This window comes from Neovison vison, chromosome 1 (genome assembly GCF_020171115.1).
Source record: "Neovison vison isolate M4711 chromosome 1, ASM_NN_V1, whole genome shotgun sequence".
In the NCBI taxonomy this organism is placed as follows: Eukaryota; Metazoa; Chordata; class Mammalia; order Carnivora; family Mustelidae; genus Neogale; species Neogale vison.
The window spans coordinates 37,562,402-37,706,580 of NC_058091.1; the positions used below are offsets into that span (position 1 = coordinate 37,562,402).

The window sequence follows — 144,179 nt, forward strand, 5'->3', positions numbered from 1 at the left end:
TGTCAATTTAGTGAAAATGCCAGTCAAATTTGATGTTTGCTCAAATTATCTAGCATATTAAATAAAAACATAACCAAATCGAATTCAGTTACATATTGATGACATGCAGATCAAAACTCTCACAAATTAATAGAAATATATAAATTGGCTGCTATAATGAAAATAAGAAAGGCCCTAGAAATTTATATTTAGAATCTAGTCCTTGAAGAAAGAGGTTATCAAACCTGTCTCCACCCTGGCTGGGTCAGCTCTGCTCAGGAATAGCTGCGTCATGTACCCATTTCTTAAGGGTCTGAGGAAGTTATAGAGAACCACACAAGAATTTTTAAGCACCAGAAGTCACATAGATATTATATTAGTTACAAAGTAGAAGAAAGACTTACACAAAAGTCAGAATTTTGTTTGGTGGGAAATTTCATTGAATGACTCGAAGATGCTGGTCCTTATTCGTTAGTAACAAGAAAGAACCATTTTCAACTGAATTTCATTCTGCAATACATTTTACAGAAGGAAAAAAAAAAACCATAATAAGCTATCTTCGATCTAGGATCCTATTACCAAATAACAGAATAGGTCAAAAAGTAAAAATTCTGAGAGAAATGTGATTTAAATGAAGTCCTATCAGATTTCTTAAAATTAGCTAGGATTCTAATATGGAGTACCCCTCATAGAGATAATGTGGCCTGAAAATCACTTACCTAGAGCTTTTTAATACTTAATTCATTGACTAAAAATCATTTTCAGTTTCTGTCTTTGAGCATCCCAAATCCCCTGCACTACAAAAATAAAACTTAGTTGACAGGTTGTGGGGAGGAGTACCCTCACATTCAGGAGGCCCTTCTAATCCTTTAATTAGAAGGTACACATTGCTGGGAGCTGAACTCTCCTGTGATCCCATATCTGCCTGGATATTGCGACTTCCTTCCTCTGGCTGCTCATACTGAATACAGTTAAAGCTCTACTCTGTAAGAAGTCCTACTCTAGCCCCTCTAGGAACACAAGTTTACCTCCAATTCTTCCAAGAAAATTAAAGATAAGTGATGTTAATTAAATCAACTTTCTTACTTGCATAGCTATCACAAGTTTACCTCCAATTCTTCCAAGAAAATTAAAGATAAGTGATGTTAATTAAATCAACTTTCTTACTTTCATAGCTATCAATTCTTAAAATCTATTTTGTTCTCTCTTCTCTTCCAGTTTCAGATGAAGAAATTTTTAACTTCTCCTTAAAAGCTTATACCTCTACCTGCATTTTGACTCAGTCTCCCAACAGTTTTCTCCATTCCATAAATTATGCCCTAGTTTTCCAGTTTTTGACATTTCATCCTGTATTTGCTACTTGCCCTAACGCTATAAATAATCTGTTTTGTTTCTTTTACCTCGAATGACAGCATTAAGCAAAGCAAGAACCATCACCACAAAAAAAACAATGACACCAAAATTCTGATACTCAAATTCTGAAAGGTATTTTGGGAATTAAATGACATAATAAAACTAAAGCCTATAGATCTGTGCTTAGCATAAAGGCAGTACTATATAAGAATTGTTACATTGGGACTATTGGGTGGCTCAGCAGGTTAATCATCTCCTTGGGCTCAGGTCATGATCTCAGGGTCCTTGGAAGGAACACGGCCTTGGGCTTTGGGTTCAGATGGGAGTCTGCTTCTTCCTCTCCCTCTGCCCCAACCCTTGCTCATGCTCTCTCTCTCTCTTTATCTCTCTGTCTCTAATAAATAAATAAATCTTTAAAAAAAGAATTGAATTATCTATATTGTTATAAGAATATGGCCCTTAACATTTTCTTTTTTTATTTAATTACTCAAGCAAATTTTTTTCATTACTAGTCTGCAGTGATGTAACCTAATACAGAATAAATTAGTTTGATGAGTGAATCTGAAGCATTCTAAAAATATAAATAATATTGATTAGAAATAATTTTCATTCTAACTTTATGCGTTTTCTTTCTTTCTTCTTTTAATTATTAAAACAACGAAATAGAGTTGAGCTAACAGGGGAAAAGTTAACCAGAGAAATGGAGAAAAGCAGAATCTTGCTGACACAAAGAGAAAACTACTTCTTTCATGATCATTTGAGGTGGTCAGGGAGCTTAGTCAGAGTCAAAGCACAGGACAAGTCTTTTAGGGAAGCTTTGAAGATCAAATTAGTTTCAAGGAAGAGCCAAATTGCTCAGCAAAGTAACAGACATAAGGTCCTATATGAATAAAGTTAAAAATTATAAGGCGTCAGCAACGGATTGTGCAGACATGGCCAACATGAAGGCTTGAGACCTTGCGGCAAGGGGTGGGGGAGCTGCTTTACCAGCTGGAAGAGCTGAGGGGGGCTGTGCCGGTGGCATGTCCCCGAAGGGACAGGTGGCAAGGCTTCCGAGCTCTCCAAGATTGATTTGTTGGCAAATCTGCCTCCCATGTCTCCGCCCCCCCCCACGCCCCCAACCAGAAGTAGAAAGAGAACCTCAGGAAATTCTATCAAAGTAAGAAGTACAAGCCCCTGGAAGACACATGCCGTGCGCCACAGGCAGAACACACGCCAGGAGGAGCCGAAAGCCAAGAAACAGCCGCAGAAGGAGCGGTTGTACCCGCTCCGGAAGGACGCGGTCAAAGCCTAAGCACAAACAAACTGGGGGTCAGGGGTGGGGAGCAGAGTACAGAGAAGCTATATATAGAAGCTATATATATATATGTATATATATATATATATATACATGTATATATGTATATGTATATATATATAGCTTCTTTATATATAGAAGCTTTATATATAGAAGGTATATATATAGCTTCTATATATAAATATATCTATATATATATAGATCTATATATACACATGCATTTCAACATATATATATACGGTATTTAAATTTCAACATATATATATAGCTTCTCTCTATATATAGATATATTTATATATATTATATATTATTATATTAATATATATATTATATATTATATATATAGAATATTATATATATAGAAGCTATATATATGTTGAAATGCATGTGTATATAAAGATCTCTCTCTATATATAGATATATTTATATATAGAAGCTATATATATATGTTGAAATGCATGTGTATATATAGATTACATAATCTAATTAAGCTCTTCAGACTTGTTTTGGTGTTTTCCTCCTAAGTAACAATTTTTAGACACTGGTAAACATTACACTATACAATGTTTGCATAATGGGAGTCGGTACCCAGCTAAAGTATCTAAAATACTTCCCATTGATTAGTCTATACAGCTATGTAAATGGATCTTCAAGGTTATAAATGAATATACTGCAAATGGTGAAAGGTGTCATACATATCCACCAACTAATATAAATTGTGAACTCTTGTTTCTGTCCTGTTTACATTTGTCTTTGCGAAAAAGAATTGGGGAAGCTTATACAGGCCTCGGGCAGGTGAACTATGACCTTGCACTTAAGTGTGTGATGGAAATAAGCCCAGTAACTATGTTCTTTCTTCTAGCTGAAACAGTTACCTGCTTTTTCTTGTTTCTACCCATAGATATGTTCTTAGGAGGAAAACTCACAGGTCCTTCATAGTCGGAGATAGCATGACCTCAAAATTATTTTTTATGTTATTAAATACCATAAGTTCCTAATTGCTGAAATAGATAACACCCACACCCTGGATGGTATACTGCTGGGAAATGTTCAATAGAGAAAAATCCTACTAAGTTCAGCAAAGAATTTATTAGTTTAGTTCTTGGTATGCACCAAGTTGATAGAATGTAAAGGAACGACAGAACACAGATCAAGACTTACTTGAATGCCTACTGAAAATTTAGCCATCAGATGAAATGTAGCTGGGATATACAACAGTCTTCTTAATCTATAGGTAGCATTTTGAGATTGAAAATGACATATAAAATTAACTCTTCATGAAGTATCTTTTAAATATCATTGCTGATTACAAGTATAAGGCTTGGGAAAACTGTCAGCTGAAATCTAATCTGATTATTCTTTTGAAGTGTTTTGGTACATTAATTAACTAATCATCAGGAAATGAGATTTAATAAAGTTTGCTCAGGCATAGAATGTGTTGGATGGAAGTTCTAGGGTATTCACTACTATATTCCTTTGATAATGACCGAGGAGGACAAGGAGGGAAGCATATTTGGGAGCAGAGCTCTCAGTGATAGATTTGGAAGCTCAGGGAGGATCTCATTCCAGGATTTCCACACCAAGGTGCCTAGGACTGCAGAGCTCAACACAAATACGGCTTTTGTGCCTATGCGTAGGAGGCATGAACTTATTGAGAAAGCAGTATTTTGTCTATGCCCTGTTTCTCACTGGACTTAGTAGGAATATGAGACCCAAGGATTTCCCTATAGAATTCATTTCAGTACAACAAGTTTGTTTTATCAATTACTATGTATAAGGCAAGTGATGTAATAAACAACCAGTTCTCCAGCCATCAAGGCATTTAACTCTTTTATTATTTCTGTTCATACCAAAGAAAAGAAAGGAATAAGGCATATTTGGGGGACGCATCCTCTATATTAAAAGACATTTTGCAGACTGGAAGAAGAAAAAAAAAATGAATACCAAAAAACCTTGCCTAGTAAATATTCATGGTTCAGCAGTTAGTCCTGGCAATCTAAACAGCTATAAACAGAAAAGTAAGAAGTCAGAGAGTAGAAGCAACACTGGGATATATGTAAACAAGTGGGACATCATTTGAAGATTAGTTTGTTTTGTGAAAAGAGTAGAACTGAAGAGAAAGCCTTTGCTCCTGGTTCAGTACTTCTGAGTACATCAATACTTCTTGAGCACAGCAAATATAGACCACAATAAACATACCTTCTGGTATTTATACCTTTTTATTGTCTCTACCCCTTGAACCTCCGGTAGGCCTGTGACTAGCTTTAACTAGTAGAATAAGGAGGAAGTAACACCATTTCAGTTCTGGGCCATGCCCTAATAAAGCCTGACAGCTTTTACTTTTGCACTTTTGGGAGTCCTAAGCCATTATGTAAGGAGTCTGGCTATTTTGATTAAGAGACTGTGAAAAGACCACATGGAGAGAGTCCTTGAGACTACGTTGAGATGGAGAGAGGCCCAGCCATTTAGCATCCCAGGCAAATGTCCAGATGACTTCATCCTCAGTTGACATCTGAATGCCACACCATTATTCCAAGTAGAACAGCAGAAAACTGCCAAGGTGAACTCAGACAATTCAGAGAACAATAGGAGTTAACAGTGTTGCTATTTTAAAATACTGAGTTTTAGAGTTGTATCTTTTTCAGCAATCTGTAACTAAAACTATAGCATTCAGTTATAAGGAATATAGTCAGAACAGTGACATGCTAATTAGATACAACTTTTATCCATATATCCTATTTCTACTGAACTACTTTCAAGTGGGATTAGAGTTGGTTTACTAAGAAAATATATATAAACATAGAGCAGTGCATCCTTAGAAGGGCCAAAAATAAAAGACATATTCATTTAGAGGTATATATATTTTTTCTTTTTCTCTTTTTATTTATACTTTTTAGGCTTTGAACCATATTTTCTTATGATCATTTATACCAAATGCAAAAGAAAGGCACATGAAAAGTTGACTTGCTTTGATGAAATGGTAGTGTAGCCTGCCCACATGTCCACTCTTCCCTCTCCACAGAACCACTAAGACTCTATAGAACACAAATTAAAACCACAGATTTGGAGGGTAGAAGTAAATATTTACACTGGGAACTTGGGGTTAACTCATCTAGACCTAAATTAGACAACAAATACTGGTTACCAGAATCTCCCTCCCCTCTGAAAGAAAGCACAATATGTTCCAAATCATTGACTGATGAAAAGAAGATTCTAAATTTGTCTTGAAGAACAAGTTTGAGCTGGATTGAATTATTTAACTATGGGAGGATTTAGTAACAAACATCCTTTTGTAAGGATTTTATGTGAGTCATGTCTAACCTGACAATGAAAAGTGATTTTTGTTGCAAGTTGGTAAGTTATGTTATTAGTCAAAACCCAAATCTCTTAAAAATAAATGATAAAGAAGAACAAATAAAATCCCAGAAATGCCTTCAGCATCATCAGAAGGAATAAAACAAAAGACTTCAAATTATTTAAGTGAAAAAAAAATTTTTTCCAGCAGAGCTAATTTTTTAGCTCCTGTTGCCCAACCTTTCTGGATTGTTAAGGTGGTATGGGAAAGCTGTGTGGGAGAGAGAAGACCACATTGAGTAAAATCCCCTCTAGAGGAAAGGAAACCCAAAGTGTGAAAATACTAAAAAGCCAGAGGTCTGACCATATGGAAGGGACTTAAATCTTCTTTGTGATTCAGTAAATTAATCTTGATAAGATAGCTTTTCTGATGAAGAAGATAAAATGAAAGGAACAGGGAAAATTTGCAGATCACTTAATGAGAAAAAAACCAGTATGCTCCTAAAAGATACAAAATTAACTTGAAAGCTAGCCCTTCTTTCAAACAAAATGAGTCAACAACAGCATAAAGATGTCACATCACCCTAAGTTAATTTATGAATTTAAGACATTCCTAATTTAAAACAAAACAAAACGAAATCAAACAACTAGCTTCTTAGGTAGCTAGTTGCCATTTTAAAATAGCCATCCGTTGAGACTGCAGTTCATATGCAAAATAAACATTCAAGGATAGCTGAGGAAAGAGTGAAAAGAAAAGCTGTGAGGACACATAGCTTCCAGAAGATGTTAAAACATAGTCTGAAGATTCTACAATCGAAAAAGTGTTGTGATGATACAAGTGGAGACCCAGTTTAGTGGGTCTATCAGAAATAGATCCAAGTACACAGAGACATTTTGAGGTGATTGAAATATTGCCATGATTCAAGCGACATCTAAAATCACTGAGGGAGGGTGCCTGGGTGGCTCAGTCAGTTAAGTTAAGCATCCATCTCTTGGTCTCAGCTCAGGTGTTGATTTCAGGGTCATGAGTTCAAGCACCACATTGGGCTCTGCACAGGGCATGGAGCCTACTTAAAAAAAAAAAAAAAAAAAAAGAAAGAAAGAAAGATCACTGAGGGAAAAGATGACCTGTTTATTAAATGGTACCGGGACAGCTGAGTGGCTTTCAGAAAAAATACTAAATTAGACCCAAATCACATAATATGCCCAAAACTAAACTGCAAATAATTTGGGTATTTGCTTCCCCCTCCCTCTCTGTCTGCCACTCTGCCTACTTGTGATCTCTTTCTCTCTCTGTCAAATCAATCAATCAATAAATAAAATAGGCAAAAAATACAAACACATTATAAAAAATCTAAGATTATTCTTTAAGTTTATGAAAATACAACTATCCTGTGATATAATTTCTCCCCTACCACACTGGTAAACATGTTAAGAATTTGACAACCCAGTCTGTTGGCTGAGCTATGGGGAAATAGACATGCTCACTGCTGGTGGGAAGAAAATCGGTATAAGCTTTATGGAGAAGAATCTGTCAATAAGTAACACATGGAATATACATTTTCCTTCTTAATTCAGCAAGTCAGCTTTAAAGAATTTGTCTTGATGTTCCACATTCAACAATTCAAAACTCTATGCAGGCAGTTGTTTGTGGTAGCTGTATTTAGAATTGAAAAGTTGGGGGAACAACCTAAATACTGATATACAGAAGAGTAATGGAATAAGTTATAATAAAGAAGAATGCTATGTAACCATTAAACAAAATAAGGGGAATATGTAGGAACATATATGGCATAGTTCTCAGGATATAGTAAACACAAAAGAACAAGGTGGGAAAAAAGTACCCATATTAACAAATTTTGTGTAAGAATGGAAGGAACATATAAAATTCTATCTGTGGCTTGAAACGTGGTAAGCAATGGGGAGTGAAAGCTGAGTAGAAGGGAATTGAGAATAAGAATGGGGGGACGTGAGGGGTGGAGGAAACTTTCCTGAGCACACCTTACAGTTAAGTGTCATGGCTTTGGGGCCCATTTTAATGTTTTACATACTAATTACTACCACGGCCAACAAGCATATATCAACCAAGGTGGGAAAAATTCTAATATTAAATACTAACAGGAAGGAGAAAATCTAACTCAGTTTGACATGAAAATATAACCACAATGAAGAGGTAAAGAAAGAACCAAAATAAGCCAAGTAATATTGAAAAAACCATTTTGATTTACATCCTCAGGCTAAAGACAGAAAGAATTACAAGCAAATATTGAACTTCAGTCAGTAGGTTTGATTTTGCAATGAGCAAGGTTGGCAGTTTTGACACTACTTTCAGTGTATTCTAGAACTGAGCAAACAAGTAAATATATTGAGGATAATGGGAGCCAGATGTCACTGTCAAGAGATGAGGAGAAATGAATGTGGGAAGAGGGGAGGCTAGAATAAACCCTGATGTTGGGTTGAAATTGGAGGTATCAGCATTCACTCAAGGCATAGATAGACACAAAGATGAGGTAGAAATAATAGATATATACTTGTGTTGGAAAGAGAGAGAGAGAGAGAGAGAGAAGCATAGACTATTAGCTCTCTGTTGAAAAAACCTGTAGTTAATGTCTCTCCAGTAACATCAGGCATACCTACCACTCACATGGTGGTTTCTCTTCTTTTATTTTATTATTTTTTTTCAGTGTTCCAAAATTCATTGTTTATGCATCATACCCAGTGTTCTATGCAATACGTATCCTCCTTAATACCAACTACCAGGCTTACCCAACGCCCCTCTTTCCCTCCCTTCCAAAACCTTCAGTTTGTTTCTCAGAGTCCACAGTCTCTCATGGTTCTGAACCGTTCTCCCCAAAAGAAACCAAGACTACTTGCAGAAATGGCTGATTCCAGGCTGGCACAGGTCAAGAACAAGATGGGGCTGGAATATCCTGGAATAGGAAGATCTGCTCAAAAAATGATGAGAGCATATCAAAAGGCCCAAGGGACTGCTTGAAAGGAATTCTGCTGGCCAAAGCTGGCACCATCCTAATGGTTGGTTGATATGATAATAAAAAATAATAAAATAAATAGCAAATAATAAAAATAGTTATTATTTGCAAAGGAAAGAATACTAACTTTATAGTGGAGATATGGAGCAGGTACCACCTTAGCAAGTAATCAAAATTAATATCTTTCTCTTTGGTACCAGGCCAAATCTGTATGAGCGCTTTTTTTCCCCAGGTGCACAAAGAAAGACACATCACTTCTATATTATTACTGTCCAAATAAGCATAGATCTATCTAAGTATGAGGACAATCATACTTGCTCAAACTGAGGAATATTTATAAAATAATTGCTCTGTATCATTCACATTTGTCCAGGTTATGGCAGTCAAAGAAAATCTGTGAGCTGCTCTGTTCTAAAGGAGCCTAAAGATTGAACAATCAAATCTAATGTATGATATTGGACTTCATGCTGGATCAGAATTGTTTTTCTTCCATAAAAAAAAATTAACAAAACCAAACAAACATTATTGGGGCACCTAGGTGGCTCAGTCAGTTAAGCATCTGCCTTCCGCTCAGGTCATGATCCCAGGGTCCTGGGATTGAGTCCTAAATCTGGCTCAGTGGGGAGCCTGCTTCTCCCTCTCCCTCTACTTCTCCCCCAACTCATTAGCTCAAGCACACACACTTTCTCTCTCTCTCTCAAATAAATAAATGTAAAAAATAAAAATAAAAACACATTATTGTGACAACTGGAAAAATTCGAATAAATTCTCAAGTTAGATAGTAGTATGGCACTAATACTAACTTTCTGATTTTGAAAGTTTAACTTTGTGCAGTTTTGTAGTTAAGAGAATAACCTTGTCTTTATGAAATATACATGGAAGCATTTAGAGTTCAAGGGGCAATGTGTAACCTTTCAACCATTAAAGAGTGTGGAGAATAGTAATGTCACTAACCCTACCTCAAAAGAATAAGATGCTAAAAATTGGGATGCTATTAAACATTTAAATCAGAATAATTTCTTCATATAAATCAAAGAAAAGAAGCCAGCAGAAGATACTTTCTAAGAAGCTGAGCAAAATATTGGTGTCCTTTCTTTAGAATATCCCTAAATTGAATAGCAAATAACTTATGAAAAATATATACATTTTAAAACATTATACCAACGTTCAATTCTGGAAAGTATGAGATTAATACAGGTGATACATCCACCTTACTTCACTAGGGCCAAAACCAGCTATTTTGACACCTATGTTAATAGCTTTCCTCTGCTTCCTCATGCAGTGCTTTCCTGTTATGTTAACTGAGATTTTCTTGTTAAGATTTAATTTAAACTTCAGAAAGCTATGCTCACAGAGTAAAATCTTAGAACATAAGGAGTATTTTGCTGGTAGATGGCAAAGGGAATATTGGATGATGCCTGTCATCTCCTGTCGTGGTGGAAAACTCCTACTACTTTTTCCTAATCACTTAGCAAAACTTTATCCTTTAAAGGTAACCATGTAAACCTATTCACTTATTCATTCATGCATTCAACAATTATTATTGATCCATTGTAAACTGAAGCAAGTAATCAAGCTAAGGAGAAGCCCAATCGACAATAAGGCTCAGGATTCTTCTGAAAAAGGAGCTCTTACCAGGTGAAATCCACAAAACTACTTCCTATAAAAGGCCACTAAAAGACCAGAATACTAAACCCAATGCATCTAACACAATCTGCTCTATGGATGGGTGATATAAACAGTTACTATGACAACCACAATATTTTTAAAAACATTTTTGGCATTTGTATGAAAACAAAATCAAAACCTCTTAAGCAGGGAAGGTTTAGTGTCTTTATCCTGATCTTTTAAGTACAGAAAAATACGCTGCCCATGAGATTTCAATTAATTTAGCATATCATTGAAATAAGAAACAAGTAATAAAAAAAGAACTTAAAAGTAGAAGAAATCAAGAATTGCCTTTGATTTCAGTTAGGAAAGGCTGCAACCCAGAGTAGGTGACTGGAGCTTGTGTGATGAGAACAGTTATCTTGGGCCCAGAACCTAAGCCAGAAGTGTTAGCGAACACAGAAAACAAAAAGCCATCTATTTATATTACTAATATTAAGATGATGGATTCTGATCAAGTGTATCAGATAGTTTAAAGGCTAAACTACTTTAACAAAGAGATTTTTTTAAAAAATCCAGTGTCCTAAATATGGTTAAAGTTACTTCTTTCTTACATAAATCTGAAGATGATCGGTCCGGCTCAGTAGGGTACCATGCTTCCTCTGACTATTGAAGAACGCAGATTTCTTCTGTATTGCGGATCCAACTTTTACTAAGGTGTTTCTTCCTTTTGCAAGACGAAAATAAGATAGCAGCATATAAGACCAGGAAACAAACAAACAAACAAACAAAAACAGGTCCAGATATTTCATTGTATCCCTCACTTCCCCCAACATCCCCTTGTTCCGAACTTAGTCACATGGTCACATCTCATTGCAAAGGAGACTGAGAAAAGGACTTTTAATCCTCACAGATGTGTGTCCAGGAGATCCTATTGCTAAAGGGAGAGGGGAAAGAAGAAAGGGAAAATCAGTACTGGGGACCATTTGTAATGTCAGCCTCACATATTATTCCACGAGATAGAATCTTGATTAGAAATGTTAGTTCAAAAAACTCAAAGTGGGAGAGAAAGTAAATCCCACAATTTACTTCCAGGCTTCAAAAGGAACTTAAATCCTGGAATCAGACAGAGGGGAAAAAAGAATAAAGATACGAAACAAACATTAGAGAGCTTGAAAATTCCTTTAGCACATAATTATTTGGTAGAATGACTTACTGAAATTTAGGTATCTTAAGATCACTCCTTCAAAGACTTTTTTTTTCTTGTTTCACTTTAATTAAGCTTCTCACTAGCTCCTAAATTCCAAAATGTTTTTAAAAATTTTGCAAGGGGAAAAAAAAAAAAAAACAAGCATTCCCACCTGGTGAATCAGCTCCATAAAACTCATAACCCTTGCTATCATTCAGATTGAATTCACATTAACATGTATTTTTATATGTATCATGCTGATCATGTAAATGTAGATAGCATTCTGGGAAAAAAAGAAACAAGAAACCACACAAATTGTAACTGATTAGATGCTATTGCAATCATACAGAACTAGTCTTTTTTGGGGGGGAAGGGAGGATTGCATATCACTTCTATATGAATATAAATAAACTTCACTTTAATCTGAGATTATTTTGTCCTTATGAAGGAGAACGATTGAAAATATAGAGGAGAGGTTTGTATTTTGTACTGTGAGTCTTCCGTTTGAATAGGAATGGAAATGCTGCAAGGCATCTGTCTCGTCCCGAGTACATTCTGTTCAATTCAATAAATATTTATTTAACTCCTCTTATGGACATGCCATCTAAAAATGAGAAACTCAGATTTCCACTTGTGCAGGGAAAACCTCACTTCTTCCCAACTGTGTGTTTCTTCTATGTGAGTCACCTTTACTGCTCACATAAAACAGTTTCTGGCACTTCTGGTCACCAAATGTGTAAAGATTCCCACCCCCCAGTGCCGCACCCCCCCCCACCCCGACACACACACCAAGTAATTTTATGTGACACCGGCTTGTGACACCAGCTGGATGTCCTACAATTCCAGGCAACTTTGACACTATCTAGGGTTTCAGGAGCTCTCTGCCAGGAACAGAGGTTAAAGGCTAATATTAGAATAAGAGATGCTCCAAGAGTTCTTATCACTTAGGAAATGACAAAGTCTTAGGAGCTCCATGCCAGAAATGGGGGGAAGAGACCAATAGATATTTCCTCTTCTCCAACAGCCTACCTCCAGTCTCTGGCCATGGACTCTTCAGAGCAAAATAATATATCATTTAAAAGATATTGCACATTATTAGAATCCTGTGTAGACATCAATAATCATTCTAATCCATCATCATGTCATATGAAAAATGTCTCCCTACAAACCCTTCAGGGTTGTAGACTTCCATTCCATCCTGTCAGATTCTGTGAGCAGGAATTATCTAGGCAAACATGTGGACATGTGGCTCTATCCTTTCAGCCATCAGATATAATTGAGCTAAGAGACAGGATCATCTCCTATTCAAAGCCTCTTCTGAGGTGTTAATGTGCTATTGGATTCCCTTTATTATAGAGCTTATTTATTCATGTATTACTTTACCCTTGGCTGATTTTCCTCCTCTCCATTTATAGCCAAAGTCTTCTACCTGCAGAGAGGTCTTCAGGTTTGACCACCGCGCTGATCTAGATTTCTGGCACCAATACTAGTAGGGCAAGTGCTTCCCCCTCAGTCCACTCCTGTTCACATAAAACGAAGTTACCCAGGTGCAGAACTAGTGAACTGTCTTTACCACCAGGCAATATGGCTGCTTTCACTGTTAGCCCCAGTCTTGCCAGATGTGGTGAAGGCATATCCTGCCCCATCAGGCCCTTGGGCATTCTGACAAAAGGTTTAAAGTTCAGCTGCAATTTCTTGTTTTGGAATCATCCCTGTTCCAGCTCTTGTAGTTGCAGCCCTGGTCATAGGACCACTGCAACAAGTAGGGGGAAAAACTTAAAGTGATATGGTGAAGAAAGTATACCAGCATCTTTCCGGCCATCTTTTCCCCAGACCCACTAGAAAAATAGGAATCTACCCAGGCGGAACATATTTTAAGTCATGTTCATGCTGAGTGTTAGCACATGCTCATAAAGGTGTTTAAGCCAGCCCTTCGTGCTTTATCTCCTCTTTTTTACACACCAATGTTTCCGATGGCTATTGCAATTCTGTATAAAACTAGACCTCTGAGGAGGATAGCTCTCTGACCTTTGTTGGATACAATAAACTGTAAAATGTATTCTTTGGGCTAAAGAAATGATGGTCAGCCATCCAAACTGATGGAATATCTTCTGGTCAGTTTCTTTTATAGGATTCTGAGCATTAACACCTACTGCGAGATAAGCAAAACCCAGCCTAGAGTCAGTGTCTATTCCCATCTGGACCCATTTGTAGCCCCCAGGTCCACCAGCATCATTCTCACTTGCCAGCTATGGTCAATCCCTCCCTGACAGAGAATCTGTCACATAGCCATCTGCAGTGACAGACCCTTTTGCTGGGGGGCAGCAAAAGGTACCTCGTACCTCAGAGTGTGCAAAAGGATGTCACACTGTTGCTGTATTCATTCATACATCTATTCCTTTCGTGGACCTCACTGGCCACCTTAGGTGAGCACATGGGGATATCTGATTATTGATTTCAATCATCTTCTAAACCTAGAAAGGGAACCTTCTGATGGGCATTGTCATGTCTGACTCTAATGTGCCCCTCAAATTCCCATAGTGGCGGGGCCTCATATCAATATCCCTTTAACTGGCGAGGTTTCCATTGCCTTCCTGCCAGAGCATAGGGCCAGCCCATTGACTACTGCTCAATCATCAAAAGCCCGAACATAGTTGCTTTTTTCACTGCATTCTTCCATCACTACTAGAACAACAGCATATGATTCAGACCACTGAGCTGATTTGTTTCTGCCTTCTTCATTCAGAGTGGTGTGGCCTTGCAAACAGGATGTTATTCATTTTCAGTGGAACTACCATCCACAAACCAAGCAGCTCTGTGTCGGTCAGTTGAGAGCTGTTTGCAGGGCACTGTCTAAGTGACAGTGGAATCCAGCGGTTCCTCACATAGTTCCAGAGTCAGTCCTGGGGGAAAAGAGATTCCCTGCTCATGAGTATCTCCTCCTTTCATTTCCCAGACAGCACGATAATGTACAAACAATTTCCATTAATGGAAGTTTCCTGAGTATGGCCATCCCCTCTGATGTCATTCTTAAAATGTGGCTATTTTAGGCTCTAAGATAATTTCATACCCTTCATCTATCAGGGTAGCTTCAATTAATGTCTGATAATAGGATAGTAAATATGCTTCCAATGGAAATTCTCCAGTCAAAGTTCCATTAGTCACTGCTGGGAGTTGACCACAGGCTTTGCCATAAGCCCAGTATAGGTTGTAAAGAGGGCTGTCGCTCAGAGAATTTGTCCCTACCAGAACTCCAGCTCCTGTTCCACACTCTGTGGGCTCAGGCAATATTACTGGTTTACATTTAGCATGATTAGTATTGCTTGAAGAGTGAATTTACATGCCTTCTGTTTTATAATAATAGGTATGGGAAACGTTCTGCAAGCAGACACACTGTCTATCCCCCAAATACAATCAGGAAATGAAGCCTTTTCAAACGTATCAATTCTTCCACAAACTTTCACTGTAACTCCATCAACAATTAGCTCCTAACTGTAGCCTCTATTAGGATCTTCTCAACAGGTTTTGTTTTCACCATGCTAGGTAGGGAAAGTGTTTCCCAGCCAGACATGGTATCTGTTCTCATAAAACATTCAGGTAAAAAAGACACAACCACTTTACATAAAGCCTGTTTGTATATTCCAACTTTCATTGTCTTACTGGAATTCACATTTTTATGTTCTCTCACTCTAACTGTAGCCCATGTCAGGGTTTCACCAATGGAGTATGGTACCACAGTGTATGGGCTGCTGTATCAAGGAGTGCTGGAAATGTCTCTTTTGTACCCCTGACCATTTTATTCACTCTGTGAAAAAAAGACTTTGCATCTCCAGCGAGGGGTCAAGGCAATGTACTCTGGCCTTTTTTCAGTCTTGAACTTGAGTAATCTGTTCACCAACTACAAGCAATTGTTGGTCAGGTTTCCATAACTTTTCTTCTCTTCCTCAGGCTTTTAAAATTTTTCTGAACTGTGAGAAATAGACTGGGCTTGTCTGGGGCAGTTTAATATTAGGTTGTCAACAGAGGGTCCCTTTGTCCACCCACCCTTTGGTAGCGTACTAAAAGCTTTGTTCTAACACCTTCAATGTCCATTTTACTCATCCCATTTCTTTTTTTTTAATTTGATTTTATTTATTTGTTTGAAAGAGAGAGGACATGAGCAGGGGAGGGGCAGAAGGAGAAGCAGATCCCCTCTTGATCAGGGAAACTGACCTGTGGCTCCATCCCAGGACCCTGGGATCACGATCTGAGCTGAAGGGAGTTGCTTAACTCACTGAACTACCCAGGTGCCCCTTGTTCATCCCATTTCTTAATAACTATCTAAAAATTTTCCTCTACTGGAGAGAATCTGATGATTCTCCTCTCCCGCTACCCTTGTTTTCTTTATTCACCTTATTCTTTAATAACTGTTTGAAAATTCCCAGTCTGCTAAGACCATTGTCTTAATCCTTTCCTCTGTCTTTCCCCATTTTCCTGCTCATTAACTTAAAATTTCATTAGCATCTCTAAGACCCATGAGGGGATGCTGAAATAGCAAACTCTATAAGGTTTTGCCAACTGTCCTTTGGTTTTGCAACAGTGAGGTTATATGGGGTGTCCACTTGCATGGAAACTCCTTAACTATAGTATTTGCCATGAGATGAATAATGGACATATTCAGCAGCAGAATATTCCACTCATCATAAAACCTGTCCCACATGGTTTATATACAAAGTATATCAGCTGCTTCCTCTTGGTTATTCTACTTGGCATTCATAGGTAGAAATGGACAGTCCTATTACAGTGGCTTTTAACCAGCCCCCCAATCTGGTTGTTCCTTCAGGAATAACCTCGTGTGTGTCTGGGTCTCATATAGCCATCTGTGATTATTGAGTAGTGAGTAGCGGGTCTTCAATCAAACCAAACATGCTCTTCTACCCTGCGGCATTCAAAACTAAACACACAGTCTCCAAATTTGTCACTCTCACAAGCCACTTAGTGAAAGTTGTTCAGGAAGCTGATGATACTGATTCATAGAATGAAATAACTCCTTCATATCATACTCTGGTTTTAATACTTTTTTGATTTGTCCTCCTCTCCCAATCTTGACCACCACCTTGGTGACCAGAGGTCTCAGAAGTACTTTCTATGGTCCCTGCACAAGCTTTACCTATAGTGAATGATTTTGAGTCTAGTGACTAAAGCTCAGACTCATTGAAATCTGAGTTTGGTTTCGCATCAAGATCCAATTCAGCATGTTCTTTCACTTTGGGCTATTACAGATAACAGTAACTAAAGGAGAGAATATTGTGTCTTTTCTTTAGTTTGTATTTCCTTATGCATCAAGTGAACGAACTTCCCAGGTGTTATCTATCTCTAAATTCCATTTGATAAATTTTACCTTTAGTAACTGATTGCAGCACAGCTGCTCCTCCATATCACGGGTGACTGAGAGAAAAACTCAGGTTTTTTTTTTTTTTTTCCTTTCCTATATAAGACAAAACCCAGTTTTTACCTTTTATGGATCTTTATCTTTGGAGTCTCCTTTACTACTCATATAGAACCCTTCACTTTTGACACTCTGGTCCAAATAATTGGTAATTTTTCCTCACCCTAAGCAATTTCTGTGATACTAGTTGGGTGTCCTACAATTCAACTGAATCCTGACACATCTACCCGGAGATAGTGTCAGATCCCATAGGTTAAGTGTTCAGTCCCACTAGACTAACCTCGCCTCACTTTGGATGGCAATCATAAGCCCAGCGTGTTACCTGTGCTTCTGACCTATCAGCTATAATTCAGAATTCCCATGTCCCTCTCCTCGGGTTTACTTAATGTACTGGAGTGGCTCACAGAACACAGCAAAACACTTACATTGACCAGTTAATTATTAAGGGATATGGTAAAGGATATAGATGAACATCCATATGGAAGAGATGTGTACAGCAAGGTATGTGGAAAGAAGTACAGGACTTTCGTGTCCTGTCCAGACATGGCACTCTCCCCTCGCCTCCCACTGTTCACCAACATGGAAGCTCTTCAAACTTCCTATTTTGGGGACTTTATGGAGGCTTCATCATATAGGAATGATCAATCATCTTTAGCCCTTCACCCTTCTGAAGAGAATGTGAGGCAAGCTGGAAATTCCCAGCTCCTGATGAGCGTTTGGTCTTTCCCATGATTATCCCTCATCCAGGAGCCACCCAGGAACCCAGCCAGAATTACCTCATTAGCACAAAAGACATTCTTATAACCTGCAAAACTACAAGGTTTCAAGAATTCTGTGTCAGAAACAAAGGTCAAAGACAGTATTAGAACAAGAAATGCTCCTAATATTCTTATCACTTAAAATTATAAAGGTCTGAACGACTCTGCCAGGAACTGGGGGTAGAGACCAATACGTATTTTCTATTATCTCACAGTGTCATTGATGAGCCTTGGTTTTTGACTCAATAAAAAAAAAAATGATGTGAACACCTTTTAGTCTCAAGAGAAACTAATTTTTCAGATTCAGACATAGAACTAAATAGCTTCTTTCTCTTTAGATGAAGCAACTTTTCACATAGTGTCACAGACTTAGTATATGAATTAAAACAAAGTTAACATTCATGTCACCTTCTGTTTCTCCCAAGAGCAGTAGACATGAGAAAGGGGAACTCCTGGCCAAAGAGAGGTTTTGGAAGTTAGGCATCTACCTCATTCCTGGGAGATTAATGTTCACACAGACAGCTAGGAATGGCTGGTGTGCTACCCTCAGGAAGTAGAATCCTTGTTTACCAAAGGAAAGAAAGAAATCCCATCAATGGTTTCTAATATGAGTGGAAGTTGCAGAGTGAGTATTCATCCTGTTGTGCGTCCTAATCCAGAAAGAATCCACCAAGATGCCCTGCCTCTCTTGACCCAGTTCCCTTACAGGGTCTGTCAGGTTTGGTAGGACTCTTTGATTTTTTTTTTTTTTTTAATTTATTTGACAGAGAGAGAGAGAGAATGAGATCACAAGTAGGCAGAGAGAGAGGGGGGAACAGGCTCCCTGCTGAGTGAAGAGCCTGACACGGGGCTCGATCCCAGGACCCTGGGACCATGACCTGAGCTAAAGGCAGAGGCCTTAACCCATTGAGCCATCCAGGTGCCCCGGTAGGACTCTTAATGAGAAAGCCCATATTAGGAATTGGCTGGACTGCTGATGACCAAGGTACAAAGTGTTCAGGCGGCAATTACCTTACATTATTATTGCAAATACATGTGTATTTAAATATAATAGTAATATAAGAAGTCTGCATTCATTGACTTTATATCTGATGTTTACAGGCTTTGTACTAGGAGAGATCTGGGAATCAGATACAAAAAGTCTCATTACACAATGGCGTTTACCTGGAAGTTCCTGAACTCCCAGACCCCTCCCAGGCAGCACAGAGAATTATATTGAACCTCAAGTATACTGAGACTAGCCTTCACTCTGTCCTACATCTGGAAGAAACATCATTTGCCCTTGTTCTTTGGTCTTGGATTTTGCATTTCAGGAAAGAAAAAAAGGTAACAGAGATACAAAATTTGAGGAAAATAGCACCAACACCCTAGTACCCATAGTGTAGGCAGAGGACAAGTAGAAACTGGGACTATGAATGAGCCCTTCTTTTGAGCAGAAAGAAAAGAAGTCTCTGGAGAACTACAAGAACATAGGTTAAGTGGTCTGAAACAGCATTAAACAGAGAGGAAAGCAAGGTATAAGCAAGTGAGAGAAAGCTGAGAATACCAGAGACAGCTGCTTTGGTGAAAGAGATTAGGCACCATCATGAGGAAACCTAGGAGGGATAACGTACATTGATGAAGGAGGTGGCAGTCAGGAAACGAGAAGACAGAATAATCTTTCCTAGGAGTCAGAGACCATTTGTAAACTGATCATTAAAATAGTCTGAAATACTGAAACACTTCTACTTAGAGCAGTGTGTGTGTATGTGTGTGTGTGTGTGTGTGTGTGTAGGCAGGGAGTACGAGATGGAAGGTGATTTCCTGTGGCCTCCATTGTGCAGTAAGACATCAGTGCCTGTGCTGATGGGGCACCTGGTTAACTCAGTCAGCTGAGTATCTGACTCTTGATTTTGGTTCAGGTCATGATCTCAGGGTCCTGGGATAGAGCCCCACAACAGGCTCTGTGCTCAGAAGGAGGTCTGTGTGACATTCATTCTCTCCCTCTGCCCCCCTGCCACTTTGCTCCTGCATGCACGCTTGTGCTCTCTCTCTCTCTCTCTAAAATAGATAAATATATATATATATAAAATCAGTATCCTGCACTGAAAGCAGGCCTAGCAATAGAATTCATCATTTTGGGTGAGATATTTGTTAAAACATTTTAGATCTTCTGTTCTAAGGAATAACAAGCCAAAAAAATATTTTGAGTATAACAGTTAGTATATGTGGATGTAAATGAATTCCAATCTTCTAATGAAAATCATGCTGTACAATGACGATCTCTACTAACTTACACAGTGAAAATGATTATCTATGTGACTTGAAATGGACAAGCACAGTTGGATTCATCTACCCTGAATGATATCAGTATTTAGGAGGAAAAAACACTTACTGAAATTATCTGAAAGCCCTGAGTCATTTAATGAAGTAACTGAAGTAAATTAGCACCAAGTAATGTGACTTCTTCAAAAGACTGCACAGATTAGAGTTTTGGGGGGCGCTTGCTTCAAGTTCAATGAAAAGCTGCTATTAAGAAAGGAAAAGAGAGAAAAACCAAGGCAGGCCAAATTAACAAGTAAATATAATTGACTGAGGCTTATGTGCTTTTGGAAAAGTGTTTCATACCAAGAATGAAACAGTTAGGTATCTCTACTAAAAATAGCAATTAAGCACAATCTAACCCATGGATGGTTTACCATACTAATGAAGTCAGTCTATTTTCCTGTTATTTATCAGCTCCTTCTAGAGAATAGGTGTCAACTAATTTGCTCCAGGCTTAAGGTTTTTAAGGTATAAAAAGTGTTTGCTTCCATAAAATAAAATATTGCAAGGGCCAAAATTTCACCATCAAATATATGCCTCGGAATGAACTAATGAAGCTTAGTAAAAATACACCAATTTGGGAAACCCATCCTCTCTGACTTCCATGTGGAATGTGACTCCAGAGATAGGAGATAATGCCCAAGATTCTGTATTTTTATATGCCACACAGGTAATTTTGATGGGAACATCCAAAAGATTATGTCCACGGTATTTGCAAAAGGGTCATTCATAAAAAAAAAAAGGGTCATTCATAAAAATGTAGCTGATAGAGGGCAAGTTCATGCATACTCACACAATTCCCCCACTTTTGTTTTCCTTGTTTAAAAAAGCTGAAGTGTTTCACAATCATTTTATACTTACTAAATTGTTATTTTAGGAGTCTGAACTCAGCTGAACCTTGCTAATGTATTCCGGGGCAAATGTCATAAAGGTGAACATGTATTGTAAACTGCAAAGTGATGTATAAGCACTGTGATTGTTACTGCATTACACACAACTGTGATGCGCAATCTGAGAAAGCAGGGGTAGTATCTGGAAATGTTGGGGTTTAGACACCCTGCACTCAGCTCATCTGGAATTATGGTGTTATCTGGAATATGATATAGGGGAACACTTAGATTTCATAATTGTTTCACATTTTGCTTAACATCAAAGATGCATTTTTAAGTATTGCCTATAGAAAATATTAAAAAAGACAGAGAGCTTGGAAAAAATTGTGACCTGTGTCCTAAGAGCAGGGATGTCACCTTCAAGTGATAGATGCTAGATGTTCAGGATGTGGAGTAAGTCCTCACCGAAGTCCCTGGCATGAAGTTGTAGAAGATGAAGAATAACTCCATGTATATTATTTGTACAAATAATTTTGAAAGAATAATTGAGCAATGCATCAATGAGATTGATACAGCTCAGTCTTGGAGGGGTGACATAACAGTCAGGGGACACAGCCTTGGTAATTAGGAAGATCTTGCAGATCTGGAGAGATCCATTTGGAAGAAGATTATTTCAGTTTATGTTTCACTAATTCTGAAAAATTTAGCCACATTGCTTTGTTGGGAGCAATGTAGCTGAAGAGCATTTACTACCTTTTCTTAAAAAAGAAAAAAGGCAAATGACACAAAGTCTAGCTACTACAATTGACTTAATGAAATGTTTTTGGTTACTGCTGGATTTCCCATTTAGTTCCATGTCTCCTACTGTTTTAATTTGCATCTACAACTTTCTCTCTGGTGTGTACTGATAACTGATCATCGTGACCTGGTGTTCACTTAAAAATACTAAGTTATGGTTGATACTCTAAAGCGCTTAACTAAGACAATTCTTTTTAAAAAATATTTTATTTATTTATTTGGGAGTGAGAGAAAGAGCAAGAGCACAAGCAGGGGGAATGGGTACAGGGAGAAGGAGAAGCAGACTTCCCCCTGAGCAGGGAGCCCAGTGCAGGACTCAATCCCAGGATCTTAGGATCATGACCTGAGCTGAAGGCAGGTGCTTAACTGACTGAGCCACTCAGGTTCCCTTAACTAAGACAGTTCTGTGTCCTGGTCCTTGTCAATATTTTTATTTAATTATTACTTCTAGGTATTTTCCCACAATTTTAGTTTTGTCAATATACAACAGCAATTTTATTAAAATCTTTTTTATTGCTTCTAATGGCTTTGATGTAAAAGGCTGATACCAAGTCTAATAATGATCACATATGCTTTTCAAATCATCTGGGTTAAGGTTATTTATACGGCCAAAACAAAAGACTAGAAAATAAAAGTAGCGATTTCACTTTTTGAATGGCTCTAAGGTGAATGCTGCTGGAGTTGTTAACAGGGTCTTAATTAAGCATGGGCATAAATTTGGCCTTAATTTATTAATATATGAATTCCATAAATATTTATTAAGCCCTTATTATATGCATAGCATTAAACTATTTTTTGACTCTTAATATTATAGTCAAGGTACTGACCCAACAGTGTCAGCTCTTTATTACTAGTCTCTGAATTCCTATGCTCTTCACTGGTCCCACTCCTTGCTTGTGCATTTAGTAGATGTTAACAACCATTATTTCTACTCATCTCATCAATAAATCTTTAAGTGTTTTTTCTTTTTTTCCTTTTTTTTTTTAAGATTTTATGTATTTATTTGACAGAGAGAAATCACAAGTAGATGGAGAGGCAGGCAGAGAGAGGGAAGCAGGCTCCCTGCTGAGCAGAGAGCCCGATGTGGGACTCGATCCCAGGACCCCGAGATCATGACCTGAGCTGAAGGCAGCGGCTTAACCCACTGAGCCACCCAGGTGCCCCAAATCATTAAGTGTTTTGATAGAAATTTGAGCTAGGTGGAAGGGAATGAATCGGGTGTTCTGATTTCAAGATGTCATTAATCTTGAAGAGAGAAGGAATAAAAAAAGATGGCATAAAATTAAATTTAAATTCTATAGGTGACTAAAGTTTAGAAATAGGATTGAACAGTGTACCTTGAAAATATCAGTGAAGACTTCAGAGCATCAGTGATATTTGAACAAGAATTTAAAGAATGGGTAGTATTTGGACATGAAGAGAAAGATTGAGAGCACACTTCAGATGGAGCAACCAACACATGCAATTAAGAAGAATAGAACAAAAGAGTTACAGTAGTACAGAATGCTAAGAAAATAACTTGCATGGAGGAGCAATTTCTCTTAAGGCCATAGTGACTTTTCTAATTTATTCATCAACAGAGAAATTTATCTTGAGCAACTATTGTGAACAAGGTGGTATACAAGGATCTTAAGATAAAGTGATATTCTAGCAAAGGAAAAAACACTTAAAGAATTACTGAAAATTAAGTAGGTTTTGTGGGAAAAGATTTACCTAAATATATAGGATAAGGACAGATTATAAAACCGTTAGTCCCAAATAATCTTGAATACTACTCCCTTATTGTAATTATATAAGATATAATAATTTTTGAATACAGATTTAAGTCTTTGACCATTTTTAAGTTCTTTTTAATTTTTCTTTCCATATCCCCCCCCAAAAAAGAGAAATTGCCTAAAAGAGCAGTCATAAAATCACTCGATGTCTCCAACAGTTCAGTGTATTGATAAATTTGGAGTTCAAGTTTCTATTCATCCAGAATTCCTTTAGATAGATGATACATTGCTGTTTTTTTTTTTTTAAGATTTTATTTTTTTATTTGAGAGAGAAAAAACAGGAGCAGGGAGTAGGGAGGAAGGGCCAGAGGGAGAGGGAAAGGAAGACTCCCTACTGAGCAGGGGCCCTGAAACTCAGCTCAATTCCAGGATCCCGAGATCATGACCTGAGCCAAAGGCAGATGCTTAACCTACTGAGCCACCCGGGTGACCCAAAGGGACATTGTTTTTGAGAGTTTCCTCCTTTCACTCAGAACTAGCTGCCAGAGGCCTCTGGTGGAGAAGGTGAAGCACTCTGGACTTGAATTAGGTCCCTGACTGTATTTCTGCAACTTAGGGCCCACCTACCTTGTCACTCAGTATTTCCATATGTGAACCACAATGTCTACATTTGTTAAAAATAAGTAACAACTAGATGAATAAATAAATAAAATATGAATGAGATAACCTTTGAGATAATATGTTTTAATCTCTAAAGGGTTATGTAAATGTAGCTGTAGGAGCTGTCAGTTCTATCCAAGATACCCTCTGTTTTGAATTCTTTTCTACTTATGCTCATATGATTAAGACTACTCTGCTGCCTCCTTTCTCTGTGACTTTTCTTCACCTATTACTGAGCTCTGGTCAAATGTAGGAGTTAAAGGACCAAGGAACACATTGGTAAGATGGAAGAAATCCATCCACTGCTCACTCCAGGCAGGATCCTGAGATCATGACATAGCATGTGATCTGTGCATGGCATAAACCTAAGAGAGGTAGGGGTTGGGAGGAGGGGTGGGGGAGAGGGGTGGAGCAGAGCTCAGGTCTGGCCTCCATTTGTTGAAAAATTTAGATTGAGTTAGGTGCAGACTATTAGCCAAAATCAAACATTCTTGAGAGAATTATGAAATAAATCTGATTTTATTAGGTGCAAGGTAATATTAATTAACTAGATTATAGAGATAGATAATTTTTCTATTTTGATATTGTTACTGGCTGAAAATTATTCTTTAGTGAATAAGGATAATACGTGAAATTAAAGGCAATTAAACCATAGCTCTGAACTTTTATAGCTCCTATCACTGCAAAATAAAATAGATGTTTGAGATGAAAAAATAGGGCTTGCCCTGTTTATTACTTTTTTTAAAAGATTTTATTTATTTATTCAACAGAGAGAGAGAGAGAGAGATCACAAGTAGGCAGAGAAGCAGCAGAGAGAGAGAGGAGGAAGCAGGCTCCCAGTTGTGCAGAGCTCTATGCAGGGCTTAATCCCAGGACCCTGAGATCATGACCTGAGCTGAAGGCAGAGGCTTAACCCACTGAGCCACCCAGTTTATTGCCCAGTTTATTCTTATTGACAAAAGCTAGAATTTTTTTTCCTGGAGAATACTCAAAGTAACATTCATTACTTCAAAGAATTTTCAGTAGTCCACATTAGGGTTGCCATCTTTAGCTATAAACAAACAAATTAATAAACAAGGTTAAATTTAAAAAGATGATTTGATTCGATTTGATATAAACAACACACACACATATTCGATATGCATGAGACATAGTTATACTCAATATACATATACATTATGTATTTTATATATATACATAAATGTATTATAAATATATATAATATATAAGTATATATGTTTAGTATTAATATACTCCATGCAATGTTTACATATATGTATGTGTATATATCTATATCTATATATTATTTGGTGAATGTATAATATGCATGTAATATTATACATATGTATTTATATGTACATGTATATTTAGTATAAATACGTCCTATCCAATATTTGGGACATACTTAAATTTTATTCTTTGTTTATGTGAAATACAAATATATCTGTGTATCCTGCATTTTATCTAACAACCCTAGTTCAGGCTTTTGTCCTCAGTTCTCTAGACTAACAATCACAATATCGTTGGTACATTGAAAGCAGATCAGGTCCTTTGGGGTGATGCTTCACATAAAGGAGCCCCCAATATTGATGCATTCAGGTACAGTGCAGATTTATGCTTCTGAGACAAATAACAGTAACAAGAATCTTGATATTTTTGTTAGCTTTTCCTCTGTAATCTAGCAATACCTCCACAGTTACCATACTGGTTCAAGCCACCATAATTTCTCACCTAGACTATTGAAAGAGTCTCCTGCTCTCCATTTATTTATATATTTAGTCAATAACTATTTATTAATTGCCTACTAAATGCTGGGTGCTATCAGATGCTGTGAAGATATGATAACAAATGAAAGGAAAGTCCTTTTTATTGATGGAAACTATTTTTATTTTTTAATTTTTAAATTTTCTTTAAAGATTTTATTTACTTATTTATTTGGGAGAGAGGCAGAAAGACAGCAGGAAGGAGAGACAGAGAGAGAGGATCTTGAGCAGACTCCAGGACTGATCGTGAAGACTGACTGACTCGGGGCTCAATCCCAGGAAACTGAGATCATGACCTGAGCTGAAATCAAGAGTCAGATGCTTAACAGACCAAGTCATCCAGGCACCCCTCATGGAATCGATTTTTAAGTGAAGAGAAACAGGTAAGAGGATTTATGTAGTATGGTAGATGCTGACAAATAAAGTCGAAAATGGGAAGAATTGTCAGAGGAATGAGGAGCATGCATTTCAGATGGCGATCAGTGAAGGCTTTCCTGGGAAGGTGGTATTTGAACAGAGCTTTAAAGGATGAAAAGGAATGAGTCATGTGGCAATCTGCGAGAAGACTATTCCAGGCTGGGGAAAAAATAAAGCTAAAACTCTTCACTAAGGCAGTTTTAGGAACATTGTGGAGTCTAGCAAGACGGAGGATAAGTAAGAGAAAGTGGAAGATGTTTTTTTAAGCCATGGTAAGGAATTCAGACTTTGACTAAAAAGGGGAGATACTCTAGGTTGTGAATAGAGGTGTCATATTATCTTACTTATGTAAATTATTTAATACAGATCAATTCTACTACAGTGTTAGAGGACTATTGCAATAATCCAGGTGGGGCACATCAATGTTACTTGGACCAGATACTAATTGTAGTAGTGATGAGAAGTGGTATGTTTCTGAATACAACTTTTTTATTTTATTTTATTTTATTTTATTTTATTTTATTTTATTTTAGAAAGGAAGAGAAAGAGAGAGACAGAGAGAGAAGGGGGGAGGAGCAGAAGAAGAGGGAGAGAGAATCTCAAGCTGACTCTCCATTGAGCATGAAGCCCAAGGTGGCGCCTGACCTAACAACCCTGAGATCATGACCTGACCCAAAAGCAAGAGTCAGACACTTCACCAACGGAGTCAGCCACATGCCCCAATTTCTGAATACTGAAATTTGAAGATAGAACCAAAGTTTGAAGATAGAACCAAAGGATATGTTGACAGATTTGGACTCTGTGAGTGAGAGAAATGAAGATGACTTCAACAGTTTTGGCTGTACCACCACAAGGATAGTTATCATTTACTGAAATAATGAAGAATATGAGGGGAGGAAGAGTTTTTTGGGGGGTGGGTATTAGGAGTTTGGCTTCAGATCCCTTAATTTTGAATTATGTGCTTTTCTTTCAACTGAAGTGGTTAAGCCCGGAAATCAAAAAGGGACTGGGCTGGAGGTGTGAGTTTGAGAGTCATCAATGGATATGTGGTATTTACAGCCTGTGGACAGACAGACGAACAAGGAAGTGAGTCTAGACAAAAATGATTAGCAGATCAGGGAATTAAAACTAGTGTGTTCTAATGTAGGAGTTGAAGATCTGAGAAATGTCTTCAGGTAGGATGGAAAGCAGGAAAATATGGTGTCCTGGATATCAAGTGAGGGAAACTGGACTAAATGCTGAGGCTAGACTGAAAGAGTGGGAAGTGACATAAGATTGATCAGTCTGGACCTCATGAGTGGCCTTGACAAAGCAGTTATAGGAAGACACGGGGGTAATAGGATGACTAAAGTGTATCTAACATAAAAGGAGATGCATGGAATTCAAGAAAGCCATTACTGGAAAACTCTAGGGAGAAGTTTGACTAAAATGGGGAGCAAAGAGTTGATGCAGTAACTGAGGGAAAAGTAGGTCAAGAGATTTTTAGTAAGTCAAGAGATGATTACTCACCAAAAGATGAGAATGCTAGCACATTTTTGTTTCCTTTATTTGCAAATTTGTGAAGCTGTCTTACTGAAGCAAGCAACTGTTAACACACAATGTTCATATGATAGTGATATAAGAGACAGGACAGATTACCAGCTGCACAGATTACCAGTTCAGCTAATAGCCGCGGACTTCTTACATAATTAATGAGTTTATGTTTGAGCATTTTAAATATTTTATTATTTTTTTAAAGAATAAATATCTTTTTAAATTCAAAATGATTGGGGTGCCTGGATGGCTCAGTGAGATGAGCAGAGACTCTTGATTTCAGCTCTGGTTCTGATCTCCGTGTCATGGGATTGAACCCCAGGTAGGGCTTCATGCTCAGTGCAGAGTCTGCTCGTCCCTCTCCCTTCTTTTCTGTCCCTCCCCTCATGTGCTCTCTCTCTAAAAAGGAATAAATAAAATCTAAAAAAAAAAAAAAGATCTTAGTTGGTTAATAATACCCATTTAAGGCTGTAGTCTTGATCTTGTTTAAAATACATGAGCTCAATCCTATTTATATTATGTTCTCATGATGGGATTTTGATAAGATAGAGATGTGCCTTTGCTATCAGTCACCAGTACAACACCCCAGTTCTATTCTGGCCCTACTCCTAAAGATCCTTGGTGCTAGCCACTTTGGAACAAAGTGCGGGAGCTAAATTTAGACCTGTCTCAGTAAAAGGGGAATTTAAGCCAGGCCTGGCAGCACTGGGATCATGACTAAGAGTGGTCACTCACCTCTGCCAAGCCTTCAATTTCCCAAGAATAATAATAGCCGGACCAAGGGCCCAACAAATGGAAAGCGGCTGGTAAAGAGGATAAGAGAGAAAGACATGGAGGGAGACGGTTGGAAGGGTCCAAAAGATAAATGTTACCTTGTCCTTATAGCTTTAAAGCTCTAATTATATATTCTATCAAATTTAGATAGAACTTTGCAAGTTTTCCCCATAACTAAAGCTTGATCAGTTTTCTTTCTAAGCCTGGGAAGAAGACCCTGGTTATCATAATCTTAGAGCAATTCTTCCCAAGCAGAATCAATTCTACTGTTTAGCAGGAATCCTGCTGATAAATGAACACATCAAGTGGGTCTGGCTGTATTTGTGAGCCCCGGGACAGAATTGTACCACAGTCATAGCATTGGAATACTAACATATCTTGGGTGCATTTTATCAAGTGTATGCTTTAAAAGTTAATAAAAAAAATACAGCAATTTGCCAAATACTGATATGTGGCTTAGGCAGTTTTTTTTTTTTGGTTTTGGTTTTGGTTTTGAATAAAACAAAGAGAAATTTGCTTATTTGTGTAATGTGAGAAAGGATCCCTGAAAACATAAGAAGCAAGTATAGGCTTAGCCTCACAACTGGACACAACAGAAGGACGACACAACTGAAATAATTGGCAATAGGATAACGAGTAGGGGAATTTTCTTATCTGCACATGGTGCAGCAATTTGAAATGCTACTCTAGGAAGGAAAAGGCAATATATGAAATAACATATTAAGGGAAAATGATCCAGTATAACATTTCACATTGCTATATCTTTAAATAATGTACAAGCCGTTGTATGAAAAGACTCTAAAATGATCTATTAGTTATGTGGAAAATTAAGATGAAGTATTTTCTTTTCTTTACTGTTCAAATAACTGTAATACAAAAGTACATGCTATAACATAATCTTTTTTAAAATTGGAAATGTGTCCAGGAAATAGACTGAGTGGGTTACCCAAACTTTCTTCTTAAGAACTGACTTTATCACTAAAATTCTCCTTCTTATCTAACTTTGAGTAACATCTAACTTACAGTCAACCAATACTTAATGCTCCTCAGCTCCAAACAAACAAAAATGACCCATGCTGTGTGCAGGTTTTATGGAGCTGAGCAGATGTCTGAAGCAGCTGACAAGACAGAAAGTGCCTTCTAGCCGATAACAATACCAGAGCACACTGTTTAGAAATGTCTTGTCTCACTTTGCTCGGCCAGCAAGTTCAGGGAGTTAACAATCAAAACTGCCTCATGTATTTAAACTTTGTGCAGTGGGTCATATAAACATTCTTTGAGTTAAATGGTGTAATAGATCTAAAAATCTCATACCCGCTTTCTCTCCTCTCGGAGATTTATCACGCTGTGATATAAATACCCACAGTATTTTACAAGACAATGAACTTGGCTTTTTCTAAGGCCAGTAATTTTTGCTGAGTAGTGGAAATCTAGAGAGCTGTGAAATGGCTGTCTGACACAATTTGGGGGCTTTGAGAAGTGCATCTTTAGAATACATTTGAAATGACATAATGATCATATTTCTAAAACTAAAAATATCTGGACATACACAAATGGTCATCTAAAGGACAAAGCCGGCCAAAATCTTACATCTAAGAAAACTGCCAAATCCTCACGGGTAGCCAACCCAGAAAACTTTAATAGTTAATTGTCTACATTTCTCGATTTCCCATTTTGCGGCCTTCTGGGGGATGGGCTAATTGGATGGAAGTTGGAGATGATGGCTTGCCTTCCATTCTTGCCTAATGTCACATGTCACGTACCTGTCTGCTGCACTTTTGGCCTTCTGGGGAATTTCATGGATTCTGGGACTTTTTTCCTCTTCTTCTCCTTGCACTGGTTTTCATTACAGAATGTGTGACATCATCACAGCTCTCTTAACTCTACCAGGACAAGAAAAGCACATTATCATAATAGAAGTGCTCCAGCACTCATTATCAGGAAAGTGACTCGGTTTAGGAGCTGCCTTTTCTCTACGTAGACTTCTCTTCCACTGTTTGCCAGGTCTCTCTCAGAGGAGTCTTGGAAAATGAAGACATCAAACACTGTTGGGATCCAATGGCATTCCTCTCTTCAGTCCTCACAGAGTGGGCCTGAAAAGCAAGTCTCCACTTATTTGGATCCTAACAAAGACTGAACAATGGGTGGCTGTGTGCAAAGCCTTTTCTCCTATCCAATCTGTAGGCATTATCCAAGGGATCTCCATTCACATGAAGATAATGCACAGGGCCTCTCTTCTTGTTTAAACTACAGCTCACTCTATGTTAGGCCTCCTCTCATTTTCTTTTTGGTATTTTAATCCTTAGACTTACAGAGTTACTCAAGAATTAAACAAAATTAGAAGAAAATGTTGATGTCTCCAAGTCGTAGAATCTTAAGATAAAGCTACCTTTGTTTCTTCTCCTCCAGACACTAAATGTATTTGTGTTAAGCGTCTTCAATAGGGACACTGAGAATGATCTTCATTCTGAATCTTGGGAGCAAAGCTGGGAAGTAATCACCCTCCTTTAGAGTCATACTTGATTTGTTGGATATTCTCTAAAGTATTTTATTTTTAATTTACCCTTATCTGGCAACAGTCCCCTTGGGGACAAAACAAAATTTACTTTTAGAACAAAAAAGTACAGTTTTGCTCTAGCAAAACGTGAGATGACATTATTAAATTTTATTTTATTTTATATTTTCAGTATTCCAAGATTCTTTGTTTATGCACCACCTCTTCTTATATATTTGATTTTTAAAAATTTGTTTAATGGACACTGAATTTACTCAGAGAAGTAAATGTATGCAATTAGGTGGTTTGTGAAGAACATGAAACAAAAATTGCAGCTTCTTAGTCCAATCTCCAAGCCATTGTTACATTTATAAAATAACTCATATGTAAAAAGAATTTCAAGTATGTGCTGAATAGTTGAACTGAGAAGCTATGCACCAGATGATACAATAAATAATAATTAATCATAAACTGCAGTAAACTGAAGATTGAAAATAATAATAGGCATCCAAAGTTTGGCTAAAATATCTACTACTGATTTAATTTTAACTCAGTTTCTTTTAAAATGTTTTCTGGACTCTTGATTGTCAATATGTTAAATTCTTAATCATTCCAGACAAATTATAGAATCTATGGACTCAATGAACTCTAGGTATGTCTTTTTTCTGTGGTCATACCAAGGTTTGGTCTTTCAGCAAAGAGAGAATGACTCTATAAGTTTGGTAAATTATAAATATATAACTTACACATGAGGTAGGCAGGATAAAGTCCATCACTTAGATATATATTTAACATCTAAACTGTGGAATTTCTATAAAAATATTTAGGATAGAGAATGAAAGTAGCTGATTTGAATGTAGATTAGGAATTTTCTGGTGGATATAAATTATATTTTAATGATTTTGTCTTCTACTTACATGGATGATTGAAAGTTAGCTCTGAGAAGAATCAGAATAAACATTAATAAATTTTGATTTCTAAAATAATGCCTCTTTTTAAAAAAGATTTTATTTATTTATTTGATAGAGAGAGACACAGCAAGAGAGGGAGCACAAGCAGGGAGAGTGGGAGAAGGAGAAGCGGGCTTCTCACAGAGCTGGGAGCCAGACATAGGGCTCAACCCCAGGACCCTGGGATCATGACCTGAGCCAAAGGCAAATGCTTAACTACTGAGCCACCCGGATGCCCCAGTAGGTGCCTATTTTTGTAATGTAAAATCATAGTTTTTGTTTCTCAAAGAAGTTGGGGAGGGGGAGGCAAAAGAAATGCGATTAGTTTAGCATGCCTCAATTTTTACATGTAGAAATGAATAAATCTCTAAAAGACTCATTTTTTTTGTTCTTGAAATAATTCTATTTGTATTGGTTGCATATGAGAGAAGCTCAATCCAAAGTCTTTAATCAAAAAAGAAAAAGGAGGAGGAAAGGAAGAGGAAGAGGAGGAAGGGGAGAGGTGGAGAAAGTCAGGGGAGAAGAAACAGAATTCATCAACTCAAGTAACTGTGAAGTTCTAGCGTGAACTTTGTTTTAGTAAAGGCTGGTACAGGACCTCAACGCCTGCCTTCCACCTTTCAGCAGTCCTTCTGCTGTGTATTGTCTTCATGGTCTCCTATTATAATGTTATTTGCAATCAGGGGAGATGGAGATTGGCAGCTGCAGGTTTATGAAACCCAGAATTGGTAACTGGAGATGAAGAGAATTGATTCCTCTTGACTCAAAGTATCAAAATATCAGTAGCAGAAAGACATTCGATTGGGCCACATCACATGATCTATTACTAAGGTTCTACTACTAAATAAGGTTGGACCATGTAGACCTCTCCTCTGGTGTAGAAAGATAGTTTTAACACAGTGAGAAGATGGGGAAAACAGTATTCTGGGCAGCCATATCCAAGAGAGTGTCTTCTAATACTGACATTATGAATCTAAATAATTGATTGTGGAAAATTACAAAGAGTATTTACTTTTAAATTACCTCCCTGTCTGAATTATTTGCCTTAGGACATGCAGAATAAAATATGTATTTAGCATCCCAAATCTAACATGTCCCAAACTGGGGTCTCCCAAATCTGCCCCTCCTGCAATCTCCATTTTAGCAGATGCCTACTGCATTTTCCTAAGCTATTTAGACCAAAAACCTTATGGCCATCCTTAACTCCTTTTTTATTTTTTCCTTAATTTTTTTTCCCTCATAGCCAATACATCAGCAAAATCTATTAGTTCTATGGGTGAAATATATCCAGAATCCAATGATCTCTCACCATCTGTACTAGTACTACTCTAAACCAAGGTGTCATTAGTTCATGTCTGGATCATTGTAATAACCTGTTAACTAGCCCCTTGCTCCTTTGCATGGCCCCCTTCAATCTGTGTCCTCCACACAGTAGCCAGAATGAACCTTTAAAATCCAACTTCAGTCATGTAACTCCTCTCTACAAGGCATACAGTGGCACACCATCTCATTCAGAATAAAAGCCAAAGCTCTTCAACCACCTCGCAAGGCCTTTTAGGAACTTGCTTTCAGGTACCTTTCTGATTGCCTCTTCTGTTATGTTCCCTAAGCTGCCTCTCCTCCAGTCCAGGGGTCTCCTTGTTCTTGAATAATACCAGTTCTGCACCTGCCCCCTGGCCTTTGCATTTACTGGAGTCTCTGATTTCTTGCCCCCAATTTCTCCACTCCTTCAGTCCTGATGAGTCTTTACTTTCTTACTCATATTTAATTTGGCTACCCTATCTAAAATTGCATCTCGTCAGTTTCTGACCTCTTCTTTACCAAATTTTTCTTCACTGCATTCACTGACATCTAAAGTACCATGTCTTTTCCTTAAGTGATCTTTTTTTTTCTATATAGGTTCTGTGTCTACTAGCTCCTCCCATACAGGGGTGCTCAATAAATATTTGCAGAATAAGTGGGTGAGAAAATGAACAAACAGCCAAGGGAGAGGTTTGAAGACTATTAAAATCAGAAGAGGTCAGGTCACTAAAACAGTGGATTCCCTTCACAATGGACCACAAAGTTCAGGAATCACAGCTCATTGCACGGTGATGGAATGGATATACTTACAGTGGACGATGATAGGCATACATGGTTATGACCATATGAATCCTGCCTTTTCTCTGTCTTCACCTATTATTTGTATTTCTCAGTGGTATTTGATGAAGAAAACTGTCTGCTCAGATCTGGTTTTGTTCATGTTTATTTACTACAGCAAATAGGCACTCATATCATTTACTGTTGGAGGAGGTTATAAACAAATATGAATGGATTAAGTAAATTTGGTAAAACCTTTTGCCGTTTGTAGAGGATTTAGGTTATGATGTTGTTTGTAAGGCCAGTCTAACTGGTCTACCACCCTTATTTAAACAGGAAGTAGAGTTATATCATCACAATAGCTGTTCCACATCCACACCTCGCAAAGGAATTTTCCAAGACTCACTGGTAACATATGCCTAAAATTAGGACAATTTTAAAAACTAATGAAATGTTTTTAAAATGGATCATCTTTCTTAATTTTCATTCATCATTGCTCTTTCCTTCTGGTAGATATTGTCCCCACAGTTAACAGAGAACTGAGAATCTTGTGCACCCATGTAATTACTATAATTTGTTACAGCTAACTGACCATTTCCCCGTGTGGATTGGTTTGAGAGTTGCATGTGGCAGATGTTAATCTGCAGCAGCCTTTCCAAGTATGTTGAATTATGAGCTTTACAGAACTCTTTTGATGCCTAATTTCATCCAGCCTCACAATTTGCCAAGTTATATTCTTTTCTTCTTGAAGCAAGTGAATAGTCTACTAGCTCTTGCCCCTCAGCCCTGAACCCCCATGCTTTTAAGATTATCCCTTGGTCTTTGTTTTTCCAAAGTTTGACTGTGATGTACCTAATGTGATTTTCCTTATATTTATCCTAGTCTGGTTGGTAGGCTTCTTGCCTTTGAGGTCTGATATCTTTTGACAGTTTTGGAAAATTCTCTGCCAGTGACTGTTCAAATATGATTACTGCCTGTTGTCTTTCTCCTCCTCTTCCAGGACTCCTCTGGTACTTCTTATTGGAACATTTTATCGAGACCCATATGTCTCTTACCTTCTTTTGTATATTTCTCCATTATTTTTGCTCTCTCAGTAAGCCTGATATTTTCCATTGACCTATTTTAGAGCTCACAAAGCCTATTTCCTGTTATTGAGTTTTTTAATTTCTATAATTGCATTTTTAGTTCTAGATTTTCCATTTGATTCTTAATTGTTGTATCTGTCATCTATTTTCTTAAGCCTTTTAATTAGAGACCATATCTATTAACTTTACTAATTGGGTTGTCTCAGTCCATTTGGGTTGCTAGAAGAAAATACCACTGACTGGGTAGTTTGTAAATAGCAAGAAATTATTTCTCACAGTTCTGGAGGCTCAAAAAAACCAGATAAGGATACCATCAGGTGTTTGTTGAGGGCCTACTTCCTAAAGGGCACCTTCTCACTGTGTCCTCACATGGCAGAAGAGACAAGGGAACTCTCTTGAGGTTTTTTTGTTTGTTTGTTTGTTTGTTTGTTTTTTATGATAGATAGATAGATAGATAGATAGAAGCACTAATCCCATTCCTGAGGGTTCTGCCCTCATGACCCAATCATCTTCAAAAACCCCACCTTCTAAAGTCATTACTTAGGGGTTAGATTTCAACATATAAATTTTGGGGTAACACATGCTGACCATAGCATGGGTCATCTGTAGGTCTGTTGATTATCTATTTTTCCCCACTTTGAGTTCTGTTTCTTCAAGTGTTAAGTAGTTTTGAATCAAATAGCTAACTTTGTGTATGAAAAAATAGAATGATTCTAGGTGATACTATCTCCAGAAAGTTCAGATTTATCTGGCAGATTTATAGAATGGGGCCTCTACCTACGAAGACTGGGCTAAGTTTTCATAAGACTCTATCACCCTCTGGTTCTCCTCAATAGGGTTTCGTCCTCTAAGGGTCTCAACTGGGAGTTTGGAGTCCTTATTATGGAACTTCCTCCTTAACATTTCCTGAGAGCTCAATCTTTAATTCCTTGAAATCGCAAAAGAGCCAACAACTTTATTCTCCTTTTTAGACACTGTTTGCTTAACTTCTTAGTCTTTAGCCTGGAACAGTTTAAAAATTTGGCAAATATCTGAAGTGGAAATTCACTAGTTATGGGTTCACTTCTTTGTTGTTTCTTCCTCTCCAAAATCTTTGACCTCAAATCCTAGCTACTTCAAAGTCCTAAACCTCAATTTTTGTCTTTCAACCCCCTGAAGGTTGTCAGAAACTTTGTTGGTTTCCCTGTCCCCAAAGAGAGGTCAGCGGATTATCTAACTTTTAATTCAGCTCATGTGTCTGCAATGGCCTTCCTCCTAGGAGCCTGCATTCAGGTATGGATTGCCTCAGTAGTTTTCTGATGTGTTCAAACAATTTTGAGAGTGGGATCAAGTAATAAAAATGGTTTCCATAGTTGTTCTTAACAAGAGAAATACTCCATGACATATAGAAATGGAATTTTGGAATTAAATTTTTCTTCTAAAATTTTATTTTAAAATTCTAGTTAATGTGTTTTTTTTAATACCTTCTTTATTTCTCTTTTATCAGTTTGGAGTAGCACTATTCAATAGAAATAAATGATGGTTAAACCACAGTTGCAAGACACATATGTACTTTTCAGTTTTCTTGTAGTCATATTTTTTTAAAAAAAAGAAAAACAGGTGAAATTAGTTTTATGATATATTTTATTTAACCCAAACAAAACATTATCAACATAGCAATTTAAAAACTACTAACATATATATTTTGCATTCTTTTTTTCAAACTAAGCCTATGAAATACAATGCATATTTAACTTTTGGATCTTAATTTGTACTAGCCATATTTCAAGCTCTTGTAGCCACATATGGTTAAGTGGGAGCTGCATATGACCACGCAGATCTAGACACGCAAGAATGAATAGATTTAATCAACAACGGGGAATTAAAAAGTAGGTTAATTGTATTTTGAAAGGAAGTTGTCACTGGGTGATATTTCAGTGAACTAACTTTTTGGTTTTTATTTTCTCTATATCTCTTAGCTAGAGAAAAGGGGAGGTAGAATTTAACTGAAAACCTCTCTATAGAGTAAAATTAGATGTGAAAAAGTTAAATAAAGGAGCACAAATTTAAAATCCTCTATTGTCAAACATTGAATTAAAAAAAAATAGCAGTCCTCATTTTTAATGCTTTGATGTCTACTTTACATTTCTGGGAGTGTTTAGACTGGGCAGGCTGTCTGTGTAGGTGTAATTAGTAAAGTAGGGGTATCTTCTCAGTGATATGAAATCACACCTTTGGGCCTGAAATACCTTTCCAAGTCATTCAGAGCTGCTGCCATATCTGTGACAGATGGCAAATGTTTAATTGCCCAATTAGAGGGGAAAAAACCCTCAAGAGTTAAATAGCATTAAGAAGGTAATATACCAACTGAAATTTTAAGAGAAGAATAAGGTCTCTCTTGACCTTTCTTCTTTACAAGTGCTGGTGGTGATACAGGATAACCAAGTATTTAAGTAATGGAGAATGGAAGATAAGATGGAGACAGCCTGGTAAAGGTAAATTGTCCAGCAATATTTACTAGTATTTATTTGGCACTTATGCCTCAAATTTTGTTTTAAGATTTGACAGTGACTAAGGCTTATCACTTCATAACAATCTCTAATGCAGGTGTTATAATTATTCTCAACCATTCTGCAGATAAGGAGATCAGGGCACAGAAAGGTTACATGTTTAAAGTTCCACAGACAGTTAAGGATGAAAGTGGAATTTTAACTGACATTGACTCATGCTCAAGTCTGATATCTGAATTACTACCCTCTACTGTTTTCTACATATACCATACAGTTTTACCTTGACCTGGATCTCCCATTAAAAACTGGATTTTAATATTCTATGTAATACATTGCATAGAAATGTCAGAATACATTTAGATCACCTATTAGATTTATACAAATAATTGTGTTTTATCTTTGTAATTTTAAGGAGTACTTCAATTTCACCAGTCTTAAAGCAAAAACAAAAACAAAAAAAAACAGAGACAAAGGGCATCAATTTCCTTAGTTTTGATTAGATAACCACAAAGTTTCTCATAATTTAGGGCTCTCTGACAGCTAAGTCAATATTAAAAATATTAGGGTTAATATTCCTTTGTCTATTATGCTCAACAGGGGGCATTATGTAGTAAATGATTCTGCTTTCTTACTTCAAGATAGTCTGTTATCAGGTAAGTTCAATTTTAGCCATCATTTCATTAAGATGTATCAACTTTAAAGATAATCACACATGGGACTGCATGGTGTGAGGAGTGAAGTGCGTATTCTGTTTTTATCGTTAAGTTTGTTCATGTGCTGGGTTGTATATTTCGTTTTAAAGTATCATAAGTCACTCCAGTATTAGGAATGAGCCCTCTCAACAGCCATGTCACTTCAATTTTCCACACTGTGCTGCATCCTGTATCTTTAGAAGTCACATCTCTCCAGATTACTGCTACACACAATCGCTTTCTAATGAAGATCCTTCTCAATCTCTGATTTTTGTGTGGATTTCGTGCTTGTGAAAGGTGCCAGACTGACAGATGACACTGATCTCTTTGTCGCAAGAGTGGATAGAAGAGGCAGAACCCCTCTAGATGGTAGCCTGCCAACATGGCTGCTTCTGGCCAGAAAGGAGAGATGTTCTGTTGTAGCCTCTTTGCCAACCGTATCGTGGCAAATGCCAACAGTAATTATGTGTCTGCTAGTCTTAAGCTCCAGGACTGATACAGAAGGAATAAACTAATAAACAAAAGGTTTCCCTGGACTCCCATCAAACCATCTTTATGTCGTCCTGTTTTACCAAGGCAACCTTTTTCAGAAACATTGCCAATTCCAGCTGGTCTGGCTGCTGTTTCACACGTCTCTTCAGAAGAATAGATACCCTCTAAGAGTATAGTGCTGGTTCTGAGTGCTGACTTTTAAGCTGAAGAGATGAAAAAATACACCACACTACTTATCACCAGTGAATACTTTTTTAAATTTTGTCTCTTTGTAAACTGGAAGAAGTGATTAAACTTCAAGAGATTTGAGGTCAGCTTGTTTTTGAATGAAATAACAATTAAGAACTTGAACTATGAGTTGTGGGCTCACTATAGCAAAGTAGTGGTTGCCAAATAATTTAGTACTGAGATATGTTACATGATGCAGTCCTACAATGGGAGAACTTGAAATACAGGGTTATAAACTCAGATTCTCTTCATATCTCTTATTTAACTCTGCAAGTGAATAAGTAAAATCAAATTCAATAGAGCAATCTCAGGAAGATAGCAGTCCCTTTGGTAAGTAGTCTCAGAACATATACTCTATGGTCAATTAAACCTAACTAAGTACACTAGAATATATTTTATTCTATTCCCTATAAGAGGAAAATGTTTGGGATTGAAAAAAAAAGTATATATATATATATATATATATATATATATATATTCCAAAAAATGGAATTTTTTTTTAAGATTTTATTTATTTATTTGACAACGAGAGATCACAAGTAGGCAGAGAGGCAGTCAGAGAGAGAGGGGGAAGCAGGCTTCCTGCTGAGCAGAGAGCCCAACATGGGGCTTGATCCCAGGACCCTGGGACCATGACCTGAGCTGAAGGCAGAGGCTTTAACCCACTGAGCCACAAGGCATCCAAAAAGTGGAAATTTTTATTTAAAAATGAGGGGGAAAACATCTCATACCTTTTACACAGTAATCCCACCTTCAGGAAACTATCTTCAAATATATATGACACATAAGGATATGGAAACCAAGATACTCACTTTAGTGGAATTTTAAGTAGGGGGAAAAGGGAACATTCTCAGTATTCTTCAATAGGAAAATTGATGAACAAATTATTGTATATCCAGTATAGAATATATTGCAGTATAGATACTGCATATATAGGACTTGTAGTAGGTACAAGTTGTTAATTTAGAAAAGGCCATTCTAAGCAATAGAATATATGATCCCATTTTTATAAATAAAATGATTTTAAAAAAAACAACCTAACACCCATAATCTTTTTCTATGTGCAAATAATCTCCTTGTATGAACATGGAGAAAGACATGAAAGGATACAATCCAGAGTGTAGAAAAAGGCAATGCAAAAAAGGAAATGAAGAAAACTCAGGTGAAATTATTAAAAATTAAAAAAAAAAAAAGAAACTTTGGTTCAACTCCATCAGTTGGCCATTTGCATGCTGGTATTATAGAATCACTTCAATACCTCATCCACTGTTTGTCATAGTTTCTTAATTTTCTACAATAAGAACAATCTGGTGATTCTATGAATCTATACATGCACATCTGTGAATAAAGTCATTAAGTGCAATCTATCTTTATCACAGCAATTTGTCATGTGAGGTAAGTGAGACTGAGAGAATCTTCAACATGAGGTGTTCCTGGGAGGTCAGTCCTAGACGCACAGATAGTTGAAGCAGATTCAGGCATCTCCAATTCACAAGTGGACTTCCAAATAGGATAAATATTCAGTTGGCATACCCTTTTAGAAGAAAAATTTTCCCATCACATTCTCCTAACATCTTAGTGGTCTGGTTTGTATCCTATACCCAGTACTAAAGTGGAGTGGAACTTTCCTAATTGGCTTAGGTTGGTTAACATCCTCCACCTCGAGTTGGGAAGGGGCTCATGAAAAAGATAACTACACAGTATCTGAACAAAATTAGAGTCCTTTAAAAGAAACAAGGTAATAAAAGTCTGGAGTGTTTTCCAATACCACCATGCAATTCTCCAATTCTCAGTGAACACCAACTGGGCCTCTTACGAATTTAACTGAATTGTGACACTGATTACCTGGAGATGGCAGCAGATTTGACAGATTAAGGTCTCAGCCCCGCAAGACTGTCCCCACTTCCAAAACTAATTACCAAATCTAGGTTGCCCCTCGTACTTCTGATCTACCAGTGATAAGATGGGTTCCCATGACTCTCTTCTCCAATTTGATAATTTGCTAGAAAACCTCACAAAAGTCAGGAAAATGTTTACTTATGTTTACCAGTTTATTATAAAGATATTATAAGGGATACAAATAAATAGCCAGATGAAGAAGTAAATAAGGAAAAGTCTCAAAGGGTCGGTGAGTACAGGAGTTTCTGTCCCTATGAAACTGGATGTATCCTTTTACCATCCTGTAGATGTGTTCACTAGCCCAGAAGCTCATCAAATCTCATTGTTCCAGAGTTTTTATAGAGCTTAATCTCCAGTTTTATTTCCCTGTAGCTGAAGTTAGTGGGTGGAGCTGAAAGTTTCAACCTACTAACTTGGACTTTCTGGAGACCAGCCCCATCCTAAGGGCCCAACCTTAAATTACCTCATTAGAATAAACTTCAGTGTACTCCAATGGGCCTCTTATGAATAAAAAAAGCCATTCCCATCACTTAGGAAATTTAAGGGTTTAAAGATATCTGTACCAGAAACTGGGGACAAAGATCAAATATAACCCAAATATATTTCTTATTATACCATAGTAAGACACAACACCCAGAGAATAGGCTTATCAACATTGTCTGCCAGAGTTTTAGTTTATATATTTCACTGAGGCTGGTTTATTTGAATGACTGTCTTCCTACTAAACTGAAAACCCCTGGATAACAGTACTGGGTTTGTTTTTTTGTTTTTGTTTTGTTTTGTTTTGTTTTGTTTTGTTTTCACATCCCTTGCATTTGGCACTTAAAGAACAAAATATAAGTGAATTATAGGTTATTCAACAATTTTGCTACCTACCATTTTTCTTTCACCCCATTGTGAAACAAAGTGTTTCTCAGGTGTTTGGCCACTTGCTCACCAGTACATACACTAAAAATGAAGAAAAGTGGATGTGCCATGGTTTCCGTAGATTCTTTATGAGCTTATGCCTGACAGCATGACTGATTCATTGGTTATTGAAGGTAATAGGAAGGTTGACCTTTAGTTGTTCTTAACGACAGAGAGGATTGTGAGTCATTAAGCTAAATTTTTAGGTACTCCATTAAAAAGCTAATGATATCACATGTAATACAATAGTCTCTTTCATAAACAGGATCATAGAATTTTTAAATACAGATAATTCCTGATTATTATTATTATTAAAGTGTTGTTGCCAACATTTATTTACTTGCTCTGAATGACTTGAGAGAAAGAAAATAAATAAGTCCTATTTTTTTTACTTCTCTTTTCTTGAACAAATTCACAGACTTACATTTACCTTTTTCCTTAGATTCCTTCCATGCAGTTTCCTCCATTTTGTGAAAAATTAAAGAAACAAAATTACATTAACAAGTACTCTTTTTTTCCCTTAATTTTATTGAGAGACAATAAACATACAGCTTCATATATGCTTAAGGTGTACAGCATGATGGTTTAGCTTACATATCTTGTGAAATATTTATCAAAAATTAAGTTCAGCTAACATTCCTTATCTCATATAGATACAATATAAAGAAAAGAAGAAAAAAAATTAAAAAGAAACTTTATACTTTTATTTTCCCCACTGTACCTTTTAGGTTATTATTACAATTTACATATTTTTTAATATTGTGTAACTAATAACAGATTATTGTAGCTATGGCTATTTTACTATGTTCTTTTCTTAACTTTTAAGCTAGAATTATAGGTATGTTATGCACCATCATTAATCCATTACTAAAGTGCAGAAGCTAACTTAAACTATATATTTACAGTTAATAGTGAATTTTATGCTATCTTTTTATGTTTTTATTATGTTACTATATGTCTTATACTTCTACTCAAAGACTCCCTTTAGCACTTCTTGTCAGGTAGATCTATTGGTAATAAAGTTCCTCAGGTTTAATGGGAAAATCTTTAGCTCTCCTTTATTTCTGAAGGACAGCTGTACTGGATATAGTATTCTTGGTTGGTAGTTTTTCTTCCAAAAATTTGAGGGACACCTGGGTGCCTCAGTCGGTTAAGCTGCTGCCTTCGGCTCAGGTCATGATCCTGGGGTCCTGGGATCAAGTCCCACATCAGGCTCTTTGTCCAGCGGGGAGCCTGCTTCTTTCTCTGTCTCTGCCTGCTCTCTCTCTGTCTGTCTCTGACAAATAAATAAACTCTTTAAAATATATATATATATATATATATATATATATATATATATATATATATATTGAATATATCATCTCATTCTCTTCTGGCCTAAAATGTTTCTGTTAAGAAATCTGAAATCTGCCTATGGGGCACCTGGGTGGCTCAGTGGGATAAAACCTCTGCCTTTGGCTCATGGTCATGATCTCAGGGTCCTGGGATCTAGCCCCACATCGGGCTCTCTGCTCAGTGGGGAGCCTGCCTCCTCCTCTCTCTGCCTGCCTTTCTGCCTACTTGTGATCTCTGTCAAATAAATAAATAAACACTTAAAAAAAAAAAGAAATCTGCCTATATTCTAGAAGGGGCAGGGGTCCTGTTATATGTAACTTCTCTCTTTTCTCTTGCTGCTTTTTTTGTCTTTGACTTTTGACAATTTAATATTAATGTGTCTTGGTATATCTCTATTAGAATTCAACCTATTTGGGATCTTTTGGGCCTCATGGATCTAGATGTCCATTTCTCTCTCAAGACTCAGAAAGTTTTCAGTCATTATTGTTTTAAATATACTTTTCATCCCTTTCTCTTTCTTTTCTGCTCTGGAATTCCTAAAATATTTTTCCTTTTCATTGTTTCCTATATTTTCCATAAGGTTTTTAAATTCTTTTTTATTTTTTTTTTCCTTTCTATTTGCCCTTCTTATTAATTTCTAACACCTTGTCCTCCAGATCACTGATTCCTTCCTTTCCCTGGTCAAATCTGCTTTTGAAACTCTTTATTGAGTCCTTTGCTTCAGTTAATTGTATTTTTCAACTCTAGGATGCTTCTTCTTCTTCTTCTCTTCTTCTTCTTCTTCTTCTTCTTCTTCTTCTTCTTCTTCTAATGTTCTCTATTATTTTGTTGATTGTTTTATATTTTTCATGTATTTTTTCTTATGTTGTCTCTGTGTTTGGTAGTTCATTATTATTTTTTTTTTTCCAAGAGGGTTATTCTGAATTCTTTGTCTGACAGCGAGTTTTATTAGTTTCCTTTGGTAATGTCACATTTACCTGATTTTTCATGATCCCACATTCCTTAGGTTGGTATCTGCAAATTTGAGTAATAGGGTTTCTCTTCTAGAATTTACAGGATTGCTTTGGCAGAGACAGATCTACATCAGTCACCTCAGTTTGGGTTTCCAAGTGTGTCTACTGATAATGTCCTAAGGCATGTGGAACTACTGTGATAGTCTATTTTTGGAGAATGCAACTCATCAAGCTCTGAGATTAGGGATGGAAGGTTATGCCCCTGGCTGAAAACAGTTGAATGACTCCTGGTTTTGTTCTCTACTCAAGAAACTCCAAAGGATGGGCTGTGTTGTTGCCTAGATTCCGGGACTAGCTACCCAGATGATCAGGAATGGATAATAAATTATAGATAGGGTTATGAATTAGTATCGGGGCAGAGAAGCAAAAGGGAACCCAGGATCTGTAAGGATTGTTGTTTGAGGGACACCTGGGTGGCTCAGTTGGTTAAGCAGCTGCCTTCGGCTCAGGTCATGATCCCAGGGTCCTGGGATTGAGTCCCACATCCGGCTCCTTGCTTGGCAGGGAGCCTGCTTCTCCCTCTGACTCTGCCTGCCTCTTTATCTGCCTGTGCTCGCTCTCTCTCTCTCCCTCTGTCTCTGACAAATAAATAAAATATTAAAAAAAAAAAAAAGGATTGTTGTTTGATGATCTGGATTAGACAAGAATGAGCATGAAATTTCCATGTTGGTGAGGTCAACATTCTACTCTGCAGAGAAAGAAAGCCACTAGCTAGACTTTGTTTTCAAATACCACTATAAGCAGTGCTATTGGATAGGCTGTGTTGTTTTTCATATGCTCTGGTTAGGTTCCCTGGTCAGGCAGGTGGAGGCTTTATTCAGGAATGAGTGGTGCTATGAATTAGTTTCCTTACCTGGGCACAGAAAGAGAAGCAGCTCTAAGGCCAGTAAAGCTCTTTGTCATCTTAACTCAAGCCTTGTCCCAAGTTCCCTGGCTAAACAGGTCCACTGGTTTTGCCTTTCTTGTGGTTCAAATGTCACTGTGTCACACAGCTTCCAGGTGTCCTCACTCATCCTTCTGTTTAGATGGAGCTGGGAGTCACAGCAGGTAGGTGAATCTATGTTTCTCTTCCCTTGCTTGGACAGAAAGGGGAAGTTCTAATCCAGGAACTCTCAATTTTCCAAACAGGCTTTTTGGTTAGGAAGGGCTGGAAACTACCCTTAGCCTTGGTTATGAATTAATTCCCCTGGTGGTGCATACCATGGGAATTCTCTACCCCAGTACAGGCTTTGCTCTGGAGGTAATCAACTTTGCCACCCTGACTCTCTACTCAGGCATCACTGCGTTGCACAGCACCCCCAAAATTCCCTCCAGCACCTCTGGTCAGATGTGGCAAGGAGATAATCTCCATAGCAATTGAGGTTGGGACTCAGCTTCTTGCTTGGGTGAAGGTAGACTCGTCTCTAGAACTTGCAAACCTCTTTGTTTAAGATTTAGAATAAAGCAGATCTGTACCCTGCCAAGTTCCCTGATCTGAGTGCATCTCTGACTTAGATTTGCAGACAAGCAAAACTCACCAGTTTAGATTACTATTTGGATGCTGCATGTATGAACTTGGTTTGCCAAGATCCATGTACTGGTTATTGCAAGCTCCTCCCCACTTCTCCATCATAGTCAGAAACTTAGTAGCTGGGTCATACAGATTCCCTTGAAATCCCTGTGGTGGAGATCAGAGTAGTGGCTCCCACTAAGGGAACCACACTGCTACTTTGGGGTGGGGAAGCGGGGCAGGAAGGAGGGATGTTGTCCTCTCTGTATTCTCCTTTTCCCATGGAGGACCAGAAGTCTCAATGGTGTCTTGTTCTTGAGTAGTTGTTCCTTGTTCTTGTGAAGGAGAGCTAAGTCAAAAACAAACTATGTTATCATCTTGGTAGTGCTGCTACCTAACAAGTACTCTCTTTTCAAGGTTATATGTGAGCATTTACATTATTTACCACACTCATTGTTGTAATTTTCCAGGACTCTGTAACTTCCAAGAAGGGTTTTTGTATTCGTTCTGACTTCTAATTTAAAATATTGGATAGCTAATGAGTTCTAATAACTAAACAAATAGTGGATTAAGCTTTAGATAAATGGTTTTCAGAGAAATCAAATACTTATCTGTGCAGAGCTTGTGTCATATTTACTTTTGATATAAATTTTAAATCAATATTTATTGCATTTATGTTATGCTAATCTTTATTTTGAAAGTCAAAAAATAAAAATAAAAATAGCTGACAAAATCTCACTTTATTTAAATAAAGTGTGGTGGGTAAAAAATTGTTTTAAACATACTTCAGAAAATGAAGGGCAAAAATATGATTTTTCATATATATATTTTATAACACGAATTCTGTTTGAAACATGCAAATATCACAAAAATTTTTATTTAAATACTTGTTATTAAGTAACACAGATATCAAAAGTTCTTCTGATCTATATTCTTTTTTTTTTTTTAAGAGTTTATTTTTACATAATCTCTACAACGGTCGTGGGGCTCAAACTCACAACCTTGAGATCAAGAGTTGCACTCTCTACTTACTGAACCAGCCAGGTACCCCTAATCTGTTTTCTATGAAAAGCATATTGTGTTTTCCTTCCCTCTTTGTCTCTTTCTCTTTGTATTTATTGATAATCCTGTAAATGATAAACTTCAAGATGGGCAATGGGGAAACTCTTAATTTTCTAGACTGTATCTACCTTCAGTAAAACAAAGATAGAATAAAATCTTGATAACCCATAAGAAACTATACCATATTACAACACTGACTAGCTATAGTCTAAATTCTTTCTAAAGTATATTTAGTGCATTCCAATATGTAACAAAATTCAGCTAAAAGAAACAATACTGAAGAAGGATCATTCTATAAATATATATAGGACATCCATTGTTTTATTTAGTAAACAACGTACTTCTAAATTAATCTAGAACATTCCAAAGCATGCTAGCCCACTTGTAGGAATTGGATCTTGGTAGGAAACCATGGAAAGAAAAGTATGACAAATAAATCTATGTAGTTCTTACTGCTATTTATTAAGTGATAAATGCCACTATTTATTCTCTACACAATAGCCTTCAAAAAAATTTCTTTCTCATACTACGATTAAGAATGTTTATGCTTCCTTCAGTGTTTGGTTTCACACTTTCTTAAAATCATTGAGAATCTAATCATAACCAATCAACCTCTTTTCATCCTGTTTGACGTCCATTCAGAGTCAACTTTTAGAAATTGTACTGGATTATGGCATACATTTTATGAGATTCTCATTTCTAGCTCTTATTCTTTTCCTTGGCTAAATCTCGTTATGTACTTGTAATTTATTTTACTTTTCTTTATTTTGTATATATTTTAAGTTTCTTTAAATCTATTTTGGATCAAGATCCAGATGTACAGTGTAAGAAAAGAGAAGAGACTGAGACAACATTGCTTTGTACTCCTCCTTGCATGAGACATGATACCTTAAAATAGAGGAAATTGTAGAAATAGAATTGGTAGTTTTCCCTCCACTGTACAATAAGCACATTTTTTTTTTCTCTATGGAAACTTTAAGAATTTCTGTCAATTTGTTAAATGATATTCAGATTAACTTTCAAGAAAACTATGGAATTGGATCAAAATTGTTTAGTTTCAGATCAAAACAAAACTTGGAAGGCTTTGTGGTCAATTAATAGGTTTTACTAACTATGATTCTGGACAGACTAACTTTAGGAATTAAAATTAGGTGTTAATTAGACGAAATGTACACTTGAGCAATATCTGATTATTTTCAGTTACAGATTCTACCCCTCTTCCTATCCATGATTTTGGGTTTTTCCTTGAAATCCAGTACCATACTAGAAAAAGTTATTTTAAGATATTGTTGAGATATATGACCTTTTAACAAGATCTAAAACCAGCGACTTTATTAGGTAATTGTTAGCATGAACCTTATTGATAACTAAGTTTTGAAAAAAAGACAAATGGTTTTGTTTGGGTGGGATCAAATGGATTTCATGCAGTTTATATTATTTTTCCCTCAAGATTGGAAAACCTTGGCTCAATTCCAAAACTATGAAAAAAGAATCAACTTCACTGTTCAATGCTAAAGCATTCATGAAAGAGATGGAGTCATTCAATTAAGTGGAGTTCAAAACAGGAGAAAATGAAAAACACAGCCTTTCAGACCACTCCCTCCTTCCACCTTCTCATATTGCAAATACAATATTTCCATTATCAGAAGATCCATTTTCAAGTAAGAGCTGCTGCTAAAACAGTCTAACTGGAAAAAAAAAAATGGTAAAACGGTAAAAGAAATGCTTTGTAAATCATCCTTCAAAAGCTGTCCTGGGAGGAATGTGATATACCTCAGCATCTTAAGTGTTTAGCAAATAATTTCAGCTGTGCATTCTAAATGTAGCTCTCCCTCCTTTACCTAATTACCAAAATATGTGCTGCAGTTTGCAGAACTTCGCCACTGTCATAACTTTTCTTGAAGTTCAGCCAACCAATGATAATAAAGCTGTCACGAGATTAAAGGGGGCTGCAAGTCATTGCCTCTGACATTTATATGTAACATGGGAAATGCAAACAAGTATGTGGAGTTATTAGTAATATTATGGGCTTTGAATCCTTAAAATAGAGTGCTTAAGACATCTGCCTCTGCAAGGAGGGTGAGAATGAGGTAAATCCAAATCGCGTCCTTTTTTTGTTTAGACCAGACAACAGCCTGAAAAAGCACAGGGAGAAGCTTATTTCATTTTTTCCGGACAGTGTTAGTATGAATCCTATGCCTTAGATGCCCACCCTCAGAAGGAATAAGCTTGACTGTGGAGAGAAGAAAATGGTCAGACTTTTCATACAACCCTGGGGCCCCTTCTTGTCCTGGCCTCCTATAGATTTCAGCACCAGCTCTGGGCACAGAGCACCTCCACGCAGTGTGGAGGAAGCAGCTGAAGTCCCCTTGGAGGGTTTGCTTCTATGTCCAAATCTCCTCGTTTGTTTTTGTTTAGTGAAGGGTACCAAATGGCCAAAGAGGGTTTAGAGAAAAAAAAAATATATATATATCATGCTATTTTAAAAACTATTGGGGAATCTCCCACTTTAACCTTGAATTTATCCCCATTTTTTAAAAATCTTGAATCTCATCTCTCTTCTCAGTGGTTGAGATGTATCAAGAAGAGAATTGTTGAAAGTCTGGACCATGTTTGTCTTTCAGTCCAATATGTAGAAGACGCAATGCATTTTGTTATCTTTGGTGATGATGATAGATGGCCCCAATCTATCTGATTAGACTGATTGGGAGCTTTACTGCATCAAACACAAGCATACTTTAACTTTTTAAATTCTTATGTGGGTGCTGATATTCAGGTACAATTTGGTCTCTGGGAATAAGTCAGGAAAAGAAGAAAAATCATGGTTATTTGTAGATGATACTAAATAATTTGAGACCAGAGACATTTCAGGGAGTCTACGATAATACTGCACACAAGCCCTCCTCATTTGTTCATCCCTTTCCTGTTCTTGGAAGTAGCAATTTGGGTATGATTAGTGCAAGCATGAAAATTGCATAGGACAAAGTGCTGGGGAGTTATAAGGGGAAATAGGATATGAGGGAAAGGGACTGGGAGCCCTAGAACATTTGGTCTAGTTCCAGTTCTGCTAATAACTATAATTATTACCAAATGAGCACCTACTATATCCAAGGCACTCCTGATAGGTGATACACAAATGGAATTGCACTTAATTAAGACTTAACTTTTATCTGCCATGATCTTACTTAAGAAAGCAATGATTTTTTTCTTCACATGATTAAACATTGCTGAGAGTAAGTTTTGCTTTAAATCTAAGTTCAGGACTAACTATTTCACTTAGAAGATTAAAACAAATCTGAGTAATTGTTCATGTTTGTTTTATAATTACCTATTGTGAAGATGAATGAGCTAAAATGGACTTGAGTCTACCAGTGATGGAGAAAACAGCTTGTTTGTAAAAGCCCATGAACAGTTCTCTTTGGTAGACATTATTTTTAGTCAACTCAGCATTGTATTGTGTCATCATTATAAATTAGCATGTGTCTATCCAGAAGAAATCCTTGAGCTTAAAATAGATCAGAGTAACAGAAATGTCATAATTTTCATAATACATTGAACATGTCACTTAAGATGGTTATGTTATTATCACTGGTTTGGTAAGATTAAAATTTTCCTGTGTCCAATAAAATCTGGGAGGTGATATATAGAAAATAACTATTGGGAAGGTCTCATTAGTGATTGGCTTGTCAAATAGCCTCCTACAAACACATCCCTCCTCCACCAAAGATTTCTCTCTCTCTCTCTTTTTCTTTGTATGAAATGATTCCTTGTCTACACTGAACCCTATATGCATTTAAAATCATCCTACCTACTTTTTTTAAACTGATAGTAAATCTGCAGGAGTCTTATTATCTTAAGAAACTACTGTCAATTGCAAAATTTCAGAGAAACTGAATTGTAACTTTGAATTCAAATTCTGTTTTAATTAAGAAGAAGATAGTTTAATAAGGTATACAAAGGAACTCACAACTATCAAATACTAATTATTAAAAAAGAAGTAATAGTTATGTTTTTTGTATCAATTTAAAATGAATTCACAGGGTTTTAAGGTATTCAAAAGAACATTGACGTGTAAGATTTCAAACGTCTAAAGCAAAAGCCTTCTGAGCCTTCACCAGAGCAAGCCCTGACTTTGTCTGGCATGCCTGATGTGCATTTTCACATGACCTTTTCAGGGTTAGAACTAAGACTAAGAAGTTTTACCAATAAGGGAGAAGAAAAGAGTCAGGCAGAGGAGCAAAGCAGAAGTGTAAATAGTGAATAAGGTTTGGAATGAAGATATTTGAATCTGAATAGTGAGTTAATGATTCAATTAGTTTTTCACTTTGTTAAACTACATTAATCCTTCTTTACCAGGTCCCCATATTAAAGCCCTTTGAAAAGAAAAATGCAAAGGATCTTAAGAAAAATTCTGAGAGCCAGAGGCTTTTACAATCATTAATGCTTCCCAAACACATGCCCTCTATTGCAAACGATGTAAATGCGGGGTAGATATTGTTTTAGAGATCCCAAGACTTGAATAGGGATAGTACCAGTGGTCATACTGTAGTAGTGAAGAGGTTCCTAACTGAAGGAGATGCAGAAAATGTGTTTTTAAACCATGGAAGGATATAATTATTTTAAGTTAAAACAACAACAGCAACAACAACAAACAGAGGAATAGGGGATTTAAAAATCAAGGATGACATCTATAATCAAAATACTTCAAAAATAAATAATTCTTAAATTAGAAAGGCAAAGGTGACAGAGATTTTTTGTTTTGTTGTGTTGTGTTGTTTTACATTTTTGTTTCCCATTTAAATCTTCAATCGGCTCTTTAAGTTAAAGAATAAATCCAGGGATTTAAAACTTCAAACTTAGATTATCACTGTCATTTTTGTCATCTGTATAATCATCACATCAAGTATTGTATTAAACATTCAGGCGTGCCTGATGCTAGTCTAACAAGTAAAATGGAAGATCCTATCATGAATATTTACATTTTAACAGATGTTAAGTTGGTTTGCTAAATATGTTAAGGGTATGAACAGAAATGGAAAATTACTAAAGAAAATTAACCCATAGGATAGTGAAACAGGACGAAAACAGTCTAATTATATGGGGTCAAACTGCCAGTTGGAATTAATTAAGATTCTGAATTTTTAACAGAAATGGGCTTTATTTCAAATTTGAATCTGAAACTCCAATTCTGTTAACAAATCTATGGTAACGGTCTGTTGGAAGTCACTTTAGCTTGGTTACTTTAGAACTGTGCTATAATTGCCTCTATGCTTATGTGTGGATTTGTACATTAGACAAACATTTGTTTTCTTTTAGTGTGCTAAGCATTTTTCAGGGAAAAACTGTTTATATCACTTATTTCCTAAGTTATTATTTCAGTTAACTGGCCTATAGGTCAGACTAGTCCACTTCTAGGTGATTGTAAAAGTTGGACAATGACTGTTTTTTCTGGCAAATGAATTTAGTGAATAGAGATGATAGAAAGAAAGAAAGAAAGAAAGAAAGAAAGAAGAAAGGAAGAAAGAAGAAAGAAAGGAAGAGAGGGAGGGAGTAAGAAAGAAGAGAAGAGAAGAGAAAAGAAAAACAAAGAATACCATGAGAGTGACATGTTTTGAATAATAAGAAAAGTAATTCATTTATGAAAGGAGGTGTTTTTGTTTTTGTTTTTTTAATCTATTTGGAATATCAGAGTCTCCTTTTAATGGAGTCACTTTGTTTTAAAGATTGTATTCATTTATTTGAGAGAAAGAGAGAGAGAGAGAGAGAGAGAGAGAGAGAGAACATACAGGTGCAGGAGTGTGGGAAGGGACAGAGGGAGAAGCAGACTCCCCACTGAACACAGAGTCTGCAGGGGTGGATCCCAGGACCCAGAGATCACAGCCTGAGCCCCAGTCAGATGCTTAATTTATTGAGCCACTCGAAAACCCCTGGAGTCATTGTTATATTGCTTTTCAGTATAATTTTCACATATACTATCTGAGTTGAGCAAGAAAGAATTTTGTGTTCCATGGGGGTACCAAGATAAGAAATAATGCTTCATAGATGTTAAGGTAGAGTCAGGAAAGATCAGTCAGACAAATGGAAGACTGAGTGAAAGGAGAAACAATTTAGTTCAAGTTGGATCCACAAGTAATTCATTATACACACACACACACACACACACACACAGACAAAATGATGCCTCTGAGTTTACAAAACTAGGGATTAGAGTCAAAAACATGCACTCTGAAGTCTACCATCTTGGTGCATATTGAACAAGCCATTTAAACTGTGACTCAATTTCCTCATCTGTCATGTGAGGATGATTGTAATTCTACTTTTTAGACCCATCCTGAATGTAGAGGGAAATTAAGAACACAAAGAACTTAAGTCAGTATCAATAATTTACCAACTGCCTGATAAATGTCAGCTATTTAGATCTTCTAGAGCTAAATGTAACATCAAATTTCTTAGTTTAGGGTTGAAAATCATGAGTCTAATAGGACATACATTGGAAGAGTGGGAGATTATTTGAAAGAACTCAGTGGAAAGTTCTTAGAGTCTTTTTCAAATATACATTGATAGTGGGTATATGCTTTTTAGTTAGATACGAAGAAATTCTGTTAACTTTATTTGTTAAATTTTAGGAAATAACTTATTCCATTTCCCTTGATATCTTAAGAACTCTTTCACATCATGTTTTTTCATCAGGTTTTTTTTTTTCGAATTTCACTTTTTATATACAAGCAAATGGGTAAATTAGTGATTTTAGAAGTTCAGATCTGTGCAAAACTCTAACCCAAACAAAAGCCTTTCTTCTTTAATGGTTAAATTTGGGCAAAGAAGTTTCATCTAAAACTCTGCCAATACACGTGATTTTAAAAATACTTAAAAAACTACTTCCCAGCATGTCTTTATATACCCACTGACTTTAATTGCCAAGTTAACTATGAGTTACAATCATTTTTTTTCCTCCTAATCATATATTTCCTATATCACCCATTATATAAAACTGACTAGAAATCTATGCTCCCCCTTTCTTCTGGCTCAAATATGGATTATTGCACTCCATTTTGCCTCATAAGTGCCTTTTTTTTTTTTTTTTTGGATCGAGCTACTTTTCTTTCTGATCCCAAAACCTAGCGTAAGATGAGTAAGCAACATGTCTTTGATCCCTACAGAGCAATTAGGCTGAAAAACATTGGATCCTGTTATTCTATCAATGCAGGGTGTAGAGCCTAGTTTATAACACATGGTTCCAACAAATCTTACCAAAGTATTCCCCAGAAACTCCAGTGCCAAACATTTACAACTTTCACCAAATTAATAATCCCAAGCTTCTTTGAGAAAACAATTAGAAATGTGGAACTGATTAACTTGCAATCAGTTTTTTATCAAAGTGACTTTAACAAAGGCTGAATACTTTCTCTTGTATGGAAAATTTTTTTTCTTAAAAAAAGACACTGGAAACAACACAAAGGATACAGAAATCTATAATTGTGAGTGTTCTTTGAAACCCTGTAATACTTCATCAAAAGTTAACTTTTGTTAGGACTGCCATTTGCAAAACATTAAATCATTGCTGAAGAGTTTTACAAACAATGTGAATGTTGAATATTTGTGTTTTTTGCCCAAGGCAAGCACTTTATATCCCAGGCTAAACCTATCCCAGATTAAAACAGTTAAAAAAGAAAACACAGGCCCATCCTTCTTTTCCAAAAAGGAGAACCACATTCTTTTATTACTGCTAAGCGTTCCTCTCAGAATTAAGGGAAAAGCGCCAAGAAAATATAAAAATGGATAAGTTCAGAAGGGACCTCAGAAATTTTCCTTTCTTCAGGCCCTTGCAACCATAGTTCTGGTTGCAAGCATTAAAGGAGCCCCAGTCACACCTGTAAGCGGCAGAAGCCCTCCAGTCTAACAGTGTCATCATTTACGCAAAAGCATCCCATGTACACAAGCTCTGCCATTCCTTTCTCATTGTCTTCTCCATTGGTCCCTTTGCTGATGAGGTTGTCATTGCTTCTTTAGTGCTTAATACATGAAAATCTGTAATTGTGACTTTTCATAACAGAAACAAAACCTGCTTGGATTTCAGGAATGCTGCTTCAGCAATTCTTCATAGCCACGTCTGGTTTCTGCTTCTGCCTATTCAACTAGTTAGTTGATTTGAGTATTTACATTCAAAGCTAATCATTTCAGGGTGGCCATTGGGAATGAATTCTCCCTCATAATGGTCCTTTAGAGGAAGACACTGGTGAAGAACAACAGGCAGTCCTACAAATACATGCAGAGTATACAGAGGTTTTGCCTTATTTCTTATTTATTTATTTATTTGACAGAGAAAGATCACAAGTAGGCAGAGAGGCAGGCAGAAAGAGGAGGAAGCAGGCTCCCCGCTCAGCAGAGAGCCCGACATGGGACTCAGTCCCAGGACCCTGAGATCATGACCTGAGCCAAAGGCAGAGGCTTTAACCCACCAAGCCACCCAGGTGCCCTGTCTTATTTCTTTTAAACACATTGTCCTCACAAATAATGTTTTCTGGTATCAACCTATTCTACATCCTGTTGACTAGTTGGTTGAATTCTTTTCTTCCTTGTCTTGAAAACTTACATTGGCTTTTCAAGTTATCTCCTGGCAACAAGAAGTTTAGGCCCAGGCCTAGTGACTCACTTATCTACGGCCCCACGTGTTCCAGCAGCGTGGGCATGTTTGCTTTACTTTAAAGACTCAAAGCTGGGGTAGATGGAGAGGTGACTAAAGCAAGATGTGTTTCAAAGGCATTCTTGCCTTCCACTTGGAATGCATTTTATTTCTTATTAATTTTGAACCTCATGGCACATGTTCTTCCTTACCACCAGATAAGACTGACCCCAAAGGGTAGTCGTCATCAGTGACTGCACTTTAAAAAACCCAAAGGTCATTTTAAGTTAAAGATCCATCAGAGTTCTTGAGACAGGCAAGGTGGGCAGGAGGAGGTTACTAATGCCTACAAAGCACTTAAAAGATGAAAAGCCCTAATGAGTGTTAACGATGATGATGATAAGTATAATAACACACTCTTAAACATTTTGTAAGCTACCTCCTCCACCGCATTTTTGGGTTGTGGAATAAAACAGTTTGGGTGGAAAAAAAAAAAAAAAAGAAAGGTGGCACATTAGCTGAAGAAAAACTAAATGTGCTTAAGTCATGAGTAAGTACCCAAGCCAAAGTCTCAAGGACCCTTAATGTTCAGCTTCAAAGAAGTGAGTGACATAAGTGAGATAAGCATGGCCAGCCCCAGATATATGGGAAGTACAGCAACCACAGCGCTACCTGCTCCATCGAGTTTATGAGGAATGCGGGAAACATTTGGCATATTTGTCTATAAAAGTATTTTTTAGTTGTTATGACTGAACATAGATTTCTTTCTACAAATGGCCATCTGATCATTTATAACTAAAAAAGGCGTATGCTTTTTTTTTTTTTTTAAAGATTTTATTTATTTATATGACAGAGAGAAATCACAAGTAGATGGAGAGGCAGGCAGAGAGAGAGAGAGAGGGAAGCAGGCTCCCCACTGAGCAGAGAGCCCGATGCGGGACTCGATCCCAGGACCCTGAGATCATGACCTGAGCCGAAGGCAGCGGCTTAACCCACTGAGCCACCCAGGTGCCCCAAAAAGGCGTATGCTTTTTATCACTCAGTAATTTTAGCTACCTCTCAAACCTTCCACTGTAGCATTAGCCTCCAGGATTATTACTGACCCCATCACTGGTAGGATCATGTCCATTGTAAGAATGTTACAGGATTGAAACATCAGTTGCATGTACGACGAGGAAAGCTTTTTATAATGAAGTTCAAATGTACGAGTTAAAATAAAAGTTAACAAAACTCTCTCAAGTTAATGAGTTAAAGATTTTTAAAAGCAGTGTTTAGCTTAGTAAACGTAAAACAACTTAGTTTTTAAACATCATAATTACGGTGCAGAATTTTAATAAAAATTTAATTTTTCATGATAATAATAACACTGATTTTACTTCTGAGTTCTGAGTGTGTGAGTATACCTTATTGGCCAATTTGCAACTAGAGAGAATTTTGTGAGTCTGTTTTCAAATACATATACACATTTTCAGGGAGGAGAAGAGAATGATCCTTACCTGGTCCTTTCATGAATAGGGTCCTTCGTTAGTAAAACACTCCCGGTGCCTCACCTCCCTGTTACTTACCTGTGAGAAGTAGGCAGAGTATTGTGGGACTGAGAAACTTGAATTAAATTACATGGTCTGAGCAAAAGAGCTAATGTCCACACAAAGGACTTTATCGTACATGTTTCTATGGCTTGATCTTGAACTTAAAGGATGCTGACATCCTAAAATGTGTGTATAAGCTCTTCAGGAATCTTTAAGGCCAGGTATGCTACAGATATTCTAATAAATTGTGAGGGAATGATCTATAGGTGAAAGAGCCCTTTTCTCCACAGGTCTCTATGCGTTGGTATATGGTACAGAATTTATTAATTGGAAACCACACAGATGCTGAGTTCTATATTGAAGCAGAGCACAGATGAGGTTCTTAGAATGAAGTTGCTAATATCAAATGTAGGCAGGCAGAAAAAAGGAGAAATGGAAACAAGGGCTTCTTGATATACTGGTGGAGAAAAAAAGGCATCTCAGAAAGAACCATTGCTGCAAATTTATAAACACTGCAGGATATTTTGAATATCTCAAATACCACTCTCAGAGAGAGGAGACCTGCTCAGATAGAATTTTCCCCAGACAAGGCAACAGCCATAGTGCAAAAATTAACACCTTGCTCAGAGAATTCTCCCAGTTAAATAAATTCAGAGGCAGTTAACAAAGACTTACTGGCATCCTCGTGAGGCTGTAACCAGGAAGGTTTACCTTTGTCCTACTTCACTTAAACACTTCTGAGTCATGGCTACATCTTCGGGAGAATTTTTACTGTCTTCTAGGAATATAATTGCATCTTGGATAATCACTGCAGAGACCAGAATGGCTTCCTTTAAGGCCAGTGTTGTGATCATGTTGCAAATTACATGAACTTATTAGAGTCTCTAAAAAGTGTGGTATATTAGATTTGGCATTGAGCTCATTCCACTACCAAAATCTTTAAGAAGCACATTAAGAAAGCATATTTATTCCCATGGAAGATGGTGTATAGTTGGCTAAAGAAACTTGAGCTCCCTCTAAGCATAAAGAATCCCTATGATTGAGAAGCACCTGGGTCGATCAGTCCATTAAGTGTCCAACTCTTGGTTTCACCTCAGGCACAATCTCAGGGTTGTGAGATGGAGCCCCACTTGGCTCAGTGCAGAATCCGCTTGAGGTTACCTCCCTCTCCTTCCGCCCCTCCCCCAACTTGTGCATGCATGCTCTCTCTCTCTCTCTCAAAAAATAAATAAAATCTTAAAAAAAAAAAAGGAAGAGAATCCTTATAGTTGAAACATGATAATAATGAAGTGTGTGTGAGAATGGGGTGGGGGAATAGATATCATGGACTTTTAGCTCAGAAAATAAAAATACTTTGTATATTAATTTCGTCTGGTCTTTGAACTTGGTCTTATATGTGGTTTTTAAACTTAAACTGAGAATGTGATAAAGAAAGGTGTTTTATTGACATGTGGGGCTTCTTCCTGAGATTATATTAGAATGTGTTTATTCAAATAGTTATTAAAATACTTCTATATTATTAAATTTTATTTTGCAGAATTTCTAGTGAGATCTAATGGAAAATGTGAAGAAACATAATTTGGGATAGGAAATAGAGGAGACACTGTACAGAGTATATTGTTTCCTTGGGTGCAGAGTAGTCTTCTAGTGGATTTAATGTCGTGTTTAAAGCTATAACCCTTCTTTTAGGGCAAAATCTTAATTTTTTAACTATATATTCCCCAAGAAAATACACAGAAAAACGGTGTTTTGCATGGACCCAGGAAGATGCCCTGAAACCTGTCTTAAAACCCTCTTCTCCATTTGCTCGGGGCAGTAGGCACTCTCTCTTAGTTAATAGACTAAGTGAGACAATAGCCTAGTAGTGGGTTAAACTGGGAATCTTAGTGAGGGTTACATTTAATTGCCCTTCCTAATAGTTCTTTATACCTAGAGATATATATTAATATAATACTCCTGGTGTCTCTCCGCCTCCTCCCTCATTCTCTCCCTGGGGAGAAGAGATCTACTAGATCTGGGTGGTAAACTCAGGGAGAGATAGTACCCACAGCTCTCCTCTCCTTCCTTAGGGAGTGAGCTGCTCACAAGCACTTGCTCTACTACACCACACACTGGGCCTCTTCAGAGGGGGAAATGTGGTGGGGGCGTGGGCATTCAAGGACCAGAGAGGACTGGGGAAGCAAGCCTAACTCTGATGGTCAGTATTAGGAGGCTCAGTGATGCTGCATTTATGTCATTAATTTATGGTTTTGCCTGCCAAATCTATAAAATGGAACAATGCCAAATTTAGAAATTTTTCTGTTACAAAGAGAGAAAGACTACTTAGTAATTGGGAATAAAATGGCAACAATATTAGCAGCAAGAGAAGCTAAATGCCTTCCTCAGATCATATTTCATTTAATGGCTTTCTTTCTAATATATGAAAAAGAGATTAAGAAATTGGTTCCCTAGGTTTAGTTTTTCAAAGAAAGGCTAAAAAGCAGAAAATTTAATGGAATATTTTGGCACTATTACTGACACACCCCTCCCCCATTTTGTTTCCTCCCCTGACTCTTCCTGTGCACAAACCCCTCTACCCCAAGTATTAATATTAGCTAATGCCTATTGTGTTCCCACCACATTCAGGACAGCATGCTAAGTTCTCATACACCCATCATCTCACTAATTATCATAATTCTTCAAGTAGGTACCATTTTTTTTTTCAGATGAGACACCTGAGGCTTTGAAAGGTTAAATAAATTGTCTGTAGTCACAAATGCAATAACTGACAGAGCCAAAATTCAAAACCAGGTTTGCCTGAATTGAAAAACCAGATACGATGCTGACTTTTGGATTCTGTTACCAATGAAATTAACATGTGCAATGGCTACAGCTGAGATTTCTTGCACCACCTGTGATGTTATTTTCTCAATTAAAAAAATAATATCATCTGTATAATACATTACTGCAGAGGGAGTTCAGCCTCTTTTGATAAAAGTAGGAATAACCACATTATATCACAGATCTCATTTCTTCTTCCCTCATGAAGGTTAAGGTACCACAAATTCTATCTCATAGATGTTATTTTTTTAAAGCTAGAAGAAAACAGAGTGACAGTCTGTGAGAGTTTATACCTTCCCTGTCTCTTTTTTAAAATAAGTCCAAGACAACTATCTGGACTAGTTTGACACAAGATTTGTTCACAAGGATATAACTGTGTAAAATGATTATACAAGAATATCGCCCCCCCAAAATAGAAGTGATTATAATACAAAACAAACTTTTCTAAGAATATTATAAAAAAAATAAGATAAAATCAGGCAAAATCAGCATAACACAGGCAGTTGGCAATCTCTCCCATTTTTTCCACAACCAGATATAATAGAAGTCTCGGGCTAACATTAAAAATTTAACTTCACATGTTTCATTCTTTCCTGAAGATGCATTTGCTCATCATATGCAGACTAATGGTTTACATGAAAAATGCAGTTTATAATGCATTATAGAATACCACTAAATGCTTTCCACTCTTAAAAATGTTTCCTTTTAATAACACAATTCAGCATACATCACTTAAGCTCAATGCCTATGCTAAGTGTATACAGTTAATTTTGATTTAGGTTTGTCACCTAACTGAGAACACAAGACATTTTTTATTTTGAATCAAAGTTGATTTAAAAAAATCTGTTATGATAGATGGTGACACATATTTCATTTTGTGCAGCGTTTGGGGGTGATACTCTATTTAGTGCCTACATTGCTTATAGTGAGTGAGAAACCAGTTTTCATAAAAAACTCCCAGCAACATTTGAGGTATGTTTTATTTACCCCAACTTACAGAAAATAAAAATTTTAGCCCAGGGAGGTTACATAAAATGAGCAATGTCACACAACTAGTTAGCATCCTCGAGGACCCAAGAAGTACAGATCTGGCAGCCCGGTCTATGCTTTTATTCACAAGGCTATTTTGTCTCACAGTCTGGTAAGGATTGAATCTCATTAACCTTTTCTTGGTAGTCTACTGTTGCTGCGTCCTTCAGCTCTTAATTGCAGAGTTTCAATTCTTATGAGGTTTCTCTTTTAAGTGTAATTTCTTTTTCGGCTTTATAATCTCCCAGTTCTATCCCCGGAATTCTTGTAACTGCTAAACTGGATTAAAGACTGGAATTCAGATGAGATTAAAGATTAAGAAGCTCAAGGATAACAAGATAAACATTTAATAAGTTTTGTCTTCAGAGTAGAAATATGTAGAGCTTAAGCATGCGGAGAAATGGACAACAGCAATATGACAACTGCTTTGGGCCTGTTATGAGGGTAGGACAAATTTCAGTATCATAACAATTAAGCTATTTTCTCAGGCTGCAATTCAATCTCTTAGAATTCCATAGATCTCTACACACCTCTAGGGTCAGTGAACTTAATCTCCTCAAAGATAAAGGAATGATGGCCCCTGAGAAATGATTTTTAATTGTCTTAATCCTGTAAGACTGTGCTATAGGTATGAAAACATTTCTTCTATTATTATCAGTGAGTTTCCTTTTCCTTTTTGTAATTGCTCTCTACTTAAAAGATTCAATTATAGAGTCAGCTGATAAGAGAGTTTTTCTTTAAATTTAGGAGGTAGTTGTTTGAGAACCCTGGAATCAAGTTCTTTTTCTTGAGCTTTTAATTAAAAAATATACCATTTAACTATCCATACATTCTCATGAAAAAACAACTGAATAGCTACAGTGGATTATTTTTGTGTTTCTGTGTAATTGTAGCAAAGTCTAAACTAATAGCATTGTTTATCATTTCTTTGTTTCATTATTTTCATCGTTCAGAATTGTTGTATTATTTTCATATAACATTAGCTAGACCTTCCAAGGGCAATGCTTACTAGTAATGGTGAGAGCAGGTATCCTTATTTCTAACCTTTATTTCCAACTTCCTAAGAGAGCATTTCCCTTTCTCTAAAATTAGAAATGGATGTCATAAAGATCTACTAAGATAATCATCCTTTCACCTTAAATCTCATAACATAGCCACAAGCTATACCAAATGCTATTTCTGGGGTGAACTAATCCTGGTCATGATGTAATAAACTTTTAGTCTTTTCCTGGATTCAAACTATTAATATTTCACTTACGTTTTTGAAAATTTTTAGAGATTTCATTTATTTATTAAAGAGAAAGAGAATAAGCATAAGCAAGGGGAGTGTCAGGCAGAGGGAGAAGCAGACTCCCTGCTGAGCAGGGAGCCTGATGCAGGGCTTGATCCCAGCCACTTAACCCACTGAGCCATCCAGGCACCCCTCACTAGTTTTTTTCCCCCACATTTATTCACATATATGTTTGGGATGAAAGTTGTGTGTGTGTGTGTGAATGTGTATGTGACATGTGATGTATTCATGCCCTTTGGTAGCTTTTCACAGCAGAGTAATGTTATAGCAAATTAAAAGATTAAATGATTTTTTTATACTATGGAATAACTGAGATGATAATAATTAACAATTCCATGAAGTTTTGATAAACCTCACCTATAAGTCTACCTTGATTTGATGCCTTTTTTAGTAGACCCTTGGTTATATTTTTACATTTCTTCTGTGTTTATTGGTCTATTTTTATATTTAAGTTTTGTATTTTTATTTTCTTGGTCCAACTCCGTTTATTTACATTTTCATGGAAAATTTTCTAATTCATTTATTTGTCAAATATATTGAAATTAAAGTATCCTGATTGGTCACAGAATCTTTCAATACATTTATCTCTAACTTTGTATCTGTTCCTCTTCTTAATGTTATGCCTATTCATTTTTTAATTATGTGGTCTGATTAGCAAGAAGGAAAAAGATCAACTTTTAAAAATTTTCCCATTTTATGAAAAAAATTTCTATTTTCCATTTTTATGTATATGTAATTAATCAAATTAATTTGAGGCTTTCATTTCCCCCCTAGTTTCTTGAATTATACACTTTGGTTATTACTTTTTCATCCTTCTTATTTTCTAATGTGAATATAATATGTCATTTTTCTGCTCTTCTGTCAGTTGACCAAATCTCATGCTTAGGGCATCTGGAATTTGAATTCCAATTTATTATTTACCTTTTATATAGTGAATCCACAAACTTTATACTAACTGTTATCCTCTTTGCTTCTTTTATTTTGCTGTTTATTTTCTTGTAATCCATGTTTTTCTTTTCTTTGGATTCATATTTAAATTTTGTTTTGTTTTGTCACTCTTTCAGAATTGTGTATTTATAAGAAACAAAATAAATTATTTCATTTAAAAAATGTATGCATTTTATCCTTGTACTTGAATGCCGATTTGACTTTACATGGGACTTGGGATTTAAAATCATTTTCTCCAGGAATCATTGTGCCCTATAGCTTCTTATATATAGCTTTTGTTTTATAGCTTCTAGTCAGTGAGAAACCAAATATTGTCTGATTATTAATCTTTAGTAAATAGTCTTTACATTTTTATATCAATGCTAAGCTGTTAATACACTTTTTCTATTGTTTATTTTAAAATTCCACTCATGTATTTTAGGATCATACATGATACTAAATTGGCGGGCCCTTTTCCATACAAATTCGTGGGCCCTTTTGATCTTTGTTATCTTTTCAACTCTAGGAAGTTTTTTGACAATATTCATTTTTTTTTTTCCTATTAGTTCACTTTTTACTTTCTTCCCTGCATTATCTCTATGCTTTCCTCCCAGAAATCTTACTGTATGGATGTCAAATCTAAATTTATCTTCTGAATCTCTTGAATTTTCATGTTTTTAAACCTTATATCTTTTTATGGTTTATTGAAGAAGATCATCTTTACCTCATTAACTAGCTCTTTTGTTTGACCATTCTGTTTTTAAACTTGTCTTTTTTCATACTCATTTTGCTAATCAAACAATTTAATTTCCAACATTGCTAATTATTTCTTGTACAATATGTCTGTATGTATTATAGATGCAATATCCCTAAAGATAACCCTTCTTTTTCCTTTTAAAAATTTCTCTCTTCAAAAAATACTTTTCAGTTTTATACCTCTTTGTCATGATGATGGCTTTCCTTAAAAGTTTTTTGATGCTTGGTTGTCCGTTGGTAGTTTATTGTAAAAGACTTTTTGCCTGTCTTTGGATGCTGGTTACAATTAGAGGAATTTACCTGACTGGAGAGAAAACACAGACATGTTTGTGGTGGCAGGAACTGATAGTGGGTGTTCTGGGTTTTTGTAATGCCAAGAGAGTCCATGGCTACTTGAGCATGTTTATTGAAAAGTTCTATTATCTTTACAATAAAAATTAACTTAATTTGTATGTATTTAGTCAAAATATCAACTGAAGATAATTTAATGAATCAGAATACAAACAATTTAAGGTTTAGTTTTGTACTGTCATCAAGTGTTAAAGCAGAATTACTATACAGTATAGTAGGTAGACAGTCTCCAGGTTTTAGAAGTGAAAATAATTAAGTCTGAATCTTAAACACTAATTCTCTCTATATTTCCAGCTCTGAAAATTTGAGCAAGTTACTTAACTTTCTTGGGTCTGTTTTCTTACTGGCAAAATGTGATTATAATAGTAATTAGTCAATATTTGGTATAAACATGAAAAGGTATGTTATAACCACAACAATGTATAAATCATATTTGGTGCTCAATGTTAGTTACCATACATTTAGGTAGATGAAAACAGCATAATCATATTATATAAGAAAGTGGTCTTTCTCAGCTTGGTGAGTAAGAACAGGTCTCCTATTATGAATTTAATTTTATTAAACTCATAGATACATCTGTTATTATATGGATAAAAAGGCTTAATTCTTTGACATTTATGACTAGACTATTGAGGGGAAAAAAAAAGAATAGCTACAAAATTACCTGTCAAAACCTGGCTGTCAATTTATAAAAGCTAGTTTCTAGATATAAGAGTTATTCAGCAGATATTTAGTGAATGACTAGTATGTTCCAGGCACTGTTCTGAATACTGGAAGGGTGATGTATGAGTGCGTGTTCTCCTTGATTTAATTAAGATACTGTTTAGAAAAGTTAAAAAGTAGATTCCAAGTTTGCTGTTATTCCTATAAATAGTATGTGATCAGATTTCCAGTATCATATGAGGGATACTGGAAATGCCCCTTTCCCTAAAATATTATCCCATATTGTACATAGATATTCACCAAATATTTATGTTTTATAAATACCATGAACTCATCCTGTTGTGTTAAGCTTCACCATTGCATGCTCACACTTATAAAATGTAAATATTTAGTGAAATGCTGAAATATATAGTAATCACAGGTTAATGCTAATTGATTTGCCATTTAATTATCTTTCCTTATGTCAGTGGAGACCTAGGGAAGCCTGAAGGCATTAAGTTTTGAAGGAAAAAAAAAAAAGGTTGAAAATCAGTAATGAAATGAACAAAGGAGATACAGCGTGGCCTTATGATGGTTGCAAGAATTGTATTGAAATACAGATTTTACTCAACTCCATAATTACTGAATTGTTTCAGAGATCGGGTCCATGTAAGGCTCATACATGGGTCTCCTTTCCTTATTTCTGCCTGGCCACCAAGGGATTAGAAGATCCCATTCTCATTTTTGACCTTTTATCCTCTTTCAAAGCACATGGGTTTATTTACCCCTTTAGAGTTCACTAAAACAAAAGTAACAACCTTACTCCTAGCCCTGAAACAGGGGATTTATTAGATTTATTAGAAAGGATACCATGCAGTAGAGATAAAATATGTGGTTAACTGCAGGCAAAGCAATTCCAGATGCTGTCAGATTGGCCATTTGGCCTCCTTGAAGGGTCATTCATCGGTTTCTGCCCCAGTTGTCATAGCTCTGCCACCATGTCTTGTGAAGGGCAGTCAGAGGGCTCAGAGGGTAATACTGCAGATCTAATTCCTGATTTGGGTAGGGCCCCCTAAGCTCTCTCTGGACTGGGTCCCACCTCTCCTGTTCTCCTCCCACCACTGTCACACACCTTGCTAAGTATGCACTGCAGTCATTCTCCAAATCAATAGATGTGTGAGAACTGGTGCAAAAAGACCATTATTTTCTGGGCTTTTGAAACATGGGAAAGCTGTGAGCAGTTACCTTCTATCCAAGCAGCCCTTCTTAAATAGATTGTGGATATAGGGAAGTGCTAGGCAGCTGAGATTGCACAATTTATCCAAGAGCACAAGATTCAGGAGGACAATAAATCACTGTTCCCATAATCTCCTCAGACTAAAGCCAGGACATTTCTCTGTTTACAAAGGCAGACTTATTTGGTAAGGGTAGAAGAATCTGGCATAATGAATGTCTTAAAGAAAAACATCAGTGTGTGTTTGATAAGTATTTAAAATAGGCCTCTTGGATGACTTCACATGTGTTGTTCGCCATCTCTCCTTGTCTAGAAGGAAGAGTGTATCAAGGACTTCCCATTCTAAAGAAGAGTGATACAATGGACCTAGGAATAAATATCTGTTGGTCCAACCTCCTTAAAACATTTCCTTTCACATCACTTATAATTTTGATTTGAATGTTGTAAGATATGCCACAGCTTTAAAGTACTTACAGGAATTATGATGACTCACTTTTCTTGCTTGCTATTAATATTTTTTCTTGTAAAAATATTGTTCACTTGTTAGGTGAGTCACAATAGTCCAGATTAAGCTGCATAACTGAAATCTCAATGAATTAGCACACAACAACTCAATGTAAACTTTGCTGTAAATACCAAGGTTTCCTGGGGTGAGTCCCTCATGATGAATCAGAAATCCAAATTACCCCCAACTTTGGCTCCGTGATTTTAGCATGTGGCTTCCAGGTCACCACAGCAGGAGCAAAGAGTGAGTATAGACTCACCACTTCTCTTAAATGTCTGAACTCATAAGTGACATTATTTCTCTACACAGTAACGATTACATAATTCCACCTAACTGAAAAGGATGGGGAAATGTGGGGCAGTGTATAGTTATTTGTTAAGTGATAAATGCCTCTACCTTACTTGGGCAAGATGATTTTTGCTCCTTTGCTCCCCAACATTTATCATATCTTTAAACCATTTTTCCATGTTAGTCTCATTATTTTATTTGGGGAAGGATAATAAGTTGAGAAACTTGTCCATCAATATATTTATAGAAGCCAATCATTACTGATGACAATTAGTAATGGGATCATTTAGGAAAAAAAAAAAAACTTTCTATATGATTCTATTCTATAAGATATATACTTCCAAATAACAGAAATGAATGATGATCAAAAAGAACATCTGGAAATTTATTTTAAATGTTGAAGATTAAGAGGATAGACCCCCCAAAATAAGTCTTCATTGTGTTCTTAAAAAAAAAAAAAGAAGAATCAAATTCAGTTTTAAAATTCTCTTACTCATGGAAGTCTAAGCAACTCTCTTTTACTCATCATTCTTGATGATTCACATTTATATAGATGATATCTTGGCTTTCCAGCTCCTTATTATCTCATTGTCAATGATTCTTTCCTTCAACCAAATTATGAACACATTTCTGTGGTCTCATTCAGTGGATTGTCAACACCAGAATATATATTACACAAGGGTTCATAAATGTAACATTCTTAAGGTACTCATACAACTTATTCAAACATGGAAAATCTTGAGAATGAAAGGATATGCTATTTATCATTTTACCAATCATATACTAGGACAGCTAGTGGAAATATCTTACCTATTTGATTCCTCAGTCACATCTTTGTATCTCTTCACTTTAAGACTGATTGCTATACTCTAAGGCCTCATCATTGAGTTTTTTAATCAATTAGCTCTATTTCCTTTCTATTCTTCAGCTCTTTCTGCGTTTAATTCTCTCATTACTCCTAGATTCTATGTTTCATCACATTCATCTCCCTGATCCTTATTTTCCTCTATTAGGCTTGGGGAGAAAAATCCCAACTCTGTATCTTTTCAACATCTACCTTCTATCAGTATGGTCAGTTCCACTGAAGAAAATAACACATATGACCATCACTTCATGATCTCTAAGCTTGGGCCTTAACACGTTGCCCAGCAGTCCTACTTTTCACTTCTCTTCTGAGCACCTAAATGACCTCCACGCCACTAAATCCAAAGGACATTTTCCCCTTACCATCCTTCTTATCTTCTCTGTTTCTCCCAGTGGCTGACAACTCCACAGGGTCACTACAATTTCAGAGGTCTCTGTGGGAAACACATTGAGAGAACATCAGCCTGATTTCTCCTTCTGCCAATCTGGCACCCTCCTTTTCATTGTACAATGCTATGCTTCTGGATGCTCATCTCCCTCCCCGTCTACTTTCTAGGAATATACTTTGTGACACTGGCTTAACCTCTTTTTTCAGGTCTCAGCTTCATGCTCTTTCCAATGACAGCACATTCCTCTTTGTCCATTCTCACATATATTCCAAATTCTCCCACAGAAATGTTTTCACATGGTAATCTGTTGTTTCTGTTTACAATTCTTATCACACTTTGTTACTATTTATTTACATTTCTTATTTATTACCTCTTTCTTTGCCTTCTGAGGAGCAATGCTTGTTCTATTTTCCAGAATATCTGTCCCCAGTGCCTAGCACAGACCTTAAGTATTTGGGGAAATGATTACCTTACCAGCGCTGATTGTTGGTACCCAACGTATTTTCTGGGTATGCAATATTCTGAAATAGGAGCTAAGAGGGAGAGGAAATAGGTAATTGGGGGGAGAAGAGAATGCGGCCTAGTTGTTTGTTTATCTCAGAATGATTTTGCACATAATGCCCATTAAAATCTTGCAGAATACCAGAGTCTTTGTAGTATAATTTAAGCAGCACTGAGTTGAATCTCTTAAGTGTGTGTTATATTAGAATACTCAGACAATAGACATAACTATCATCTCCTTTGAAGAATTAAGCCTATATTCTTTCTGAGTAAAGGAAGTATTTCCCATATGTGCTTCATGTAGGAAAAAAAATTACAACCAGTAACCTGCATTAGTGATTAATTGGATCTTTTTGAGTAATTAACTATTTATTTTCATTAAGTAATGTACAATAACAATGGCAATAAGCGTCACAGTTTGGACAAAACAGATTTTAATGAAGTAATTCGTCTCTTGTCCTTCACTGATTAGATAGTAAATGACATAAATTTTAGATAATTTTCTGCAGAAAAAGTGGAAAATAAAATATTCCTGATAGATTCAAATCATAATATTGTATAATTGTGTTTAGTGCTTTTTGTTACATGCTGAGCTTCTTAAAGGTGTTACAAAGATTTGACTCATTCTTGAATCTCCAAATAAGCCCAGTATTTGCCCTGTAGTTAGCATGTATTTGATGCTTATTGAATGAACATACTAACAAATCAATTAAAAACTATATAAATGTATGTGCTTTCATATGCATTATTTCATTTTATTCTAACAGTAGAACTGTGAGATAGTCAGTGCACTTGTTATTAAATCCATTTAGCAACGAGACAACTGGAGAGAGAGTTTAAGGAACTCAATGTTTTAGTCAGGAATTGTTGGGTGAAATGAACAAAACCTCCCTCAGTCTAGCTCAGGAAGAAAGGGAAGTTTTTCCAAGGACACAAGGAAATATGGAAAAATGGGGCTGGAAATAGAATTAGGACTCATGCAGTTGGAAAGTCACTAGAGAGTTCTCTCTGTCCCTCTGCATCTCTGTCTGTCTCTCTCACTCTCTAGGTACAAACTCTTTTATCTCTGCTTCTCTTATTCTATCTATTTCTTCTCTCTTAGAACAATTCTCTGCTTTCTCTTGGTTGCTATTGCTCAATGACTTTGGGTTCCTGGTATATTTATTTGCCTTGCCATAGTTCCAAATTGGGCTTTGATGGACTCCATATAACTACAGGCTACTACCATTAAAATGAAGTCTTTTGATCTAATTATGGTAAGAAAATCTGTGACTCTTAGACATACCAATGAAAAGGAAGAATGTACTATTCAGGTATAATCACCCATGAAGCTGAGTCTATAGAAGTGCCCCTTCTCTGGTCTGAGGGTAAGACACACACACTGGTCAAAGTTGAAACTGCTAGGAAGTAACCAAGTAAACATTGCATGCACAGATTTCAACTCCTGGCTTAGTCCTCATTCAAAGGTAGCATGGGTTAATGAGCAGTAGCTGTGTGCCAGGAAATGTGCTATGCAACACGCTAAGCAAATGCTTGGCAAAGCCAGACTCTACTCCTATGCTCATTAATCGAATAAAGGAGGTAGGGAGTAAAAGTGAGATTAAAAAAAAAAAAAAGGATTGGGGCACCTGGGTGGCTCAGTGGGTTAGGCCACTGCCTTCGGCTCAGGTCATGATCTCAGGGTCCTTGGATCAAGTCCCGCATTGGGCTCCCTGCTCAGCAGGGAGCCTGCTTCCCTCTCTCTCTCTCTCTCTCTGCCTGCCTCTCTGTCTACTGTGATCTCTCTCTGTAAAATAAATAAATAAAATCTTTAAAAAAAAAAAAAAAAAGGATAAATGTGATAAACATAATGAAGAAAAGGCACTTGGGAGCTTTGTGATATAGGCAAGAGACAACCCCAAGGTGGCTGTTATAGGGTACACAGAAAGGGCTGTTAGAGCTGATATATTAGAAGGTGATGGATTTTGAATGGGGAAGTAACATGACAGTGCTTTATTTTGAAAAACTTACCCTAAAGGCCGTCTGTAGGACAGACGGGAGGCCAGCAAGTGGAAGGAGAAGAGTGGAGGTTATTTCAGTGGTAACTGGGATGTTCAGATGAAGGCATGCAAATTAATGAGAGGCGTTGAATGATTGAATGATTTCCACAGGATGCCCTGGCATACTGAGATCTAGTGCACAATCTGGTTGAGGCTCCTTTCCTCTACTGAGTGACTATAATCTTATTAGTATTATTAATAAATGCTGTGAGGTAATATGAACAATTTGCTAAAAACTTCTCACAGAAATCCAGGAGGCATTGAATCACAAAGTCCTTGTGGGGAGGCAGAATGTTTAATCATTGTAGATTCCAACAGAATTTTCAGAATAAAGGGTTTGAGGGTTAGTGGAAATTCAATTTTCCATAATGCCAAATAACTTTTAATAAAGTTGTGTTTTCCAAATTTGTTTGCAGTCATTGATCCTCAAACTTCTAAATAAGAATTTTGTATGTGTATATGAAACTTGAAGTTTACATTTTTTTTTGCAATTAAATCTGATCTCTTACTGAGTTAGAGTAGAAATTTACTTCCAAAAGATTATTTTCCATTAGATCAGACTTCTCTAGAGAATTTTTTCCCACTGAAGCAGAAAGCAGATTGCTCATTGTTGTTGTTAGTGAACATATTGTAAACCTTCACACTAATCATAGAAGAATTATGTCAATATTTTGCTATCTAAAAAACAACAACAAAAAAGCCATTGTAGTATTTTGGGTCAAAAGCTTTCTTATTAAAAAGTGCCAAAATATGAGACTCCACAATTAGAGAGTAACAGCTGCAGTTGAGCTTTTTCAGGCTAATGGATAAATAATCTGTTGTCAGAATTAATTCTTATATAAGCATATGTATTTAGACGATAGGCCAAAGTGACTTTGAAGAATCATCATGGTCTACTGGATAATTAATGCATTTAAACATAAGCATGATATGCAAAATCACATATATCCAAATGGCAAGAAATATGCTTTAATTCTATTTAATTTGGTACATATTAATATATTTACTGAGACCTGACCTTGTCGTTAGATTATGCAGACTTGTAGAAAAGTGTAAAAAGAAAAAAAAAAAAAAAGAACGCCTTTCTATTAAAGTGGATTTAAAATGTGAAATATATCAATTGAGTTGCATAAGCTCAAGATGGCAACAGAAACGAAATACAATTGATTTATTGATCAATAAATCAATCAACAAATTTTTATTGATTGACAGTTCTGTGCACAGGAGTGTTTTCTCACTATTAGGTACCATTTTTAGAACCAGAGACAAAATAGAAAGCACCAAAAATAGTTGGATTGTAATGTAATAAAATATATGTGTTCCTAGCTCAGTGCTGACAAACTTGATTTAATGTAAATCATACTCTGCTGGGAGTTTATAAAAAGGGTTTGAAAATATTTTATAGAAAGGATTACTGTAACTATCAAAAGAGATATTTATGCTAAAAAGCTTTGAATAGAAACTACATATAAATATAAGACATTTTATATTAGAAAAAAATCCATGTTATATTGAAACTTAGTTTCTTCTTCATATGTCATTAGTATGACTTGGCCCTTTCATTCCTTAAATGACTTTGTTTCTGCACATTTTCTTTCTGTCTTTTTTTTTTTTTTGAGTTAGATTTTTGCTTTTAACTGTCCATTTCACATTGCTCATCATGTGCTATATTGAAGGGTTCTAGTTTCTCACTTTCCTCAAGAAAAATGAATAAAAAAATTCCTAGTTTCCTCTAGAAAATAAGAATTACTTTTTCACTGATAAGGGATTAAATACATCAAGAAATATTTAGTTTTCTGTGACATGCTCAGCACTGTGCAAGTTCTCAAGCACACAAAGATGGAAAAGCATCTCTTTTCTTGAAGGTGTCTAATGGAGAGGAATTCTACTGTGAAACTAATCTTTCTATTAGTTTAGGTCTTAGAGATATCTTTTTTTCACAAAAACAATGGCTCCAAAATGTAGTATTTTTCTCTTGGACACCCAGTTTATGTCAAGACTTGGAAAGAATCGGGGGCTCACACTTATGTTCCTGTGGCCCTTACAGTCCTCTACCTTCCCACCCTCCAACCTTCACTGTCTTTATAAACTCACTTCTTGCTCATTGTTCAGAATGTAACATCCTCACCTCCCTTGTGAACTCCCAGAGCTTACTGCAGGTTTCCTGGCATTTTAAAACTGGTAATGATTGTTTAATATCTGCCTCTGCTGCTCTAATGAAACTGCATGGGAACACTGATCATGTCTGTGTTCCTGTCCACTGATTCCCTGGTTTGTAGCTCGATATAAAGCACAATGTAGATGCTCACTAAACATTTCTCCAATGGACAAATGGCATGATGGGACAGAGTAGGCATTCAGATCACATCAGTGGAAGCCAGATTTTCATAAAAGGCAATGTGGTTTTTATAATCTGCAATTCCAAAGAAATTGCAAATAAATTCCTAAAATAGAAGTTGAATGCAATTGTTTGAGTAGTTGATTGAGCTCACTAGTTTCATTTATTTGTCTTATATTTTAATATTATTTAAGTACTTATTGAACATTCACCATGTGGTGTGCCATTCTGCTGACAAAAATGAGTGTGGTAACTCCAGCAGGCCACGAGAAACTTAAAGCCAGGAGAAAGACTAATGATCATTACAACTTAATACAAAAACTGCTTGAAAGTAATATACAAATTGTTCTTGGACCCAGAAGAGCTAATGATCAGTCTGAACCTTGTAGAATCAGGACCTCACCAGTCTGGCCACAAAGGAAAGTAGACTTGAAGCAAAGGGAACGATATACGTATAGGCAAAGAGATGCATTCTATTTGAGAGTTGTATGCTCAGTTTCTATATGCAAAGAAGAGCATGGCAGGAGTACATAATTTTAAAAAAGTGGATGCAGCTTACCGCATGATAAATGTAAATGTAAGTAAATGTAAATGTAAATGTAAGTAAAATGAAACTATAAAAATAAGAATATAAGAATGTTAAGATGTGATTTAAGTAGAGACAGACACAGAAAATCCAAGAAAAAGGAATTTGGTGTAAACAAACATTAAACTTAGCTCCGAGTTTTCTGGCAGCAAAAATAAAAATTTAATTTTCAAAGAAGGAAACAAAATCTTTACTATAATACAGTTAATTCATTAAGAGAGTCTAGCTTTACACTAATATAAATATAAAGAAGAATCTACGGCATAATCTTCATTCATCATTGTTTAATATAATGGTCTACATGTGTAATTAAAAATTTTAAAGTTATGTTGAAAACTTCTCAATAGGCACACTTAAAAAAAAACTTCCTTTAAAAAGTGATAACCTTTTGCCATCTGAAAAGATGATACCTGCCATTTGTATCAACATGGATGGAACTGGAGGGGATTATGCTAAGTGAAGTAAGTCAAGCAGAGAAAGAAAATTATCATATGGTTTCACTCCTATGTGGAACATAAGGACTAGGGCAGAGGACCATAGGGGAAAGGAGGGATGTGTTATAGGGTATTTGGGTAATGGGTACTAAGAAGTGGAAAGAGCCAAGATGCCTTCAACAGATGAATGGATAAAGAAGATGTGGTCCATATATACAATGGAGTATTACACCTCCTCAGAAGGGATGAGTACCCAACTTTTGTATCTATATGGATGGAACATGAGGAGATTGTGCTGAGTGAAATGAGTCAGGCAGGGGGAGTCAGTTGTCATATTTTCACTTGCTTTTGGAGCATAGGGAATTACATGGAGGACATTAGGAGAAGGAAAGGAAAAGTGAATTGGGGGAATTGGAAGAAGAGATTAAGCCTTTTGAATTTATACATCAACAAGACAATACATAATACGTAACAAAAGCCAGGAACTCCTGGGTGGTTCAGTTGGTTAAGTGTCTGACTTTGTGTCAGGTCATGATCTAAGGGCCCTGGGATAGAGCTTGTGTCCATCTCCATGTTCAGCGGGGAGTTCACTTGTCCCTCTCCCTTATGCCCCTACCCCAGCTCATGTAATCTCTCTCTCTCAATAAATAAATAAAATCTTTAAAAAGTTAAAAAAAAAAAAGAAGAAGTGTATGTGCTGGATGAGCACTGGGTGTTATATGCAACTAATGAATTGTTGAACACTACACAAAACCTAATGATGTACTAAATGTTGATAAACTGAAAATAATTAAAAAATACAAAAGGAAAAAAAAGTTATATCCTTTTTCTGATTCTAAACTAGTGTAGGCCTGCTATAGAGTATTTGGATGCTATGATAAAAAAATGAGGAAAAATAATTTCCTAAAATCATACCACCTACAGATATCACTCTTAACATTTAGATATATTCATTTTTCATCATTTTTCTCCCTGAGTCATAGCTTTATGAACATTTACACTATCTACAATTTCCAATAAACTGAAGGCTGACTTTTCAGACACCCCCAATTTTGATCCAAATTCAGTACTTTAAAAAATACCCCCCCCCAATCTAAATCCTAGGGAACATATGTTTACAATGAAAATTTTTAGAGAATATGCAGAAGACTCTTCCATAAGAATCTTTACAACTTAACTAAAGATTGGTGGCTTCACAGGCATGAATCTTATTGCACGGAACATAGCATTTTGCTCAGTACATTCACAGTGGATGTCCTCTACCAAAATTGTTTCCCCCTTTCCTATTGCACAATTGTCTAGATATCTGATTCAGAGGTCACAAACCATTGCTACAGAATGATTTCACACACACACACACACAGATTTGGTCTATATACCAGAGGCTTGCAAAATATGGGAAATTATACAAATGTTCATGCTTCATGTAAAAATCCACATTTCTACCTTGTCATCTTCAGACACATGCTTTTATTGTCTATACAATAGTCACAGTAGGAATGTATAAAAATATATTTAACCATTCTCTTGTTCTTGGGAATAGCAAAAGATTTTTATGTAGCTTTTTTTTTTTTTTGTCTGACAGTAATATTGTTATGAAGAAATCCTTGTATATAAACAGTAAAAACCAGCTCTGATTGTTTCTTTAAAGCTCTTGATTGGGGCGCCTGGGTGGCTCAGTGGGTTAAAGCCTCTGCCTTCGGCTCAGGTCATGATCCCAGGGTCCTGGGATCGAGCCCCACATCGGGCTCTCTGCTCAGCAGGGAGCCTGCTTCTTCCTCTCTCTCTGCCTGCCTCTCTGCCTACTTGTGATCTTTGTCTGTCAAATAAATAAATAAAATCTTTAAAAAAAAAAAAAAAGCTCTTGATTACTTATTAGGAAGTTAAGTCAGTGGCTAGCTTCCCACATCCTTGCCAGCATTGTGTTGCTAAAGCTCTTTCATTTGTCTGTATTTTACCTACATATCATTTATACTTTATCTTGTGTGAATTTCCTGGTTCTTCTCTTGGCATCACTCAGGCTAACCTAGTTTTCAACCACGAAAGACTTTTCTTTTTTTTTCCTTTCCTTTCCTTTCCTTTTCTTTTCTTTTCTTTTCTTTTCTTTTCTTTTCTTTTCTTTCTTTTTAAAAGTTCCTGCTACTGTCCTGGTGGGTTGACTGGGGCTCTGCCCTCATCCTCATCATCATGCTGGGACCCAACAGTCAAAGCAGCTCTATCTAGAACATCTATTGTACATACAATATAAAATAAACATTCACTCCACTTCCATTTTTCTATGTAAGTATGTAGAATTTATAGAAAAACACAAATTATAAAAATCTGTAAAATTCATTTAAACTAGAATTTTATCTCTTTTAAGAATAGTTTTACTCAGCAAAGAAATTATTTTGCCTCCTAGGAACCAGAGTGCTGATAATCTCAAAAGGGATTAGAAATGCTCTAAAAATGCTTCTCAAACAGGTAAATAGATTTCTTTCTAATCAAGAAGGAACAAAGTGGGGTGCCTGGGTGGCTCAGTGGGTTAAAGCCTCTGCCTTCAGCTTGGGTCATGATCCCAGGGTCCTGGGATCGAGCCCCGCATTGGGCTCTCTGTTCAGCGGGGAGCCTGCTTCCTCCTCTCTCTCTCTGCCTGCCTCTGTGCCTACTTGTGATCTCGGTCTGTCAAATAAATAAATAAAATCTTTAAAAAGAAAAAAAAAAAAAGAAGGAACAAAGTATGTAGGGGAGGGAACTTGCCTAAGCTTTTGAAAGACTCCTGTCAAAAGCTTCAGAGATGGAGCTCTCAGCAGCCTTCAGTCTGCTCTTCCACTTCCGAGCAGGTGCAAGCCACGTCAGAGTCCCTCTCCCGGCTTCCATTCCTGGCCTCTTTCTGGATTCTCCTCTTGTTGGCCCACCTGTCGCATTTCTTCTCCTTCTGCCCTTCACAATTCAAGCTTTCTCCACGTGGCTGCAGAGACAGACCTTATAGAAGACTAAGGCAAGAAGGAACAGACATCATCACCTGGAGCCAATTACATTTTTTCTTCTCTACTTATGGCCAAAAGGAATATGGTAAAACAATTATTTTTTTTTAAAGATTTTATTTATTTATTTGACAGACAGAGATCACAAGTAAGTAGAGAGGCAGGCAGAGAGAGAGAGAGGAGGAAGCAAGCTCCCTGCTGAGCAGAGAGCCCAATGCGGGACTCGATCCCAGGACCCTGAGATCATGACCTGAGCTCAAGGAAGAGGCTTAACCCACTGAGCCACCCAGGCGCCCTGGTAAAACAATTAAAAAAAAAAATTAACAAATGAGTTTATGTTGCCTGTTTCCTTGCTGTTCTGAGAGTCTATTGAAGAAGGTGAGATCAATTGCTCTTTGATCATTGGGTCCTGTATGTTGAACTGCCTATTTAACAGCACTCCTCGAAGGTTTTCATTTTGTTTTAGTTTTTGGTTATTTTTCCCCTAGTTTGTAGTATTTTATATTGGTACACCTTACTTGATCAGTGTTAATTTTTTTATGATTCACTTTAAATTGATTCAACTTCAGTAATTTCTTATGATTTACAAGGACTTTTTTAAATGCTTGGATACAAGTATTTAATTTCCAAAACGTACTCAATGGAAGTGACTTACATATGGGCCTTGTTCTACAATTATATTTTCAGTTAGTAAAGTAAGGGAAATAACATAACTATTCAAAAATAAGAACTTAGTTTGGAAAGTATAGCACATAATATACAATCACTTAGAATGACATGTGAAAATGTATCAATCAGTATATTGTTAAATGGAAATTAGTGCAGCACATACAATATGTATATATGAAGCCATATAAAAACACCTGTACCTATATGCTTAGGATAAATATGAAAAGTTATATATAAAATAGTAATTATTTATGTCTGAGATGCAGTAATCCTTTTTCCATTTTGTAATGAAAAGCATTACTTTGGTAAACAAACAACAAAAAATAGAAGTCTTCTTAACTATAGAGAACAAACTGATGGTTACCCAAGAGGAGATGGAGGGGGATGATGGGTGAAAGAGGCGATGGGATTTAAGGAGTGCTGTTGGTGTGACGGACACCAGGTGTTGTATGCAAGTGTTGCATCACTATTTTGTACACCTGAAACTGATACTACACTGGATGTTAACTAACTGAAATTTGAGTAAAAACTAAAAAAAAAACTATAAATTCACATAAACTTACATTTGTGTGTGTGTGTGTATTTATATAAACATATAGCAAACTTTGTTTCAGAGCACATTTTCAGAGTTATGATGAAATGACACAGGAATTGTCAACATAGTAAAATTATCTTTGGGGCTACTTTACCCTTCCATTCCTCCCACCTTCCCCAGGAATATTAACTACTTTTTTTTTTAATTTTTAGATTTTATATGTATTTGAGAGAGAGAGCACATACTCATATGCATGAGCTCATTCTCATGAGTTGGGGGGAGGAGCAGAGGGAGTGGGAGAAGCAGGCTGAAGCCCAAAGCTGGGCTGGATCCCAGGACTCTGGGATCATGACCAGAGCCAAAGGCAGATGCTTAACTGACTGAGGCACCCAGATGTCCCAACAACACTTTTGAAACACCATGCCATGGTTTCTTCAAAATTAAAATTCCCTGGCTATGTGTATTTTTTCTTTTCTTTTCTTTTTGTTTCTTTCTTATTTCTTCTGTTTTTTCTTCCTCTTTTGCCCTTCCTTTCTTTTCTCTTTTATCCTTCTTTCTCCCTTTATTTCCCCTTTTCCCCCTTCCTCCTATCTTCTTCTTCCCCACTTCTGATTTTTTTTCCTCCATTTCTTCTCTCTTCCTTCCCTTTCCTTCCTTTTTACTTCCTTCCTTCCTTCCTTCCAACCTTCCTTCCTTCCATCTTGACTTTTCTTTGTCTATTTTTTATTAGCTATACATAATAACTACCATAAATTGGTGACTAAAATTGTGTGCTATGTGATTTTAAATATTTAATGCATTTTCATCTTCTCTTCAAGCCTGACATTTTGATCACCCTCAGTTTATAGATTGAAGTGAGAATCAGAGAGAATGGATAACATGCCAGTGTTATGCTAGTAAATAAGAACAAAATGTTGAATTCAGATGCTATGCAACTCCATTGCCACTATTCTGTCATGACCACACTCTCACTCCTTCCCACTGCTTTCTTCTTCCTTGCTAAAATATGCATCTAGGGGCCCCTGGGTGGATCAGTCAGTTAAAAACCCAACTCTTGATTTTGGCTCATCATGATCTCAGGGCCCTGAGATCGAGCCCCAAGTCAGGAGTCTGCTTGAGATTCTCTCTCTCCCTCTATCTCTGCCCCACCCACACATCTTCACTCTCTCTTTCTCAAATAAATAAATCTTTAAAGTAAATAAGTAAATAAATAAACAACTTGACAACATTATCCCACTTGACAGACTTGACCTGTGTGCTTCTCTCATTGTATTTCTTACATAAACCATTTATTCTCATGGCTTCACCCAATGTCATAGAATCTTAAATCTTAGAATCTTAAACCTGTATGTTCACTCTTGAGCTATCTCAGGAGTTTTAGTCCCATGTGTCAAACCCTATATAATAGATACCTAACACATAATACATGGTGGTCATTGTTCTCAAATGTTACCTTAAGTTTATTAATGCATCTAATTCTTACACCATTACCAATAAGTTCCATGCTTGCATGTTTTACTGATGAGGTACTGATGTTCAGACAAGTTAATTACCCAAAGACAAAAATTTTGATATTTTCCTTTGAATGACCCTACTTTCACCAAAAACAACACCTAAAGGTGTTTTTGTCTTGGGAATTTCTGGAAAAAGACACAAAGATTTGTTGGGAATTTATGGCCCCATAAGCAAAAAGAAAACATTTATTTGCCTCACCTACATACTCGTATTCAGCTGTGTCTACCTACTGACATTGAACTGTGATATCAGTTTGACATTGCAAACTGATGTGTTCTGGAACCTCACTAGGTATTTAGTGAGGCTTCATGACTCTTTGTGAGATTCTTTTCTCAAACCTCCTTTATGCCATTAGTGGAGGTCTTACCATGCAGTCCAGTGTGTACTGGGATGCTTAACTGTTAATTCAAGGACCACATAAATGACCACAGAACACCTCTGTAGTCTATTAGTCATGTGCTAGTTATTGTGCTAGGTACTGGGGAAACAACAGATATACTAGAATAGTTTCCTCATCTCAATGGAACTTCAGTTCATGACCCAATGGAAATCATTGCAGTGGCTTAATTCAATTCCTTTCAACCTCAAGGCCAAAATCAGACAAGAAAATGCTTGTGTTACCTTGATGTTCCTCTAGACCTATGACATAGTTCTGAGTCCTAGCAGGTGGCCCTTGAAACAGCCATAACTTACTTCATAGAAGTTGTTTATTTATTGGTAGTTAATGAAATTATTGTGTATTTCATGAAATTTCCCAAGCTTTCTAAATCATTTTTCCTAAAGATATATATTGTCCATAAAATAAAAAATTTACTTAAATATTTTCTCAAATTCTAATAATTGGCAGCGACTATAGAAATCTTTGTATCTTATTTCTGTTCACACTTGTTGTTCTTTAAATTATTAACAAGCAGTTTGAGAAAAAGGATTAGCCATTTATTTGGACAACCATAATGTTATTTAGAATAATATTTAAGAGGCAACCATCTTTTCCAATAGCGTAACCAGATCAGTAGCTCAGACCAGGGACTATTTCCCTTATTTTCATATTTCACAAACACATTATTCTCCTCATTAAGGATTAATATTCCTCTTTAATATCTCAGAAGTTGCCCCTGTCAGAGACAAATGAGAAGGACCAGATTTTGCTGGTTTGTGTTTGCGTGTGTGTCTGTGTGTGTTTATTTGTTGTTCATTTTGTTTCTGAAAGAGCAGACAATATTCTTTATTATTAATTGATGAATATTTTGGTCCAACATAAATCATTGATTCACCCATTATAAAGCAGTTGTGCCCACTACATAATGCTCTTAAATCAAATGAATATTGAATACTACTATAGAGTAGAAACTTGTCATTAAAAGGCCTTCTATTTGGATGACTGCAGTGGTCAATGCCTTGTTATAAACTGCTTTCTAAGTCAGTCTGAGAAATGTAGGACAAAAATAACATTAAAAATGCTAGCAAAGGTGGTTATTTCAATCCCATATTCCTCAAATAGCTGTTTTTCCTCCCTTCTTTTCTTCCTCCCTTTCTTTCAGTAGTACTGTGACCCAAGTAGTATAGTTCAGTTACAACAGGAATAAAAGTTTTAGTGATCATTTGCATTGCAAAACTCCTGCTTTAAAAAAAAAAAAAAGTGTCCACTGGAATTTTGCTATAATAATCTAATCCTCAGGGTCGGTTCTATGGGACTTTTTAATAGGTGAAAGCTCTGGATAAAATAAATAAGCCATTGTTCCCACTACCAGCCCACCCTTCTTCAAAATGATGAAAATACAGGTATTGTGAAAGGGGAAACAAAGAAGTTTAAAATTGCAGCCCTTGTGAAGAACAAAGATAAGCTTTGTTGTGCTGGTTTAAAAATCTAAGATGCTTTCTGAAGACTATCTAAAAATGGAAAAACATTGTAGAATGTTTTCTAACCAGGTAACTGCTAAGTACAAAATAAGCTGATAGATGATTTATTTTGGTCTGTTTCTCAGATATAAAAATTCATTTATTTTATGGTTATCACTATTAAGTGGAAATTGCCCTATAAGTCCTTTAAAACAAATGCCAAGAAATCAGCACTTTCATAAGCATTGTTATTAATCAAATTAGTTTAAAAATGATAATGGAATGTTCTATTATGTTGATCTATTGCATATATGAAGTTGGAGGGGAGAACCTATTTCTAACTCAGCAGGAAATAGTTTGAGGCTGATGAAATATATGTTGCAATAAGTTTTTGAGGCTTGTATTTTCTGTATGTATGGTGGTGATGCCCGTAAAAACTAATCCAGACTTTATATTCTCCAGGTAAAATTCCACTTCAAGGGGAGATAAATAAAATGTAACAGCAGAGAAGTTGTTTTAGGTCAAATCCCTGATTTCTTTAGCTCCAGTCTGATTGATTTCTCTTTCTTCTTTCTTTCTTTCTTTCTTTCTTTCTTTCTTTCTTTCTTTCTTTCTTTCTTTCCTTCTTCCTTTCTTTCTTTCTTCCTTTCTTCCTTTCTTTTTTAACTCTAATTATTTGAATAGTTGTTAACGGCTCTAGAGAGGTAAGTTCTGCATTGTGTGCCATCTGCTCTTCAGGGAGCTGAGGATCAAAGCATTGCTGATGACAAAGTCCAACTACCAACTGTATATGTATTTTAGATTATATACATATAGCTGTGTATGTAGGTGTGTAAATATTTATATAAAATAAATATGTGTATATGGAGATATACATTCATGTGCTTCAACACATTAATCTTCAAAGAATTTGACAACGACTTCTAAGAATGTTCCGGCAATAATAAATATATTTGAAATACTGAGCAAAATTAAAACAATTCCATTGTCATCAGTAACGCTGTGTTTCTGTGACCCCTTCCAGCAACAGTAGCCAGTCTTTCAAAGGTTTTCAAAAAGCATTTTGAAGGTAAATTGTGCATCTGATGGAGACAAGCACCTCTTCAGATTTTAACTGGGTTCATTTTAGTTTTCTGCTTTCTCAAAGAAAAAGAAACAAAGTGTGTTTTTTTTTTTTTTTTTTTGTTTGGCTATACACATGGTTGGGGGAGGACTTCAGCCCAAGCAGTCTGGTAAACCAAATCACTGAATTTCAAGTGAAGGGGAGCAATGGGGATTACTGTGTGGTGCACAGAAAGACATTTTTCATCTTCCAAGTTTGTCTTCTAATTAAAGCAATATAATTTGTTTCTTTTTGGTTTCCTCTTCTAGTTTTCTTTTGTTTTTATTCTTCAGAAGTCGTTGATTTCCAGTCTGGAAATTGGAGAAGGATGAAACCAGTTTCAGTTAAACATGGAAAATTTCTTGTAGGTAGTTTCTAATGTATAGGCATTGCTGTTTATATGTCCACAGGCTCGAGGTTTCTTGGTTTCTTTTACCCTATTGATATCACAGGGGTTTGTCATTTCTCTTTTTTAGGGAAAATAGCTTTCCCTTTGGTCATATTTTCTAAATTTGCCATGCAAAGAAATGTCAAAAGTAAAAGAAAAATTGCATTAAAAACCTCTTTCTTATTTTTGATAAACTGTGAGAACCATTTGTTTTATATTTTTGAATAAGACTTTCCTTTAGGGTTAAATTAGTTTTGAAAGGGCGTAACTAATCATAAAGGCAACATTAAATTAGGAATTTTATTTGCACTCTTTTGACCTTTATTTTGTATTAGTCTGTCCTGTTTTCTTAACTTTGGGCCTCAGCCATTTTACTGGCTGTACAACCGCATGAAAGTTAATAAACACTTCTAAGCTCTGGTTTCCAGTTTCCTAAGCTAAACAATAGAGATAATATTATAAGATGCATGTAAGAATATAAAACATGATAAATTCCATGGGTGTGTGCAAGTGCTTTATATACATGTATATATGAGTGTGCATGTATATACATCAGGTATAGGTGTGCGAATGCATTTATATATGCACATGCATACAGGCACGTCATTTATTTATTTCATTCATTTTTCTGGGACTCTGGTCTCTAATCGTTTCCTCATGTGGCTATTTTTGAATAGGGTGTTTGAAAAAAATCTCGATCTAACTGAAGAATCAATGAAACACTTTAAATATGTCAAACTAAATGTTTACTTCCCCTGTCTTGGGGGAAAGTTGTATGGCTTTGGTCCTGAGTTAGAGGTTTCAGTTTTAAAAGGTTTCCTGGGAAGTTTGAAGTTTTCGAGAATGATGGCCTGTTGGAAAAGAGAAGGAAGACTGTGCGAACTGCAGGAGCATTTCTTCAACTTTATGTCGTCTTTCTTTCCTTTTGTCTCTCTTTTTAAGCTAATTTTATTTTATTTTTTATTTTAACAAATTAAAAAGGACAATGAAAAAGATAAGAGATAGAAATCAAAGGTTTGTTTGAAATAAGAGAATTGTGAAATAATACAGCGTCCTTTCAAATCATCACTGAAAATTGAATTACATTCTAATTTAAGTAGAGAAAATTTAGAAAGTAGCCTATAGGAATTTCCCCTCAGGCTGGCGCCAGACTTTCTTTGCTGATTTAGGCCCTTAATTAGGCATAAACTAATCATGCTGTGAGCTCTAGAGAAGAAATGACACATAATTGTTAGTGCTAATTTCTTAATTGTTAGAAAGTGATACTTCAGTTCGTGCTTCATCCAACAAGAAAGATCCGCAATGTGGCATCTCTTCCCTCTACGTGTCAACAATTTACACTTATAACACTGAAGCAAGAATACTTAACAATACACTTAATTTTCTTTATGGTGTCTTCAAAACACATTTGGTGTTCTGAAATATAACCCCTTTCACTAATGGGATGATGGATGTGGCTTCCATTCTGAGAATAGGAAATTCAGTCAAAATGCAGAAAGCTGTATTTCATATCAAATCACCAATGCTAAGTTATCCAGGAGTAAGCCCACATGGCATTTATGGGAAACATCATCTCTCCAAACTTGCCAGCCCTCCACTTATGTTCTCTTGAAGACAGAAGCTGGAGTCATAATTAAAATCATTATTAATTCATATTCATTCTATGCTATGACTTTAAAAGAGGTCAGGAAATCAAACATATAATGGAAATCTGTATTTCTTCCTCTTGAAAGAGAGCTAGATTTCAGGAAGGCTATAGTCGTTAGAATAAGTGCTTTACTTGCACGTTCTTAAATAAGTAATGAAAAATATGGAATTAAAAATTCCCAAAAATGACAATTAAGAAAATGAAAGTGATATGGGAACAAAACAAGAACTTTTTTGTTGGTTAATGGTCAATGAGATAGGTCTGTTAAAAGCCACGCAGGAATTACTCTTCTGCCTGTGGCCCACTGAGAGGGCATAAGAGAAAGGGGGGACTTACTGAAGAGAATCTCCAAGTTTTACATTGTCCATACAAATCATATAGGCTTAATATATAGTCATATATTTTCTTTTCCCCACTGCTCACTCCCATTCGTCCCACTAAATGGACCTCAAAGGAATAAAAACTGTAGAGCAGGAAGTAGGTTTATGTATTAGACTGAAATTAAAAGGATAAAACAGACTTTAAGGCAATGTTATTAGTGAGTTTTAGTATATTATGGTTTGCAAATGTAGAATTGTTGCTGTTTTCTTTTCAAAATTAATTTCAGTGAGTTTTTTATGCTAATAGGATAGCAGTATGCATCTACTTTGTGATATCTCAGTATTAGAGTGCAAATAGAGAATTATGAAAGCATGAATTTTAAAAGTCTTGGGAAAAATAATCACAACCCAGCTTTAAGCCATCAAGAAAGCCCAAGAATAGCCTGTGCTCTAAGGATAGAGACACACAAATGCCTGTTTTAGTGCTGTCCCACAGGGCCTCCCAGACTAGTGATAGAACTCTTCTCCAGAGCAATTAACGATGATGAGAGCTGCATAAGACCTGTGAGCCGTCATGTTGTGGGAACAGAGGAAGAGAGAGAGAGACCCTTGCCCCTTGTCTTTAAGTGTCTTTATTTATCAATAATATAACTCTGAATGTTCTCACAATGTGCTCTACCCCTTTTCCAAATTCCTAACAAGACAAGTAACCTTGTAGGTAAAAATATTTTCATTTCAATATCTATTTATCTTTTTTAATAATTTTCCACTGGTTCATGATTTCCCCCCTTTTCTCTTAGAAAGTCTATACTACTCTTTACAGAAGCTGAATTAAAGTATATTTCAATTTAACAGTCTTAAAATGTTGACCCATTTTCTATGAATTCATTTCAGTTTGATCTTGATTTATATTTTTCAAGGAAAAGGTATATATTCTTTGAATGCACTACTGATAATGTCTTAGACAAGGAGGAGTCTTTTTAAAGAGGTGAATGAGATTCGTACTAGGTAGCTTTTAGGCTTTCATGGGAATGTAGTTTGTAATTTCCATATACTCCTAAAAGTATTAACATTAACGACATGGTGATGTCGAGTGAAATGAAATACCCCAGATTATAGCCATAGTAAGAGGTCAACGGATTGTAGCTATGCAATCGAACATTCTTCTGTCTGCTAAAAATTAATAAACCACGGAAAGTAATGGAGTTAAAACATAAACACTGTGACAGTCTGAGTGTAAAGAACAAAGTATGTGTTTCTGGGAAAGTGGCTAAAGCAAGGCTGAGATATAATTAGGTGAATTACACTTATGGTTTTAAATAGCATGGTTGTGTCACATACTAATACCCTATTACTAGAAACCTCGTTATCAGTAATATTTACAATATATTCAAACACTTAGCATATCACAAAGTTTCTTGCCCCAAAATAGATTAGTGTGACACACACACACACACACACACACACACACACACATACACATAGTATTATGAGTTTATAACAAGTTCATTTAGGTTTTATAAATAAAGCATAATCTACTTAATAATGATTTGCAAATGTGCATTAATTGTGTATTTATGCAAAACTCTTTACTACATTTCCATTTACTGGAATTACTGTCAACACTACATATTTAACACTACTAACCAACTAATTCAGCTGAGATCTGGTAAAATCATCTTTGCACACCACAAGAATGTGATTTAAGGAACTATATGCAACCTTTATTTATATCGTTTCATAGGTCACTGCACTGTTCAATTGCATTATTAACCTTTATATTTGATTTTAAATCTATTTTATCTTATATCTGAAATCCATTCATTAATTGTTGACTGGCTTCATAATTAGTTGAACAAAACTCAGCTGTTATTTTACCTTAAGGACCCCAGAGTTGCATTAGCTACTGTGGTAAATTCTAACAGCAGACATTCTAGAGAAGCCATTTCAATTAAGTTAAATTTCACCTGCAAGATGCTAGGTGAATAAAGATGGATAAGTATTAGCCTTGTCTATAAACACGTTTTTTAAAAATACATTTATTTATTTTAGAGAGAGAAAGAGAGGGAACATGAGTGGGGGAAGGGGCCGAAAGAGAAGACAGAGAGAGAATCTCAGGCAAGCTGCATGAGATTGGCATGGGGCTCCATCCCACAGCCATGAGATCATGACCTGAGCCAAAATCAAGAGTCAGACGCTTAAGTGACTGAGCCACCCAGATGCCCCATCATATTTAAAACCGTAGTGTTGAAAGTATGATACTGGACTGTTATTTAAAAGCTACAACAATTTTTGGGGTGCCTGACTGGCTCAGTCAAAAAAGCATGCAACTCTTGATCTTTGGATCTTCAGTTCAAGTCCCATGTTCGGTGTAGAGAGTACTTAACAAAAAATCTTTAAAAACAAAACAAAAGCTACAGCAATATTCTGTCTCTAGAAGTGGAAGAGTGGTATTTATCTTTGGGACAGAGGTCTTTCAACAAAATTATGGAGCCCTTTTATTCATACAGCTGTAGAGAAAATACTACTCACGTTTCCTGGAGTTCTTCCCAAATGCGGGTGGTGAAAAATAAGTTATATACACAATCTCTTAAGGTAAATTGAGTTCTTCTGAAGATTCAGAATGATTTTCCTTCCTTATATTTGGAATTAGCCTTCTCAACGCTTGAAAATTATTAATTATATTCTTAGAATAGGCCTTTCCCTTTTTGTCATCAGTTATCACAAAGATTGGAAACTAAAACCAGTAATGCTAGTGAGAATTAAACTTTTTTTTTTTATTTTATCCTTTAAAAAAGCCCCATAAAGGGGTGCCTGGGTGGCTCAGCCATTAAGTGGCTGCTTTTGGCTCAGTTCATGATCATAGGGTTCCTGGATCAAGCCCCAAGTCAAGCTCCTTGCTCAGCGAGAAGTCTGCTTCTCCTTCTTTCTCTCTCTCTCTTTCCCTCTCTCCTGGCTCATGCTCTCTACCTCACTCTCTATCTCTGTTAAATAAATAAATTAATTTAATTAAATTAAATTAAAAAAAAGAAAATTGTCTTGATTTTTGATGCTTTGTTTTCTCCTTTTTTCACAATCTGTAAGAATAATAAAGAATATCTCATTGGGAAAAAAAGTGGGGCCCACCTGTCTTGGTTGGGGTTTCTCTACGAGCAGACTCTGAGACAAGGTTGTCTGCAAATAGTTGACTTGGAAAGTGAAACCAAGTAAGAGAAAACACCAGTGGGAGAGTAACACATGAGGCATGGAAGAGAGAAAAGCCAACAGATAGAGTGTGAAGAAACCAGTGACCACAGATGGCAGTTAGAGCTCATTCCTTTGGCCAGAATCCGGTAGACAATTGAGAACATGCTTCAGAGTTGCCCAAGGAGGAAGGTATTTCTCACTAATACTTTGTCCATTACTGGTCAAGGGCAGATCTGGGGAAAATTTACTCTTTGGCACTTACAATTTGCCCTGTGTGGGAGCTGAACATGCTCCCATGTTCAAGAAAAAGCCTTCAGGCCAAGAGAATCACAGTATTCGCAGTAAGCAGGTTTTGTTATATAGATACATATTTTAAAAAATAAATAAATAAAGACTACAGTGACCAAAAATTGAACACTGAATGGAAATAAAAAGTTTTACTGTCAAAAAGAGAACTTAATCTACCATGGAGTTTAGGAAGGTTCTTGAAAATGAGGAATGGGGGCACCTGGGTAGCTCAGTCAGTTAAGCAGCAGCTTGGCTCAGGTCATGATCCCAGAGTCCTGGAATAGAGTCCCACATTGGGCTTTTTGCTCTGGGGGACCCTGTTTCTCTCTCAGCCTCTGTTTGCCACTCTGCCTGCTCATGCTCTCTGTCTCTCTTTCTGACAAATTACATACATAAAATCTTTAATAAAAAATAAAAATAAATAAGCTAATTTTTTAAAAAGGAAGAACATGAGGAATGGGATAGGAGAAATGGAGTGGGTCTTTCCAAAGGAGAAGATTGCAACCCCCTGCTGTCTCATATTAGGGAAGCAAAGTCTCTGAATGTGGCCAAAGAGCCGACCCGACCGTATCTGAGTTTGTTATTTAAGCTGGGAGTTAACTGGAAATGGTCTGCTGTGTATGCATGGTGCTCAATGTTGACATTATGTTGTCCAGATGCTTCTGTTTGGCACCTCAGGATTCTGGAATCCAGCTGACTCTGCTCTGTGTATGACCTGCCAGAGATGGGATTATGGTGCCAGTCAGGTCTGCCCGGGATCAGCAGCCTGAGTGAGTAGCCCATTCGAGTTTATCAGATGAGTGTCAGGAAAGAAAATAACACCATTTTTGATAAGTGTTGTATTAATTTCAGACAGCACTTGGGGAATAGGCCACATCTTTCTTGACAGAACTTGCAATCGGCCCTGAAGGAAAATGATGTCCCCACAGTTGATCATCATGGGACTTGGAAGTCCCAAGGAGGAAACTAGGTGAGATTGTCTTAGTCTTAATTATGTGATTTCTAGAAATTAAATGTTGTAGTGATTATGTAAGTTGTCCATATTGTACAATTCTGGGGCATAATAAAGGCAAGTAACTACTTATATATGGAGAAAGATTTACCAAGGTTTGACCTAAAAGCATGTGAATTTTTTTTTATATTTTTGGCCTAGAAATTAAGTGAAAAGAGATTAAAGATGATTATGAGAAGGAGGAAAATAGCACTAATGAATGTCTAACAGATACATAAGCACATCAGTACAAATATAAGGGAAAGATATACACTTTTCTTTTATATTTTCAAAAACCCTAATTTATAAACTAGGAAATGGACATTACCTAAAGAAGGGTATTAGGAACCTGTCATGCAATTCTCTGGGAAGGATACCCCTCACCATTACAGCATTTCAGCCAGCAATGCCCCTGAATCTACTCATGAAGAAACCTGATACAAAACCCAAATGAGGAATGTTCTGTGAAGTGGGCAAGAGGCTATCTTCCTCACAAGTATCAATGTCAAGACAAACGAAAGCAACAAACAAAGGAAGTTTGTGGAAATGTTCCAGATCAAAAAAAAAAAAAAAAATAGGCATGACAATGAAATATAACACCTGATTCTAAACTGGATCCTAAAGGGAAATTTTACTATAAAGATCATTATGGAGGCTATTTTTAAAAAAATTCGAATATAGTTGTGATATCATATGAAAGTACTATATTAAAGTTAAAATTTACTGAAGTAGATATCTGTTTGTGGTTATGTGAGAGAATATCCTTATTTATAGGAAAGAAATATTGAGGAATTTAGGGTAAATGACCACTTTGTATGCAACTTACTCTCAAATGTTCAGGGAAAATATTATAGATATCTATATTACATATCATCTTACATGTGCTCGCTTCGGCAGCACATATATATATCATCTTACATAATGTTTTATATTATAGATATATAGAGATCCATATATATTTTAATATATAATATATAATGTATTATCTATTATTTATATACTAATTTATATATTATTAATCGCTCTATATTTATATATTTATAGTATACAATATATATAAAGAGAGCATGGTAAAGCAAATGGGGCAAACTCTTGATAAGAGGTGAGATCAGGTAGGACATTGATATTGGTAATGGGTATTTATATGCTTTCTTATTTTTGCCACTTTCTGTATGTTTACAGGTATTTCCAAATAATTTTTTTTTTTTAAATCACGGATTTGGGGGCACCTGAGTGGCTCAGTCAGTCAAGCAACTACCTGTGGCTCAGGTCATGCTCCCAGGGTCCTGGGACTAAGTTGTCCCATCATCCCCCCAACCGAGAAACTGGGCTCCTTGCTCAGCGGGGAGCCTGCTTCTCCCTCTGCCTGCATCTCTCCCTGCTTGTGCTCTCTCTCTCTCTCTCTGACAAATAAATAAATAAATAAAATCTTTTAATAAAAAGTGTGGGTTTTGACATCAGAAAGATGCAGTTTGAAATCCTGAGAAATCTTAGATAAGCTAGTTGGCTTCTCTGTATCTCAATGTTCTCTTTTTAAAACAGAGATAATCATATCACTTTGCACTATTATCATGAGAGCAAAATGAATCGCTATTTGGAACATAACAAATAGGTGATCAGCAAAGGTTAGCCCTTCCCTCAGAGTCCAAACTCATCTCCCAGATAAATATCATTGCTAAATCCAGTTTCTACAAGATTGATTAAATCCTCATGTCTTTTTAATAACCTTTACATTTCATATTTTTAAAAATTACACAATGGTAGAGATTTTAAGTTGTAAATTATGGTCTTACTCTGATAGAATGTGAAGTCTTTAAAGTTCAGAAATATTTTGTATTTATGTTGGCATTCCTAGCACTTAGTTTAGTTTTTGGCACTTAATAGATACTCATTGTATGTTTATTGAACAGAGGTCAATAATCCACACCAGATATAATTAAAATTTGATACTACTATGGTGTCCACAGGATGATATTACGGCTGTAATATAGGCCTCTGGATGCCCTGATCACTGAAGAGCTGGTCTGAGATGAAAAGAATTGAGTGAAGCATTTCCCCTACCTCTGCTCTAACAGCCATGCTGATCTCGACCACATACCAAGCCATTCTTCTTCCCCTTGCTATCCATATTGTTTCTTTCAGAGATACTCAATGCCAAACATTTTATACAGCCCACAGTCTTCTTCCTGAGAGGGGCTTGGTTCTAACATTTTCTCTCAATTCCTCTATATTTTTTTTGAAGTAAACATTGTTTAAATTGAAATCAGTCTTTGTTTCCTTATTTCTCATTTTGAATCCAGGAAATGTGTTTAAATGGAACCAGTTAAGGCAAATATTGATTGAAGTCGCATGTGTGTGGTAGTTTGCTTAACACACTGGTTCTTAACCAGCATGATTTTGCCCTCAGGGAGCACAAGGTAAAGTCTGGAGACATTTTGGCTGTCAGAACTGGGGGTGGTGGTAATGCTGGCATCTAACTGGCAGAAACCAGGGATCCTACAGTGCACAGGACAGGCCCTGCCTGAAGAATTATCTTGGCCCCAAATATCCATAGTGCTAGAGTTGAGAAACCCTGATTTTAAGTGAAGGAGAGAGTGCCATTAGAAGTATTTAGTTAGATTTGATTTTCAAATAGAGACGAAACTACAAATTATTGTATCAAAATCAAACTTGTGTTTTGTAGACAAGTTTAATTGCATTTCAGCTTTGTATTTATCATTACAACCTGTCTAACACAGATGTTTACAGAACATCTATACTATCATATGACAAGAACGCTTTCCATTTATCATAACTTTTCTCTGGCTTGTCCCACTGGTTTTAGAACCATCTTAAGTTTGTCATTCAAAATCAGGTCACTTTGGTTTTGAAATTACTTTCACTTCTCATTGATTTCTGAAATTTCCTATTCCTATATAATGATGAAAATATATTCCCTTTTATTTTCTTACCTTAGCAAAGGGGTTCTCAACTTAGGATCTACACTGGAATCACCTGGGGAGCTTTTTAAAACCCAGTACTGGGAGTGCCTAGGTAGCTTAGATGGTTAAGTCGCTGAATCTTTGTTTTGGCTCAGGTCATGATCTCATCAGTGGTGGGATTGAGCCCCAAGGCAGGCTCTGTGATCAGTAGGGAGTCTGCTTGAGATTCTCTCCCTCTGACATTCTCCTTCTCAAATAAATAATTCTTAATAAAAAAAAGTAGAAGTAAAAATTCTAATGCCTTGGTCCCACCCCAAAGATTTTGATTTGATTGCTCTAGGGTGTGGCCTGGGCATTAGTCATTGTAAGAGACCCCTAGGTGATAATATGTAGTTAAATTTTAGAAACAACTTTGTCTATTCTTTTCAGCCAAATTCATCAATGATAGCTATTAACATTTTAATTTTTTAAATGGTTTATTTAAAAAATATAATGTGAAAACGTCATAAAATAGTGCTCTGTGAATAGGTTCTAAGAAATAAGTCCTTAGCTACTGAACCAGTTCTGTTCTTGCTTCAGGAAAACTTTGTTTTTGTTAGACTTTTTCGTCATCACATTAATGAATGTGGGAATGATCCTACTAGACCGAGCTTGTAAAGGGACTATAATTTTCTCCAAACCTTTAGCTTTTAGCTCTATGCTTAACAACTGATACTGACAGTCAATATCATGGAGCTTACATGCCATTGCAATTTCATTTATTATTCCTTATGGTGTTCCGGACCCTATGGTAAACACTTACGAACATCATGCCATCCAATTCTCAGAATATCGGAGTGAGATGGAATAGGAATTATTTTTCTCCTTTGTGGACGAGAAAAATGGCTTCAGACATGAAGTAACTTACCCTGAGGTTTGAAGCTAGTAAGTGGCAAACCTAGAATTTAAACTCTAGTCTATCTTTGCAAAGCCCATGGTTGTAATGACTTGGGAATCCTCCCTATGAGGCTCACTGACTAGTTAATGCTGAGTATCTCAGAGGCCAGAGGGAAAAACAAAGATGGGCAGGATATGAGATGTTCTCCCACTCCTTGTCACTTCTTAATCCTTCTGCATTTCTTTCATTTCTCTACTAGTCTGGCTGGAGAAGCTCCAATTGGAGTGTTTTGGTGGAGCTGAGTTTGACAGTTCTCAGGGAAAACATCTCCGCTGAATACAAGTGGAAATTGTGCAGCAGCACCCTTTGTAAATGGGCTGAAGACCTTGGTTATGAGCACAAAAGAGCAGACCTACCAAAGGGTGAATAGAATTCTGAGTGGAATGTCATCCTTTTCTCCACTGGGAGTACAGTGGTTATGACTCTCTGGTTGCAAGCAACTGAAATACTTTGGCTGGAACTGGGGGCCTGGAACAAACAGATTGTTCTTTCTCTCCTTTTTTTTTTTTTTTTTTGAGTATGGCTGGAAGAGAAGGCTGAAGAACTGTGAGAAAGGCAGAAGCCAGATAGATACCAAAGGTCTTCACAGAAGAGATCACTTAATAGATTCATTAGGGCTCAACATTTATTTATTTATTGGTTTTGTTTGTTTATTATCCTTATATTACTAAGTTGCAAAATCTCAGGACAGAAAGTTGAACTGGCTAGTTTGAGGTAAGATGTTCACCCTTTACCTATTCCAGGGCAATGAGAGGGTGAGTGATAAGATCTGGTGGAAGAAGCTTTTGGCCTTTCATCAGAAGAGGCCAAGGTGGTTTGATTTATTCTCCCACCAAAACTATTTGCACACAGTGTAGGTTAAGCCGTTACCCAAAAAGAAATAGGGATGTAAAGAGAACTGATGAATACACTGCTGGGTCTCAGCAGAGGGCACCAGACAATAAAAACAGCTCCAGAATTGAAATTGCTGAGGGCATGGTTGATGTTCTGGTAATGTCCTACCTAGGGCCCACTGATCCAGACTCCACTCACTCTCCTGGGCAAAAATAATACCCTCTCTAAACAGCAATGAGACAGCATTACAGTAACCCTTGTTCAATGCTCATTTTAGGGAGGTGATTTATTTCTCCTGCACAATGTTGCAGAAATAATTGTATTTGTGTATTTTTTTAAACCACATAAATAAACAATTAAAACAAACAAACAAACAAACACACAGAACAGGAGCTTTCACATCCAGAGTCATGTTTCTTCTTCTCCTGAGAGAAAGAAAATCTGCCAATTGTGGACAAAAATCTGTTGGATCAGAAAAGAGGCTGCCATTTCTAGACAGGCATGAGCTCTCCAACTCATCTTAGGCGCCACCACTTACCTTGGCCCCCTTCCCTCATTTTCAGTACCTGCATAGTCCCTGGCATTGTCCCTGAGGTTCTTAAATTTTTCTATGAGGAGTCTCTAGAAAGCTTCTTGCCAATTTGTCAAACGCAGAAAAGTCAGAATTTTCTGCCAGCGATTACTCATTTAGCTGCAACACCTTTGCATCTGACAGGATCCTTCATTCCTTTTCACTCTAGTTCTGTCCATTCCTATCTTTCCAGAAGTTTGGAACTAGTACATCCAGATCCACAGCTGAGATTGGGAAACTGTGTCATTATGACCTCTTCTGGAGCTGAATTCTGAGCTTCCACACATTTCTTCAGGTCAAGAACCTCTAAAAGATCCCTTCTCTGAGCCATGCATTCTCCTTGGCATGGCCTCTTCCTAGGCGTTCAGTTTCTACCATTCTGCAAAACTACCAATTCAGTTCATGAAGACACTCACCACTTGCTCTGACCATATGTGTCTGGCGACCCCTTAGACTCTGGCACTGACCTTTCCCCCATAAGTGAAGTGGGAATTCATTCTCCAACTGGTCCTGGGAAGAGCAGTGATTCCACTCAAGGCCATGAAGACACTTACCAGTGATCACCTGCTCTTACTGCCCCAACTTCACCTGATCGGTGAAGCATCGATCATCGATTCTGTATGACTTTTGCAGCTGTCCTGGAGAAAAACATCAGAGAGAAGATGTTTACTCTTTAGTTGATTCTGCTGGCATACACCAGTGAGTTTCATACATCTTTTTTTATCTGGCCATTAGGCAGGCTTTCAAGAGATACCTGAATATTAGAGGAAATTCCATGATGCCCTATCCATAGAATATTTTTTCCTGATAAACAGAGTAAAAATATTAAAAAAAAAAAAACAAAGAGCTACAAAGGAAAGTGAGCAATGCATTTTGGAAATGTCTCCCTTAACTACTTTCTCACTGCTGTGCCTGCTTTACAGCACCAGAGTAGCTTTCTTTCTTTCTTTCTTTCCTTCTTTTTTTTTTTTTTTAAAGATTTATTTATTTATTTGACAGATAGAAATCACAGGTAGGGAGAGAGGCAGGCAGAGAGAGAGGAGGAAGCAGACTCCCTGCTGAGCAGAGCCTGATGCGGGGCTTGATCCCAGGACCCTGGGATCATGACCCGAGCTGAAGGCAGAGGCTTTAACCCACTGAGTCAACCAGGTGCCCCTCTTTTTTATTTTTCTTTAAGATTTTATTTATTTATTTGACAGAGAGAGATCACAAGTAGGCAGAGAAGTAAGCAGAGAGGGGAGGGGGAAGCAGGCTCCCTGCTGTGCAAAGAAACCGATGTGTGGCTCTATCCCAGGACCCTGAGATCAGGACCTGAGCTGAAGGCAGAGGCCTAACCCACTGAGCCACCCAGGTGCCCCAAGGAGCTTTCTTAGCAACCATCCAAACTTAGACCATGAGGCATGGAATGGGAAGCTCTCTCAGCCCAGCGAGGCCATGGAGCTTCATTTCCACTTCTGGGAGGCCAGCTCAGTCCCAGTGGTCCTTTGGTATCTCCAGAGATTGTGTTACATGACTCTGTGAGGACATGGAGACACATAGGCAACTCTGGGAAGGCATTTTGTGCAGGAGCCCTGTCATTGGGGTCCACTGAGTCTCAGGGAAAATTAGGTGACCGACCTGATTTATGCTAGAAGTTACTTTGCCCTCTTAACAGTTTTTTGAAAGTCATGCTAGAGAATGAATCACTGATACATCACGGAGCACCAAAAGCAGCAGTTAGGTGGTATGTAGGGGCCATGCTTTCCAAAAAATGGCTAATTTCAAATTTAGATTCATCTTCAGAGAGCAAGATGTTCCCAATGATACTGGAACACATGCTTGTGGAGAGGAATGGAGAGAGAGGCAGGCTGAGACTATGCTTAGCATTTTATCTCTTATGTAACCTTAAAAAGTATTGAAGATATGTAAATTATATATTGTACATGCGTGCATATATAACTGCGTTGAGAAGTACCGTTCTCTTAGTTGGTATGTTTTCTTAATCAAATTTTTAAGAATGTCTTTTCCTCTAGATATGTTTGGTGGTCATTATATATATATATATATATATATATATATATTTTTTTTTTTTTTTTAAAAAGATTTTATTTATTTATTTGACAGAGAGAGAGCACAAGTAGGCAAAGAGGCAGGCAGAGAGAGAGAGAGGAGGAAGCAGGCTCCCTGCTGAGCAGAGAGCCTGATGCGGGACTCGATCCCAGGACCCTGAGATCATGACCTGAACCGAAGGCAGTGGCTAAACCCACTGAGCCACTCAGGCGCCCGGTAGTCATTTTAACATGAAATAGTTGTGAATGTTTTTGAATTTTAGCTCTCTGGGGAGCACTGTATCAAATGTGTATTGGCTTTTGTACATAAAAAAATGTGGTAAAATAATCTCATTTGCACTGTGCTCCAAATTAGGTTAGTTCACGAAGAAATGAGAAATGACTAAAAACTGCCCCCAACCCTCCAGCCCCGGGCTCAGACCTGTAAGAGCAAAGGGTAGGGGTGGGGCTGATCCAATGTGAGGCCATGTGCCTGCTCTCTGCTGCACTGGTCAGGTCATCTTTACGGCTTCTGAATGCAGGTCTCTGGGTAACTTTCTTCAACTGTACCCACATTTCAGCATTTATATTGAATGAACTATTGTTTGTTCCCCACTTCCTCCCCAGCTCCCCCACATATGTGTTAGTTTAAAAAATTGTCCATTCAGATTAGGATGCCAAAATAGAATTTTTATTTTATGTTTGGCTACCACTTTATCCTCTCTTTGTGCTGTGCTTTATTTTGGTCTTTTTGAAAACAAGCTTTATTCTCATTTTTCTACTATTTTTAGTGGCTTATAGATTTGTATTCAAGCTATTTGGATAATACCTTATTATAAAACTGGTTTAAATGCAAACAAAAAATAGCAACAGCAGCCCCAATTCTTTCCTTAGAATTTTTGTTCCAGAAAACTGTGGCCCAGAAGAGACTATGACATCTAGAGAACGTTTTAGATCCATATTCAAAAGGATAGAAAAGAAGGATATAAGGAGGAACAAAGCAGAATTTCAAGAAGGGCAATGGAGAAAAGGTCTGGGAGGGCAGAGTGTCTTGGAACACTTTCAGAAACCTGTTCCCATTTCTTCCTGATGACAGTTATGGTCCCTGCACATATGTGAGTACGTAAGGCTCAATCTATAATTACACCACAGACACAGGCTTATAAAGGGATTCCTTTTAACTATTCCTTGGGATTTGATTAATTACTTGCTTATTGCTGAAGACAGAATAGAGTGACCATAACAGGGATTTTAATGGAGAAAATGAGACAGTAGTTAGAGAGTTCTTAGCAGAAAGAAGTGATGCACGAAAACTGTAAATGTTTTGAGTTGACTCTACCTCCTCTTCTTGCCCAGCTGTAGGAGACCTTGAGGTTTCCTTGGCTGCCCTGGAGAGCAATGAGACATTTAGTACTCAGATGAGAAGGCTAATTTTATTTGTTACATTCCACTTTTGAGCTATTTGGGCAGGTAGATTACTGGACAATAATCGTGTACAGTTTACCACCATGTATCTTTAATAACCCAGACATTTGTGCTTAAGGTTTTAGTGTGGATTAGAATATATATTAGCTGAATATTAATGCATTTAATCAATCTTTTTTTTTAAATTCATGAGGTTTTTTTTTTTTTTTTTCACCTGTACCATTTAAGGTTTCCATTTTTGTTCACAAACACTAGAAGTAAGAAATAACTAAGAGGAATAATTTTATTTTATTGTCATCATCATCATCATCCAATGCCATTTAATTTATAATTAACATCAATATCAGTACACTGTTCTAGATGCTGTATGAACAAATTTCTTTTAAAAACAATTTTGTTTTTCTTTTCCTTAAATCATGAACAGAGACTTCACTCATATTTCTGGTCAGGCATCAAATAAATGTGAAATATTGTTGTAAAGCAAGAAATCCTTTACTTCTACAGAAGAAAAAGCCACAAATATCTTCTGATGACAGGAGTGGACACACATATACATTCGCATGTACCCGGTTAACCATACACATGTAAGAAAACATATATCATATTAAGAATGATGGAACAAAAAGTTATAGAAGAAATACTGTTCACTTTTATTACCTTGTTCAATTGAGTGCAACAAACTTTGAATGAGACCTTATTCAGTGCCATAATCTGTGCTAGGTTTTAGGAGTAGAAAGAGGAATAAAGTATGAACTCTAGCTTTGCAGACCTTAAAATCCAATGCATACTTAGAAAACTAGAAACATGGTTCACTGCTCAGGAACTGTGCACACAATGTAGGTTATTGTTATAATTTGTAGGTTTGTTTTTTTCAAACTAGTGACCTAGTGAAAGTAAACAGAGCACTTTGTTGATAGAGATGAAAGATTTTTTCCTTTTATCCTACCATACTTAGAACAATGTGCAAAGAATATATAGTGGGTACTATCTTAGCTATTTCCTACCAAAGAATTGGTAACTAGCATTAATCAGTGATGTGATAGCCCTGGTCTGTGTGTATGCGTGTGTGTTTGTGTGTGTGTGTAAGAAAGTGTACATCCAAGCTTTTCTTTTTTTTCTTTCTCTCTCTCTCTTTCTTTCTTTCAGAGAGAGTGACAGAGAGCACAAGCAAGGGAGGAGAGGCAGAAGGAGAAGAAGACTCCCTGCTGAGCAAAAAACCAATGTGGGGCTCGATCCCCAGACCTTGGGATCATGACCTGAGCCAAAGGCAGATTCTTAACTGATGGAGCCACCCAGGAGCCCCCAAGTTTCTTCTTCTTCTTCTTCTTTTTTTAAATTTTATTTGTATTTATTTGACAGACAGAGATCACAAGTAGGCAGAGAAGCAGGTGGGGCGGGGGTGGAGGGAAGCAGGCTCCCCAGTGAGCAGAGAGCCCCATGCGGGGCTCTACCCCAGAACCCTGAGTTCACAACCTGAGTGAAGGCAGTGGCTCAAGCCACTGAGCCACCCAGGTGTCCCCCAAGCTTCTTTTCTTGATGGTCAATTGTGTCAGTTTTGTACTGCAGCTGTAACAAATTACCAGAAATTCAATGGATTCAACACCTTAAGTTTATTATTTTATGGATCTAGAGGCCAGAAGGACTAAAACCAAGGTGTCAGCAGGGCTATTTCTCATAAAGGCTATAGGGGAGAAGATGCTTTCTTGATTTTTCTAGCTTCTAAAGGGGATCCTGCAGGCCATAGCTCATGACTACTCCTCATCTTCAAAGGCAATTGTAGCATCTTCAGTTTTTTCTCTCTTGGACTCTTCTTCCATCACCACATTGCCTTCTCTGACTCTGATCCCTCTTTCCACCTCTTATGAGGACCCTTGTGACTGATGATGTCAGGCCCACATGAATAATCCAAAATAATCTCTCTTGCAGTAATTGACAACCTGTCTTCATTATCACCTCAGTCCTTATTAGGAGAATGAAACATTTCTGTTTGGAAATAGATCTGATCCTCTACATATTTCATAACACTAGGTTTAGAATTATTGACTCTTTCCTCCTTGATTCCTAACTCATACCACTTGCAGCATTCAAAAGGAGAGTCAACAGTTACCAAACAGTCAATACTTCCCACACACTGCTCATCTCACTTCAACAATATGAACCCATGTAATCCCTAAACCTCCTGTGAGGAAAGTACTGTGGTTGTTTTCCTTTTATAGATGAGCAAATCCAGATAATTTGGCTCAAAGGACCATACTCTGGACTGCTATAATCTACCATCTCACTATGTAAAAGTGTTATAATTCAATCAGTTTATGCCCAATTTAAAGTTACTTTGTTTTAATAACAGGAAAGCATATCCATGGGTTAAGCTTATAAATTTAGAGCAATAGCCCACGGTTTGAATACTTGTCAAAAATCATAGAACTTGGACGGAAGACATGAACAGACATTTTTCCAAAGAAGACATATAGATGGCTAACAGACATATTAAAAGATGCTCAACATCACTATCATCAGGGAAATGAAAGTCAAAATCATGGTGAGATACCACCTCACACCTGTCACTGTGGCTAAAATTAACAACACAGGAAACAATAGATGTTGGTGAGGATACAGAGAAAGGGTAATGCTCTTACACCATTGATGGGAATGTAAACTGGTGCAGCCACTCTGGAAAACAGTATGGGGGTTCTTTAAAAAGTTAAAAATAGAACTACCCTATGACCCAACAATTGCACTACCCAAAAGACACAAAAATACTGATCTGAAGGGCACATGCACCACAATGTTTATAGCAGCACTATCAATAATAGTCAAATTATAGAAAAATCCCAAACATCTATCAACTGATGAATGGGTAAAGAAGATGTGGTGTAAGTATACAAAGGTATATTATTCAGCCATCAGAAAGAATGAAATCTTGCATGGATGGAGCTGGAGTGTATTTTGTTAAGTGAAATAAGTTTATTAGAGAAAGGCAGATACCATATGATTTCACCCATATGTGAGATTTAAAAAACAAAACAGATTAACATAGGGGAAGGAAAAACAAAATGGAAAGAGAGGCAAGCAAACCATAAGAGACTCTTAACAATAGAGAACAAACAGGGTTGATGGAGGGAGATCAGTGGGGAATGGGCTAAATTGGTGGTATTAAGGAGGGCACTTGTTGAGATAAGCACTGGGTGTTATATGCAAGTGATGAATCACTGAATCTATACCTGAAATCAATTTTACCATATATGCTAACTAACTAGAATTTAAATAGAAAACTGAATTTTAAAAAATGATGGAACTTGGAATTGGTTGCCAAAATCTCACCATTAAGTAGAATTTTCCTTTTTTCTAAACATTTTCTTTAAACTCTAGTTATACTTCACAGAATTAGAGTGAAAACATTTAACTTTGATACTTCTAATGAAGAACAAGAAATCAAGCACATATATTAAACTTCAAATGAACTTAGCTGTTTCTTAGCCATGAATATAAGGTTTGCTGTCACTATTGCAAACCACTGTGCTATGATTATATTCTCTTTTGTACACTTCCTTTTATAGTGGACAGAGTAGCATCTCTTTTATCCACACCTCATAAGAAATGACCTTAACCAAAGACTTGCTTGGCAATTTCTTTGTGTAGGAAATTCATTGGCAGAAATTCTGTTAAGTATTACATTGACAAAGTGTAAAACCAAGAAGGAATTTAAGTAAGAGATTGGGAGGCTATCAAAACTTTGGAACGGGGATAAAAAGAAAACTTGGCAAAACTCTACACTGCTTTAGACATTCAGTATTTGTGGGTTTTGAGGGATTTATTGATGGTATAAAAGCTTTCTTCATATTAAAGATATTAAATTTATTTGAGTATAAATACATTTTAATAAGTATCATATATATATGTATATATATATATGATATATGTATAAAATAAGAATAAATACAAGGGACTATATGAGAAGAGGAGCCACCTGCTAATCCAAGACACAGGTGGGAAAGAAGATGGTAACTTTAAATGAGTGACAAGAACTAAAGATTCATGTCACGTGGACTGATAGGAACCAAAGAATTGTCTTGGTATGAAATTTTCTTTGTAGTTCTCATTCATAAGTGGATTTGGTGACATCAAAGATGGCAATTATGAAAAATAAAAATAAGTAAGGCCTTATTTTTTTCTGTTTGTGAAATGTGAGGTAAATTATTAAAAAGTTTTAATTTTTAAAAACTTCAATTTTAACATAAAAATAATATGTTAAAATAAAATAAAACCTTGGAACATTAATCTATGACAAATATATTTGGAGTTAGAAGCATCAACTGGAAAATAATTATACATCATTGTGCAAACATTTATTTGTGATCAAGAATCATTAAAATAGATACTAAAAAAGTAGACGAATCCACAATCATAGTTAGAGACTTCAACATGCCTCTATCATAAATGGACGTATCTAGCGGGCAGTAAATCAGTAAGGACATAGTTGAGCTTAACAATAGTACCCACCACCTGGATATAATGAACATCTATAGACCACTTCATCCAGCAACAGCAAAATGCTCATTCTTCTCAAGCTCATATGGAACACTCACCAAGACAGAGCACATTTTGGTCCATAAAATATACAGTAGTGAATCCAAACAAATAAAATCATACAATGTTTGCTCCCAGACCACTGTGGAATTAAACTTTGAATCAATAACAAAAGATAACTGGAAAATTCCCAGATTCCTAAAGATTAAAGAACAACTTATTAAATAACACATGGGCCAGAGAATAGATTTCAAGATAAGTTTAAAAATATTTTGAACTAAATGAAAACAACACAACTTAAAAAAAAAGAAATTGTGAGATACAGGAGTCTGGAGGGTCCTTGACTGAGGCCAAAAGTGGATCAAGGTGGTGGGACTTGCACCAGGAACGTACCTCTCTAGCCAGTCCAGGTGGGTGCTCACTCTCGCTCTCCTCTCCCTGTCCCCATAGGGAAGACAGAGCTGATCCAAAAGGCAAATCTGACTGAGCAGGCTGAGCACCAGGATGATGTGGCCAAGTGCATGAAGGCTGTGATGGAGTGGGCCACTGAGTTGTCCAAAGAGGAGAGAAACCTGATGTAGGGGCCTACTAGAACATGATAGTGGACGACAGGTCCATCTGGAGGGTCATCTGGAGCAGGGAGCAGAAAACCTCTAATAAGAAGTTGCAGCTGATTAAGGATTTTCAGTAGAAAGTGGAGTCTGAACTAAGGTCCATCTGCACCATGGTGCTGTAATTGTTGGATTAGTATTCAATAACCAATGCAACTAATCCAGAGAGTAAGTTCTTACATCTGAAAATGATTGGGACATTACTTCCAGTAACTCACTGAAGTTGCATGTGGTGATGGTACAAAACAAACTATAGATAATTCCCAAGGAGATCACCAAGAGACTTTTTTTTTTTTAAAGATTTTATTTATTTATTTGACACAGAGAGATTACAAGCAGGCAGAGAGGCAGGCAGAGAGAGAGAGGAGGAGGCAGGCTCCCTGCTGAGCAGAGAGCCCGATGCGGGACTCAATCCCAGGACCCTGAGATCATGACCTGAGCTGAAGGCAGCGGCTTAACCCACTGAGCCACCCAGGCACCCCAAGAGACTTTTGATATAAGCAAGAAAGAGATGCAACCCACACACTCCATCTGTTTGGACTGGTACTTTTAACTTCTCTGTATTTTACTATGAGATCCTTAATTACCCATATCTTGTCTGCGCACTGGCTAAAACAGCTTTTGATGAGCCCATTGCACAACTTGATCTGCTGAACGAAGACTCATACAAAGACAACACCTTCACAACACAGTTGCTTAGAGACAACCTAACATTATGGTCCTCAGACAGTGCAGGAGAAGAAAATGATGCTTGGAAAGGGGCAGAAAACTAAATGCATACAGGGTATCAACCTTCTTCTCTTCAAGAAACCTTTTTACTCATCTTCATTCCTTTTTCGATTTGGATTTCTTACAGCAAAGAAGCCCATTCACATGGATGGAATCAACTGTTCATAGTCTTTTCATACTGCAGCTTTGGAAAAACTCCATTATTTGATTTGTGCTTGTCTTGGCCTTCCTAGTGTATGGTTACTGCTGTAGAAAAGTATTAATATCTTCATTCCATATAAACATAAGTAACTTCCAAACACTTATGTAAAGGACTAAAAACATACCCAGTTTTTAAGTAATCTGAACCAGTTTGGAAAGTGTCTGTGTTTTGTATTATGGTAAAGATATGAAAATGTAGCTCATTACTTTAAAAGTTATTCTACATAATTCTTAATTTCTACATTCTCTCCCATACTCTTCTTCAGGAGTTTCCTTTCAGTAAGAAACTTCCCCATGCTCTTACAGTATTCCTTTTGGTTAGGAAGCCAGAAGTATTAGATTGAATGGAAAAGCATTCACAGAAAAGCATTTGGCATTTCTGTGCTAGGGGTCACAAGCTGAAATGCCTCCCGTACCATATACGATGGAGGTCTTGTGTATCTGTGACAACAGGAATTTTCCTTATTCATTCTTCATTTGTTGCTGCTTAAGTTGACAACTTACTCTTCCAATAAAAATTCACTTACACCCCACCCCCCAAAAAGAAAAAAAATTGTGGGATGCAGTGAAAACAATGTTTAGAGGAAAATGGATACCGTTGAATGTCTATATTAGAAAAAAATAAAACCAATAATCCACGTTTATACTTTAAGAAAATAGTAAAAGTAAAACAAATTAAACTCAAAGTAAGGAGAAGAAAAGAAATAATAATAATCAGCACAGAATCAATAAGATTGAAAACAGGTTATCAATAGAGAAAACCAATGAAACCAAAAGGTATTTCTTGGCAAAGATCAATAATATGAATAAACATTTAGCCAGAATAAGTAAGAAAAGAAGAGAGGGGACACAAATTACTAATATCAAAAGTGAAATGCATAAATTCCTTGAGAGATACAATTTGTCAAAATTTATATGAATAGAAATAAATAATCCGAATCCATTTATATCTGTTAAAGAAATGGCAGGATACAAAGTCAATGTGCAGAAATCAGTGGCTTTCTTATACACTAACAATGAAAATACAGAAAGGGAAATTAGAGAATCGATTCCATTTACTATAGCACCAAGAACCATAAGATACCTGGGAATAAACCTAACCAAAGAGGTAAAGGATCTGTACTTGAGGAACTTCAGAACACTCGTGAAAGAAATTGAAGAAGACACAAAAAGATGGAAGACCGTTCTATGCTCTTGGATCGGAAGAATAAACATTGTTAAAATGTCTATACTGCATAGAGCAATCTATACTTTTAATGCCATTCCGATCAAAATTCCACTGGTATTCTTCAAAGAGCTGGCGCAAATAATCCAAAAATTTGTATGGAATCAGAAGAGACCCCGAATCGCTAAGGAAATGTTGAAAAACAAAAATAAAGCCGGGGGCATCACGTTACCTGATTTCAAGCTTTATTACAAAGCTGTGATCACCAAGACAGCATGGTACTGGCATAAAAACAGACACATAGACCAGTGGAACAGAGTAGAAATGGAATAAATAATTAAAACCTTCCAAACTAGAGAGCACCAAAGCCATATGGGTTCATTAGTAAATTCTACCAAACATTTAAGAATAAAATTGTATCAATTCTCTGTCATCTCTTTCAGAGAATGGAGGGAATGCTTCCTAATTTATTCTGAGCCCAACATTACCCTAATGCCAAAACCAGACCAAGCCATTATGAGAAAAGAAAAGTACACATCTATATTTCTCTTGACCACAGATATAAAAATTTAAAATAAAATATGAGCAAATCTAATAATGTATGAGAAAATTATATACCATGTAAGATTTATCCCAGGTATGCAAGGCTAGTTCAGCATTCAAAAATCAACTAATATGATTCATCATATCAACTGGCTAAAAAAGAAAAATCACATGACCATAGCAACAAATCCAGAAAAAAACATTTAACAAAATCTAATAGCCATTCATGATAAAAACTCTCAGTCAGCTAGGGATAGAGGGGGACTACTTCAACTTGATAAAAGATATTTACAGAAGCATCTGGGTGGTGCATTTGGTTAAGCATTCAGCTCTTGGTTTTGGCTCAGCTCATGATCTCAGGGTTATGAGATTGAACCCCGTATTGGGCTCCTCACTCAGTGTGGAGTCTGCTTGAGATTCTCTCTTGCTCTTCTGAACCTCCTGCTCCTCTAAAATACATAAATAAATCTTTTAAAAAAGAGAATATTTACAAAAAAGCTGCAGCTAACATCATACATAATAGTGACAAACTCAGTTTTCCCCATTAAGATCAAGTTCTGGATAAGGATGTGGTCTCCTGCCACTCCCTTTTAACATCATATTGGAAGTTCTGACTAATACAATAAGACAAGAAAAACAAAAGAAAGGTATACAGATTAGGAAAAAAAATAAAACTATCTTCAATTACAGATGACATGATTGTCTACGTAAATAATCCAAAAGAATTGACAGAAAAACTTCTGGAACTTATAATTAATTATAGCAAGGTTGGAAGGTACAAAGTTAACATATGGAAGTCACTTGCTTTTCTATACATCAGTAATGAACAAGTGCAATTTGAACTAAAAAACAGAATATCACTTACATTAGCATCCTCTCAAGTGAACTACTTAGATATAAATTAACAAAATATGTACATGATCTATATGAGGGAAAGTACAAAACTCTGATAAGAGAAATCTAAGAATAAATAAATGTAGAAATATTCTATGTTCATGGATAGGAAGACTTGATATTATCAAGATGTCAGTTTTTCCAAATTTGATCTATAAATTCAATGCAATCCCAGTCAAAATACCCAGCAAGTAATTTTTTGGATACCAACAAACTGATTCCAAAGTTTATATGGAAAGACAAAAAACCAGAAGAGCTAGCCCATATCGAAGGAGAACAAATTGGAAGGTTAATACTACCTGACTTCATGATTTAATATAAAGTTATCATAATCAAGACAAGGTGATATTGGCCAAAGAATAGACAAATAAGCCAATAAAACAGAGTAGAGAGCCCAGAAATCGACTAATATGTATACCCAACTGATCTTTGTTATAGGAGCAAAGGCAATACAATGGAGCAAAGATAGTCTTTTCAATAAATGCTGCTGGAAAAATTAGACATCCACATGCAAAAAAGGAATTTAGATACAGACTTTACACCCTTTACAAAAATTAACTCAAAATAGATCATGAACTTAAATGCACAATGCCAACCTAAAATTTTTGAGAAGATAAAATACCTAGAAGACTTTGGGTGCAGTGATAACTCTTTAGATACAACACCAGGGACAATAATCCATAAAAGAAATAATGGATAAGCCAGACGTTGTTAAATTTAAAACTTCTGCTCTTCAAAAGATGGTATCACGAGAGTGATAAAACAAGTGACAGACTGGAAAAAAAAATATTTGCAAAAGACAAAGGTCATAAAAGATGGTTACCAAAACCATACAAAGAACTCTTAAACTCAACAACAAGAAAACAAAGGACCCTATTAATACCCAGACCAAAGCCTTTAATAGATTCTTCACCAAAGAAGATACACAGATGGCAAGTACGCATATGGAAAGGTGCACCATGTAATTTGCAGGAAATGTACATTAAAGCAAGGAGATACCATTACCTACGTATTAAAATAGCCAAAATCTGGAACACTGGCCATACCAAACACTGGTGAGGATGCAGCAAGAATTCACATTCAGGGTTGGTAAAAATGCAAAACAGTACAGTTTGGAATACACTTTGTCAGTTTTTACAAAATTAAGCATACTCGTACCGTATGATCCAACAACTGCATTCCTTGGTGCTTACCTAAAGAGAGTTGAAAACTTATTATCTACACAAATACCTGCACACGGATGTTTATAGGAGTTTTAATTCATAATTGCCAATACTTGGAAGCAACCAAGATGTCCTTTAGTAAACTAATGAGTGTATCTTCTGTTGTGCATTCAGATAATGGATATCATTCAGAGATAAAGATAAATAAGCCAGCCAGACATGAAAACATATGAAGGGAACTTAAATGTGTATTATTGAGTGAAAGAAGCCAATTTGAAAGACCATGTATTGTACAATTCCAGATATATAACACTGTGGAGAAGGCAAAACTATGGATACAGTAGAAAGATCAGCAGTTGCCAGAGATTGGTGGGTGGAGATGGATGAACAGATAGAGCACAGAGGATTTTTAGGGCAGTGAAAACACCTTGTGTGACACCATAATGATGAATATATGTCGTTACATATTTCTCTAAACCTACATATTTAATGTTGGAAATCAAGAGTGAAATGTAGTGTGAACTGTGGTCTTTGGGTTATGATGTGTCAGTGTAAGTTCATCAGTTGTAAGGAATGCACCACCAAGTGAGGGATGTTGATAATGAAGGAGCTAAGTATCTGTGGGTTGAGGAATATGTGAGATATCTCTGGGCCTTCCCCTCAATTTTGCTTTGAACTTAGAGCTGCCCTAAAAAAAATTAAGTCTTAAGAGAAAATAGATACTGTATTTTGACACAAAGCACACTATTTTCCCCCTCTGAGGTTGTGAATGAGAGTTCAAAGAACAGTATATTCAGGAATTAAATACAGCCATAATTGCCTCTGGCAGGGGTGTGAAGAAAATCATACTGTTTCTCGTGTAGGAGAAATCAACCTCCTGACTTAAGCTTCAGTTTCCAGCTTTGTGTAAGAAATTGGTGAGAAAAACATTTATGGCATCCTCCACAAGGTTTAGGTACGTTGAATACTTAATAACCCAGACATAAGTGTTACATAGCCTATGAAGGAAATTGTAAGAAAACATTCATCTGAATTCCATCTCTACTGTCTTTTGATTAGCACTTACCACCAGCTGATTACATTTGATTCACTACCAAGTGAGAAAGAGATACTAAGGTATTAAAGGAACAAATTAGTAGTCTAATTATAGAGATTGTTTTGGCAAGTTTTGTTTTTGTTTTGTTTATTTGGTTTTGTTTTTGGGAAATTGAGTTGTGTTTGTTGGCCAGGAAATAAATTATTCATCTAATTTAATATATCCTTACATATCTAGGACAGCTAAATATTTTGCAAAATGAATAGCTAAAGATGAGCAAGTTCATTTCCAAACCATTCCTATGTTAACTTGTATTTAAGAGAAGAACTGAACTTAAAATGATTATTTTAGGAATTGAAAGATAATTAGATTGAAGATACTTCTTTCTAGTATGCAACTTTTTCAACTATCAAGTAATTATTAAATGCAGATTAAGTAGATATTAACCTCAGTTTAAATATGTGTATATGAATACATATATATATTTATATAAGAAAATATTGCAGTGTTACTAATTACTTTAAGTAGCAAAATGAGAACAAGCCATATTTCTTTCTCTACCCTGCCCCTACTTTGGCTTATTGTCACTGCAAGGCTTGTGAAATAATAATAGTAAATTATTAAACGGAATTTCCTAAATTAGGACCACCATATTTTGGCTACTACAACTTTATATTATTTCATAGAAGAGACTCATTATATAAAATTATTTATGTAATTATTATGTAAAAATTATTACATAAAAAGAGCTAGACTGGATGAACACAGGTTTATGGCACAAGTGAGTGCAGCAGCATCTAGATAAGGGCTCTGATTCACCTTGACGTTTCAGGGACAGAGGTTGGCATTCGGTCTCTGCAATTTCCTAGCTGTGCAACACTAGGTTATGTGTTAACATTCTTTGATTCTTCTTTTGCCCTTTGTAAAGTTCTAACAAAATACATTCTCTTTAAGGATGTTGGGTAGATTTTAATTAGCTAATGTCTATTAAATGCTGGGAAGCACTCAAATAATGATATTCCTGGTCTTAGAGGCAGAAACATCTTTCCACATCTATTGTCCATGCATGAAAGTGCAGTTGCTGATAACTTTTTTTAAAAAATGAAAGAGAATATGATTTTCTTACTGTCTTAAATCGTGCAAGTCCCTATACCTGAAGACAATGACAAATTTCTTATTTCAGAATTCTGTTTTCACTACAGGTTACTGCTGGAACACTGATATTTTAAATTGGATTTCCTTTATTTAATCTTTTCGTCGGCAGCAGCAAAATATACTTGAATTTCCCTGTTGAGAATAATGTACACTTGCTCTGCCATTTACTTGCCTAGAAAAGACATTAAAGTACTTTTGCTTAGCAAATGTTATATTGTTGGATTGATGCAACCCTACAGATACACTATAAAGCATAATTTAATATCAGAATGCAATAATACCTACTCCAGTTCATCACCATGTGGCTGTTTCTACACAAAGCCTCTTAACATGCTTTGGAAATCAGCAGACATTACTAATGATCATAAACAACACACTAGGCATTTGTGACAACCGACTTCTACCTACTCTGTATAAGTTGTCTTCATTTTAGAACTTCTTCAAATACAACCTTATGTTGGAAGCCCCTATGGCTCTTTGAATTTGAGGATAATACCTCACAATTTATAGTATCTCAGTCAATAAGTTCTGGTAATCAGTGTCCATATGACAACTCTTGACTCAGAAAACATGTGTCTTTTATTATTTTTAAGATTTTATTTCGTTATTTTTCAGAGAGAGAGAATACAAGCAGGGGGAGGGCAGGCAGAGCAGGTGCTAGGCAGAGGGAAAGGGAAAGGCAGACTCCGTGCTGACCAGAGAGCCTGATGTGGGACTCCATTCCAGGACCCCAGGATCATGACCAGAGCTGAAGGCAGATGCTTAACTGACTGAGCTACCCAGGCAACCCAAGACATGTGTCTTTTAAAATTATTCTCATTTGGGGCACCTGGGTGGCTCAGTCAGTGAAGCCTCTGCCTTCTATTTGGGTCATGGTCTCAGGGTCCAGGGATCAAACCCCACATCAGGCTCTCTGCTCAGCAGGGAGCCTGCTCCCCCACCCCGCCTCTCTGTCTACTTATGATCTCTCCCTCTCTGTCAAACAAATACACAAAATTTAATTTAAAAAGTATTCTCATTTTAGTGTTCTTATGTATTTATAAAGTAAAAGTAGTCTTTTTCATGTAATAGCATGTCCTCTACTCTACAAATTCTAAATGCTTTGTTATTATTTTAAATTGCATAGCAAAACATTTGATTTAAGCATATTTTAAAGTAATATGTATAACTTTCCAAGGACTTTGAGAGTTTGGAGGGAAATTTTAAAATTGAATTCTACATATACTCTTGCTGAAAATCTTGAGAGACCTGAATGATAACAATCTGAAGACAGACCAAAATCTTTGTCTAATGTTTAATTCTTGTTGTTTCTGTAACTCTCAGAATAGATTTTCCATACTTTAGTCAGAGCAGACCTGCCATCCTGAAAGAAGTAAATAGGCACCTGGGTGGTTCAGTTGGTTAAGCCTCCAACTCTTGGAGGCTTGATTTCCACTCAGGTCATGATCTCAGGGTCATGAGTTTGAGTTCTGCATGGGGCTCTATGTTTAGCATGAAGTCTCCTTAAGATTCTCTCCTCCCTCTCTTCTCTTTCCCCCTCCCTGACTCATGTTCACGCATGCTATCTAAAAAGAGAGAGAGAGAGACAATACCAGAAAAAGCTAAAAATTGTATGGTTATTAACATTGTTTTATGGTTTTTTATTCATATTTCAAATACTTTAGTTTCAAGTTTGATTTTTTTAAAAATCCAGCTGTTCTTTGTGTCCCAAGAATTCGTTTGCAGTAGAATATAATGATTTTATCCATTAATAGCCTTTTCATTAGCTATGTAAGTAATGAAAGCATGAATGTATCTGTCAGAACCTATGTCTCATTGCTAACCTATAATCTAGTTAACAGAGGATCTCCCTAACTCTTATCACTGGGGGAAGATCAATCCAGCCACAAAGAAGGTCATCTCACAGGGTGCCTGGGTGGCTCAGTGGGTTAAGCTTCTGCCTTCGGCTCGGGTCATGATCTCAGGGTCCTGGGGCTGAGCCCTGCATCGGGCTCTCTGCTCAGCAGAGAGCCTGCTTTCCCCCTCTCTCTCTGCCCGCCTCTCTGCCTGCTTGTGATCTCTGTCAAATAAATAAATAAAATTTAAAAAAAAAAGAAGGTTATCTCACATCCATATGCATAGATTTGTTCCTCTCAGAAACAGATGCTTGCCCTAGAAACTTGCTAGCTCAGAATTTGGTGCATGCTCCTTCTTCCTTGGAAGTAATTCAAAGAATCTTATATAAAAATTTCCAGAAAGCATTAAGAATCAATAATACTTTATCTGTAACATGGTCTTCTGTTAGTGTACTTTGTAGATTATTATATTCAATGAGGGGAAGGGGTTAAGTACCAAACAGTAATTCCTGTATTGGACTTCGTCTCTAAAACCTATCCTAAGACTTTCCCATGTTAGCTATTCCAATAGCACTGCTAGGTGTCATGTACAGGATAGGAATACACAAGGGTGTGGTTTGCTCCTGTTGACGCAGAATGGGTTTGAATCAATTTTACATAGGATAATAGATATTTCCTTCAAAGATTTCAACTTTCTCCCACGGGTTTAGGATTTATATAGATTACTTTACATAAATCGTTTCCTTTGTTGGAAACGAGAAAGGTAAGTGAACAGGAAGTGTGCAGTTGGGAAGAAAAAAAAGGTAAAACATGCTCCGGGGTAACAGTATAAAAGGGAGGAAGGAGACATGCTAATTTTGTCTATTATGAAGAAAAAGAACATACTGATATATTATTCCCTGGCATTCTATTGTCCAGGAATTTCTAATAGCCAATTTAATCGTGTAGCTACAGAAGGCAGTGAGCCAGGTAAGAATTGGTTTCCTAAAATCCCTGACCTTAGAGAATATGCTCTTTTTAACTGCCAAAGCTGTAGTATTGATTAGAGCACATGTAATTTTGAAAGGACACAAATGTGTTATAATAGTAATTATACCTTACTTATAATTTTGGAATCACACTTTTTTAATGTTTTATATATTTATTTGAGAGAGAGAGAGAGCATGAATGGTGGGGGAGGAGCAGAGGGAGAGGGAGAGAGAGAAACTCGAGCAGACTACCCACTGAGCAGGGAGCCCAATGTGGGGCTCAATCTCAGGACTCTGAGATTGCAACCTGAGCCAAAGATAGATGCTTAACTCACTTAGCCACCCAGGTGTTCCTGAATCATATTTAAATCCCATCATTACACTTTACCTCTGTTTTTGATAACTAGGCCAATGCTCACATTGCATCACAAATCCAGCTCATTATAATCATTGTTAGCAATTTTGCTAACATATTATTTTATCATTATTTCTTATGGATATATAATAAAAATTATATATTCTTTACATATAATTAACATTATTTTTTTTTTTTTTATTTTGCAATTTTTTCAGTAACCTGCTCTAACCTTAACTTTATACAACTTTATATCTTAACTTTATACAAGAGGATTTGACTTTAGTGCTGCTTTCCCATATGAGTCCTGTAGTTTCAGAATCATAAGATCCCAGGAATAGAATGGAACTTAGTGGTCACCTCATTCAATCAACTATTTTGGGAGAAATATTTTGGGAGAAGAGGGGTAGAAGGAAGAGTATAAATCTTGACTAAATTTCCAGACATAAGTGCCTATTGGGATTTAACACCTGAATGGAGTCAAAAAATAATTAAGCTACTTGACAATTTATACTTAACAACTAGTCAAGTAATTTAACCCTAAATGCAATGAAAATCAATATGTAAGATGATAAATATTAGCAGCTGATATATAATCATCATCGGCTATATGTGGTAAGTTATACAAAAATAATATGGATATCATCCTTGGCCTCAAGACAACTTTGCCATTTGAAGCTATTAGGAAAAGAGCTTACAGTGTGTGAGCAGTGACAACAAATGGGATAAGACATCATAAGGAAAATCTTAGTGGTATAAGATCTTATGGGGGAAAAAAAAAGACATAATCTGGATTTTCAAGTATTAGAAAAATTTAATAGATAAATATAATGAGAAGAGGTAATTTGTATGGTCAAATGAACAGAATAAGTTTTATATACATAAAGTGAAGTAGTTTCATTCCTAGTACATTACACAAAACAGAGTTAGACTGTTATCTGTATATTAAGAGAAATGAAAACTAATATTTATTAAAAAAATACACAATGTGAAACTGTCACATATTCTTAAGCAGGGATCTGGCCCAGTAAGAAGAATTTTTTAGGAAAGTATGCCTAAGTGAGAAGTTTAAAGATATGTGACTTCAGGATACTGAAGATAATAAGAGCCAGTAAGACACCATCAACTGATTTGGACATATGATAACAAAGACCAGAATACATGATGGACATGAGTATGGAGAAGAAGAATGGAATATAAAATTTCAAAGAAACAAATATAAGACCTTGAAATAATACATTTAGAGACAATTGTATGAATTCTGAATTGAAATGAGAGGGTGAATGTTTTTCTCTTGGGATCAACGTAGTTTCTGAAGAGCTGAAAACATATTGTATGCTCATGATAATGTTAGGACCAAAATGTTCTTGAGAGTCCACTGAGTTTGAGATGATGGTAGATATATCCAGTGGACCTAGTATACTGATAAGAGATCATGAGTGATACCTAAATTTGGGAGAAACTCAGAGGTGATAATTAAAGTCCAGTAGATAATTGAAGAAGATACATTTTTATGTGCCTATTCATGTTTGGATGTTGGTGCCCATCTTCCTTTCTGCTCCTCTGACGTATTTTACACAGTGCTCCATTTTGACATTCTCCACCCAGCCTCCACACTAGGCTAGTCAGAAATCTATCACAGCAGAGTTGAAGAGAGACCGTGGTGCTCCTGGCTTTATTTTCGAATCCACCACTGCTCCCTTCAACTATAAAAACTTACTCTTGGGGGAAAATACCAAGATCCAGCATATCATGTGCACCTTATTACAAGTCTTATCTAATATATTCCCTCAATCATGAATATTTAGATTTTAAGCCTTATCTCTATTAGTACATTTAAAGATTTTTGTCCTTTGGTAAAATCATTTCAAACATTTTTGAACAGCTAAGTTTAGCCTAGGAGGTATACCTCTGAAATCACACTGGTAGACAGCCTATGTTTAACTCTGGGCCCATGATAAATGACTCCTACAGAGCTAACCGTGAGGTAGCAAGGCAATGACTATCTTCTGAATTATTGAATATTTAATAAGCTCTGTTTAATGCATTTTAAGTATATGGCTATGCATTCTGCATCTCTAAAAATGTTATCTTAAAAAATTAAAAACCAAGTAATTGACCAGAAAAATCGTACTCTGTTTTTATGCCACCATATTTGCTATACTCCTTTCAAAGTTTTGATAACTATAAAGATTCAGGGATAAAGAGCATCCACGTGTCCAAATTTTAATACACAGAACTGTTTATTCTTGTCATTGATATGTCAACTCTCTATTCCACTTATTTAAGTTGTATTTTAGTCTTCACAGCCAATCTTATTAAGACACTCTTTTCCATGAAGCCTGATGTCATAAAGAAAAAAATCAAAAAAGCATTATAGTGATATTTTGAATTGGTATAATTTCAAAAATTGACTTCTGATAGCATACAAATGGTCACTACTGAAAAAATATAAATATTTTCTGTTTTGGTTAATTCTGTTAGATTCAACCCTAAGGAATTTCTGTTTGCATATTCATAATGTCACCATAAGAACTTAAGAAACATTGTTTTTCCTGATCATTAGTTGTGGGAATAAACATAGATGCTATATATTTTTTAATTAAGCAATTATTTTTCTTTAATTTTTCATTGAACATCATTCCAATTGATGCATGTAGAAGTTCCTCTAAATAAATTGAAATGACTCTAAAGGATGCCTGAGGCATGTGTAATCTGCAAACAAACCAACAGTTATATTATAATGCAAGCATATGGTAGCTATATTGCTTCTAAAATTATGATGTAATTTCATTACTTTCACACCAATTATACTGGCACTAACCAAGCTCAGTGTAGAATGACAATCAAAGACGCTAACCAATTTACTGACAGGCTATGCCTGGAGAAGTACAAAACAATATTGAATACTAGTTTTATTTGCTACTGATATTTATTTATAGAAAGTGGCAGCTATAATTAATGTAGTCAGAGTTCATAACATGTAAATGTGCTGCTAAAACACAGTGAAACTAGATATATTTTAAAAATTGCAGCCAAGTTGCCTCATAGAGGCAGAGTTGTATTGTGCAATCAACTCTAAAATGGCACCCCATGGAGGCTTCAGAATTCTTTTTGCATTTCCATCGCTTCTTTGTACATTCAGGATTGTCCAGCTGGAATCCAGAGGCAGTGGCACTACTTGCTCTGCCAATAGATTCAGCCATAGTTTAATGATAAGAGAAGTTTAACAAGATTTCTTCAATAAATATGGATCTAGGCTCCCTACAGGTTTTTTTCCCCCTTATATAGATAAATCAAACTATGTATTTAAAGGATTGTTACCCCACCTAAGAAAAAAACAGAGGGCTATGGAGTTGTGAAAGAATACACTAATGATACTAAATAATTCACCAATTATTTACTGCAGCTCCTTATGTAGAAAGACTATGGAAATAGCTGCAAATTTCAAGAACTCAGAATGGGTTCTATGATGCAAGGTAGAGACTACAGAATATTCTGCAGCCACCAGTCTGTGTAGCCAGACAGTAATGATTCAAATCTTGAGTTGCCCTTCCATCAGGTGTATAGATAAAGCCAAATCCTTTAGCCTTCATGTTTCTAAGCTTGCTTCTCTGCCGAAAGGATATATAACTAATAAGGTCATAGGGTTTTCGTCTGGATTGAATATGATATTTATAAACCATCTAGATCAGGGCTTGGCACATGATGTTCAAAAAGTAATGCTTTTGGTGCTGTTACTTTTATCAATGCTATTATTATAATAACATAAATGTTTTGAAGCATCTTAACACGATGCTGAAGGCATATAAAGGGGGCTCAACCATGAAGAATGGAAAGGATTTTATAATATGGAAAAGAGTACAATTTGGGCAGCAAAATGAAGAACAATTAGAATAAGCAGAATCATGAAGACGTGAGTTTGCATATACTCTGGTTTTCCTACACAGGTGTGATCATATGACTTGCTTTTTCAATAGAGTGGGAACATAACATACGCATCACTTCTGAAGGAAAGCATGCAAGAGTCTCCAACATGTTCCGTGCTCCTTTCTCCCAGCCATATTCTGCAGGTGCTGTCAGCCCTCATCCCTGAGTGAGGAGGGCAGAGAGTAGGGTTCTCAGTCAACTTGTAATGATCATAAAATAAACCTTTGTTAAGTCACTGTTAACGCTGTTTCAAGTCAGTAATACAGCCTATGTCCATCCGTGGCATATTTGGGGAGTAAATGTGGTTTGAATATAAAGAGATTAGCAAAAACCTGGGAATGAAACTGTCAATGACCATAAAGGGCCTAGAAGGTTATTATGAAGAGTATGGACTTTGTTCTAAGCAATATTAAAACATCAGATTTACTCTATGCATTTTTAATTCAGACAGTTGACATAGACATAAAATACGGCATGTGGCAGGTAAAAAATGGAGGCAGAAAGAAGCTCTCACAGTAGACAGTAACCAACGAAACACGAATATGAAGAGAAATAGGAGGGGGAATTTAAAAGCTTTCAAAGTATCAGTGAACTACGTTAGGTAGATTTATAGGATACAAGAGAGCTGAGAAACAAAAAAAAAATATTAACAAAGTGCGTTGCACTAGGTAACACAAAGAAAATCATTAACTGAATTTATGTGATTTCAAAAAGCCTAACCTTTGGAAATGTAGGGATACTTACACAAATCATCTTGTGTGTAGACAATAGGACATATTTAGGGAAGTTATTAGTGCTACTTTAAGAGACGCATGTACTTCATGAATAAATATCATAAATAGTCATATAAAAATCTTAAATCGTATCATTTATGAACTATTTGTAGTGAAATAAACAGTAAAACTAGACCAAACAGAAGTGAGAGTAAATAATTATGAAGATCTCCATCATGGGTTCTGTGCCTAATGATTCCTATAATTTCATTTAGAAACTATTTGCAGTGAGATATTAAATCAAAATTTGTTATATGTGTGCAATGCATTTATTTTTGAAGACGTCCAATTAACAAATATAATTTCTTTTCTGGAATATATTGGCATGCTTGCATAAACAATTTAAATTGCAACGTATTCTTTTGTATAATACTAATTGGATGGTAACAAAATGTACTTAATCAGAAAATAAATAAAATATATATTATAAGTCCTTAATTGTTAAAATTCATCATTTGAGTATTGGTTGGTCTCTCCTACTAAATGTTGAGCTTACTGATATCAGGGGCAATATGATTTTTCTTTGAAATTTCAGCTCCTAGTAAGTACTCAATTAATTCTTGTTGGTTACAGGAACTGAGTCAGTGATACTTTCTGATACAAAACATTCAAAGATGTTTTTATATGTCTACTATAAATCTCCTGAGAAACAATTTTATGGTAATTCAGAGCATTACCCATAAAAAGAATGACAAACAATGAATGTTCCTAGAAATACCGATAGCTTCAGAATGTAATTATGTTAAAAAACACTGGTATAAATGCTTTAGAAGAGAGCTTCAAATTGTTGGGCTACTAATATGTAGTAATTTTATTTTCCCCAATAATTGCCACTGACTGCTTGTGGTTACTCCCTCTCACTCTGAGTAGCAGACTTTATTAGTAGTAAACACAGCAGTCTGACTCCCTAACTTTTCATTCTTTTTTTTGCTTGTTTACTAGAACAGTATAATTCTATTTTTAAAACAGTCCCGTTGCTTTGAGTTCATCACTCTAACACTTGAATCATATCAGATTTGTGATTTCAATATCTTGCCCCTGAGGAAGAGCTTCTCCTGTTCTGAGACATAACTCTTTTCCTGTGTTAGCATCACCTGAAATCATTGTCTATTTGCTTGACCTTTTTAAAAAACTCCAATATTTTTTTAAAATTTTAAATTTTTTATTTATTTTTTATTTTTTATAAACATATAATATATTTTTATCCCCAGGGATACAGGTCTGTGAATCGCCAGGTTTACACACTTCACAGCACTCATCATAGCACATACCCTCCCCAATGTCCATTACCCCAACGCCCTCCCCCACACCCCCTCCCCCCAGCAACCCTCAGTTTGTTTTGTGATATTAAGAGTCACTTATGGTTTGTCTCCCTCCCAATCCCATCTTGTTTCATTCATTCTTCTCCTACCCCCTTTTCCCCCCATGTTGCATCTCCACTTCCTCATATCAGGGAGATCATATGATAGTTGTCTTTCTCCAATTGACTTATTTCACTAAGCATGATACCCTCTAGTTCCATCCAAGTTGTTGCAAATGGCAAGATTTCATTTCTTTTGATGGCAGCATAGTATTCCATTGTGTATATATACCATGTCTTCTTTATCCATTCATCTGTTGATGGACATCTAGGTTCTTTCCATAGTTTGGCTATTGTAGACATTGCTGCTATAAACATTCGGGTACACGTACCCCTTCAGATCACTACGTTTGTATCTTTAGGGTAAATACCCAGTAGTGCAATTGCTGGGTTGAAGGGTAGTGCTATTTTCAACATTTTGAGGAACCTCCAAACTGTTTTCCGGAGTGGTTGCACCAGCTTGCATTCCCACCAACAGTGTAGGAGAGCTCCCCTTTCTCCACATCCTCCGAGCATCTGTCATTTCCTGACTTGTTAATTTTAGCCATTCTGACTGGTGTGAGGTGATATCTCATTGTGGTTTTGATTTGTATTTCCCTGATGCCGAGTGACGTGGAGTACTTTTCCATGTGTCTTCTCCATCTGGATGTCTTCTTTGCAGAAATGTCTGTTCATGTCTTCTTCCCATTTCTTGATTGGATTATTTGTTCTTTGGGTGTTGAGTTTGCTAAGTTCTTTATAGATTTTGGAAAGTAGCCCTTTATCTGATATGTCATTTGCAAATATCTTCTCCCATTCTGTCTGTTGTCTTTTGGTTTTGTTAACTGTTTCCTTTGCTGTGCGAAAACTTTTGATCTTGACGAAGTCCCAATAGTTCATTTTTGCCCTTACTTCCCTTGCCTTTGGCAATGTTCCTAGGAAGATGTTGCTGTGGCTGAGGTAGAGGTTGCTGCCTGTGTTCTCCTCAAGGATTTTGATAGATTCCTTTCTCACATTGAGTTTCTTTTTCCATTTTGAGTCTATTTTCATGTGTGGTGTAAGGAAATGGTCCAATTTCATTTTTCTGCATGTGGCTGTCCAATTTTGCCAACACCATTTATTGAAGAGGCTGTCTTTTTTCCATTGGACATTCTTTCCTGCTTTGTCGAAGATTAGTTGACCATAGAGTTGAGGGTCTATTTCTGGGCTCTCTATTCTGTTCCATTGATCTATGTGTCTTTTTTTGTGCCAGTACCATGCTGTCTTGTCATAACAGCTTTGTAATAAAGCTTGAAGTCTGGAATTGTGATGCCACCAACTTTGGCTTTCTTTTTCAATATTCCTTTGGCTATTTGAGGTCTTTTCTGGTTCCATACAAATTTTAGGGTTATTTGTTACATTTCTTTGAAAAAAAAAAAAGGATGGTATTTTGATAGGAATTGCATTAAATATGTAGATTGCTTTAGGTAGCATAGACATTTTCACAATATTTGTTTTTCTAATCCAGGAGCATAGAACATTTTTTCCATTTCTTTGTGTCTTCCTCAATTTCTTTCATGAGTACTTTATAGTTTTCTGAGTATAGATTCTTAACCTCTTTAGTTAGGTTTATTCCTACGTATCTTATAGTTTTGGGTGCAATTATAAATGGGATTGACTCCTTAATTCTCTTTCTTCTGCCTTGTTGTTGGTGTAGAGAAATGCAACTGATTTCTGAGCATTGATTTTATATCCTGACACTTTACTGAATTCCTGTACAAGCTCTAGCAGTTTTGGAGTGGAGTCTTTTGGGTTTTCCACATATAGTATCATATCATCTGCAAAGAGTGATAGTTTGACTTCTTCTTTGCTGATTTGGATGGCTTTAATTTCTTTTTGTTGTCTGATTGTTGAGGCTAGGACTTCCAATACTACGTTGAATAGCAGTGGTGATAATGCACATCCCTGCTGTGTTCCTGACCTTAGCGGAAAAGCTTTCAGTTTTTCTCCATTGAGAATGATATTTGCAATGGGTTTTTCATAGATGGCTTTGATAATATTGAAGTGTGTGCACTCTATCTCTACACTTTGAAGAGTTTTGATCAGGAAGGGATGCTGTACTTTGTCAAATGCTTTTTCAGCATCTATTGAGAGTATCATATGATTCTTGCTCTTTCTTTTATTAATGTATTGTATTACATTGATTGATTTGCGGATGTTGAACCAACCTTGTAGCCCTGGAATAAATCCCACTTGGTCGTGGTGAATAAACCTTTTAATGTACTGTTGACGTCTGGCCCTGGGCTTTTTTGTTTGGAGATTTTTGATGACTGTTTCAATCTCCTTACTGGTTATGGGTCTGTTCAGGTTTTCTATTTCTTCCTGGTACAGTGGTGGTAGTTTATATGTCTCTAGAAATGCATCCATTTCTTCCAGATTGTCAAATTTGTTTGCGTAGAGTTGCTCATAGTATGTTCTTATAATTGTTTGTATTTCTTTGGTGTTAGTTGTGATCTCTCCTCTTTCATTCATGATTTTATTTATTTGGGTCCTTTCTCTTTTCTTTTTGATAAGTCTGGCCAGGGGTTTATCAATCTTATTAATTCTTTCAAAGAACCAGCTCCTAGTTTCACTGATTTGTTCTATTGTTTTTTTGGTTTCTATTTCATTGATTTTTGCTCTGATCTTTATTATTTCTCTTCTCCTGCTGGGGTTAGGCTTTCTTTCTTGTTCTTTCTCCAGCTCCTTTAGGTGTAGGGTTAGTTTGTGTACTTGAGACCTTTCTTGTTTCTTGAGAAAGGCTTTCATCGCTATATATTTTCCTCTCAGGACTGCCTTTGCTGTGTCTCACAGATTTTGAACAGTTGTGTTTTCATTATCATTTGTTTCCATGAATTTTTTCAATTCTTCTTTAATTTCCTGGTTGACCCATTCATTCTTTAAAAGGATGCTGTTTAGTCTCCATGTATTTGGGTTCTTTCCAAAAAAAAAAAAAAAAACACAAACAAACAAAAAAAAAAACAAAAAAAAACCTCCAATATTCTTTATGTCAAGAGACTCTCTTTACCACTAGTGTTTCTGTGACTATATTTATTGATGAAAATTCACTCAGGAACATCATACTTTGATTCCAGGCAAGACTGCAGCCTCTGATCTTACCCGCTTTCATAATCACCAAATTCTTGTACAATGAGTTCCATACCATTTGGAAACTGGAAAATTGAGGTGGTAGCACAGGGTTTCTTTTTGTCTTTCCTTCTGAATGTGTGTTTGCAAGGTTCCTTTGTGCTTTACATTCGTCTGCTTTGGCTGCCAAACAGGTAGCATAGACTTAGTGACTTAAACAACAGGAATGTATTTTCTCACAGTTCTGGAGCTGAAAGTCTGAGACCTGGGTGCTAGCATGGTTAGGTTCTGGTGAGAGCGTTCATCCTGGCTTGCAGATGACTACCTTCTCCTGTGTCCTCAGATGGTGGGGGAAGAGAGAGACAGATCAATCAAGAAAGAGAGAGAGAGCTCTTTGGTGTCTCTTCTTAAAAGGGCACTAATTCCAGTGAAGCCTACCCTCATGATCTCATCTAAATTTAATTAAATCCCCAAACGACCCATCTCTAATCCCATTACATTGAAGGTTAGGGCTTCTACAACACATACATTTGGGGGACATAATTCAGTCTATAGCACTGTGCCAATAGCAGCTTTGGCAGTCTCCAATCAGTCAATAATTCTTGCTACAATTACTTCCTAAATTTATGACCAATTTGTTTTCTTATAGGCTCTGAACCTGACTCCATTACGTGGAGGGGATGTACCACTTTTCCTTCTACAGCAGGGATGTGAAGGGAAAGGTCATTCTCTTTTCAAAAACACTACATTTACTTAAAATGTGATTATGTTCTGTCTTCTCCCCAGTCATCCTCTTGTGTTGCCTGGGGAGTGTGGTGATCTGGGGCAGTGTTAGTTCCTTGATTGGACTGTCCTCTCAGCAAGCACTGATTACTTTTAGAACTTGGTCTATGGTGTTCCTCATGTTCCCTGTGTCCAGCTATGACTTCAGCCAGTAGTGATTCTTAAAAAAGCGGATCTCACTTAGAATTTAACATGTCTCCTCCTGAATTTGAGCTACATGACATTGCTTATATTTGATATAAAAATGACAATGCTACACAGTGTAACATAGTCCACTGTGCCCATAAAGATTATAACCTGTTCATGTTCTGAACTTTGGGGACCAGGTAGAGAGAGGTTATCTTCAGAATATTTTTCTTGTTTGGTGACTGGAGGTACAATGCTATTGCTGTTCATGGTAATACACTGATCTCCTCCCCATACCCTGGTCTCTAATGAAGTGGGGAGCATCAATTTGCCATAGTTTGACTGTAGCTGATTTGCTACATGTGACAAATGACAAACATATTGGAAATTCTCTATTAGAACAACACTGCCTCTGTGCTCTGAATTTACATCCTAAGACAGTGTTACCATCAATAGGAAGTGGTATAATAATAAAACAACTGCATTTTATCTGTCCATTTAAATCGTATCAACTTTAACTCACTTTGACTTAAAGACTTTCCCATACCCAAAGCACAACCTACTTTCTAAGTTATTCCCAGATGCCACTTTTAGTTGCAATGTGAGTGAATCAAACATGCTGGTGTCCCTTTGGAGCATGCTGCCCTCACTTCATTGGCATGCACCCTGAGGACATCTCTCTCACAAGGCAGAAAACAGGCCAGTTTGACCGCTAAAATTGTTTCCAATTATAGTATCGCTGGGATTATCCTCTTTCTAGTCACTCATTCATAAATGGCTTTTATGATTTCTAATTTACAATAAAAATCCAATATTTTATGCCATATTTCAAAAAAAACAGTGTTTCTAGAGGCAGGTTTAAATTACAATAATTTGCTTCGAAAAGAAATCCTATTCAGTGAATATATGAAGTGTACCTCAGAGCATAGGGAGTTTACATTGTGAAGTTATTGACACTTGCTCTCATGAGATGATGCAAAAGAGGGGCGACTGTGCGGCTCAGTCAGTTAAGCGTTTGCCTTTGGCTCAGGTCATGATTCCAGGCTCCTGGGGCCTGGAATCGATAGCCCAACTTTGGGCTCCCTGCTCAGCAGGGGAGCCTGCTTCTTCTCCCTCTGCCCCTTCCCCTGTGCCCTCTCTCACTCTGTCTCTCAAATAAATAAAATCTTTTTTAAAAAAAGACATGATGCAAAAGAATTAAGAAATCTTGGAAATCTGTGAAACCTCTGAGGACACTTACGCTTTATTTTAATCTTTATGATTCATTTCGGATTGACCAAATAACATTCGCATTTAGCCTAAATTCATAAAAAATTTACCAGTGTTAAAAAATGGGAAAAATTCTAAATAATTGTAGTTAAAGCTGCTATTTGGTATTATGAAACAAATTGTTTTCTTGTTTATGTACAAAGACACACCAAATTTAATAACTGGTGTAAAGAAAACATTTGTGGTAGTATTAAGCTCTGGACACTACGTTCCTCTGGCTTTGTAATAGGCATTTTTTTTTCCTTTACAGATGTCTTTAATGATTGTTTTTCCATTCTGAGGTAATTTCATATAATTGGGATATATCTGTTCTGGACAATGCATTTCAAGAACCACACAAACTAATGCTATGGATATTTTAATAATGATAAAAATAAAGGTGTGCTTCTCAAATGGGAAGAGATTTTTTTTTAGGTTTAACCAAAATAAGCTGCCAGAGTGTTTTTATAAGTTAATATATAATGTTAATGGAGATGTAAGGAAATGAATGGCTTTAAAACCAGACCTCTAGTGTCTCTAAGAAAACTCTTTTAGCTGAAGTTTATTAGATAAGCGTAAAAGTAGTTCATTTATCTTTTATAGTGAAAGATCATCCCTTGTATAAAAGTTTTTCCCTGTTATTGCATTTAAGGATGGTATTTTTGTGATTATTTTATCCAATAAATTATCACTGGGTCTGAAACTATTTATAATATATTTAAATTAAAACTAAGTATTCAGGGCGCCTGGGTGGCTCAGTGGGTTAAGCCGCTGCCTTCGGCTCAGGTCATGATCTCAGGGTCCTGGGATCGAGTCCCGCATCGGGCTCTCTGCTCGGCAGGGAGCCTGCTTCCTCCTCTCTCTCTCTGCCTGCCTCTCTGCCTACTTGTGATCTCTCTCTGTCAAATAAATAAATAAAATCTTTAAAAAAATACAAAAAACAAAAAAAACAAAAAAAAACTAAGTATTCAAGTATCCAGAGAAGCAAAGGTTTTGTCCTATCTCAAATACATGCCTATGTAAGTCCAATGTCTAATCTTGTTATTCCTTATATTAATTTTTTTCCCTATACTCTGGCCTTATAGGGAATAATTAGTTTCTTAAGAAATAATTAGTTTTATTAAAACTCACTTAATAAAGAATGTATTGTGATTTACTTAGAGGTCATGGACAAACAAATTAAATAATAAAACCCTAACAATGCAGCTTACATACCTGCATTTTATGATGAAATAATAAATAACCAGATACTGAATTGATAATCCTTAAGGACATTGAATTTTGAGATAGTAACAGAGACTGGTGAACTCTATCCAGCTAAAGAAACAGATCTGGATTTAGAAATGTATCTCAGAATCGAAAATGACTGTGGGATTTGGATTCAGATTCTTGGAATTGTTGCATATTATTAGCTTTAAAATTACAATAATCCACTTTAAGTTTTCCTCACATAATTGATAATTCTGCGAGTATCCAAAAGTCACAAAATTCTTCCTGGTAAATACAATTCATTACAAACTGTGCATTTTGACATTGTAGAATCCATTTTAAGAAATGCAATCTAAAATTGTTCACAGTAGCAGATGACGTACTCAATTTTTTCACATATATTCACCATATTTGGTCACTGGAGGGTTTCACAACTCAGAAAACTCAGAAGCAAATACTGTATGGAAAAAGAAAATGGAAGAAAAATGTAAAAATGCAATAACTTCTTAAAATATTATACTCTTTTTATTCAGGATTAATGTCAATACTGAAATAAACACATTTCAATAAGGTTTAACTGCAAAATAAATCTAGTTCACTTCTTTCTAGTCTGAAGCAAAATTATCATCGTTACAGAATCTGAAAATAAGGAAAAGGATGTGAATATCCTATTCAAAAGTTGGTTTATCCTTAGATGTTGATAGATATTGGAGGAAAAACTCAATCAATAAGAAAAGAGCAAGGTAGCCAAGCTGTGTCTAATTAGAGACTTCTGGTAACACCTTCTGGAAAAACAGTTCTGCATAAGAATTCTAAAACAAGCTACTGTTTCTATTTGCCTTCTACCTATATTTTTTACTTTTATCCACTCAGGCCATGGTACTTTTGTAAATGCAAGTATGAAAAAGGCCTGTGAGTTAGCCCCAAGTCAAATAAAGAGATATCATTACTTCGATTTATCACAGAGAACCCCTAGGAGCCGAACAATGTTAAACCCTAACATGATCTCAAGTGAGTCAATGCCCCTCCCACCCAGTTTCTGGTTTTTAAGCAGTTTGAATGTTAAGAATATTAATGATACAGCTCTAATTGGAAAAAGCCCAGAGCATACAGAAAGGATATACAGAGCATACCAATATTCAAGAAAGACTATTTTGTAATATAAAATTACAAAGGCTAGATCACTCAAGAGCATTTGTAGATGCAAAAAACCCTTAAATATTTTCTTAAAGATTATTTATGCCCATTACTAAACTTCTTTAAATTCAACATCTTATACAGAAGAGTAAGTTTTTTAAAAATGTCCTGCTTGGAGGGGAGGTGGTTGGGGGATGGACTTAATGAGTGATGGGTATTAAGGAAGGCTCTTGTGATGAGCACTGGGAAAGTAAGGTAACATGTAACATGTAAGTCATGAATCACTAAAATCTACCCTTGAAACCAATGTTACACTATATGTTAACCATCTAGAATTCAAATAAAAACTTGAACCAAACAAAATAAGCCACTCCCTGTTCACGATCAAAAAAATAAAAACAAATAAAAATGTCCTGCTTAAACTTCTTTTAAAAGCTCCAAGATCTTTCAGTGAAGGGCTTCAGAGTTTTGTTCTCATTAATTTGCTTATGGCTATACATTATAAAGCTTCACGAAAAGTAAATCTAAGTAGACCAATATCTCATAAATTTAAAAATCACACTTGATTGTGCCTGGGTGGCTCAATGGATTAAGCCTCTGCCTTCAACTCACATCATGATCTCAGGGTCCTGGAATGGAGCCTGCATAGGGCTCTCTGCTTCCTCTCTCTCTCTCTCTGACTGCCTCTCTGCCTACTTATGATCTCTCTCTGTCAAATAAATGGATAAAATCTTAAAAAAAAAAGAAAAAGAAAAAGAAAACACTCACACATTTGGTAAATCACGGGTTTGTGCTATCTATTTATAAAATTTATGTGTACTGGGCATTTACAGTTGTCAACTTAAAAAATTACACTTTAACGAATCAGATGTTATAGACTCAGAGTTGACTGTTACCTTTTCAGTGCGGTGCCTGGGTGGCTCAGTCAGTTAAATGTCTACCTTTAGCTCAGGTCACGATCCCAGGGTCCTAGAATGGAGCCCCATGTTGGGCTCCCTGCTCACCACGGGAGTCCGTTTCTCCCTCTCTCCTTGCCCCTGCTCTTGCTCTCTCTTTCTCAAATGATTAAATAAATTCTTAAAAAAGAAAAAAAAATTGACAAGTGAGAGACATAGAGAAGGCCATTTACAATGCAAAGCACCATTTTATTACTATCCTACAGAGATATTGAATTCTTTATTATAAGTATTTCATACAGTTTTCCTTTCACCTTTCATGATCATTCATCTTTGAATAAAAGCTACAACATTTTATTCTTACAATTTTCTAGGGAATAAAAAATACAGTCAATGTGGTAAACTCTGAATTAAATTAGAGATGGCAAATATATCTTCTAATTTAGGGGAACTGTTGATATTTGCAATGGGTTATAGTGCCTTGAGTTTGATATTTTCGTAGATATATGTTTGTAATGCATCTCCTTTAAGAAAATGTGAAAATGATTTTTTGTCATTTGAAAGAAATAGTTTATTCTGACTAGTAGTTGTAGCTTATTAAACTTCAATACATGGATTCTAAAGCAAAAAACTTGCATTCGTTTTTCTTGAATAAATCATATAAATACAGAAAATGGAAATGGGGAAAAATGTTACAGTTTAGCTAGCCTATCCCCAGAGGCTAAAATAAAATTGTCCATTGACATATATTCTGTACTGTGTTATCTTCCCCATTGTAAGCCATTAAGTGGCCCCTGTTCAAAATATATTAAGTAATTGGAACGGTTGACTCATCACAATTTGCACACATGACAGTTCTAATCTTTACAAGCACATTTTGTGGTGGTTGGATTATCACGCATACAAACAACATAACCAACACTTTCATGAAGGACTTTTGTTTTTCAAGTGCTAAATTAAACATTACATAGAACAGGGATTGATTGGCTAACTACGGCCAGTGAGCCAAATTCAGGCTATTTTTGTGAATAAAGCTTTATTGGGACACAACTACCTTCATTCGTATTTACATATTTGTCAGTGGCTACTTTTGTACTCTAGTGGTAATGCTGAGTATTTGTGACAGAAACTGAATGACTTACAATGGTAAAATGAATGTAATCTGGTCCTTTACAGAGAAAATTTGCTAACTTTTGGAGTAGTGGTCCTAATTGAAGAGCGTCAAAAGACTGGTTTGTTTTTCCCAACCAAAATACTGTATCTGTGTGTATATACTACAAAATATCATTGTCTGTCAAAATATGTGCCTTCTTGATATTATTTGGTCCTTTTATTTTTCAATGATCCATTGGTATACATTAAGTATTATAGATTTATTATTTATTGTTTGTAATTTTAACTAAAATATTACAGGCTCTTCTTTCTTGCCAATTAGGTAATATCCAAGTGAGGAACACCGAAGGCTAAGCCTTATTAAGCTTTGCCACCTTCCCTCCAGTGCCTAAGATTGTGTTTTATACACAACAGGAACTCAATGTGTGTTGAGTTTATATCATTTACATTTCAAATCGATTGCTCTAATGGATGGAATTCTGGCAAATTTTGAAAAGCAAATGATTTTATTTCTGCAATTTCACTAGATTTCCATCAACTGTCTGGTACTTAAATGACTATTTGAAATGCAAATATCCAACTGAACAAACCCCAAATAGTGTGATAAGAATATGAGTCTACAATAAAAACTTTTGGGGGTAATAGGGTAGAGAAGTTCTGTTGTGACCTACTCTGCAACCCACTATTCATTAATTCTCACAATCCCCTTAGATCATTGAGATCAAGAATACTTAAAAGTAGTCTTTCAAGTACTGTTGAATCCCCACAGGTTTTACCTATACTGTGATGTTGTATTTTTTTTAAGAACAACTTTTCCTTTCACTTTCCTGCAAAGTTTAATTCTTTTATTAAAAACACAAGAAAGCCCTCACTGTAGATATACATGCATATAGCCATTTTAACATTGTAAGGATGAAAGTTCAGGCTTAGTTTTCGCAGCTGGAGCACTTGCATCCAGAATGGGAGAGAGGCTGCCGCTCTAAGTCTAGAACATTTTCTATAACAGTCTTTCACATGGAATTGTGTCATTTTTTACTTCAAATATGGGCACTAACAATTTAGAGAATTTAGTTAAAATGTCTGAATGTTAAGGGTTTAAATTGTGAGTATTAATACAATTCCAGTGATTCCAAATCAATGATGCAAATATATCATTAACTTTGCAACTTAAATTTGGCTTATTATATTATTGTGATTGCCTGGACACTTATATTTTACATTTTCTGTTTATTTTAACAAGGAAGAGACTTGTCCTGAGTGGATGCAATTATGGCCAGTTTCTGGTTTCTCAGTACGGTCTAGAAGTCATCTCCTCTTGCTAGAAGTGCAAGGTTCATGAGGCTACATTGCAAAGCTCCTGGCAGTCTAACTGCCTAAGAGGATTAGAAAAGGAGTCTGGGCTTGCTGTAGTCTCAACCCACCCAGGTAATGAGAAAGTGCAGTACATGATCACATGCTTACAAACCCAAATGGATTATTCCTGACATGGATCCTTTCTACAAGTTCCACTCCTCAAAAACTGCTAACTTTCCTAGTTCACCCTCCTCGCAGTAAACAGAGAAAGAAACAGACTCTTAGCCATCATTTATATGTTCAATTTTCAGCTTAGAATATATGTTTAAAACCCAAAGAAGTCTTCCTTAAATAGTAATTATAGGGACCCTTTTATTTTTTAATGAAAAAGATTAACAAAATGTCTAGTAATAAAGCATAATTCAGGTGAATACATAGACTTAAAATATACCATAAGTTCCCAGAGCTTCTCCAATTATTGCCCAATATCACTTTGGAGATAGAATATTAAAAATAGATTTAGGAAAGAATAAAAAAGATAAGTGGTGGAAAGTCCAATCGAAGATATACTTTTCTCAGATTTAATAAGCAGTTTTGTTATATTTTGTTCTAAAGTCACAAATCCAAGTACTACCAGAGGAATTGAGAAAACAGGTAAGCCTGATGCTTAAAGGAGAATGTGTTTGCCTTGTCATGCTCTTTACTCACTTTGGAGCATGGCCTGGTGACATTCATATTCTAACTAGATGTCTCTGCCAAAAAGCTCCTGAAATCTGCCTATAAATGATTCCCGAAGAAAATGACTTTCAGGGGTGTTTTCTATCTTGTGGCTCTTTGGGTGAATAAAAGAGCACATTTATGGTATTTTTCTCAAATCGGACCAAAGTAGTTATTTGTTGTGAATAATGCTTTTAGAATTGCACATTGGATTGCTTAGTATCACAGGACATAGGACATAGAGAGCAGTAGAGCAAAAAGCAACAAAAATAAAGAAAATAAAGATGCAGAACTGCAGGGCCACCGTGAATAGTACCATCCCTTTCGGAACACTGGCAGGCTCTGTAGGGAAAGCCTTAGAAACAGAACTGTTGCCATAAATATTCAGGTTCTTGGGGAGGCAACAATTGGGAGGTCTTCCAAAAGCAAAAAGTCTTCTTTTGAAGACAATGTCTGTGTTTCAACTCCAGAATGGCTCATTGAAGAGAATAAATCACAAATTTAAAGAATTAAACATTGTTTTCACAGATGTCATTATTGTGTTTCACAGCAGAGTATCTACTTTTCCTAAGGTTTTTGCCTAGGAGAAATACAAGAAAGCAATGTTTTTAAAACCATGATTTTCAAACTTTAATGTAACCTGCCCAGGTAATTCTGATTCAGAAGAATCAATTTATTGCTCATTTGGTTGGGATTTTTTTTTCCTCCTTTATTTTATTTTATTATTATTATTTTTTTCCCAATTTATTTATTTTCAGAAAAACAGTATTCATTATTTTTTCACCACACCCAGTGCTCCATGCAAGCTGTGCCCTCTATAATACCCACCACCTGGTACCCCAACCTCCCACCCCCTCCGCCACTTCAAACCACTCAGATTGTTTTTCAGAGTCCATAGTCTCTCATGGTTCACCTCCCCTTCCAATTTACCCAAAAGCACATACCCTCCCCAATGTCCATAACCCTACCCCCCTTCTCCCAACCCCCCTCCCCCCAGCAACCCACAGTTTGTTTCGTGAGATTAAGAGTCACTTATGGTTTGTCTCCCTCCCTATCACGACCATGTGGTTGGGATTTTTTTTATTTGTTTGTTTTTTATTGCCATGATTATTATCTAAATGACCATTGCCTACATGGAATATTGAATTGATTTTCAAGTTCTTCTGCCTGACGCTCTTTTGCTATTCAATTTGAAGCCTAGATATTGCATTTTTATAAGCTCCCAGAAGATGTTGGAACAAGTTTGAGTAGCAAGACCAAACGGTCTTAATGGTTAAAATTAGATGCTGCTTAATGGATATAAAATTTCAGTTATGCAAGATAGAAAAGTTCTAGAGTTCTTCTGCACAACATTATGCTTATAGTTAGCAACACTATAGTGTACACTTGAAATTTTGTTGAAAAGTCAGATCCCTGGATCTGACTTTAATCATGAATGGACACTGTACTTTGATTTTATAGTTAGCAACACTATAGTGTACACTTGAAATTTTGTTGAAAAGTCAGATTCTCCCGTCATTATTATTATTTTGTCACAATTAAAAAAAAAAATGAGTGAGCTGCAGGTCATTTTCTCTATGGCTACAACTACATATCAATGTCTTACCTGTTCTTGGAACTTTCTTTCAGACTGCCAAAGCGAACCGCACTAGTTTGTAGAACAGCTCTGTGTCCTATTGACTATTTCCTAGAGGATTTCTTAGAAATCTTTAGGCATAAACAAAAGAAGTCATATGACTTCAATATGGTAATTTAATCTGGGAAACACCCTTGCCCACTTTTTGCCTTTTTTCTTCTTCTTTCCCCCGCCCCAGGTTGACTAGGGTCCCCTTAGGAACACAAACCCTGAACATGTTGGTTGTGGGGGTAGGATCAATAGATCACATGTTGATACAGATCAGAGTTCAAGTTCTCTATTTGGTGAGTAGCATATTCACAAAACAAGTTTGTTGGCTCATTTGTTTTAAAGGAAGATTTCCTAGATGGGCAAAGTCCTTCCAACCTGTACAGAAAAAAAGGCCAGTCTTGATATAACCTTAAAATGATAATGATAGAGAGAGTAGATAGCTTCTTTTTGTTTTGTTTTGTTTTTTCATTTTTTGAAAATTTAATTCCAATATAGTGAACATACAATGTTATATTAGTTTCAGGTGTACAATATAGTGATACAACAATTGTATATATTGTTCAGTGCTCATGAGAATAAATGTACTCTTAATCCCCTTCGCCTACTTCGCTGATCGCCCCACTCATCTCCTGTTTGGTAACAAACAGTACTGTACAATTGAGAGTCTATTTTTTTGTTTGTCTCTTTTTTACTTTGTTCATTTGTTTCATAAAATTCCATATATGAGTGAAATCGCATGGTATCTGTCTTTCTCTGACTTATTTCACTTAGCATTATACTCTAATAGATCCATAAAAGTTGTTTAAAGTGGCAAGATTTCATTCCTTTTTTTTTTTTTTTTTTTCTTGGTGAGAGGGAATGGGTGGGAGCAAGAATATGAGTGTACATGGAGGGGGGCAAAGGGAGAAGGAGAGAGAATTTTAAACTCCACTCAGGGCATAATCTCAGGATTCTGAGATCTTGACCTGAACCAAAATCAAGAGTCAGATCCTTAACCAACTGAGCCATCCAGGTGCCTTGATTTCATTCTTTTTTATTTATTTATTTATTTATTCATTCTTTTTTAAATCAATGTTCTATTGTGTATTGTATATGTATATACATTCTGTTTTATATGTGTGTGTGTGTGTGACATATATATATATATATATATATATATATATATATATGAGACACAGTCTTTATCCATTAATCTATCAATGGACACTTGTGTTGCTTCCATATCTTGCCAATTTAAATAACGCTGCAATAAACATAAGGATAAATATATCTTTCTGAAGTAGTGTATTCATATTTTTTGTGCAAATAGCCGGTAGTAGAATTACTGGATCACATGATAATTCAATTTCTAACTTTATGAGGAACCTGCATACCGTTTTCCAAAGTGCCTCCACCTATCAACAGGGTATGAGGGTTCCTGTTTCTCCACATCCTCACCAACACTTGCTATTTTTTATGTTTTGGACTTTAGCCATTCTGACAGGTGTGAGGTGATACCTCATTGTAGTTTTGGTTTGCATTTCTGTGATGATGAGTGATGTTGAGAATCTTTTCCTGTATCTGTTGGTCATTTGTATGTCTCCTTTGGAGAAATATCTATTCATGTCTTCTGCCCATTTTTAAGTGGATTATTTTGTGTATATTGAGTCATATAAGCTTTTTCTTATGTGTTTTGGATACTCAGCCTTTACCGGATATGCTGTTTGCAAATATCTTCTCCCATTCAGTAGGTTGTCTTTTGTTTTGTTGATTTTTGCCTTTGCTGTGCAGAAGCCTTCTATTTTGATATAGTTCTAATAGTTTATTTTTGCTTTTATTTTCCTTGTTTCATGAGACATATCTAAAAAAATGTTATTATGGCTAATGTCAGAGAAATTACTACTTGTGTTCTAAGATTTTTACAGCATAAGGTCTCACATAGATCTCTAATCCATTTTGAATTTGTTTTTGTGTACGCTGTAAAAAGTGGTCTAGTTTCATTCTCTTGCATGTTGCTGTTTAGTTTTCCAAACACCATATGTTGAAGAGGCTTTTTCCCATTGCAGATTCTTGCCGCCTTTGATTGACCATATAATCGTGGGTTTATTTCTGGGCTCTCTCTTTTGTTCTTTTGATCTATTTGTCTATTTTTGTGCCAGTGCCATATTGTTTTGATTACCAAAGCTTTGTAGTATAACTTGAAATCTGAAATCATGATACCTCCCATTCTGTTCTTCTTTTCCAAGATTGCTTTGACTACCTGGTGTCCTTTGTTGTTCCATACAAATTTTAAAATTATTTGTCATAATTTTGTGAAAAATACTGCTGGTATTTTGATGAAGATTGGATTAAATCTGTAGATGGCTATGAGTACTATGAACATTTTAACAATACAATTCTCTAACCCATGAGCATGGAATGTCTTTCCACTTGTTCCTGTCATCTTACATCATCATTAGCAGAAGCATCTTTCATCAATACTTTATAATCCAGAGTACAGGGATTTATCTCCTTGATTAAGTTTATTCCCACATTTATTATTTTTGGTGCAATTATAAATGAGATTGTTTTCTTCATTTCTATTTCAGGCACTTCATTATTAGTGTATAGATATGCAGTGGATTTCTGTGTTTTGATTTTGTATCCTGTAACCTTGTTGAATTAATTTATCAGTTCTACCTGTTTCCTGGTGAAGTCTTTAGCATATTCTATATAGAGTATCATCTCATCTGCAAATAGTGAAAGTTTTATTTCTTCCTTACCCATTTGGATACATTTTACTTATTTTTGTTTTCTGATTGCTGTGGCTAGGACTTCTAGTACTATGTTGAATTAAAAATGGTGAGAGTGGGCATCCTTGTCTTGTCCACTTGAAGGACTGGATTAGTGGCCATGAGTTCCTTTAACATTTTTTTTTGTCTGAGAAACTCTCTCTCTCTCCTATTCTGAATGATAACCTTGCCACATAGAATGCCCTTGGCTGCAGGGCTTTTTGTTTGTTTCTTTGTTTGTTTTTCTTTCAGCACTTTGAATAAATTGCGCCACTCTCTTCTGGCCTGCAAAGTTTCTGCTGAGAAACCAGCTGATAGCCTGATGGGGTTTTCCCTGTAACTATTTTTTTTTTCTTGCTTTTTTAAACTTCTCTCTTTATTCCTACTTTATGCCATTTTAATTACAGTGTGTCTTCATGTGGACCTCCGTGGGTTGATCTCATAGGAGGGGATCATCTTTTATTAGACACCAAAAGGCAAAGCCACTTTTAAAAAAGACAATTGAAAAGAATAAAATTTAACTAAAATTTTAAATTACCAGTCAAATATATACTGCAAAAGTTAATTTAAAAAGAGAACACAGGACATGAATATGTATACATGGAGGTTTTAAACAACATGTATTTAGAGGCTAGCTCCATGTGTGTGTCACACATGATGCTGAGTGGGAAATCATTATAAAGATATCCATCCAGGAATGTTGTGGCCAAAAGACTGTTTAATGCTATCACAGAAGTTCTGTATAACTTGCAATAGTTTCCATGATTCTGGTCAATGGGGAAAATCAGTTTTCAATCTGGATGCCAATCAGGAAGTTAGCTGGTTCTCAAAATATTATAAAGAACATAGCTTCCTTCCCTGTAGTATGATCAGAATTATAGACTAGGAAACATTGAGATAGAGGAGATGGACAGGCAGGAAGCCAACATGCCTCATAAACACAAGCAGAAAAGCACAAGCCAGCAGAAATGAAACCAGTGTGAGACACAGAAAGAAGACAGAAGAACTCGGAAGGATGCAGCAGAATACGCATGGAACAAGAATGGAAAAAATATTCCCAGCACTAGTCACTTATGCTAAGTTTTTAGTGAGTGACTCAAACAGAGATTGATATTAGGACTGAATTATTTAGCAGTCAAATTATGTTAAGTACACTTGTGATTAAATTAATTGCACCACTATATATATATATATATATATATATAAATATATAATATCACTCAGATTAGATCACTTATGTTCATTTATGTTCATTTACATTCAGAAAGTTCTGACTTAAAGTAATCTTATGTAATGTATGCATATTAAATATCCATTAGATAATTTCATGTAATACATATATATTAGATATCTATTTGATATTGTCCACCTTTAGCAGTTGAATTTTTTTTAAAGATTTTATTTATTTATTTATTTATTTATTTATTTATTTGACAGACAGAGAGAGCACAATTAGGCAGAGAGGCAGGCAGAGGGAGAGGAGGAAGCAGGCTCCCTGCTGAACAGAGAGCCCAGTGCAGGGCTCAATCCCAGGACACTGGGATCATGACCTGAGCCAAAGGCAGAGGCTTTAACCCACTGAGCCACCCAGGCACCCCAGCAGTTGACTTTTGTAGTAGAAATTAAAAACTTTCAGTACAGAATGTTTTTTCTATAAATTCTGATTTGTAATTTCTGCTTTCATATGTTACCATAATAAGGTAAAAGTTACAGTTTGGGGAAGATTTTTAGATTTTCCTCTACTGTTGATGTATTCCCAGGTTTAGTTGTGCTTTCTTTTTGAATCTAAGGAGAGAGTTTCCTACCAGTTATTATTTTTGATTATGTAAATCTTAAAAAAAAAAAAAAAAAACCTCACTTATATTGTGACTCTTACATTATACTCTTGCTCTCAGTAGACATCTTGAAGTTGATAGCCCAGGTACTAAAAATATGCTTCCTCCAGGAAATTTTCCTAGATTTGTAAAGCCTGGCCTTACCCCAGATTTGCATAAAATGCATCTTAATCTTTTCCTTTTATCTTCATGTAATCTTGTCTCACTGAGAAAAAGGAGCTGTCACTTCCACCTTATGCCTTTCCTACTCCATTGCCTTTGTGAGGTCATTATTCCTGATAATGGAAATTTTATGTACAGAACTATAGGAAATACTGCTCTACAATATCAATCCACTATTCTTATATTGGTGAATCCATATGAAATTCCTCAAAAATATTTTCTTTCAATCACAAAGCAACTAAATAAATAAAGTAACTAAAAATTGTCAGAACAAAATAAATGTACAGAAAGTGTTCAATAGGCCTACCTATACAGAGTGTAGACAGCTTTATGTGTATTAAATAGGCCTATATACTACATACATATATATTATACACTAAAAGTGTAGGGAGGTTTAATGACATTGAATTTATAAAATTGACAATCTCCTTGAAAACAAATAGTAGGGTGACCAGCTGTCCTATCTTGCTCAGGACTGAAAATGTTTCTCAGGACATGACACTTTCAGTTGAAAATCAGTACAGTCCTTGAGTGAGCTGAGAGAGCTGGTCACCAAAATGGGTATGAGCAGGTTTGAATTTCTGAGGCTGTTTTCCTTACTTACATTTTTAGCAGGTAAAGTACATTTTTCTAATTTTGAGCTCTTGTTCCATTTGAACAAAAGGAAAAGACGAGGATAACTAATGATTTACTTTGGAAAGTTAAAGAGAAGGAAGAGAAATATTTGAAAATCCCATCAGAGTGACTCATTCAGTTTTTGTGTCTATTGTGTTGGTGTTTTTTGGACTATGTTAACAAGTTTGGTTCTATAAGAACTAAATCACTGCATTTGTCTGTAAGGTTTAATTACCTTTTATCAAAAAGAAGCCCTGCTGTTAGGGCATCTGGTCAGTCTCTCATCTTTATAAGCAAAGGGAATACAGGATTCCAGCCACACATCTTAGGGCCCAGTTGGTTCACTAACATGGCATTGTCATTCTCTGCAGCAACTGTGTTGCTTTGTAATTAAAACTCCGGTGAGTAAGTCTGTCAGGCTCGGTAACTTGTAGATCATGAAAGAAAAAAATCAAGAAATTTACTTCACTACATGAGTCAAATAGCTAAGAAAGAAATAGAACAAAGATGTAACTGTGAAAGTGCACTTACCTTTCAATGTTGTTTCTTAGAGTCACAATGATTTATTTGAGTTTGCCAGGATGTTCCTTTTTTAAAAGACCTAATTTACTAACAGTGTGGGATTTTCCAAGTTTTTCACTCCCCTCAGATTGCATTTTCATTTGCTCTAGCAATAAAGATCTCTAATGCAAAGACATCACAATTGAACTCAGTGTGGGAGTCTCTCCAAGGCAGAGAAATTCCCATATATCTTTTTGTCTCGTATGGAACTTTTTCAGAGTCTTCAGGTCCTAAAAATGGAGAACAATTTGGCACTCATTGCAATTTATATTACTATTGACCTCCTTTGCTTTTTTGGTTCAGTTGAGAAAGCTGTGTGTAACTGGTTTTATTTTTTAATAGACCAGGTTAAATACTTTATCATGTTCTGGAATGGGACTATTATTGTGAGCCAAAATAGAGTCCTTGCCTTCACAGAGATTATAGTTTTGTAAGAAAGACATGAATTCATGAAATAATCACAAAAATAAATGTATTATTACAAAATAAGTATTAAAAATATAAATAGCAGTACACTGTCCGAGAGAGCCCCGACAGATCTGGTGTTCTAGGAAAGGTGTTTTTTGTTTTTTGTTTGGTTTTGTTTTAATTGGAGTCAAGTGGTTGAGGAGGTAATCATTTTGGTGAGAACAGCAGAGGCCTTCTTGGCCCGGCTTGGGTTCTGCTCACTGGGAGTAGCTCCCCTTTCCATTCTCCCCCATGGCTCTGGGTTCTGCTCACTGGCTTTTCAATTTTCCTTCATGCCTGTGTCTGAAGGGAAATTAGAAAATATGTCTTCCTCCAGGCCTAAGCAAATTTCTTAGCCTGCATTTAGCTAGTACAAGGTTGAGAATACAAAAGTCATTTGGTGAGTTAATTAGTCTTTTAGCCTGATGGTTCTTGTGACCACGCAGTTCTCTTATGATCTTGAGTCAGCTTTTTATTTATTTAGTTACAATCAGATCTGCATATAAATGACCCAAATCCATATTTTTAATAAGACAAGCTTCTGTCTGTCTATATATATTTTGCTCAAGATTTAAGTCTATCAATTTTCTTAAGATAGTTATACTTAACAGTTTCTGAGTTGAGCCATTTTAATCAAATTAATCAATTGAAAAGATTCACTGGATGCCTAGATTCCCAAGGATTTTCTTTTATTTTCTTTCTCTCTCACTCTCTCTTCTTTCTTTCTTTCCTATTTTAAGTTTTACAATTATGCCATTGTTTTTCAAAGGACTTCTTAGTTTTATCTTTTACTTACTGGAAGTGACAACAAGTTGCATCATCTATACTACACTTTCTGGAATTTCAGGACTTTCTCAATTGTCTTCTAAATGTGTGTAAAATCTGATAAAGTCTTTCTTGAACTCATTTCATTTTGTAGTGCCTTGTCAAATGCAACCAAGTCAAGCTATTAATATCTTGTTTTCCCATTTTTACAACAAAAGCTGAAATGTACATTAGGTACACTATCTGCTTTCTAGGATATGGCACATGATAGTTTTACCCATTGTTTTTGCCACTGCAAACATATATCATCATCTTTCTAGCCTTTGCTAAAAACTTCCTTACTACTCACTGACACTTCAGAGTCAATATTTCGTTTCTGTTTTCATTAGAGGAAAATTTCACTTTTGGATCCCGCCTTCTGCCTAATCAACTTAGCTGAATTAGGCTGTGATAATAAATGATACTCCAAATCTCAATAGCTTAACAACAGCCATTTATTTCTTACTCATGCTACTTGTCCATTATGGGTCAGTTCAGTTCCTCATTCCAGAGACCAAAATAATGGAGTATTCCTTATCTTGGATATGGACAAGTGGAATGATAGATTAACCAATGGTTCTTTTTTGTTTGTTTGTTTTTTATTTGTTTAAAGATTTATTTGTCAGAGAGAGAAAGAGAAACAGAACAAAGAGGGGGAGCAGCAGGCAAACAGGCAGAGGGAGAAGCAGGCTCCCTGCTGAGCAAGGATCCCGATGTGGGGCTCAATCCCAGGACCCTGGGATCAAGACCCAAGCCAAAGGCAGCCGCTTAATCAACCAACTGAGCCACAAGGTGTCCCTAACCAATGGCTCTTAAAGGCTCTCTGAGAAGTGTCACATGTCACTTCCTCTCATATTTCACTGACCAAATCAACAGAGTGGGGTGATTATTCCATCAGAAAGAAGTTTCAAAAAAAAAAGCTTCAAATTTTAGAAAAACCAGGCCACGAGTCACTAAGTATCCTTACCCTCCCAAACTTCTCCAGGTACCTATTTCATCCCATGTTCTTCCTTAGGGAAATTTCCCCGCTCTGTTTTTATTGTTCAATAAGATAGCTTCAAAACATTATGGACAGGTTATAAATGAATATATTTAATATATATTTAAAAAAAAACACCATTTCTATTTACCAGTACTCCAGCTTCCTATTAAAAGATAAAGAACTAGAAAAGTAAGTGGGTTAATATTGTTTTATTCTTTTTCCACAAACCGTATAGACTCTAATGACTGGGTAGATTTATACGTTTAACATATTCTTAGAGAAAAACAAATACGATTCATGTATATTAATAATGAAATATAAGTAAAAGGAAGAAAAAAAGGAATATAGTTAAATACAGTAAGAACCATATTTCATCAAATGAATAACCATTTATAATTGTATACATATATTTGTATCAAAACTATTTCCATCACTTTTAAATTAATGGGAGACAATGCAGCATGACACAAGTGTTTGGATTTGGAATCAGAGGGTTGTAGAACTCAATCCTAGCTTTTGTATTTACTAGCTGTGTACCTGGGGTGAATTATTTGTGAAACCAGTATGAACCACTACACAAATTGAGGTTGAGAGAAGGGATAAGAATTTTCTTAAACCTCATTCATTTCATTGTTCTAATTAACCATTTAGTTCACCTTACATTTTTATCAGGATGCTACCTTTGAACCGTTACTCCTCATATTTCCCAGTTACCAGTCCAAAGAATTTCCACATTAATTTTACAGGGAACTAGAATCTAGTCAGCTTCCTAGTGTTACCACTCTTGAATGTTTTCCCCTAATTATCTAATTGGTGATGTCTTTCCATGATTCTTGAAGGTCCTGTTAACTTAGAGACCTTCCCAAAGCTCACTGGGCCATCTGACAGCTACCCCACTCCCTCAGGACTAAAGCTTGATCAAGAGGGGACTACACTTCGATCCTAGAGTCAAAACTCTCAGTTCACATACGTTGCACCTATTAAGGAATCCACCAGCCATGAGAGTGTGAATTTTGGACAAGTTCCAGCATCCTCTACCTCAAAGACAGACTTGAATCCCTTTGTTTCCTTGAAAATCAATTCACTTCAGAGGTAAGAAAATTTCTTTCTTTCTCACTTTCCTTTTTTACGAAGGAATCAAAACGAAAACTAAGAGGTTTTGTTATTATCTCTTTTCTGAAGACTCCGCAGAAGTTTAAAGATGATTTTGTACCTTAAGATTGAAAAACTTGAACTGGCAATTTTCTCACTAAAGAAGAGAGAAAGAAAATTAAACTCTGGTAAAATACTCTTCCATTTAAGCACTACATTATTTTTAGTCACTTTGACCATCAGTTTCTCACTATAAAAAATGGGAGTGAAAAATTTACTTTTTATTGTAAATTTAGAATATATAATACCTGTAAAGCACACAGTTGCTGTATAGTTCATTTTGATTGCTCAAGAATTTTTGGAAGGTATTGTTTCAATAAAGTACTAGTTGTAAAGATACACATGTGTGAAAGTCAAAGAAGTGATAAATACTCAGGGAAGGTTAGAAATGTAATAATTCCAGGCCACAGAAGAAGGAGGACCCAGGAAAAATTCAAATACTGCCTTCCTATGACTCACATTCTGTTTATATAAAGTTTCTTTATTCTATATTTGTCCTATTGCTACTGGATACCTTACTATATCTCTTAATTTTGTGTAACTTGTCTGTACCTTTGAGCTTCTTCTTCCTCAGAACTGCTACTTCATCTTTCATATATACCTTTATTCTTTGTAATTTCATCATTCAAAGATGCTACATAGCCATGGAATAGTTTTTATGGCATTATTAAGCTCACAAATTTTCTATCATTCCTTTGATTTATTGCAAAATCCCTGGGAAACTCTGAATTAAATTCCCCAATAATATCTTCACCTCAGAGCTCTTTATACCTCCATGCTGGTAGTGGCCATCTCATACTTTGGGCAAGTCTAATGTAGGTACAAGATTAAAAGACAATGTCTGGAACATTGTAAGTGGTCAGCATCTGTTTGTTAATTGAAGGACATTTTGGGGGGAAATTTTTCTTTTTTCTTGGACCAGAGAGAGAGAGAGAGCGCGCATGGTGGGGAAACCTGGGTGGCTCAGTTGGTTAAGTTTCTAACTCTTGATTTTGGCTCAGGTCATGATCTCCTGATTGTGGAATAGATGGGCTCCATGCTGGGTTCAGAGTCTGCCTTGGATTTTTTCTCCCTCTCCCTCCCCTCTGCCCCTCTCCACTTACTCACATATTCTCTTCCTCTCTCAATTTTTTTTTTTTTTTTTTTTTTAAGGAGGGAGAAGCAGGGGTCAGGAGGGCGATGAGTGAAAAGACTACAGAATCTCTACTTGGGTCCTCTTTCAAAAACAGGAAGAACCAGTGTAACTGGGCAACATAGGAAGGAGGAGGATTGGAAGACTCTTTGGAAATGCCACAGGAATAGAGCCATGGGAAATAGCTTTTCCAAGTTTTCCAGAGCATGATACGCACTGCAGAAGCTGAAATCTGGGAATTAGGCAAAAGAAGCATGTAAAAAGCTTGGCACAAAGGGATTCTTGTTAAACATACAGCTGGTCTTGACTAATGAGATAACATTTTAGGGACTTATTAGTTGGCTGACAGCCAGGCAGTGATAGGTCACTGAGAAAACTAACACTCAGGGAGGAAGGTCCTGACAGGTTTTGTTTGTTTGTTTGTTTGTTTGTTTGTTTTTAATGCAGTAGTAGAAAAACACCTTCTCTTTCTTTTGTGGAGAGTTCCAAGTGGCAGAGACAAGTTGAAAATCATATATCTACAATATGAAATGGTTCCACATTTGACATTTTACAGCATCTCCTCTCCCTTTCCTCACCATGCTTTCTAGAAGCAACTCCAGCTCCCAAGAAGGGGAGGTAAATGTGTGGAGTGACATGCAATTTCAACTGAAGAGGCACCTTATAAATAAAAGCATAAAGTTGCTCAGCAATCTAATTTTATTTCATGGAGCTACAAGTCAGTTTTGAACTCATAAAAGAGAGGACTTAAGGCCACCCTCGATATTTCTTCTTTTGTTTTTCTCATGTAAAATAGTGCCATGTAGAATTTTGCCAGGAGCTTTAATCAAGCAGTTTTTGGCAATTTCCAGAACTGATTCTTTGCTGTCATTGAAAAACCAGGGCACAGATGAATGTTTCCAGTCCTCTGGCATGTCTCCATTCGGTAAGCATTTTATTCACAGATTCTTTTAAGTCCCTAGAAAATAATTTGGGTAGGCTTTAAAGTATCCAAATGACTCTTTTATGGTTTCAAGGTCTATCTTGTTTCGCTTTTCTTTTCCTTTCTCT

At 36.2% G+C, this 144,179-nt stretch overlaps 1 pseudogene; it reads left to right on the plus strand.

The window, feature by feature from the left end:
• The first annotated feature begins 38,861 nt into the window (after positions 1-38,861).
• LOC122917219 lies at positions 38,862-104,122 on the plus strand (annotated as a pseudogene).
• The last annotated feature ends 40,057 nt before the right edge of the window (positions 104,123-144,179 follow it).